General features: G+C 42.5%; 8 protein-coding genes across 15 annotated transcripts; 3 read left to right on the top strand and 5 right to left on the bottom strand.

The window, feature by feature from the left end:
* The first annotated feature begins 15,729 nt into the window (after positions 1-15,729).
* Positions 15,730-27,040, top strand: dync1li2 (dynein, cytoplasmic 1, light intermediate chain 2). 2 transcript variants are annotated; one of them, XM_014175516.3, is made up of 13 exons: positions 15,730-16,037; positions 16,813-16,886; positions 17,058-17,174; positions 17,358-17,588; positions 20,861-21,027; positions 22,567-22,660; positions 22,788-22,923; positions 23,867-23,978; positions 24,085-24,144; positions 24,758-24,802; positions 24,973-25,090; positions 25,706-25,834; positions 26,467-27,040. In XM_014175516.3, exons 1-13 carry the CDS (start codon positions 15,943-15,945, stop codon positions 26,571-26,573), a joined length of 1,485 nt encoding a protein of 494 aa, XP_014030991.1. In that variant the 5' UTR covers positions 15,730-15,942; the 3' UTR covers positions 26,574-27,040. The 2 variants fall into 2 exon arrangements, with proteins under 2 accessions (XP_014030991.1, XP_014030992.1); XM_014175517.3 differs by having other exon boundaries at positions 26,472-26,683.
* Positions 27,041-30,514: 3,474 nt separating this feature from the next.
* On the top strand, positions 30,515-47,906 carry cmtm4 (CKLF-like MARVEL transmembrane domain containing 4). 2 transcript variants are annotated; one of them, XR_006762214.2, is made up of 5 exons: positions 30,515-31,449; positions 38,042-38,218; positions 43,442-43,540; positions 45,145-46,055; positions 46,935-47,906. XR_006762214.2 is itself a non-coding variant. In XM_014175518.3 (4 exons), exons 1-4 carry the CDS (start codon positions 31,264-31,266, stop codon positions 45,307-45,309), a joined length of 627 nt encoding a protein of 208 aa, XP_014030993.1. In that variant the 5' UTR covers positions 30,515-31,263; the 3' UTR covers positions 45,310-47,906. The 2 variants fall into 2 exon arrangements, 1 of the variants encoding a protein (XP_014030993.1); XM_014175518.3 differs by having other exon boundaries at positions 45,145-47,906.
* cmtm3 (CKLF-like MARVEL transmembrane domain containing 3) lies at positions 47,907-53,651 on the bottom strand. The gene is made up of 5 exons (XM_014175519.3): positions 53,369-53,651; positions 50,956-51,111; positions 50,271-50,366; positions 49,701-49,818; positions 47,907-48,886 (listed from the first exon to the last, which is right to left on the bottom strand). The coding sequence occupies exons 1-5, from the start codon at positions 53,486-53,488 to the stop codon at positions 48,855-48,857; spliced, it is 522 nt and encodes a 173-aa protein (XP_014030994.1). The 5' UTR covers positions 53,489-53,651; the 3' UTR covers positions 47,907-48,854.
* Positions 53,652-53,991: 340 nt separating this feature from the next.
* LOC106587283 (chemokine-like factor) lies at positions 53,992-56,760 on the bottom strand. Its single transcript, XM_045708682.2, is given in 5 exon segments — positions 53,992-54,521; positions 54,933-55,028; positions 55,150-55,168; positions 55,170-55,303; positions 55,785-56,760. Coding segments are annotated over 5 exon segments (417 nt in total). The 5' UTR covers positions 55,845-56,760; the 3' UTR covers positions 53,992-54,413.
* On the top strand, positions 54,979-63,279 carry LOC106587284 (thymidine kinase 2, mitochondrial). Of its 3 annotated transcripts, none has more exons than XM_045708681.2 (10): positions 54,979-55,012; positions 58,451-58,488; positions 58,609-58,683; positions 58,813-58,866; positions 58,950-59,039; positions 59,448-59,521; positions 59,614-59,702; positions 59,796-59,875; positions 59,996-60,076; positions 61,070-63,279. In XM_045708681.2, the coding sequence occupies exons 1-10, from the start codon at positions 54,994-54,996 to the stop codon at positions 61,154-61,156; spliced, it is 687 nt and encodes a 228-aa protein (XP_045564637.2). In that variant the 5' UTR covers positions 54,979-54,993; the 3' UTR covers positions 61,157-63,279. The 3 variants fall into 3 exon arrangements, with proteins under 3 accessions (XP_045564637.2, XP_014030996.2, XP_014030997.2); XM_014175521.3 differs by lacking the exon at positions 54,979-55,012 and adding an exon at positions 57,705-57,955; XM_014175522.3 differs by lacking the exons at positions 54,979-55,012; positions 58,609-58,683 and adding an exon at positions 57,706-57,955.
* A 95-nt stretch (positions 63,280-63,374) lies between these two features.
* On the bottom strand, positions 63,375-66,286 carry LOC106587285 (uncharacterized). Its single transcript, XM_014175523.3, has 2 exons — positions 65,693-66,286; positions 63,375-65,360 (listed from the first exon to the last, which is right to left on the bottom strand). The coding sequence occupies exons 1-2, from the start codon at positions 66,029-66,031 to the stop codon at positions 63,996-63,998; spliced, it is 1,704 nt and encodes a 567-aa protein (XP_014030998.1). The 5' UTR covers positions 66,032-66,286; the 3' UTR covers positions 63,375-63,995.
* Positions 66,287-67,385: 1,099 nt separating this feature from the next.
* Positions 67,386-111,908, bottom strand: bean1 (brain expressed, associated with NEDD4, 1). 4 transcript variants are annotated; one of them, XM_045708601.2, is made up of 7 exons: positions 111,443-111,907; positions 110,099-110,173; positions 108,803-108,931; positions 85,944-86,158; positions 85,481-85,678; positions 84,495-84,636; positions 67,386-70,771 (listed from the first exon to the last, which is right to left on the bottom strand). In XM_045708601.2, the coding sequence occupies exons 4-7, from the start codon at positions 85,984-85,986 to the stop codon at positions 70,372-70,374; spliced, it is 783 nt and encodes a 260-aa protein (XP_045564557.1). In that variant the 5' UTR covers positions 85,987-86,158; positions 108,803-108,931; positions 110,099-110,173; positions 111,443-111,907; the 3' UTR covers positions 67,386-70,371. The 4 variants fall into 4 exon arrangements, with proteins under 4 accessions (XP_045564557.1, XP_014030999.1, XP_045564558.1 ...); XM_014175524.3 differs by lacking the exon at positions 85,944-86,158 and having other exon boundaries at positions 111,443-111,908; XM_045708602.2 differs by lacking the exon at positions 110,099-110,173.
* A 15,477-nt stretch (positions 111,909-127,385) lies between these two features.
* On the bottom strand, positions 127,386-139,968 carry cdh5 (cadherin 5). Its single transcript, XM_014175529.3, has 12 exons — positions 139,642-139,968; positions 135,755-135,961; positions 135,332-135,611; positions 135,120-135,236; positions 134,785-134,952; positions 134,419-134,597; positions 133,743-133,993; positions 133,513-133,646; positions 133,249-133,358; positions 133,045-133,147; positions 130,993-131,238; positions 127,386-130,174 (listed from the first exon to the last, which is right to left on the bottom strand). The coding sequence occupies exons 2-12, from the start codon at positions 135,959-135,961 to the stop codon at positions 129,684-129,686; spliced, it is 2,286 nt and encodes a 761-aa protein (XP_014031004.1). The 5' UTR covers positions 139,642-139,968; the 3' UTR covers positions 127,386-129,683.
* Between the last annotated feature and the right edge of the window lie 4,211 nt (positions 139,969-144,179).

The raw sequence follows: 144,179 nt of genomic DNA, 5'->3' as shown, positions 1-144,179 counted from the left end.
CCTCAGCCAGCCTATTCCCTACTCCTCCGATGAAAGGTATTGCAACCCATAGCCCTCCTTCATTCATATCCATGCCTGGAAAATATGACGGTTCACCTGGGAAATGTCATGTATTTCTGACGCAATGCAGCAAATACATAGAGCACAACCCCACTAACTTTGCCACCGACAAGAGCAGGGTGGATTTCGATGTCTCTACTCACAGGCAAAGCCCTGGATTGGGCCACTGCCATATGGACTGCCAACAGCACAGAACTCGGATCCGAGACCCATTTCCACACCCTTTTCAAAAAGGTATTCGATTACTCTCCTTCCGGTCGTCCTATAGGAGACCTCCTCATAGAACTTCAACAAGGACGTAATTCAGCTCCCCAGTATGCCCGCGAGTTCCGCACCATGGCTGCAGGGAGTGGATGGAGTGAGACTGCTTTACTTAGCGTCTTCCGAAGCGGGCCCAAGCTGGCCTGTGGAGGTGACCTTCAGGATATAAATCAATACATTCGTATTTCACTCTCCATCGACCTCGTCACCAACCGCTGAAGAACTCTGCCAACCAGGAATCCGAAACCTTCTCTTTCCATGACTCCGTCATCCCGTCCGAGTCTTCCAGAGTCCATGCAGTTGGGCCATGCTCCTCTCCCGTGTATCGACCGTCAAAGGCGGATCCAAGAAGGGCTCTGCCTATACTGTGAAGGGAAGGATCGTCTACTCAGCCCTGTTCGCCCCCCACGGAGAGATGAGAAGGGTCCCTCCACTGCCATGCAGGTAGGCGTGTTATTTCTAAATGTCTCCCAGAAGCAATTCTCCATCCCAGTATTGATAACCGTGAAGGGGGTTACTAAGTACGTAGAGGGTCTGATAGATTCGGGAGCAGCAGGTAATTTTATCGCTCACCAGCTAGAACAAGAGCTTGACATTGGTCTAACACCTGTCACCCCCCCTTAAGGATTAACACCCTGGACGGGCAGCCATTGGGCACGGGCTTCATTACACACCTGACACAGAGCGTCACCCTCCAGATTGGAGTCTCCCACACCGAAACCATTCAACTCATGGAACTCTCATCCCCCAAACAGCCACTCATCCTCGGACACCCCTGGCTTTGTCGTCACGACCCTGCCATCTCGTGGCAACAAGATGAACTACTCTCCTGGTCTTCTACCTGCTTCACCAGTTGTCTCAGCCTACCCTGCAGAACAACCACCATTGAGGCCTCTGCAGTGCCACCCACAATACCATCTGAATACACACAGTACAGCAATGTCTTCAGCAAAATCAATGCCTCCTCTGCCACCACATTGCCCAGGGGACTGTGCTGTTGACTTACTCCCTAGAGTGTCCCCACCGACGGGCTGTGTTTACCCCCTATTTATCCCGGAAAATGAGGCAATGGAGAACTACATTGATGAAACACTCAAACGGTTATATTTGTCCTTCTTCCCCATCTGCATCCAGCTTCTTTTTTGTTGGGGAAAAAAGGATGGTGGTCTCGTCCATGTATTGATTACCGTTCCCTGAATAACGTCACGGTTAAGAACTGTTTCCCTCTGATCCCAGCGACCCTTGAACAAGTGGGCCGCACCAACATCTATACAAAACTTGACCTGCGACGTGCATATAACCTTGTCCGTATACGTGAAGGCAACGAATGGAAGACTGCCTTATTCACCGCACGAGGGCACTACGAATACCTGGTCATGCCTTCCTAACGCCCCCGCCGTCTTCCAATCCTTTATGAACGAGGTTTTCCAGGACATGATCAACCGCTTTCTCATCGTCTACATTGACATCCTGATTTGCTACCTCTCCCTGAAATAAAACACATAAAGCATGTGCAAAACGTTCTTCAATGGCTGTTTGACCATAACCTTTACGTGAAGACTGAAAAGAGCACCTTCCATGTAACCTCTGTAAACTTCCTTGGTTTCGTACTGACACCTGGAGGGGTCAGCATGGATGAGAACAAGGTCACCGCCGTCAGTAACTGGCCCAAACCCACCACTGTTAAGGAACTCCAACGTTTCATTGGGTTCTCCAACTACTATCGCCGGTTCATTCAGAACTTCAGCTCTACTGCCACTACCCTTACCAGCCAAAAGACCTGGACCCTTCAATGGACTGATACCGCCCTGACTGCTTTCAACAACTTGAAACACCTCTTCACCTCAGCTCCTGTCCTTCGCCAACCTGATCCGACCCTTCCTTTCACCGTGGAGGTGGTTGCCACCGAAGTAGGAGCCATACTCTCAGCGGGTGGGAACACCTCCCAAATCACATCCTGTGCCTTTCTTCTCCAGGAAGTTATCCTTCGCTGAGAGGAATTACGATGGGGGGAACAGAACTCCTCGCCATCAAGCTGGCCCTCGGAGTCGCACCACTGGTTGGAGGGCGCACAACATCCCTTTCTCGTCCTAACAGATCATCGGAATCTGGAATATATCAGAGGGGCCTTGAGGTTGAACTCCAGACAAGCCCGCTGGGCTCTTCACATGCTTCCATTTTCATGTTACTTTCATCCCTGGAAATAAAAACATAAAGGCTGACGCTCTCTTCCGCCAGTTTGACCTTTTGACCAGTAACTCAGACCCTACACCCATTCTTCCTTCCTCTTGCATTATGGGACCGGTAAAGTGGGAGGTTCACTCTGCCATACAAGAAGCCCAAACCTCAGACCCGGCTCCTCCTGAGACACCAGCTGGGAAGAGTTGCGTACCAGCAGCTGTTAGAACCCAACTGGTAATGCTGTCACACATCCTTGGGGTCAGGACATCCGGGCATTACATGAACCACCGAACTTCTAGCCCGTAAGGTCTGGTGGTCCTCACTGGCATCCGACGTAAGGGATTACGTACTCTCCTGTCCAGTCTGTGCCCAAACCAAAAGCCCTCGTCATCTCTCTTCTGGTAAGCTTCAACCTTTGCCAATCCCTCACAGACCCTGGTTCCACATAGCTGTTGACTTCATCACAGACCTTCCTGAATCCTCTGGTAACACCACCATCCTTGTCAGTGGCTTTTTTTTCTTCTTTTTTAAAAAATGTGGCTGGTTCCTCATTTACCTAACGCCATGGAATTGGCTGAGTACATTCCAGCAGGTGTTCCGTCAATTCCGGAGGACATCGTCTCTGACTGTGGGCCCCAGTTTGTCTCCCGGCTGTGGCGAGCCTTCTGTGACCAACTGGGGGTCGCCCTCAGCCTCTCCTCCAGTTACCATCCCTGGACCAATGGGCAGATGGAACGCCTGAACCAAGAAATAGGAAAGTACCTCCGCCAACAATGTTCTGCCTGCCACACGACTGGAGTCGGTATATGACCTGGGCCGAATACGCTCAGAACTCGCTCATGCATTCATCCCTGGTACTGTCCCAGCTGTCGACGACTGAATTTTGGCGTAGTGCGCGGGTATGCGAGACCGCTCACCGGCATCTGCAGGAAGCCTTTAATACCCAGAAACGCTTTGCCGACAGACACCGCTGACCTATGCCTCCCCTGCAAAAAGTTCTGTCCTCGCTTCCTTGGTCCCTTCAAGATAACCCATCGCATCAACCCTGTCATGTACCGCCTCCAGTTACACCGTCAGTATAAAATCTCCTCGTCCTTCCATGTGTCTCTGTTAAAACCGGTCACCTACAGTCCTCTTCTTCCTCCAGTCTCAACCTCAACCCACCGTTGGATGTCGGAGGGGAACCTGCCTACGCCATCCTCGATTCCAAATGTCACATCCACTATCTAGTGGACTGGGAAGGTTATGGGTCTGAAGACCGGTCCTGGGTCCCTGACCAGGACATCCTTGACCTAGAGATGATTCGGGCATTCCACCGTAACCGTCTGGATTGTCCCGCATCCCGACCTCGGGGTTGACCCCCGAAAAGACCCACTGGACATCCGGGGGGGGGGGGGGGTACTGTAAGGTTCTGTATTTATTTTCTTCGTCAACCTTGTTCTTGAACATAGCCTGTTAGTTTCTCATCAGCTCCTTATTTAGTTCAGTTCATTCTGTTTTTGCCTTTGTGAGGTATTGTTCATTTTGAATCTACTAAGCCTTTTCCTAGCTTGTTTGTGAGAACCAGTTATAGCCTTCAGTCCTGCCTGATTGCCTACCTGTGTATGACCATTGCCTGCCTGTGACCACGATTCCTGCCTTCTGCGACGGAGAAATAAACACCTGCCATGCCTTGCGCGTGAATCTTCACCTTTTTCTCCCTGAGTATTCATTACAACATGTAAGGGATTAATGTAATACGTTACCAGCAAATGTTTACAGAAACTTTAGAAATTTTGATTTAAGAAAATATATACTTAACTAGGCAAGTCAGTAAAATAGTTCTTATTACAATGATGGCCTACACCGACCAAACCCAGACAATGCTGGGCCAATTGTACACCGCCCTATGGGACTCCCAATCACGGCCGGCTGTGATACAGCCTGGATTCAAACCAGGGTGTCTGTAGTGACACCTCTAAGCACTGAGATGCAGTGCCTTAGACCGCTGCGCCACTCGGGAGCCTGAAATGATTACTGCAAGGAATACTTTTAATTTCTGAAAGGATGTTTGCGAGAATCTTTGACACTTGTTTTCTCAATGACATTCAGCATTGAAAAAATGCTCAAGTTTAAGGTGGTTCCACCTGAGCGAGTCTGACCACAAGTCAGACCACTATGATGACACACCAAATGTGTTTGATGGCTTGCAGGAATAGCTTGGACTATAGCCTACAAAAACCTATTTCTTCCAATGGTGCGACTGCTGTCAGCATCCAAAGATTATCCAACTTGAATAAACGCTTGGCGATAAGGATGATAGCAGTAGTGTAGTCTACGGCGATACGGATATCACTTATTATTGATAGCGCATTGATGTGACTCACTGCTCTCTCATTTAGTTATTTGCGCCTTACGTTTTGTTGTTGTGGATGGCTATTCACAAATATGTATTTGAACCCAAAAATGGTTTAATTCAACAAGTTTAAGCTGCCTATCAATCACTGGTTTCAAAAACAATGGACAGCCAGTGAAAATGCGCTCTTGCAACATCTGCATAGTGTGGAATAAAGTGGGGCGTCTATTGCGCAATCTAATTCATGCTGATTAAAAGAAAATACATCCATAGGCCTAATGGACACATGCTCAAACTCACACACTTTTGATAGACTTAAAGGGGCAATCTGTAGTTGCTACATCCATTTTTGGACTTACAATTATCTTTACATTAATATTTATATTGTAATATGAAGCCTACATAACCAACCCATAAATTAAACATCAATAAATGGCCAGTTATGTTAACATTTATTTATCCTGCAATTGGTAACATTTGTCTTCCAATGCTTCTTTAGGGGGAAGTAATCTAAAAGTAACAATGTAATCAGATTACGTTACAATTACTAGTTCTGTCCAATTGTAATCAGTAACGGATTACATTTAGAAAGTCAATATGAGGACACCGAGGTCGATGTTTTTTTTTGGTTGAAAAATAATCTAACTGTCGGGTCTGAACTTGCAGAGTTTATAATAGAAGAATACACACTGTGCAATTTCTAAAATTGGTTGCAGCAGCTTTCTTGTTTTGTCCCTCAATTAGCCCATGTCTGTGAAAACATGTTAAATCTTTTTATTTAACTAGGCAAGTCAGTTAAGAACAAATTCTTATTTACATTGACGGCCTTCCCCAGCCAAATACAGAGAGACCTAAGTAAATTAGTCTAGTTAGCTATCTAAACTTGTAGCAATCATGGCCGAATTACCAACCGGGCAGGCAGGGCGAGTGCCCAGTGACCCAGGCAGGCAGGGCGAGTGCCCAGTGACCCTGACGTCCAGGAGGCTCCGATTTTGTTAGTCACACTCACTCAGATATCACACTGTCATGGCTAAAGGTGTAGAATTGCAGGAAAACCATAAAGTCCGCCATTATGGATTTTCCACCATTTACAAATTTGTGAAAATCCCTTAAAACGCTTTTCCTCTAGCACGGATTGACCGATCTGCACAAAACTTGACATGTGGCATGTATGGACCAAGGCCTCTCAACACAACATTTTCCAGACGAGTAACAAAAACACACCACTTTTGACCAATAAACATTCACGGGTGTGGTCTCATACATGAATGCGTACAAATCAGACAAGGATCTTCTTATTGTGACAAAAATTGGTACACATGTTCCAAACACTGTCAAGACTCAACATATCTAAGCACATTTAGATAAACCACACAGTGGTGCTGTAATGGGCACATGTTAATATGAAATTTGACATACATGCTTAGGGAGGTGAGTCTAGCTAACCTGTGGAGTATGGTTGTTGAGTTTGGCCGCATGGTGGCGCTGTTGAACAGGAAAAAACATTAATGCAAGTTCATTGGTTCGTATCAGCCATGTTGTTTTAGATAGACTCTTGGGAAATGTTGTGTTTAAAGACGTGCATCTATAGATGCTACATACCAAATTTGGTTCAGGAGAAGAAGACATTTTAAAGTAATCAATATCATTACAAATAGTCAAATACAGTTCCAGTCAAAAGTTTGGACACAACTACTCATTCAAGAGTTTTACTTTACTATTTTCTACATTGTAGAATAATAGTGAAGACATCAAAACTATAAAATAACACATATGGAATCATGTAGTAACCAAAAAAGTGTTAAACAAATCAGAATATATTTTATATTTGAGTCGCCACCCTTTGCCTTGACAGCTTTGCACACTCTTGGCATTCTCTCAACCAGCTTCATGAGGTAGTCACCTGCAATGCATTTAAATTAACTGATGTGCCTTGTTAAAAGTTAATTTGTGGAATTTCTTTCCTTCTTAATGCGTTTGAGCCAATCAGTTGTGTTGTGACAAGGTAGGAGTGGTATACAGAAGATAGCCCTATTTGGTTAAAGACCAAGTCCATATTATGTCAAGAACAGCTCAAATAAGCAAAGAGAAACAAAAGTCCATCATTACTTTAAGACATGAAGGTCATTCAAACTGGAAAATTTCAAGAACTTTTAAAGTTTCTTCAAGTGCAGTTGCAAAAACCATCAAGCGCTATGATGAAACTGGCTCTCATGAGGACCGCCACAGGAAAGGAAGACCCAGAGTTACCTCTGCTGCAGAGGACAAGTTCATTAGAGTTAGCTACACCACAGATTGCAGCCCAAATAAATGCTTCACATAGTTCAAGTAACAGACACATCTCAACATCAACTGTTCAGAGGAGACTGCGTGAATCGGCATTCATGGTCGAATTGTTGCAAAAAATCACTACTAAAGGACACCAATAAGAAGAAGAAGAGACTTGCTTGGGCCATCACACACGAGCAATGGACATTAGACCGGCGGAAATCTGTCCATTGGTCTGATTAGTACAAATTTGAGATTTTTGGCTCCAACCACCGTGTCTTTGTGAGATAGAGTAGGTGAATGGATGATCTCCGAATGTGTGGTTCCCACTGTGAAGCATGGATGAGGAGGTGTGATGGTGCTTTGCTGGTGACACTATCTGTGATCTATTTAGAATTCAAGGCACACTTAACCAGCAGGTCTACCACAGCATTCTGCAGTGATACGCCATCCCATCTGGTTTGCGCTTAGTGGGACTATAATATGTTTTTCAACAGGACAATGACCCAAAAACACACCTCCAGACTGTGTAAGCGCTATCTAACCAAGAAGGAGAGTGATGGTGCTGCATCAGATGACCTGGCCTCCACAATCATCCAACCTCAACCAAATTGAGGTGGTTTGGGCTGAGTTGGACCGCAGAGTGAAGGGAAAAACAGCCAACAAGTGCACAGCATATGTGGGAGCTCTTTCAAGACTGTTGGAAAAGCATTCCTCATGAAGCTGGATGAGAGAATGCCAAGAGTGTGCAAAGCTGTCATCAAGGCAAAGGGTGGCTACTTTGAAGAATCTAAAATATTAAAATATATTTTGATTTGTTTAACATTTTCTTTGGTTACTACATGATTCCATGTGTTATTTATAGTTTTAATGTCTTCACTTTTATTATACAATGTAGAAAACAGTAAAAATAAAGAAAAATCCTTGAATCGGTAGGTGTGTCCAAACTTTTGACCGGTACTGTACATCAAAAGTATTTAGAATGAGCTGGTTGATTTTTAGGTTTGATATTTTCCATGATTGGTAAGGAGTACAGACGTAGCTCATCCTTGGGCGATGTGTCCAATTTGTCCTGATGGTGGCACAGTGGGCCCAATGTCACATCCTGACCATAGTAAGATGTTCTTTTCTATGGTAGAGTAGGTCAGGGCGTGAGAGGGAGTGTTTTTCTATGGTTTGTATTTCTATGTTCATGTTCTAATTTTGTATTTCTATGTTTTTTTGGGGGGGGATGATCTCCAATTAGAGGTAGCTGGTCCTCGTTGTCTCTAATTGGAGATCATACTTAAGTAGGGGTTTTTTCCACCTGGGTTTGTGGGAGATTAATTTTGAGTTGTGTATGTTTCACCTCTGCGTCACGGTTTGTTGTTTTTGTCTTTCAGTTTATTTATGTATTGCATAGTTTCACAGTGTAAATAAAAATGTGGAACGACACACACGCTGCACTTTGGTCCTCTCATTCCTACGACAACCGTGAAACCCACAGCATGAACCCTGCCAATGTTGCTTGCAGCTTCAATTCATGCTTGTTTTTGCTGTTCTCCAAATAGCATTTTAGAGTCTTGAAATTGTATAGAAATGCAGTAAATGAGCTTCAACTTTCCGGACCTCATTAAAACTCAGACCCTGCCCACTGGGCACAGATCTCATTTCAACGTCTAGTTTTGATTTACATTTAGTTGAGTTGTCAACTAACGTGAATTCAACAACAAATTTCACCATGTCATTAGATTTAGGTTAGAAGTGTGCAAAAAATTCTAAACTCCTAGTGCCTTAGACAGCAGGAAGACCTACGAAAGGGTCACGTCTCGGAATGGCAAATCCATGGACCTCTCAGAGGCTAAACTGGATTCCAGAGTCACATCCAGCCTGAAATATGCTTGTGAGACCATTGTTGAACAACATGAAGAACATGAAGTGGCTCAGTTTTCCACTTGGGTGGCTACGGCCCTTTGTGCCATAAACCCTCAGGAACATGGTGTCTGATTCCCGTAGGTTCAACATACTGTTCTTCATGTTAGTTATTGTTCGTAAAGGTGACAGCGGGCCAAAAGGTCACTCTCAATATTACTTTTCCATTTTAAGTGTCCTGACATATGGCACCTTTGTGCTATTTGCCTTCTATGTGATAATGGGCCCAATATTACGAGTGAGGTTTAATGAAAATCTACAACTTGCTCTTTTTTGTGTGTACAGTTCACCCGAGAGATGACACAGTTCTTCATGTACAGTAGGTCTTGTATTGTTATCATCTGCATCGTTGAAAGACAGGGAACAGGAAAATATTAATCAGGACATGTTGAAACAGAAAACGGCAGAGTATTCCATTTTGTTCTCAAGACAGGAAACATGAGGAGTTTGTGTTATTGCCCAGGAGTGGATTTTGTTTTGATGGACTGAAGGAAAGCGTCTTTGCAAATGTAAATCAAAGAAAAAGAGGAATAGGTAAGGAGGAATAGCATCTGTTTGTGTTCTTTCAGCTGTAATTGTATATGGAAATTGTTTAGCAACCACAAGGGAAAGATGCTACATAATGTGCATTTAACTTCAAGCACTTGTAATAGCCTACTAGGCTAGACAACAGTCTTTGACCAACCACTACTGAACCAGATATTACATGTGTAATAATGTATTAACACATTAAGGACGTTCTGGATTCCACCTTACAAAACAAGAGAGTGAGACCTGTTTTTCTGTCTCTCCTAAGAGTGGACTGAACCAGCTTTAACTTGATTACTCTCATTGGGCAGGAGCCATCAGTGATCAGAGATTAGATCACACAACTCATCAATGAGGAGGAGGATCTGGCCTCTCATCTTTATGGTGTGGAATGCAATCAAACAGGTATTGAAAAAAGTGCAGTCATGAAATGAACATGCTAATGAATAGGGAGAGGTGTGGTAGCAGGGTTACATAGATCCTGCATACAGATGTAGGATCTAAATTTGAGTCAGTCTGTAACGGTTGTCTTCATGAATGGACCAAGGCGCAGCAGGTATGTGAATACTCATGGTTATTTTATTACCAAAAAAAGAGTAAAGCATCCACTTGAAAAAACAATGACGGTGACAACAGTAGCAGTTTTACAGGCTATACACGCAGTGTAAAAACAACTACCCACAAACCCAAGTGACAAACATACTCCTATATATATGACTCCCAATCAGGAACAACGATCCCCAGTTGTTCCTGATTAGGAGCCACAAGACCAACACAGAACACAAGACTGCCACGTCCTGACCCCAAAACTACAACAACAGCTCCATCTGCTGGTCAGGACGTGACAGTACCCCCCCCTCAAGGTGCAGACCCCGGAATGCACCTAACAATGAAAAAACACCAACAAACAAAAATCCCCAACAAAACCCATAAACAATAACCCCTAAACAATAAGGGAGGGAAGGGAGGGTGGCTGCCGTCAACGACGGCACTGTGCTACACCCTCCCTCCCCAACCCACCTATCCTGGAGGTGGCTCCGGTGCAGGACGTGGACCCTGCTCCACCCTCGGCGTCGCCCACTTTGGTGGAGCCGATAGCTGCACCAGGCAGACGGACCCCTCGAGCCGGGCCGGAGGACAGGAGGGCCCTTCGGGCTGGGCCGGGGAACAGGAGGGCCCCTCGGGCTGGGCCGGGGGACAGGAGGACCCCTCGGGCTGGGCCGGAGAGCATGCGGGCCCCTCGGGCTGGGCCGGAGAGCATGCGGGCCCCTCGGGCTGGGCCGGAAGGCATGCGGGCCACTCGGGCTGGGCCGGAAGGCATGCGGGCCACTCGGGCTGGGCCGGAAGGCATGCGGCCACTCGGGCTGGGCCGGAAGGCATGCGGGCCACTCGGGCTGGGCCGGAAGGCATGCGGGCCACTCGGGCTGGGCCGGAAGGCATGCGGGCCACTCGGGCTGGGCCGGAAGGCATGCGGGCCACTCGGGCTGGGCCGGAAGGCATGCGGGCCACTCGGGCTGGGCCGGAAGGCATGCGGGCCACTCGGGCTGGGCCGGAAGGCATGCGGGCCACTCGGGCTGGGCCGGAGGGCAGGAGGACCACTCGGGCTGGACCGGAGGGCAGGAGGACCACTCGGGCTGGACCGGAGGGCAGGAGGACCACTCGGGCTGATCCTGACAGGCCGGGCACCCTGGCAGATCAGGGCAGGCAGGCACCTCTGGCAGAACCGGGCAGTCCGGCCACTCTGGCAGAACAGGGCAGTCCGGCCACTCTGGCAGAACAGGGCAGTCCGGCCACTCTGGCAGAACAGGGCAGTCCGGCCACTCTGGCAGAACAGGGCAGTCCGGCCACTCCGGCAGAACAGGGCAGTCCGGCCACTCCGGCAGAACAGGGCAGTCCGGCCACTCCGGCAGAACAGGGCAGTCCGGCCACTCCGGCAGAACAGGGCAGTCCGGCCACTCCGGCAGAACAGGGCAGTCCGGCCACTCCGGCAGAACAGGGCAGTCCGGCCACTCCGGCAGAACAGGGCAGTCCGGCCACTCCGGCAGTTCAGGGCAGTCCGGCCACTCCGGCAGTTCAGGGCAGTCCGGCCACTCCGGCAGTTCAGCGCAGTCCGGCCACTCCGGCAGTTCAGCGCAGTCCGGCCACTCCGGCAGTTCAGCGCAGTCCGGCCACTCCGGCAGTTCAGCGCAGTCCGACCACTCCGGCAGTTCAGCGCAGTCCGGCCACTCCGGCGACTGTTGACTGGCGGGCAGCTCCGACGACTGTTGACTGGCGGGCAGCTCCGACGACTGTTGACTGGCGGGCAGCTCCGACGACTGTTGACTGGCGGGCAGCTCCGACGACTGTTGACTGGCGGGCAGCTCCGACGACTGTTGACTGGCGGGCAGCTCCGACGACTGTTGACTGGCGGGCAGCTCTGACGACTGTTGACTGGCGGGCAGCTCCGACGACTGTTGACTGGCGGGCAGCTCCGACGACTGTTGACTCCTGATGCGTGGGGCAGGTATTGGACGTACCAGCCTGGAGACACGCACCTCCATGCTAGTGTGTCTAGCGGGAAACACCGGACCGAAAGGGCGCACTGGCGGTCTTGAGCGCAGGGTTGGCATCACCCGTTCCGGCTCGATGCTCCTCTTGCCCTGGCACCTGCGGGGCGCTGGTACTGGGCGCACTGGGCTGTGCGTCCGTATAGGCGAGATGGTGCGCACCTCAGCGTAACATGGCGCCTTCCACCTCGTACGCACCTCCCTGTAGTCACGGGTAGCTGGCTTACGGCTCTTCCCTGGCCTGGCCAAACTACCCGTGTCCCCCCCCCAAAAAAAATCTTGGGGCTGCCTCTCGGGTTCCCTTAGCTCCCTTAACTTGTCCGCCCAGAATTTTCTCTCGTCCTGCCAGGTCCATTCTTCCATTTCCTTCTCCTGTGGCTTCCTCCTCTTCTGCTGCTTGGTCCTTTGGTGGTGGGTAGTTCTGTAACGGCTGTCTTCTGTAAAAATGGACCAAGGCGCAGCAGGTATGTGAATACTCATGGTTATTTTATTACCAAAAAAAGAGTAAAGCATCCACTTGAAAAAACAATGACGGTGACAACAGTAGCAGTTTTACAGGCTATACACGCAGTGTAAAAACAACTACCCACAAACCCAAGTGACAAACATACTCCTATATATATGACTCCCAATCAGGAACAACGATCCCCAGTTGTTCCTGATTAGGAGCCACAAGACCAACACAGAACACAAGACTGCCACGTCCTGACCCCAAAACTACAACAACAGCTCCATCTGCTGGTCAGGACGTGACACAGTCTCCTACAGCAGGGAAAAAATCCTGCAGCAACAGGAAATCTGAATTATAATGTGGACTATAATTAATGCATATTTCTGTAGCGGTTGATACATTTTTCGTAAGGGAAAATCAAGTCTGAAATTTCGAAATGGAAATGACAAACTTTAGTAGCCTTTTTAAACCTCAAATACACTAGGAGTTTTAAATGTCCTAGGGTGAATTTACAGGGTGATCAAATTAAGATCTTACATCTATATGATTACCAAGCTTCCTGCCATCCAGGACCTCTATACCAGGCGGTGTCAGAGAAAGGCCCAAAAAATTCCTAAGGACTCCAGCCACCCTAGTCATAGAATGTTCTCTCTGCTACCGCCCGGCAAGCGGTACCGGAGTGCAAAGTCTAGGTCAAAAAGGCTTATTAACAACTTCTACCATAAGACTCTTGAACAGTTAATCAAATGGATACCCAAACTATTTGCATTGTCCTCACCCCACTCCCCATTTTTACATTGCTGCTACTCTGTTTATTATCCATGCATAGTCATTTTACCTCTACCTACATGTACATATTACCTTAATTACCTCGACTAACCGGTGCCCACACATTGACTCTGCACCAGAACCCCTGTATATAGCCTCCCTATTGTTATTTTATTGCTGCTCCTTAATTATTTGTTATATTTTTATTTTAAATGTAGTATATATTTTTTTAACTGCATTGTTGGTTATGGGCTTGTAAGTAAGCATTTCACTGTAAGGTCTACACCTGTTGTATTCGGGGCATGTGACAAATACAATTTGATTTGGATTTGATTGGCACTTAAAAGGGAATGAACTTTTCCAAGACATGAAAACATTCATTTCCATTCAATTATGTAGTCAGTAAACTCAACTGTCACAAGCTCATCCAATGCCGTTTATGTGCCTTAGGGAATAAGCAACCTATTTGGCAACCTTACTATACCAAAGTTCTTTCCCACGCAGGCAGAGTGTTGAGGCATGACACATGAGAAAATGCTTCCTTTATCACCACTACCAGTCGATTGTTAATTTGTTAGATTGACTTTGGCTGAGGGTAAGTTTATAGACTTCCTATACACCTCAAGTATAATGTTTTACGGTTTGTGTGCTCAGTTCCACTTACTAAGCTCTACAAAGCACATCATATGCAATCAATCATAAGGGTTTTGAAGAACCAAGTTCTGGAAGGCAATATTACTATGAGAACAGTGTCACCTTCTGTCTCTACTATGGAATTACATCGACTGTTTGATATGAGAGTATCTTTCATGGTAATGTGAACTCATAGCTTACTGTTTGGTAGTAAGCATTTATTAGTATAAAGGACACACTATCCAATCTATAATTTCCGTTTGGAATGCTAGGCCTTGTATCAGAAACTGATGCAGGATGTATGAGGGGTGCATAAAACCTCTTAGGAATTGCAGAGAAGGTAACCTAATTGTGTGTGCTAGTGAAAAAAATATAAGGACACTGAGCATGCTGGAATGACACGTTCGATAAATGTAATATATTGTATTGCAGTGTAGCAAAATTAGTGTCATTAAGCAGAAAAGCAGAACAGGGGCTTGTTTCCCTCAAGCCTCTGACAAAAACCTGTTCCCAATGCAAATGGTAAAAGTATATGATTTCCTCCAAATCGTTAACACTTTAAAGCTTTTACTTTGAAAACAGCTAGCATACGTATTAAAATGTATGCACTCACTACTGTAAATCGCTCTGGATAAGAGTGTCTGTTAAATGACTAAAATGTCAAATGTAAACGTATCCATCCTCTTGCAGCCCCTCTACGCACACACCGTCTCTGTTCATTAATTCAATCTTGTGGAAGACCTAAGAAAATTGAATTCAAGCAGTCGAAATGATTATACGTCTTAGTTGTTTAAATTCAGATATTGATTGAGCGAACCGCCGTACACGGATCGGATCGTCTAGAAACAGATCGGTTTGGTATGTTAGCTAACTTTAGTTTTTAGTTCAACGCTTGGTAGCTTTTAACATAAGCTCCCTGTCTTGTCTGTCAGTAAAGCCAGTTACACCAAGCATTGAAGGAAGGCAGCTAGCAAGTTAGCTAGCTAACTAACGTTACATTTTGCTACACCCTCAATAACATCTGCTAAATATGTGTATGTGACCAATACAATTTGATTTATTAAGTATACAAGTGAATACTGTACCAGCGTGTATTTTCTTATAAATATAAATATAGATAAATGAAAGGCTAAAATTCCATTATTTTCTCTTCATTGTTAGCTCGGAGTTTAAGATTTTCACTGTAAGGTGCATTTACATCTGCAACCATGTGCATGTGACTAATACACTCGCTACATCTAAATCTAGATGTTGCCTTCTTATGATTCCACTAGGTGGCATCACTTTACTTGTCTGCTATACGGTCGACTGTCTACTGCTTTATGGTCTGTTCTGCTGCTCCAGTTCATTTTCTTTGGTCTTGCAACTGATGCGCAATCAGCTCTTTCCACCCAAAATTTATCCAAGTGGATTATGGCCGAGCTGCAGTTGTTAAGCGTACAATACCCAATATAAAAAAAAAAAAAGTATTGCAGGATGACATCATGCAAGCCAACGCGTTCTGAGCTCTCTGTTATTATGCCTGATCACAATTAGCCTACACAACACTTTCATGGCAACTTGTTGTTTTACGTTGTCTTATTTTTTCCCCCTTTCATGATTACAGTAAATAATTGATTAAATCATTATGATATTATTAGATGTAGTTTTGGGAGGAGGCTGTCTGAAACCTACAGTTAAGTAGATGCACTCGGTTTAGTATGCGCAAAATATTGTACACTAGCCCACTTCAGATATTTTGATTGGGCCACAGAAAAGGGAGTGAGGTATTATCACCATAAATTATCATCAGCTTTGACCCATGGTCTGTATCTGGTGCTTGATTGATAGCAAAATGTGGTAGGTATCCTACTTCTCTGTGTTGTTAAGCTATAGATTTTGCACCGTCAATGATGAGCCGCGCTCCGGGATTTGTTGCGGTGTAAATCGCTTGCACACAGTTTTAACAACGTTCTAGGGCGCCCAAGTCGCGCCTCACTCTTTGTGGCTGTAGAAAGAAGATGGCTCCCGTTCTGGAGAAGAAGCTCCTGGGTGCAGCCGGGGCAGGCGACACTATGGAAAATAACAACGAAGACGAGGAAGGACAAAACCTATGGCAAGTTCAAGTACTCGTGATTTACAATGTGCTATTTTCTGTAACGGAAAAGCTTTTTACTAACTTGTTTAATGTGCTTTGTCACTGCCGGGTGCCCTCATCAACGGTCCCGGATGCCTTCAAAACAGTTAACTTGCTAACTCGTAGTTACAATAGCAAACGTAAGCTAGGCTACACAACTTCGCTTTAGCTAGTTAGTGTAGGTACATAACTAACCAGTTACAATAACAAACGAGCCAAACTTATAGATAACTAGGCAGGCTAACCAATATTCACACCATATCAACACTACTAACAGGCGCGTTATAGTAACTAGCTAATTAGCCAAGTTATTGTCGTCTGATTGTGCAGGACCAAATAATATACAGTAGTTAGCTAACGTTAACTAGCTTACTTTCCAGCTTGCCCCGTAGCCACAGAATAGTTGTTGGTCCTTGATAGTTACGGCTACACCTACATAACTAGCTATGTTTTAATAATGCCAAGCCAGTCAAACTTATTTGATAAAATATACAAAATTAAGAAACGATCTAGCTAGCTATGCTCAGTGACTGCTGACTCACGTTACCTGGGTGACTTGACACCTGGCAAGTTGATGCTGACACGCAAAAGCTCATTTGACAAGGTAGGCTAATTAGCATAACAAGTGATAGCTAGCTAACGGTCTTGGTGGGCAGACAGACACCTACCAGTAGGCTATGTGTTAGGCCTAGGCTACTTAATTTCATCATGTGATAACTAGCTAGCAAACTAATTGCATTGTTATTCCCTTCAGGACTTCAATTCTCAGTGAGGTTTCAACACGTTCAAGTTCTAAGTTGCCATCCGGGAAGAACATATTGGTGTTTGGTAAGTGTAAATCCATGGCCTATAGTAACTTTTAATCACTACGAAAGGGAGAAGTAGCATATTTTCAGGAGAGGTTACATGTTATACAAATAATAATACATGTTTTCAGTCAAATTAACCAAATCATAATAATAACACGATAACATTTCCATTTGTGTGGAAATGTTTCAGGTGAGGATGGGTCAGGAAAGACAACGATTATGGCAAAACTCCAAGGAGCAGAGCACAATAAGAAAGGAAGAGGCCTGGAGTATCTGTATCTGAATGTCCATGATGAGGACATAGATGGTAAGTTCCCTGTTTCAGTGGCAAAAAATACAAGTGTACATGGGTTAGGCTACATGTTTGCAGTTGTAAATGAGAACTTGTTCTCAACTGGCCTACCTGGTTAAATAAAGGTGAAATAGAAATGTTTTTTAATTTTTTACAATGTTATTTTTTGCGTGACTGTACATCTCTGAATTTTTGCAGACCTTACACGCTGTAACGTGTGGATCCTGGATGGGGATTTGTATCACAAAGGCCTGCTAAAGTTTGCAGTGACAGCAGAGTCGCTGAACGACAGCTTGGCAGTGTTTGTGGCAGACATGTCAAGACCCTGGACCATCATGGAGTCGCTCCAGAAGTGGGCCAGCGTGCTGCGTGATCATGTGGACAAGCTCAAGATCCCACCGGAGGAGATGAGAGATATGGAGCAGAGAAGTAAGTAGTGCTGAATCATCTACTTCACCTTGGCTGCTGCGACAAAGTGTCTGTGGGGTTGATTGTCCAAGCCAGTCCTAACATTGAGCTGTGTTTGTTTGGCAGTCAGACAGTAGAGGTGATGATAATTGCTGCCTTTTATGTTGTGAGATGCTTGTGGAGCTGATGACATGGTTTTGTTTGGCAAGTGTCTGCAGCATAGTGAACATCCCAGACAGAGCCAATGAGATGGATGCTTACACAATGAGATGGATGCTTACACAACAGATTTAGGCTACATTTGGATGCTGGCTGATTTTTACATTTAAACTAAAGGGAACAGCAGTAGAAAGCACAGACACTGAAGTATAAAATTACACATGCTCATGGTAGTTTGTAGGTCATCAGAAAGGCCCATGATTATCAGCTGTGCTCAGTCATGACCAAAGCCTGCTCTGTTGATCACTGTCTTATACTGAGTGCTCCCTCCAGATAATTTTTTAGAAATGATCATGAAGTGCTCTTTTGTGCTTTTTGAAGTTGCATGCTCTTACAAGAGCCTGGGGTTATCTAAGGTTCTCTTGAGCAGGCTGTCTTTAAAGGTTACTCTACTTGGAGATGCTTTAGAGATTGGTTTGATTTTGCAATCAAAACTAAACCAATGCCATGCTTAATGTGCACATGTAGACCTAGTGGATAGGTTCACCATTGTTTTTGTCATCAATCCACTGTAGGCCTATGACTACTCTGGATTTTAAGTGTCAGTTTTGTGATTGGAGAACCACTAGGCCTAACTGTTGATAAACTGAAATGTGTGGAAGGGGAAGTGGCAGAAGGATGATGTTTCTGAAGGCAAAACAACCTTTGAGGTAAGGTAGCACATTAGTGCATTCTATGCAAATATTGTGAATATTTTGCATAACCTGAATGCTTCTACTGGACAAATAATCTGTGATTTGCTGAATCTATACCGTAGGCTAAATTACATTAATTTTGGTAGATGAAGACTTGGTTTGTCTTTCTCAATATAGGGAGGAAAGCATTTGCATAGTAAAGCCTTGTTTTTCATTGTGGATTGTGTTGTACTAGTAAATACATTTTACTTTGTTCAATAGTGTAGGCCTAATTTTGGTGAATGGTGTTTGCTGATATCCAACACAGGTAGCCAGGCTGGCATATGCTCCAACAAAAGAGTTTGGCAGGAATACACGCCACCCACAAGCAGTTCCAGCTTTCTAATCTAGCAGAGTAGCATATCATCCAGACAGTGCTCATCTTTCAGGATGTCAGTAATGATGTCATCACTGCACATGTCGGACTAGTCCAACATATCCAAAGGGAGGAGGGATGGCCGGTGTCCAGGCGCTCTTACAGCAGTGTTGCATCATGGTTTCTTCTGACACCAGAGTGAGTCTAAGCATGGAAGGGATATCGAGTGGGCAGGACGTTCTGGCTCAGTTGAAACTGGAGCAGCTTGATGGTGCTCTGTAGCAGAACCATTCCTTGCTGTATCATGCACTGAAATAACACAGATCAACAGTTTTTCTATTCACAACTGTCATTTTCAGAATTCAGTATTATCTGTGTTATGTTTCTGCATTACAGGCCACAAAGCTGAAGGGTCGTGCAGGAAAAAGAAAATTATGCTTCACATTGTTCATAAAGTTTTATCAAGGCTAATGCTTACACTGTAAAGCTATTTGGCCCCACCTATGTTTGTACTAGAACGGTTAAGTGGGCAAAGTCGAACGATGGATGATTCACGCTCTTGTCTCTGTCCTTCTGATTTAAAGTGGTGTCTGATTTTATAACTGTACAGATGAAGGTTAGAAGTGTGACCACTGCACCTTTCTGACAGGCACTTTACTGTTGTTACCTCAGTAAAGACGTTTTGCCGCTTAGTCGGGTTATGTAAGAAATGTAGGCCAAAACTATGTATGTCACTCCCACCAAGGCAGTCTACCAAAATATCCAAGGACAAAAACACAGCTCGATGGCTGAAAAGTGCCTGCCTAAGAATGTTCTTCAAGGAAAACCATGTGAGGGAGGCATTTGTTTTGTACAACCAGTTATTTGAGTTCTTTGGAGATAATTGTTTGTCCAATAGTCTAAATGCCATAGTGTTACACTAGGGAAATTGCACATTTGTATCTTTTGGTTTGTCTTTGTTAGTTGAGACTGTTGCATCCAGGCTCTGCTGGCCCCCTGCAGCTTTAGCTGGCACAGATCAGAGCCTGAACAGGCAGTCTGATCTCATCCCTGCTCCCAATCAGCTGGAGTTTAAATCACAGGGCTGAGGCCAGGCAACCCAGCACCCTAAGGGTCGTTCTGTTTTGTTCCTGGTGGAGGAAAGTCCTGTAGCAACACTGGCTCTCAGGGTCAGCTGTAACCATATTCCTCAGGTTCCTGAGGAAGGGGAAGTGCCTTCCCAGACCACTGCTCAGTGCTGCTGTGCTGGGATGCATACAGCAGCATACAGCTTCTGCTTTATACCAAAATAGACCTTGTAAGAATAGACCTAGCCTTTGTGTTTTACTGTAGCAATATATGCATCCATCACTCTTACTAATCATGTTAGTAAAGCTCTTTGGAGTGTAAATATATTAGCAAGTCGTACTAAAAGCTTTTGCATTTGTTTACATATCTACCGACTACAGTCTCTAGGGTTGCGTCCTGTAGCAAGTCTAGGAGAAGCAAATGATAATTTTGATATTTTGTTGAGATGGAGTCGACAGCACATAGTGGCATGATCATATAGACGATGGATGGGTTGTTGTCTGCTTGACTACAGCAGACGGTTAGTTATTTGTGTGTAAAACACAGTGGGAGTTATTCTCCAGCCTGGTAGTGGAGCAGGCAGGAGAGGAGCTGCCTTCAGATAAGCTCACGTCTCTACAGACCTGGTGTAGCGAGTTCTGTAGCTCAGTGAGAATGGCTGGGTCTGGAGAACAGGGAGTGTGAGGGGCTGAGTGCCTTGATAGCCAAGGGTAAGACCCCAGTCCTTCCCTACATAGCCTACAGGACAGGCAAGCAGAAACTCAACATCATCTGTTAAGAATGGGGACTACATTTTCTTTCTCCATTTCAGGTCACTTGGTCTTTAAAAACTCAGGGCCCTAGTTATGGAGTACCCATTTGTGATGCTGTCCTGCATGCTTTATTTCAATCAGAAGAAAATATATGCTCTCTATACAACCTGTGTTTAAATCTTGTAAAGATTATTGATCCTCCAAATGAAGAAGGTTCATTGCGACTGGCCTAACCAATGCGGCCGTCCCCTGTCTGCCCCACAGTGGTGAAGGCCTTCCAGGAGTACACAGAGCCGGAGGGAGCCGACCCAGCCTCTCCCCAGAGACGGGCTCCCCCTGCAGGGGGGGAAGACGAGGGCGTGGTGCTACCGCTCGGGGAAAACGTACTCACACACAACTTGGGCATTCCAGTGCTAATAGTTTGCACAAAGGTAAGTTGAGGCTGGTTGAATATTGGTACCTGAAAGAAGTAGCCTTCCATTTTTAGGCACCAGTATTGAAATGAATAGCCAATTTTTGTACTAAAAGATTTTAAATAACACTGAGCCTCAGATTCTACACGGGCCCACAACTAACTAGTACACCGTTGACTCTCCTCTCTGGCAATCCATTTCATGGTTGGTGCCTGATCATCCCCTGTCTTGAGCTGCTGGTTTTTAGTGTTGCCCGTGAGGCAGCATCTTCAGCCCATGAAAGCACCACATTATTCCATGTCCATGAGCTTCTGGCAAATGGCTGCTTTAAAAGAACACACTGTTGTCAGTCATCAGCACTTCACATGCTAGTTATGACGAGGACGAGTGAATGTGTTCTTTTCACTGCTCACTGTTTTTCTGTTTCTCTTCTGCCTTTAGGGAGAAAAGGGTTATTTCACTCCTGGGGAATTCATCTTGGTCTTTAGTAAAGTTCGTTGAATATACTCAGAACATTAGTGAAGTGTCCTCTCTTCAGGCACTATACATAGGGAATTTGTGGATTTGAAGTGTGGTATGTCTTCGAAGAGACTGCTGTCATTTGGTGTTCCATATTTTCAGACTATTTGCTGTATTTTCTAAATCCATTGTGTCATTGATTTTGATTGACAGATTGAGTGCAATGTGTAGTTCTCACTAACTGCTGCAGTTTACAGAGCTATAAGGAATGTGAATGCCAGTTTACTCGCTGACACAGATACACAGGTTAACTGATGAAGCATGCTAGCAGATACCATAGACTGCCAGTCATTGTGCTAACGCTAGTTAGCATTGGCTCGCAAAACTACCTCAAACTTCCTTCATACTGGACACAGAGATATATATATATATATATATATATATATATATATATGGTATCCACAAGTTCATCTGACTCTGGGGAAGTAGATAAAGAACATCATTGCTAAAATCGCGAAATATCCCTATAAGTCCCAATGATTGTTGCACTTGGGTATGCATATTTAATCAGGCCTGCTGTCTTTGCTACTGCCATTTTTTAATTTCAGGAAGTAGCTAGCCTGGCATTCCCTGAGTCATGCTCAGCCAGTCAGCCTTGTTGTTGTCAAGGTAACCATCTTGTGGTCACTGTGGAGAAGTTTATCTGTGTGAGAGACAGGGTGGTGCCTGCCTGCAGGCTTTTACTGCTCCTTCCTAGAGGGAGGAGGGGAAACTTGCAAGCGAGTGGAGGGGAGGAGAGCGGAAGTGGGGGAGGGTCGTGGCTGAGACTGAAAGGGAGGCATGGCGTAGTGAGCGAAGTCATTTTTATGTCCCGCAGGAGGGTATGGTTTTCTTGCTCCAGTTGTTGCTGTGTACTTCGCTCTTTCTCGCTATCTCTCTTTCAGTTAAATTCTAAGGGCTTTATTGGCATGGGAAACATATGTTTACATTTGCCAAAGCAAGTCAAATAGATAAACAAAAGTTTTTAAAGGGAATAGAGACATTTCAAATGTCATATTATGGCAATGTACAGTGTTATAACAATATCTCTCTCCACAGTGTGACGCAGTCAGTGTTTTAGAGAAGGAGCACGACTTCAGAGAGGAGCACTTCGACTTCATCCAGTCCCACATCCGACGATTCTGCTTACAGTGTATCCTTTCTACTCAAACACAACACTCTCCCTTAGAATGACAGGCCCCACCATAGAGATATAATAGTGTTCTATTTAATTTTGTGCCCTATCATGTCTCTGCATGTTCCTTAACCCCACCTGACAGATGGAGCTGCCTTGATTTACACATCTGTCAAAGAGGAGAAGAACCTGGACCTCCTCTATAAATACATAGTGCACAAAATATACGACTTCCAGTTCACCACGCCTGCCTTAGTGGTGGAGAAGGATGCTATTTTAATGTAAGTGAATGCTCAGGTATGCTCTGTTAGGTGCCCACATATTGAGGTAACATTAATTTCCATCTTGTGATTTGCCCTTTAATTTCCTCAAAAATAAAAAGGTCTACGTTTTTTCTTTTAGTCATTTAGCATAGGGGGGCCCCCCTTCCAGCGTTGGGGAACACCTCGCACCCCACCCCCCTGCGAGCACCCAATGTCTATTTATATGGTCACAAGCACTGTTTATGACAAATTTTCCACACCCCTCTTGTTGGTGGAGAAAACTTTGTAGGTTCAAAGCTTATTTCCTGCAGTTCTACACATTTTGTTATCTGTTGCAAAGAACATTTTGCCGTTTTAAAGCAAATTTTCTTGCAATTCTATACATTTTGCCAATGTAATGTGTATTCGTGATATTTGAGTGACAAAAAAATTACAACCATCTTTGGGCTAAAAAAAATAAATTTAAACGTTGGCTGACATGGGCTAGTTCATCTGGACATTTCTGACAAGTTATAAATAGTTCTCTAAGATATGCAATGACTAACATGACAAGAGGAACTGATGATGCACTACCCAATTGAAATTTCACCTTGTGCATTCTACTATTACAACTTTCAAGAGTAAGCTTTATGCTGGACTGCATACCCCTGCCAACCCCTCACACTCCTCCACAGTTTGGGAACCACTGATTTAGCAGACACACTTATGCAGAGCGAGTTACAGTAGCAATTAGGGTTAAGTGCTTTGCTCAAGGGCACATCGACAGATTTTTCACCTAGTTGGCTCAGGGATTCGAACCAGCTAACTTTCAGTTACTGGCCCAACGCCATTAAAAGCTAGGCTTTTAACTGGTGGACAGTTCTGAAGTTATATGAACGTGTACTGTATTGTCTTTGAAAGTTATTGTAACAAACTATTGGTCATTGCTCGAGTACCAAACAAAACTGTTTTCTTTTCCTAGTCCATCTGGATGGGACAATGAGAAGAAGATTGCAATTTTGCATGAAAATTTCACAACGGTGAGACCTGAAGACCCCTTTGAAGACTTCATCATGAAGCCTCCAGTACGGAAGGTAGGATCATAAGACTTCTACAGATAACATGTCTTGGACTTTTGGAATTTTACAAATGTTCCTTACGCATCTCCCTTGCTTTGACATTCACGTCTTCTCTCTCTAGCTGGTTCATGATAAGGAGGTAAACGCAGAGGACGAACAGGTTTTCCTTATGAAGCAACAGGTATGTGTGTTTGTTTACATTCCAGATCACACAGTTCTGAATGCCTTTTATGTTTGCAATTCCATGTCATCTCTTCTAAAGATGCACACTAAATGGTAGTGAGCTGAGAAAAAAAATATTGGTTTTGTTCAAAGCTAGGATTGTGGATAGTGGAGCCAGTTTAATTTTATTAGCCTTTCCCAGGCTTCAAAGCCTGGGGTACCTATTCTGCACTTCCTCACGGGCAAATCAGGAGTTCTCCTTCAAAGCCTGGGGTTCCTATTCTGCACTTCCTCACGGGCAAATCAGGAGCCTGAGAACTCCCAGGGCTTTAGCGTAATTGGTTGAAAGGGTGTTGTTTCTGAGAGATCACATGGTTGCCTCAGGGCGAAGAGCGCTTCCTCTTTGTAGTGGGCTTCAGTCAGTCCCTATAAGGTCAAGCTACCTGTATCCATCCATACAATGTTTGTTTCTACTATGCCCATAATCTGTGATGTAAGAAAATGTTTCTGGGAATGTTATGGGGGTTGGAAAATATAAGATACAAATGCTGAATTTTATGGGCTAAATTATTTCAGGAAAAATGAAAATGTAAATATTTTGTCTTACACCATTTTTATTTTTGTCTGTTAAGTCTTTGCTGGCCAAGCAGCCGGCCACACCAACAAGAGGAGCAACAGTAAGTGTGATAACAACAACCACTTTTTTAATTTATTTTTTAATTTATTTTTTTTCCATTGCCACATTTTCTTGACATGCGTGTTGGATGACAATCATTTCATCAATAGGAGCCATGATTAATTTTAATTGCCTCACTACTCCGCTCTTTGTCTTCCGTCTGTGTTTCAGGAATCTCCTGGACGGACTGCTTCTGGCTCTCCTCGACCCACTGGCCGTACAGGCTGTACCAATGTGGCCAGCGTCTCACCAATGACCGCGGTCAAGAAACCTGACCCCAACATGAAGGGTAAGTTGGACCACTGGAACTTACTGCCCACCCTTTATTTGTGTTTTTACAGAGCATCATTGAAACTGTTGTATGAGAACTGGCAGTCATTTGGGCAACACTTCATTTGGGTGTTGGAAGTGGGTGACTGCTGTCTAACCACTGCCCCCCTGAGGTAGCTATTGAAATAATTCCATTAACAATAGATTCCTGCACACCTCCCTCCGCTGGCCTTGCTTGGGGAGAAATATTGACATTTTCTCCATTAAGCTCAGTGGGGAGCCGTGCATGCCAGCGTGAATAGATCTGCTTAAATTAAACCAAATTTATTTGAGACCTGCAACCCCCACCCTGTAGTTGGTTGCTGTTGGCAAGGACATGTGGGGAGGAAAGGATTTGGATACGCTATACAAAAACCGACAGTTAATCCTCTAGGAATGCATGTGCATTGAGTTATGTAAATGGTGTTCCAGTTAAAGTATGATCCTGTATGTGCACTGATGTTTTTTTGTGATGAATATCATCATCATACAGTAATAACTGTTACGTGCCTGAATTGTATGGAAGAGAGATCTCTCATTTAAATATCATGGTTCTGATCCTAAGGGATGCTTGTCTCATGTGTTTGTGTCTCAGGAGCAGCAGCAAACGAGGGAGTGCTGGCCAACTTCTTTAACAGCCTTTTGAGTAAAAAGACTGGGTCCCCTGGGAGTCCAGGCACCGGAGCTGCCGGAGCAGGATCTCCAGGATCTGTCAAGAAAACAGGTACGGCCTCCTCTGGCCTGGCCCTCCAGGGTGTCACTGGCTTCTCTCTGGTTTAACTGCCTCTTGTTGTTGCCTTTGGGCCATGCTGTTTGGAGGTTTACCCCTAGAGCCTGAAAGAGAGGGAGTTCTTGGCAGGTCCTAGAGGAGGGGAAGAGTTCCACTAAACTCCTCTGCCATTGGAGGAACTAGTGAAAGGCCTGTATGCATGGGACACCACAGCTGTTACCAATGTGTCATTCTTTGGCTGCAAAATGTCACATAACCACCCCAAATGACACCAAGCACGTACCACGGCTCACTGCTTATCTCTCGTTTTTGTTCGTCCATTCAGTATGAAGTTGTATTAACCCATTATCTCAGCATACTTGCACTGCCATGGCCTAATGGCCTTGTGCAGCTAATGACATAAAACTGAAAGAATATGCATGGAATGTTTTTTTTAATGTCTCAGGATTGGTTTTGCATGTGTGCGTGTACTTGTCACGTGATGCAACGGAAGTCATTTAGCATGGGACCACATCTCCGTCAGTTTCCATCCGCTTGCTGGCCTGGCCATAAGTCAATGTCTTATTTCTAGTACAGGCACAGAAGCTACAGGAGATTACTTTCTGCTCTCTCTTTTATTTTCCAAGGGCAGAAGCCGGTTTTGACTGACGTCCAGGCAGAGTTGGATAGAATGACTCGCAAACCGGACTCCATGGTTACAGCTAACAACACACCAACAGAGAACGAAGTGTGAACGCAACAACAGCATTGTCCACTGCAAATACTCTGGAAAACAAACACACAAGCATAAAAAAATAACTAAATAAGACCAAATTCCCAATGTGTATATCAGTCAGCAGACAGTAGTTTTGCCAAATGAGTTTGAGATGCTATCAGATATTTTGGTAATATGGCGAAAGAACGAAAGTTGGAGGTTTGGAGAAGGAGGAAGACTTGGCTGTATCTGTCCTTATTACTTCAATTGTAATGTTGTTTTTTTTGCAAGGGATGTCAGGTTAAGTAATGCGTGCACACTCCTTGGGAGGCAGCCAAATCCCCTGGTCTGCGAGACCTCAGCTAGGGGATACACAAGCTTAAAGAGTGGAAAAGTGCTGTGGCCTCTTGTTCAGCTAATCTTATGGAAGGAAAGCAGTTGTGATAAGAACAATTAAACCCTAAATATATTAATTAAAAAAAATGAAATACTTGCAAGTGTATGTAGTATGTAAAAAAGGTTAGATATGATACTGATGTATTTATATATAAAAAAAATCTTTATTTTCTTTTTCTGCACTGTTTGTGATTAGAAAAGGGTTTAGATGGCTATATCTCATATGTTAAACTCCACTGACGTCATGACACTAATGTGACAAATACAGATAGCTGAAAGCAAACAGTGGCATCTGCCCACAAAATGGCAGGTCCAACTAGTCATCTTTAAAGATTCTGTAAATATCAGCGAAATTGCAATTCAAGCTTAGGTTTTATTTTGTACAAAATGCAATTATTTTACAAAATGATGAAGAAATGTCTGGGATAAAATGAGCACTGTTGGGATTGGCAAGTGTGGAACGCTCTTTTGCCTAGAGGTGTTTTGGGGGCAGCATCTTTCCTACTATAACTCCCAAGTGCCTGGCACAGTAACTGTTTGTGTCATAGTAGAGCTGCTTGTCTACTTAAAGAGGAAATGCACTGTAGCACCAACGGTAAAATGTTGTCCAGTTCGGTCATTCAAGTAATTTTTTTTTTGTATAACAAGTCTGTGGTCTTTGCATAAGGTTTCAAAAGAAATGTAGCTTACTTCTGTGGCCTAGATAACATTGTTCACTTGAGCAATAATGAGAATGCCTTTCATTTTATAAACTGTAAAGGTATCTAGATGCAGATATTTAGAAGCAACCACAAGTTTAGAGTTTGTGTCCCCCAGATGAACACTTGTGTGGTTTAAACCACTAACTTGTGTAGCCAAAGCATTTGGAAATCAATTACTACGGTTTTAATGAAATGGGTTATCCTTAAAAAGGAAATTTAGCTCTGTTCTTTTTCAGTTTCAAATGTTTTTATACAAGCTATATGGCAGGTCAGGTTAAACATTCCCGATTTCTACATGATGTAGGTGTAGAAATCGTGGCCCAGTAGGAAATTGCATTGTCCACAGATCTTTTGTGTGATCTTCAGTGCCCATTTACAATGCTGGCTTTTTGCCTTCAGTGTACACACAGTTCACATTTTGTCCATGTGTACACCCTGCCTTCACTCAGTGTAGATCTTAGTCAATATTATCAGCCTTTGCTTGTGTCCTTAGTAGGTTTTTAAATTGTCCTAGTTTTGCCAATGTTTTTTGTAAACTTTTGAACAATTACATCCAATCTAATACTGTACCATATCAAATTATTTGTAATAATCGTACGATTATTTGATTAATCACCAATGAAATAACTAAATGATCACCCTCAAATCTACCTACAGTCTAGCTATGGTTAATTTGCAGATCAGCAGTTGTAACATGGATTTAATAAACTGTAAGAGAAGCTACTTGGCTTTTTAAACAACAACGGAAACTACATAGAATTGGAACCTGGAACCAAAGATGCAGCAATTGGTGTGTTCTGTTTGTGTAAATAGTCTCATTTGATTTCCAGGTGACCATCTCCCCTGGCCCTGCGTGGAACACCCATCATTCCAAAGTACATTCTAAGGTGGTCCGTGTACTTAACCCCTACTTGAGTTGCCAGGCTAACAAATGTTTTTATTTTGCTCTGTAAGGGGGAAAAAAATTACAAGACCAAGAGGTGTGCAGTCTACTTTATTTTGCATGAACCAATCTGTAGTAAGAATAAGATGAGAACGGGCTGGATTTTGATTGTATCAAGAATGAAACGCTTATATTTTTATCTTCATTAGGCAAAAATTCCCATCTAAGATCAGTTGCTGAAATTCAAGCACAATATTGGGACAGCCAGGAGTATTTCCTTATGTTGAAATAAGCACTTTCATTTAGAGAGCTGTATTGAACCCCCAGATGTTGTTTAAACTAGAGAATGCATACTCTTCTTCCTGCCTGCTTAGAACGTGTATTGATAAATTACAAGTATGACGCACTTAATATTGCGTTAATATTTTGGGGATTAGCAGTATAACGAACATGGCCCTGGCAGTCAAATCTGCTCCAGACATTTAAACCTCAACCTTCTTGGAGATTTTTAATAAATCCAAATCATCTAAAATGCATGTCAGTGCTCCTTTAGTTTTTCAGGTGTATTTCTGTCACACCTGCCAATTGCAGAGCATCTCAGTATTATTCTGTTCGTTTTTTTCTGCACAACAATGGTTGCTGTTTGCAAGCATTACTTAGCTTAAATTATATAGGATAGACATTTTAGGTTGGTAACAGCCTAGAAATTCATGAACTCGTTCACTCGTCTGATGTTTGTCTCCACATAGTTACTAAACATCAGCATTAGCCAAACAGAAATCTGTATGTTTGGCTAGTACATCAAGGAAAAGTACTCACTCTGCTTGATTTCCAAATTGCAAGTTTTTGATGATTGGATATCCCCGAGATTGAATGAAAAAGAGATCTTGTAACATTTTTTTAAAGCTTAAGTTAAAAGCGACTGCTCTATACATCATTTTAGTGCTATGCCTTCAGTCCTTGAAAATATACACATATAGGAGATTTAAAATCTTTTGCTTACAGTCCATTTTATTCAGGATATAAACACATTTTAACCACATGGAGTACTGTGTTTGTGCCCTGGACATATTCAAATGAGTGTGATTGTATGGCTTTAACATGATGCCGTATGCAGCCATGTGGTATCTCGCTTTTTGTGCCGACAAAGATAAGGAAAAGTGTCTGTCAGCCCTGGCTTCAATAAAACAAAGAATCCAGACTACTTTTGTATCCCTTTGTCTCAAATCATGATACTGTGTGTAGATGGCAATTAAAATCCACATTGAATATTGCTCTGTTTCACTGTTTAATTTACTGGTATTCAGTGTGGATTCTAGAAGTGACACCATTGGGTACATATTGGGTAGTCATTTTATCGAACCCCTCATCCTACCGGTTGTCACTGAGTAGCAAGTGAATGGACTATAAGTGGAAATGAAATAATATCACCCTACTTACTTGTCCCTTGTGAACAAGTGATTGTCATGGTCAGTACTCTGTAGTACTTAGGTTTTCTCATGACCTTGACCATGAGATGGCAGTGCAGTGTTTTTCCAGACACAAGGACAGTAGGACCCTTAAGTGCGATTTATTTGTCCTTGCCCTATATCTGAACCCACCCAAAGTAAACTTTGGAGCTGAACAGATGATAGTGATCAGTCTTTATTTAATTTTTTATGTTTAAATGTCTGTCATCACTTTTAGTAGACATTACTTACGCTGATGGTCAGAGTAAGTAATGTAGCCTATAGTTATTTTATGAATTATTCCTTTTTGAAAAGTCTCGGATGAATATTTGTTTTGCATGTTTCTGTTTCATGTATGTTGATTGGCCTATTTGGCGATATGTAGCCTAGTGGTATCTATTGTCTACTGCATAGTCGATTAACATAATACTGAAATATGTTACAGTAATCGGGGTACTATTGCAAACACTATACTGTAGGCCTAGCCATAGAGATGATGGTCCTACCTGCCAAAGCGTCATCAGTGTACACCTGTGTACACGTCACGATCATAGACCACCACTCTCCGCGCCCTGCATGGCAGGGGAAAACCTACGCAGTATCTATCAACGAACGATGATACACACATCGGGAAAGCCCTTCACTATTTACAATTAAATCAACGGGGATAATAAAGATTGCCTCCGGGACCTAGGCTACCAGAAGTTACTATATCCAATGGGCGTCTTCAAGCTTTTAAATACTTTTGAAAGCGTGTGCATACAGGAATGTGCCGTTTTTTTGGGCGAAGACTTTACATTTACAGCAACCGTAATATAATTTGTATTCCAGCTCAGAACTTTTTGCTACAAAAGCCATGGTGTAAAAACGGCATGTCTCGTTTCTTCTGGCCATGATGGATTTTTGTTATTTACATACAAGTATCACAAAGGAGCGGAATGTAGCTCGCCTGTTTCTCCAACTCCCTGAATAGGTGTTTTCGGTGCGTGCAGAACAAACCAGAATAGTCCCCTTACACTGGTGCGCAACTGTAACGCAATTTGTATCACATTCTTTTTGGAAGCAGCATTTGATCAACGAGGAATATTCGCGGAATAAGCATTGTTACCCCCTTCTTTTAAATCGCCACAACAAAGTAGCTTGTCGTGCGATCGTCGCATCAAAAGTGAGCCGTTTTTATTTTGTCCCTTTCGCTTATTGTAAAAAGTTTTTTTTTGGTTTTCAAAGCTACAAGGTGAGTAATCCACCACGCTACTCTAATAAAAGTGCCCGTGCGTGTAGGAGCGTACAGTTAAATCATCATGAGGAACAGCGAGGAGGCGGAGGGGTTTGATGGCGAGGCCTCCAACACTTCCATGATCTCGGGAGCAAGTAGCCCATACCAGCCCACCACCGAGCCCGTACACTCAAGGAATGTTTTGGGTGGCATTAGGTGTGACTTTGAGTACCTGAAGTCACACTTTGGCATATTAAAGGCCGTTGAAGTGGTGAGTTAAATAATTCAGTCAAATCATTCAAGAGACTGCTTGACAAGGCTACTGAAGAACTGTAAAGATGTGCATATGAAAACGCTTCATTGAATGTTGTGTAGCTTCATTTGTATGTGTGTAGCCTGTGCTTGTCCGTTTTTGATAGATGGCCTGACTCTTTAGGCACAGTGACATAGTAGTAGCCAATTTTGCATGTTGGTCACCCGCAGTCCACTCTGCTACACTTTCACATTTTTTCTAACCAAATGTAGTATCACATGCGCCGAATACAACAAGTTTAACATTTTACCGTGCAATGCTTGCTGACGAGCTCTTCCCAACAATGCCGAGTTTAAAAATAAAATACACAAGAATGGCGCTATATACAGGGAGTAACAGTACTATATCAATGTGCAGAGAGGTACATGAAGGTAGTACGTGATTTTGCAATGGAAGTAGCCCAAATAATGAAAAATTCCTCTACTAGAAAGAATTCCATATCAACCAGTTCCTTACTGTTCACAAGTTTGGGGTCACTTAGAAATGTCCTTGTTTTTGAAAGAAAAGCAACAAAAAAACCTCCATTAAAATAACATAACATTGATCAGAAATACAGTGTAGACATTGTTAATGTTGTAAATGACTATTGTAGCTGGAAACTGCAGATGTTTTATGGATTATCTACATAGGTGTACAGAGGCCCATTATCAGCAACCATCACTCCTGTGTTCCAATGGCACGTTGTGTTAGCTAATCCAAGTTTATCATTTTAAAAGGTTAATTGATCATTAGAAAACCCTTTTGCAATTATGTTAGCATAGCTGAAAACTGCTGTTCTGATTAAAGAAGCAATAAAACTGGCCTTTAGACTAGTTGAGTATCTGGAGCATCAACATTTGTGGGTTCGATTACAGGCTCAAAATGGCCAGAACAAAGAACTTTCTTCTGAAAATCGTCAATCTATTCTTGTTCTGAGAAATGAAGGCTATTCCATGTGAGAAATTGCCAAGAAACTGAAGATCTTTTCACAACTCTGTGTACTACTCCCTTCACAGAACAGTGCAAACTGTCTCTAACCAGAATAGAAATAGGAGTGGGAGGCTCCGGTGCACAACTGAGCAAGAGGACAAGTACATTAGTGTCTAGTTTGAGAAACAGATGCCTCACAAGTCTGGCAGCTTCATTAAACAGTACCCACAAAACACCAGTCGCAACGTCAACAGTGAAGAGGCGACTCCAGGATGCTGGCCTTCTAGGCAGAGTTTCAAAGAAAAAGACATATCTCAGACTGACCAATAAAAAGAAAAGATAAAGATAGGCAAAAGAACACAGACACTGAACAGAGGAACTCTGACAATAAAAATGATAAACACGGATTAGCTAACACTACGTGCCATTGGAACACAGGAGTGATCGTTGCTGATAATGGGCCTATGTAGATATTCCATTAAAAATCAGTTGTTTCCAGCTACAATAGTCATTTACAACATTAACAATGTCTCCACTGTATTTCTGATCAAATTGATGTTATTTTAATGGACAAAAAAATTGCTTTTCTTTCAAAAACAAGGACATTTCTAAGTGACCCCAAACTTTTGAACGGTTGTGTATAACAATTGTATGACTGTTTATTTTCAAGAAATCAGCAACATTTCTCTCAGCAGTTTACAGGAACGGGAAACAGCATAGTTTTATGTGGGGTTTGAGCCAGTACACCTAAAACCAGATGTCTAGGAGGGAGAAAACACAACAACAAAGGAAGATGATGCCTCCCAAAGCTATGATAATTCAGTTGCAGAGGAAACGTCTCGGCCAGAGTTTTGTCCCCTCTTTTGGTGCCAAACTGTTCAGTCAAAGATGGTGCTCTCACATGGCCTACAGATAAAGCACTGTATCCACAGTGCGGAAAACCAGTGGAACTAAGGAAGTAATTAAGTGCATACAGTGCCAAGGGAAACAACCTGAGCCCCCTACTCAGAAGATGCCATGTTTGAATTATAGAATGTTATTTGCCTTCTGTTGTGCTGTACAGCGGTCAAAACACACACCCTCTTGACTCTTTAAGTGAACTCATTGTACAAAGAGTTTTGATGTTCAGAGGATTCACCAGATTCAAAGCCAGAAAAGCCACCGTACCGTGTGACAAGGAGAACGGTGGGAGAGATGTACGTAGAGAATCACACACACCGGAGATATTTGTCTTTGAGAAAGACATCTGTAGCCTGCGTGTAAAGTCTGTGCTGAGAGCAACTCTCTGTGCCCAGGTAGACGTTCACTGCTTGGTCAGGTGAGACTGACAATAAGCATATAATAACAATGTCATAGTTGGAGAAAGCTGACCAACTAGAGGTTACATAAAAACAAACAAAACACTGAGGTCAAACAGGAAGTAATGTCTTTCATTACAGTTACCCAGGGTAAATGTACAGTGGAGACACCACAACTCCCAGGGACATTACAGGTGTGAATGCAACAGGTCTTTCCAGTCTTTCCTGGTCATGCCAGTCTAATTCAATACCTGCACTGGGCAGGATGTCTGAATGTCATTATCTCACCTTATCTCACCTTTACCATGTCTGCTAACCAAGCTGTGTGGACGTTATGGACCTAGTCACTGTATTACTTTATTAGCCTTGCTTGCTATGCTTCCTCTGTAAGGTGGTTTCATTTGAACGATAGTACAGAGGAGTTGATAACACATTCCTTACATTTACTCATGGCAGCTCATTCAGGAAATATGCTCAAGGTTGACCATAATAGTTTTACAATCGCAGACTTCCCGTATGTAGGCTTGGTTTGACTGTCAGTTGACCTTGGAGTGCATGTTATGCCACAGCCTTTTCCACTGCCACTGGACAATGATTGACTGACTTGAAGGGCCTCACACAGAGCTGCTGAGGTCTTGTGTTTTACTATTTAATCCCCAAAACACCGCTCATTGTAACTCATCTGCAAATGTGCCCCGTTTTGTTCCCTGAACAAGAGCACTCTCAATGTAAATGGATCATCCCAGTTCAATCCACATTAGTGCAGAGTTGATGATTGGTGTTGTTGAACTAAATTAAACTAGTGATAATGGACTACAGTCTAGTTTAAAGGGAGGGTTGATGACGATAAGTTATCCTTCTCTAATATGCTACTCACTATTCAGTTACATAAAATCACATACGATTTCAGCTATAAATCAAAAAAGCATACTTTGTGGGCTAGTAAAGTTGAATGCTCGGTGCTAACCTTGCTGGTCAGATCGGGAGGGTTTTGTGTGTAGTACAGTATATGTCACATTAGTTAAGTTGAGGTGAAACCCTCCCCCCGTTAGCACGTTTACCTCTCCTAAGGACTTTACTATGGGAACTGTTCCTACAGCCACACCCACTTGCTCTCTGGTCCCATAGAGGTTGTTGTTACATAAACACTGAAGGTCTGAGGTTGACCTGGTGTTACTGGGAGAAGCAGTAGCCCCAGGATACTGGTGTTATCACCTTCGGAGAACCTTTCTTTGTGTCAGTCTACGATAACTTTACATGGGTGTGAAAAGTCTCGTGACAGCAGGCTTCTGTGGATCTCATCTCCTCTAAGCATTTCCACATAGCTCAAGTCTTTTTACCCAATCAGCTCTTACCCAGTCAGCTCTAACCCAATCAGCTCTTACCAATCAGGTTTTGACAGTCCCTCCTTTTTGGACTGTTTATAATGTAATTTACACGGTGGCCTTTATAATACCAAAATAAAGCTCCCTTTTCATCTCTTTTGTAGAGTGTTGCCTTTTGGATTAAGTTGTAACATAGCTATTCAGTTGTGTCAATGGACCTTGTAATGTTGATTTTTTTTTGGGGGTGCTTTAACAAGGGAAAGTTTAATATTATTGAAAGCCATTTTTGTAGGCTGTGTTTGGAGCTAAATTAATTTACCAGATGCTGCTCCATGTCAGCTTGCACTTCCCATTCTGGAGAGACTGTGTATTCTGTTCTAGTGTTTCTCTCTGACTGGTCTTCAACAAACACACATGATAGGTGGAATTTCTGACTCTACAGACATCTCTGGGGTAAAAAAACAGGCGAAAAACCTATTTTTGCACAGATTACAATGAGCCATTTGGGCCAGGAACGAAATACACATGACACCACTGATCAAAGTTCGTTGGAGTGCAGTCTGTGTTTTGATGCCTACCTCCATTCATTTTCTGGGAAGGGCTGCTTTTATCACGACTCAGCGATGACTTCATCCACTGCATCCACCCCCAGTCTGGACACGTCCATGTTGTTATGTCACGCTGTGCGCACCCAGACAAACACACCTCTAATGGGGTTTCAATTGGCTGCCACAGAGAAAGACATAGGCTCAAAGAATTCCTCACTGAGGTACCTACTGTAAGTGTGGGGTTGACAAAGATTTGCCCGGTCTGAAATAATAATATGTTTGTGTGTGTGCGCGACTGTGCACGTGCTTGTGTGTCTGCGTGAGAAACAATGAGTTGAGCGCAGTGTTTGGCCTTCGCAAGGCTGTAATTGCAGCAGATGTGTGAAGGGTGGTGAGCCAGAGAGCCTCTCAGGAGTGTAGCCTAAGCGCTCTCCTGCCTCAACAACACTATGTGTCAGAAAGAAGAGTGTTGTGATGAGAAGCCCTGTTACCGTCCCCTGTTCTGTTCATTAACTGGGCTGACAGGTTTAAGAAACAGCCCGGGGCTGGGGAGGAGAGGAGGGGAGCTGGTCAGAAGGAACATGGCCAGCTGCCTCCCTGCTGCTCCCATCAGCAACTGGTTCAATATACTGGTTGATTTACTCACTGCACTTATCATGTCAGTTGTCTTCTATCTCAGCCAACTAAGATGCCAGTTTTACAGCAAATTCTGACATTGACAATATTGCTCTATGCCATAGAAAACTGTTGTTGTCAGATGGATGACCATCATCCTCAAGGTATCAATAACTTGTTCTTCAGGATAATATATGGCTTAGATGGAGAGGAAAGAGTGGCTACTGATCTGCATTGTGTCTGACCCAGAAAAAGACAGGATGGATTGGGCCTCGACACTGCGCCAACATATTTTATGGAAAATATGTTTTGTTTTCATGACTTTTTTTTTTTATGTTACAGATGGATTGGTCTTTTGTCCAGCTTTATAATGGTAATTGTTTACACATAAATCATAGGCTTCATATAGTCTCCAACGCTATTAGAGATTATTGTACAGTGGTGAGTGGGTTTTCTCTGTCTAAAGATAACATCACGGCTAAAACGGCAGGTGAATCTGCATATTCAAGTCTCACTGTTGCCATGGAATGCGTTGTCTGTCAATCACCCTTTCCATTTAACCAGTACAAAACAGGAGTTGGCTCTTCACAGAGAGGCCTCGCTCAAATCGGCAGGTCAGAAATCTGAGCAGGTCAATACATTATAAAAACAGCATGAAGTGTACGTGTATGCAAATCTGTGTCTCCTTTCATGGCTTCTTGGTAAGGTTTGTTAGGGATGGATTCTCGTGGTTAAATCCCAGACTTGGTATTGGTACTTTTTTAGAGTTCTGGCCGTAAGCAGATCCTCAGACGCTTGGCTGTCCAAGTCCCATGTGGGGAGCCATAGACTGTCAAGAAGTCATGTGAATTCCTCGTCAAAGCTGTGAAACCAAGCATCTGCTTAAGACATCTGAAGGCTCCCCTTAGGAGGGGGATTTTTGAAAAGTGGTATTAGGAGAGGGAGGGAAAGAAAGGAAAGGGATTCCATACGTGAGAGTGTGATGTCACGTTTGATGATGATACCAAAATAGTTCTCTCTCTCTCTCACTCTCACGCTCTCACTGTGTGATGTGACAAGGGAATGTTCCATTAGTCACCTTTTAGCTTTCTCAAGGTGGTGCGAATGTATACAGTGCACGGGTGCATTAGCATGCTTGTAATTCTCAGACATCCTATCACAGAGCTCATACATTTTTGATGATAAAAGCTGGACTGGGCCCTCTATCCCAGATGGAACAGATTCTTTATTTAGATCTGCCAGGCAACTAGATCCGGTCTGAGCCGGCCCAGATGGGACAAAGCCTGGAATGTGTATGCGTGGTGATGGCGGTGGTTCCGTCTCCCTCAGGCTCGCGTGGACCATCCTATAATCTGCTGGTCTGAAGTTTGTGGAGAGTCGGGCTGATTGCAACGGAACCCCTAAATAACACATTAACCTCCGAGTTCTCCCCCATCACTGTGGTGGAGTGCTGATTGGGAGGGAAAATAATCAATTAACGGTTCACAATGAGGTTGTGGGCTCCTCTCACTCACTTCCCAAAGCAATGCCACTCCATCAGCACCAGTCACCTCAGTCTCATCAACATTTTGGAGTAAGGTGAAAGAAACGTGGATAGTGTCACTAGTTGATATATAGTTATCATTACTAAATGGCTAACCCCTGGCATGCCTCAAATGATTAATTAACAATATAAAAACGTAATTTGTGGTTTTCACGTTGGTCGTACTCCGTCTGACTGAATGCGTTTCTTTGTGTTTTATGTGGGTAGTATCATAACGACTTACTCTCTACCCACTCTACTGTAGGACTGCATGTGTATAGCTTATTTTAAGGCTGTCCTTGACCTGTCCCTCTTCCTCCTCCCTCTCTGCAGGCCCTGGCCCTCATAGCCTTCATCTGCATAGAGACCATCATGCTGTGCCTACCCTGCGGAGGGGTCTACTTCTTTGAGTTTGTGAGCTGCAGTGCCTTTGTAGTCACCGGCGTCCTCCTCCTCATCTTCAGCCTCAGTCTGCACACCAAAGTGCACCACATCAACTGGAGCCTGACGGTGTGTATACCAGCAACACACACTGACCACTCACAGCCTCTTACTGGAGGCAAGAGTCTGGTTCAGATGTCGATAAGCCAATAGACACGTCTTCTGGAGGACTTAATGGGTTGGTCTCTTTGCTTTGAGACTGAAGTTGTGGCTAGTTTAAATACAGCGTTATTACATAGGTATAAGAGCAACTTCACATAAAGTATTAACATATGTGATTAAATACATTTGATTGGATGAACTGAAGGGTAAACTGAATTTGCTGAATGTGCACTTTCCTATAAAATGTGGGTGAGAATGAGTAAAATAAAATGCAGTCATAGCAAATGTTAGTGGCGGGTGTTCACCAATCCAACATGGCCCCTTTGACTATTTGCCTACAAACACACATCGTTAGAGCGTTGGGCTCCGGTACAGGATGTGTTACAGATAGAAATGGAAACGCTGCTCTGTGCTTAATTTCCAGAACACACTGCATACCAGAAAGAGAAATAGGTGGTGAGTTAAAGTGGTTTAAATCCAACCATAACTATCGTATTGCATGGTATACTTAGTACTATGTGTTTTACCTCAAACAGGCAAACGGAGGTGTGCCTTTGGCTTTTACTGTTGGCCAAATGAAGCAAAATGAAGCAGGGTTTTTATATATTGTTTTAAATAGGCTTTGTGTGTTTTTCTCCTGAGGCCCACTGGTTTTGGGCTATGCAGGACCCTTCAAAGAGATGGAAACACTGCACCATGTCAACACAACATATGGCTATCTTTGTATCTCTATAATTCAGTACTTCCATATGAAATATATCAATGTCTGTGAATGTGATGTCATAACTTTTTTTATTTTTTTTTATTGTCTTATGCACACCGTTTGTGTGAAGAAACAAAAGTCATTTGGTGTGTTTATGCCGTTGTGCCTTTGGGGGTGGGCAGTTGAAACGTCTGTTATCTGTATTTATTTGAGTCAGTTAGAGAGCTGTTGCTTTGTGTGCATATGTGTGTTTGGTTGTGGCTTAAAGAGAGCTGTTGCCATCTCCATGGCTCTTATTGGCTCTAGATTGGAGTAGCGGACTTGGCATCAGCATAGTGGCCCGTTTTCCCTTCAATGTATTTAAATCTGGGACATTCAAGGCTTCTCCAATGTGAGTGGGCTCCAGGAATCTTGACATTACACAGCAGTTTTGACTGAGTGTAAACCGAGAAAGTAATTCTCCAAACACTCCAGTGACACTGAAATGACCCCCTTGTGGAGCCGACTTATAAATGTGGAAAACGTCTGAGGAGGGTCTGTTCTTCCAATTATGTGCTATTTGATACTGTCATATCAAACCCGTGCTTGATTATATGTTTGGTAATGGTCTATTGCTGTCTTGGGCATATAGGGGAGCTATTCCCCCACCTAAGAAAACGAGAACTGCCATGGGCTTTATCATAAAGCTCTCTGAGGTAACTTTTACAAAAAGTTGTTGAGTGAAAGCTCCTGGAATGTCACATTTGGTTAGAGGTCATTTGGTTATTCAGATACATTGTTGGCGCTAGCTAAGGGGAGTGAGTTCAGTGTTATGAGTGTTCTTTTTCTTTCCCCTGCCCCTGGTGAACTGTGTGATGCCGTGTCTCTGGATTTGGGTGGCGTTGTGGCGTTGGTCTGTCTTGTGCTGGCAGAGACTGACTCTCTTTTTGTGGCGTGGCCACAACGGTCAAACATTGTCTCAGAGCTGACTGTCTCTTGTCTTTCACACAAAGGGTTTCAAATTACCAACTGCCATGCCAGGGAGTGCCAGCACAGAGAAGGGTGACCACACACACAGACACTGCCAGTTTTAAATGTGGGCGAGTGCTGGCCCAGTCAATGCTGGGAAAGTTTTTGCTCAAAAATGAGGAGGCTGGGAACATAAATCTCAGTACATGCTTGACTGGAATGGCAGCCTGTGGAGGACCTGTTGTGGCCCCTTGACTGGATCTTTGACAATGTGCCAGGTAGTCTCCCCTCTGAGTGTGAGAGCATATGCTGATCTGGTTTGCAGGTTATCCCCTCTCACTTCAGTGCAGATCCTGCTATGCCAGCTCCTTATTCTTTCTGAACATGGAAGTCAGGCAGTGTATTGGCTTGAGTGGAGCGAAGGTTTCTGTTTTGATAGATGAACCTGTGGCAAATCACAAGCAACATATTATTTATTTACTTTGCTGACTAATGATTGAACATGCGATACAGTGCATTCCTCTTGCAGATGTAGCTGTGTGGTTTATTTACCTTGAATCTTGGCATCTGTTGAAATAGTGTGCAACGCCATCATGCTTGTTTATGCATTAGTAGCTTCTGCTGTTTGTTCCAAAGCAGGTGTCTTTCAGACCCCATGCTGTTTTACCTAGCAGGGTCCATTCCCTCCCCCTACACGTTTAATCCACCTGCAAATTATGGCTTGCTATTGTGATTCATCTGTTGTGCTCGCAGAGCCCTCCTCTCTTACGTTGTATTCATTTTCACTCAGTTATCTCAGAGGGGAGTCCAGGAAATGTTTTTCACTGCAGATTTTTAAGCCCAGTATTTTGCCACCCAAGCAGAAGACATGCAGTAATTATGCTTCTCTTTTTATTGATTTCATCCCCCCAAAAAAGATTGTTGAACTGAACGTATTCTGCAATGTGAAGTCTACTCGCACTTCGGAGAGTTTGTCTGGATATGCGTGCGTCCTGTTGCCTTGATCCTTGTCTAAATCAGCATAAACACGCAGCTGAAAACATTTGGTAGAACCATTTGAAGGGGATGTAGCTTCTGGAGCCCCGACAGCCCTCCTCGGTGAAAGACCACTCCTAACACACTCACACTTTCTGGCTTCCAGAGAGTCCCTGACTGCTCTGCCAAATGCTGAGCTTGCTGACATCTCCACCTCTCCCAGAGAAGCCAGTAAGTCTAAGCGGCCTGCCTGCCTCTCTGCCTCGGGGCTCCGGGGGAATGAGGGGTTGGAGAAGTGTGTCACTCTGCAGAAAGAGCGAGAGTGAGGCAGCGGTTTGACTGGGGTATTTACAGGCAGGCGCTCCATCTTTTGCTACTGCTTTACAAACCGCAGCTGTGCATGTGGGAATGGTTTCTCCCAGAGAGCAATGTGCTGGGGTGAGCTGGACCTGGAATTAGATGGATCTGGGGTGAGCTGGACCTGGAATTAGATGGATCTGGGGTGAGCTGGACCTAGGGTGAGCTGGACCTAGGGTGAGCTGGACCTAGGGTGAGCTGGATCTGGGGTGAGCTGGACCTAGGGTGAGCTGGACCTAGGGTGAGCTGGATCTGGGCTGAGCTGGATCTGGGCTGAGCTGGATCTGAGGTGTGTAGTAGAGGGAGCGTGGCAGTATTGACGCTGAGAAATCAGTCCAGTTGGACCAGTGTATGCTGTGCTGTTACTAAGGGTGATGGGAGATCCAGCTCTACAAGATCGCCTAGCGCTGCTGTAGGAATGCTTCCATTAAACACATCAGACAGATTAAACCCACCGTTTGTCTTCTCTTCACACATCTTGCCAAACAGATCACACACAGACACGCTCTCTATACCTGCCAAACATAGACTGCAAATACAGGAAGTGAGGCATTAGAGTTTATTTGCCCTACATCTGAAGCCAAGTGTGAGACTCAGGCTTGATTAGTTTCTGATTGATTCCAGCATTTGTGTGGTTTGGTGGTCTGAGAGCTGTACATGTGTGTTGGTGTAAAAAAGGGAGACTTGAGTCTGGTTTGGCCAGTGTTCTGGTTTTGAGGGTCTCGCTTGGCTAGTGTTCAGTCTTGAGTCTAGTTTGGCCAGTGAGTCTGTGGGGGATAGTTGGTGTCATGTGAGATGATGTGGGTTATGACTCCCATTATGCAGCTATTCACATGGGGGGGCATTGCCCCAGTCATGCTGAAACATTTATTAAGCATACACTGAAGGACTGGTCAGCCAGAACAACACATCCTGAAAGCTCACGGAGACACAGTGTCCGATGTTCATGTGAATAATTAGGTCCTTGTACTAGGACCTTCAGTGACTGCCTTCAGCGCCAAATACTATCAACTGAGAACAAGAGAACAGCACAAACAATTCCAAACATTCAGATAGCAGAAGGATTGACAAGTTTGACAATGATGTGGGTTACAGAGACTCTAAATATGCAACTTCAATATGACAGAAACTGAAATTCTACCATAATATGACAGAAACTTTAAATATGTTACTTTAATATGACAGAAACTCTAAATATGTTACTTTAATTTGACAGAAACTCTAAATATGTTACTTTAATATGACACTCTAAATATGTTACTTTAATATGACAGAAACTCTAAATATGTTACTTTAATATGACAGAAACTTTAAATATGTTACTTTAATATGACAGAAACTCTAAATATGTTACTTTAATATGACAGAAACTTTAAATATGTTACTTTAATATGACAGAAACTCTAAATATGTTACTTTAATATGACAGAAACTCTAAATATGTTACTTTAATATGACAGAAACTTTAAATATGTTACTTTAATATGACAGAAACTCTAAATATGTTACTTTAATATGACAGAAACTCTAAATATGTTACTTTAATATGACAGAAACTCTAAATATGTTACTTTAATATGACAGAAACTCTAAATATGTTACTTTAATATGACAGAAACTCTAAATATGTTACTTTAATATGACAGAAACTCTAAATATGTTACTTTAATATGACAGAAACTCTAAATATGTTACTTTAATATGACAGAAACTCTAAATATGTTACTTTAATATGACAGAAACTTTAAATATGTTACTTTAATATGACAGAAACTCTAAATATGTTACTTTAATATGACAGAAACTCTAAATATGTTACTTTAATATGACAGAAACTCTAAATATGTTACTTAAATATTACAATTCTGAAATACAGCAGGAGCATACAGTACCAGTCAAATGTTTGGACACACCTACTCATTTAAGGGTTTTTCTTTATTTTTTACCATTTTCTACATTGCGGAATAATTGTGAAGACATCAAAACTACGAAATAACAATTTTAAATTTTTTTTTTTTTTTAATGTATTTTATATTTGAGATTCTTCAAAGTAGCTTTGCACACTCTTGGCAAACATTAGTGTCTCTGTACAAACATGGTGAGAGAATCTAGTACTAACTCCTGGCTACTTACAATATGTACAGTAACTATCAGTCTAAACATTACCTGTTAATTAATATGCATGGTCTGTCTGTCTGTTTCTACAGGACCTGGTCAACACTGCAGCCAGCACCTTCTTCTTCTTCTTGGCTTCTGTGGTCCTGGCTGCTCTCAACCACAAGTCCGGAGCCGAGATCGCAGCAGTGGTGAGTTCCCCCGTCCCGCCCCACTGCATCCTCATCCTGGTCACTCCTGTGACCCCTGACCTGGGCCTTCTCAGAGTGACCACCCTGTTTATTAGTCTGTCTCAGATGTACACCACTGAAACATGGGCTGAGGTCTGGTCTTTCTCCTTCCACCCCCTCATCCTCCCTCCTCCCTACTAACCTCTCTCTGTGAAAGGGTTCTTTGATCCGTTTTTGTGCTACGCAAAGAACAGTGGCTGGTGTTACATGACCCACTAGATTTATGTTGTTTGAAGAGTAGCCTATATGCATCTAAAATATACATCAGAGACCTTTACTACAAAATGTTCAGAGATATGTTAAATAATCAAATCGAATGCAAGACATTTAGCAATTAACTACAAGCCTCCCTGAAGTTTTTCTGTTGATTTTCTGTTTATCAGATTCTTTGTCTGTCCACATTATACTGCATTTCCTGTTAACTGCTGCCTCCCTGTGGAAGGTAGCCTGAACTACATTTCACCAAGTCGATATGGCATTTTGTCCCCACCTACAGTATAATAAAGCCAAAATGGAATTGCTGCCACATCAAGCTGTCTGACAGTGTGAGAGGTTTGAGGATCAGTTGGCCAGGCAGTAATTGGCCAGCCCAGAGGCGAAGTGTTCATGTTCAGGGTGTGCTGAGAGCTTGATGATGTGTGAGCAGAGCCACAGTGAATGTTCATGGCTCCATTGGCCACCCTGCTGCTGCCACATCCACACCATTTACTGACTCAGTCCCTCCCTGGAGGTTATGAGCTGATTTCTGATTCCTGTCATGTCAGCTCTGAGCCGTGACATGGACATTTACGCTGGAGTTCAGCCCTAATTCCCTCGTTGGAGAGAGAGAGGTAACACCTCATTGGTTCTCTCTCTCTCTCTCTCTCTCTGTTTCGCTTTCTTTTTCTCTAGGTCTCTTTCTCTTTGACCATCAACCCTCTTTGTAACCCTCAACCTAATTTTGATGTCTCTCCCCCTCATTCTCTGTACCGCTCGCTCCATGATCTCTTGCAGATTGTATGCATTGTCTGGCAAAGCTTGCTCTACACAAAAGAAAGCATGCACGCCCTCGCACACACTGCTGGTCCTGTGATTCCTGTGGTTGTGCATGAGGCTGGACCAGCAGAGCTGTGTACTACAGGCGCCCGGCCGGTGGCCTGTGGATTTGTGCTGAGTCGTTTATGGTACAGATGTTCTCAGCAGGAAGTTTCTATTAAACATCCTGGGCTTTTCAGGCCTGGAGGGGGCCAGTTAAATCCCTGGGCTCTCCTTCTAGGGAGGGATGGAGGGAGTTGTGGGAGGGATGTATTTGTTGAATTCCACTCTGTCTATTTCTTCAGGGGCGTATACTGTATAAAGGGCTGCGATTTGGAGAGAGATTAGACACTTTGTGTGTTACTGTTTAATCCGCTAAATGTCTTGCTGTAATTATACAGTAGTTCCTGCTTGAGATGTATTTACTACTGGAAATATTAGGAAGGAGTTGTCATTTCCTCCTATACTACTTGGAAACCTACATTTATTTTAAGTTCATAGTAACAGAAATTCTGTTGTGTTGAATCATGTTCCTGTAACTTCCTGTGCAGATATTTGGCTTCCTGGTGACGTGTGTGTACGCTGTGAACACCTTCCTGGCTGTGAAGAGGTGGCGTATGGGTGACGGGCGCTCAGTGGCGGTCCAGACCAGTGAGTACATGCGAGCCCGCACTGCCTCCCGGGGAGAGATGGAGGCACGGCCTGACCTGGCCTGATGGAGGTGACATTCTGAGACCAAGACTGACATTTAGGGCTTCTATCCTACCATACCCTCTCTCCCACTACCCCCTAGTGACATAACCAATCACTGTACCCACTCCATGGATGAGCACTGCAGCCTCTTTTCTTGGGGGTCTCCTTTGGCGAGAGTCCCTCAAGGCCTGGAGCCAGAGCCCCAGCCCCCTGAGAGTACCAATACACAGACTGGGTCAGAGATCTTCCTCTGTCGACAGTCATCAAGAGAATTGACTTGATGTTAATTCAGTGTTTTTCTGGTTTTGAATTCAGAGTGGTTTGAAATCTTGCTCCAGTGTTTTGTAAATGCTCTTAACTGTGTGACTTGGTATGTATGGCCGCCAGCACTAACTGTACAGGGTTTGGTGTTTATGTTACTTGCAATACGTACAGGTAGCACTGTCTGTTTAGATATGGAATGATTTTTTAAACGCTACAGATCTGACACACAATGAGAACAACAGTTTAATGAATTCAATTGATTTATATATTTTTTAACTTGAACTTGAAAAAAAGGACCAAAAGCTTACGCCTATTTGTTAAGGCAGGTCAACCGGTTATTACGGTTATGAACTCAGATACTCCTGAAACACATTCCCAACACAGTTCAGTTCCACAATGTCATTACATTTCAGTTGTGTCTCCCTCTGTAGAAGATGTAAAGTAACCATCCTCAGTGTATCTCACTAATACATCACACCGAACCACATGGACAGGAAAATTGAAGGTATTCGTTTTTGACTATTTTTATTGCAGGACTTGATTTAGTTTCTTCAGAAAGTATTCATACCCCTTGACTCATTCCACATTTTGTTGTTACAGCCCAAATTAAAAATGAATTAAATATATGTTTTTCTCACCCATCTACACACAATACCCCATAATGACAAAGTGAATACATGTTTTTAGAGATGTTTGCTAATTTATTGAAATTCAGGCTGTAACATAACTAAATGTGGAAAAAGTCAAGGGGTGTGAATACTTTCTGAAGGCAATGTAGTTGGTATGAGTGCTATTTGTAAATGGTTAAATAGTATAAATGTGACGTTTATAGGTGTTGTACCTATAGTATATCTGGCCTTGTGAGTGACCGACAAATTGCACAGTGGTACGTTACTAACATGGTGGTACGTTTGGTAATTGAACGAAATACTGATAAACAGGCGCAGGTCGAGGTCAGCGTCCATAGCACATCTCAGGTATTGGCTGATTCATCATTTATTTTTGAAACTTAAATGTGGAAACACGTACATTTGTCAAAAGATGTTGTCTTGTTAGTAATTGGGTCCATGGCATACTCATTCACAGAATGGCGCACCAATGGGGTTTTACTTTTTGCCATGAATGTATTTAGTTGAATGTGTGATCTTATTAATCTTATACAGCAAACATTATCACTTACCTTATTTCATAAAACACCCTCGCAACTTCCTGTATTTTTTTGTTGAGATCCCATTTATGGAGATGTAGCCCAAGTCTGTTCATATGCGCAAGTTTGTACTGAATGTGTCTAGGATGAAGGACTTTTAGAAATGTTGACTGGTCATTGTATTTTTTGTTCTAAATAGTATTGTGTGTTTACATCTACACAACATTGTGATTCCAGGTGTTCTGTATTCCACTGAGCCTGCTGGTAATACTGTATGTATATGTGGATTATGGTAAGGATACCATCAGAGGAACTGCTCACGGTGGATGCTTTTTATGGACTGAAGTGCACCTTGTGGGACATCTTACAAATGTTTTAAAAGATGCCATCTTTGTCAAAATGATAATAATTTGTGTTTAAGAGTTGATGAACCAATATTCTTTGTGAGAACCATCTTAAGGCCTAACTAAATTAATGACTTTGTAGGCGAGAGCGGGAACATTGCAAATCTCAAATTGCAGATTTAATTGGAATGAATTGACCGTAATAACTGTTGATTATGATTGAAACGTGTGAGAGGGTGGGTTTGTGTGAAGAATAGACAATCAAATGTTTCTATTTATGTCTCTCTATTCAATGAAGGACTGGTTGATTGTTTTAAGTGGGATATTATGCCTCGACTTCACAGTAGTGGGTCCATCTCCTTTATCTAGCAACACATTATGCTATAACATACAGTGTTAGACCATGTGAGTGCATATGTAATCCTTGCTTTAACTAGTAGTGAAATGATGTGACTATAGTGGAACAATACAAGTTAATGCTTCATGAAGGCCTTAACAATCTAGAGCACTCTGTAAATATAACCTAAGATTTTGAACTGGGTGTATTTATATTACAATATCTTGTAACATGCTTAAAACAACTCTACCAACAGTGCTTCATGCATAGGTTATGACTTGTGTCAAGGTTTTGAACCACTCAACACCCGAAATGGCTTATCTTAAAATGAAGACTTAACTGCTCTTATCTTTTTAAAAGTTTGACCTTGATTTTCTTAAATGCTCTGTAACTGATACAGGTATTTATTGTACTCAAGGAGGCAGTCATAAAATCTGTGTTGTTGTATTTAAAGAATTTTCTGTAGATTTAACAAAACTATGGTTTATGGTGACAACGTTGTTCTAAAATAAACTGGTTTGGAAATGATGATGTCTTAATATTTTATTAAACAAAGTAAAGCTTACAATGGCTGAAAAACAATTCACTCCTTTCTTCTTTTCTTTTATTTGACCTGCAAATTGATAAATGTTTGATGTACAAACATGGTAAGAAAACCTTAATAGGAACCTTTTAAATAGGAAAACATTTTGGTGTACCATTTATCAATGAATGCAGTCCTACCACATTTGCAGTTGACTTTTCAAACACAATCACAAAAGTCTCAGTGCTTTTCCATTATCAAAAGTTTTCGGAATTGGTAGAAAAGAGAAAACATTCCGCTGACAAATCAAATTCAAACAGGAAGTGGCCATTTGGGCAGTCTGGTAAGAGTTGCTAAGTGCCATGCACAGTAAGTATTTTCAGCTCGGTGAACATGGATCTGTAACAAAATTATTTTAATGCAAGGATATCACATCAGATACAGGAACATTTTCAATAAAGGTTACCAGAAATTGAAAAATCAAGCAAAGCCAGTACGATGATTGGACAGATGGTGTAACCAGCCAACCAGCTGCCAATCTTTTCAATTATGTAAACCTCATAAAAACATAGGGAATTTCTCCAGATTCTTCCATTTAAACGTAGTGTCATCTGCCTTTGTTCCCCATGCTCCCCTTGGCATTATGGAGGCTGAGCAACTGTAAACCAAAAGCCATCACCAAAACTACCACAGTTCATTCACAGCTTCAGAAATGTATTTCAGAGTTTGGGCAATTTTAGAGCATTTGGAAAATAATACTTTAACCGTAATTGATCATTGTATGTGTCAGCATTCCAAAGCGCTAAAGACTGAGATAGGAAACCTGTTTTCACATCAGTTTCAAATGAAATGTGAATCCTTCAGGATGCCGTTGATGTCTGCAGTATGGCTGTCTTCCTGCCAGGCATGGTAGATTGGACACACACACACACGGTCCCTGGGGTAGAACCTCTTCAGTCTGAGTCAGAGTCTGAGTCGTTGTACTCTATAACACAAAACCAGAAAAACACTTTTACAGTTAGGTTATGAGCTGTGCCTGTCTGTGTATGATACATCCCCTCTGCCTGTCCCTTCCAAAGAGGGAAGTGAAGTGAATGCCTTGTCTTGCTGAGTCCTGATGTCTCTGACCTCCTTATGCAATGATCAGGAATTCAAATTAGAAATGAATATAAAGCCTATATAATTCTACAAGCTAATCATGATAGGTAAAAACACATTTGCGGTCACCATGTGAACAACATCGATGATTAAAGAGCTAATATAAATGTTAGTAACATAGTAACAACTAGGTTGTGCTGAGATAGTTTCAGGGCAAATGAGAAATCAGAATTCAGATGTTACCATGTTTTGTTTATTGAATAGATTAGCTACTCAGCATGGACAGAACTAAGCCAACAATCTGCACAGATTTTCAGACGATGTGCTGACTCCACAAACACACTCCATGAGTATTGGATCCCCACTGACCTATGTGACCCTTGGCTGAGTAAACCTGAGCCATGTGGTTCACAATGTGGCTAATGATTTCTACTACGCGCTATCAGCAAACTGCAAGTTTGTTGTTTTCCTAAACTATCCAAACACATTTCCTTAGAACGAAACAAAAACCCTGAATGGAGAGTCAACACCAAGTTTTAATTTCTATATTTCCTGTGTCCATTTTGTGAGAAGAAAAGGAAAGGACTGAATGTTTCTGAGGGGTACTGTAGCAGCTACAGTCTGTAGCATTAGGGACAAAACGTAGATTACGTTAATTAGATCATACTATATACTAGACATGATCTGAAAGAAAGCGTTACCTGAGGTTCTTGGTGGGTCGTCACCCAAGTCCCCTCCTTGTTTGAGGAAATTAGCCAGGTCATTAAAGATGAAGTAGAAATCCAGCGCAAAAACAATGGTGGCAATGAACCCAAACACCTGTAGGGGAGGAGGGAAAGAAAAACGTTGATATCAATGTGAAACAGCTAGTGAATCCAGAAGGGGGTGAAGTGTCTGACAGAAGCTAGCTATAATATGATATCCAGACACAATGAAGTAATGCAGCGGAGTAACCAGACACGACGTCTGAGTTAAACGTTAACTTTAGAGTTCAATGTGTATACAGTAAATTAGGGGGGGTCAAAGTCATTCCATGGAGAGCCTAGTGTCTGCCGGTTTTTGTTTTTTTCCTTTCAATTAAGAGGAGTTCCTTGCTAATTAGTGACCTTAATTCATCAATCAAGGACAAGGGAGGAGCGAAAACCCGCAGACACTCGGCCCTCCTTGGAATGAGCTTGACAACTGTGCTGTTAATGGCGAGGGGACACAGCTCTGATCATGGCATAGGCTAGATTAGAGATGTGTGGATAGTGTCAAAGAGCATTTCTTACCCCTGCTGCTTTAGAGGCCCCGTCTGTGAACTTGGAAACTGATATTATGGAGATGATAAAAAAGATGATGGACGCACTGACACAGCGCAGAAAATCCTAAAAGAGAGAAATAATAGAAATGAAAAAGTAGTTTTCACATTTGTTTTATAATTGTCAGCAGTGGCTACCATCCCTACTGTACCCAAGTGGACTATGAATATACTGAGTGGACAAAACTTTATGAACACCTGTTCTTTCCATGACAGACTGACCAGGTGAAAGATATGATCCCTTATTGATGTCACTTGTTAAATCCACTTCAATCAGTGTAGATAAAGGGGAGGAGACAGGTTAAATAATGATTTTTTTAAGCCTTGAGACAATTGACACATGGATTGTGTATGTGTGCCATTCAGGGGGTGAATGGGTAAGAAAAAATATTTAAGTGCCTTTGAACGGGGTGTGGTAGTAGTGGGTTTTTCACACTCAGTCTCCTGGGTGTATCAAGAATGGTCCATCACCCAAAAGACATTCAGCCAACTTGACACAACTGTGGGAAACGTCAGAGTCAACATGGGCCAGCATCCATGTGGAATGTTTGATACCTTGTAGAGTCCATGCCCCAACGCATTGAGCCTGTTCTGAGGGAAAAGGGGGTGCAACTCAATATTAGGAAGGTGTTCTTAATGTTCTGTACACTACTCACCATGAGGGGGAAGTGGAATCCCTTAAATCGCTCATTGAATTTGGTGGAATAGGCAAAAAGGAGGAAGAGGGCAGCCAGGAACTCAATCAGGGGTGCTGTGACAAAGGCTGCTGCCGTGGACGCAACAAAACAGATGAACGCGATGAGGGACAGAGCCTGGCGGAGAAGACAGAGGGAGGGAGAGATGGAGAAATTGACCAATAGAATGCAGTAAAGGCATACTATAGTTATTTTGGTCCAAAATCTCCCTTTCAAGAAATGTTGCAATGCCCCAAAGCTATTACATTTCCTGTCTCAAGCTGTAAGGAGATGCAGCTGTTGAATGACAAATAATATACACAGACACTCACAGATACACTACAAGCCTATACTGTAGATGAATTCTAAAGTTTTTGCTTGTTTTTGCTTTAGCTAATCATGAAAACATGTTTGTCTGGTTGAGCACAAATCCTGAAAGATGCAACTGTCTTTGTGATTTCAAAGATCGGAATAAGTCTTTATTATCAGCATGCAGTCTCTCGATGAGTTTGTGTTTACTTTGTAAACGCATTTTTGGTGATAGTGCTTGTTTTCCTACATCCTCTTGTCCTGAGTTCCCCCGGCCAACACCATTGGACAAGACAAGCCCAGGCACTGTTATTCTACACAGAGAGCCATCTTGTCTTTGTTACACTGGGTCATCAAAACCACAGACATGGCTCGACTTGGGTAGGGAACTCCCCCAAATGCAACACAGACTGCTACTGCAGCTTTCATAGATACAACCCTGAACACACTGTTCATCTATCTTACACTTAGAATGTGTTTCATCGTCGAATAACATTGAATATCTTCAAAAGGCACAGCAGAACTGTGCTTCTGCTTATCAGACATTTTGTCTGACCTTGACATGACTAACGTTTCTCATCTCAGACACCCACTGCTATGTTTCTGCATAGCAGGAACAGTTCATACCAAATATGTCCTTGGATAGATAGTAAAGCAACAAGGTCAATTCTCTAGGAATCTTGGAATCTAACATTTGCTTCTGAGACTTCTGGCACGACACATTTCTTGTAAATTGGATGCTACAAGCGACAAACTAAATGACTTAGGCAGCATTATTGTCATTCCAGCTATTACGATCAGGAACATCTCTGCATATGTTTTCCAGCTGTCTTGAGCCACTACTAAAACCAGCATATTTCATATTGTATCGTGAGTGTTTCCATTGTTTTCCAATGGTTAAAGTCATAGTAGCACCCGTGTGGTTTCTAACGCAAACAGGGGAGAGGATCATATTCTAGGTGTGTGTAAAGAGGCTGCATTGTTCTTGGAGACTGATTCCTTTACCTTATAGCGCCAGTCTGCCAGAGCCCTCTAAAGCCCTCTATTCTATACAGTATAGCTTTTGGGCTACATGCCCTCCAGCAGAGTCAGTTAAGTAGAGACTGAGAGGGTTGATAATTGCTTTATGCAGCACATCCATGAACTGAATCTCACATGCCAGACATAGGAGGGTCCATGATAATAACATATTTGAGTTCAATCGGTTCAAATCCTTGGTGATGACCACTTTTACAGTAAAGATATCTAAGCAGACATACTCTTGTTTCACTTCCTGATATCTGAGGTTTCAAATAATCCATAATCATTGAAGAATTAATGCAGCTAATTTATTTTCAACCATTTGTAATTTTAGCAAACTATCTCTTTTAAATGTATTTTTGACCATTTTTGTTTACTTGCATGTGCAAACGTGTCTCTACAATAGGCTACTGCACATCATGTCAAAACCTATTAGTAGATATCCAGTATAACAGTAATACACAGCAGAAGTGCGACATTAGACTGACCACATGAAGTATAGAATACATTACAGTTGTATGTAAGGTATATTGCTTGCTTGTGTAAACATGAATTAGCCTACACAAAGGCTACATGAATATGAATGATTGTTTACAGGCTATATGTCTCAAATTATTCATATGCATTGTCTTTCGTATAACTGGTATACATCTCATCTGAATTAAAAGGTAGTCAGTCGTAAACTTAAAACCTTCCAAAGTAAAAAAATATGTGGCTAACTCTAATTCATAAATCCTTTTTTAGCGCCTTTGACGAAAACAAAATGAGAACCGTGTGATGGACACATTGACCTCTATAGAAATGAGCAGAATTCCATGGTTGTGTTTTCCATATAGTTTACCTAAACAGCTGGTATACAATAGCATAAATTAATCCTAACAAAAACCGACTTTTGAGCATTCAAATGTGTAACACTGAATAGCACAAACCCGTTAAATCGGTGTGCACCCCGCCCCCGTCATCTAAACTTCTAAGCATTTGCTTGTCTTGGCAGCGTCGAAGAAAAGTATTCGGAAGAAACAATGGAAATAATGACACTAATATCTTCTTTGAAATGCTACGTTACCACTTCTGCAATAAGAAGTTGTCCTTTCCGTGAAGATGCGAATTCTTTGGCGATTGGGAGAATAGTTTGAAGGACACTTTGGCTCGGTCCAGTCGTATCGGGAGCTTCGATGTCCCCCATTGCAAAGGTAAAGTTTGAGTTCAGTATTGGTTACAGATCCAGCGGGCTGGAAGAGTTGAGAGAGTGGAAAATGCAAAGCCTCGAAAAAGCGTGTTGCTTCTTGAAGTGGAAACGGAAATAATGACAGATCGAAAACGTAGTTCACAATAGCTCAACATCTGCATTCTAGAGATGTTAGACCCTTATACTGGGTGGACTGCGCTATGTGCATGCTAATATGAGTCAAAACTAAAATACTGTAATGTATTTGTTAAAATTGTTGTGATGTATCCCTCGAGGTTTATAAATAATATGTTATAACTTTATAGGCCTATGGGCCAACTTTATGGGAACGTCATAAACAGCTCAAAATGCAATAGAAACATTACTTTAGAATAAAGTAGAAATAGACTAGGCTTACATGTAACCTGACATTGTTAAAAACATTATGTTTCAAAGGTGTATTTATTTTATATACATGATAATTGTGTTGTTGCATGGATAAAACTATACAAACAAAGGGGCAATCTGCAGTTGATACATCCATTTTTTTATTTAGAAATTAATGATATATGTACACATATATAAATGCCTCATGAGCTTAGTTCAACTGTCATACACCATCAGAACCCAAAATATAAGCTTGTTTAACTCCAATAATTGTAAACAAACAAAATGTAAACAAATACAATATAAAGCCTCGAAACATGGTTAAAACTATAATGTTGATATCATTGATGGTCAGTCCTTGCATACATTGCTCTGTCTATGAATTTGTGAGTGGTTACATTTCTCCAGACCCATATCCTTCAGGTTTCTACCAAAACGGGCCGGGGCCAAGCTTTGTTATTGTTTCAACTGCTGATTGCCCCTTTAAACCTGCACATATAAATGCAAGCACTGACATATAAGAGAATGAGCATGGGAGGAGACAATTATGGTGTCTTCAGTTCACAGTGCCAGTTGCTGCTGTTCTTGGTTGATTGAATGTGACCCTCTTGAAAAGCACGTAACCATCCACACACCACAGGCCTGTTGCTATGAAACCCACTATCTGGATAGGGAAAATATACAAGACATTTACATGACATTTTAGTCATTTAGCAGACGCTCTTATCCAGCGCGACTTACAGTAGTGAATGCATACATTTCATACATTCTTTTTTTTTTCAGTACTGGTCCCCCGTGGGGATCAAACCCACAACCCTGGCGTTGCAAACACCATGCTCTACCAACTGAGCCACGTAGCTGACATTTCTGTAATAGTTCATTCATTAGTTGTACTGGGTGCCAAATGTGGGATTACAGTATAGATGAATGTTAGTGGAAATGTTCACAAGGATTGTAATGCCTTTGGGCAGTTCATTATTGACAGGAGGGTGTGTAAGATGAGGCATCACCCAGAAACCCAGTTCTATAAGGCCCCCAATTAGGTCAAAAAGGAATACATTTGTTTTTATCTCACCCCTCCACCCAGGGTCCCTGTCACTGTGTAAGTGGACACTGCTATCAGACTCAGGATAAGCATGAAGACTGCTGCAAACAGTGAGTTGAACAAATCCTGAAAAAGAAAAGACAATGGAAGTTACTCAGAAAGCTTGACTGCCTGACATTTTCACAGCAGCTAATCAATGTAAAATACCTACTGTAAACAATGTACTGTAATTAAGTAGGTTCCTTACAACGAGAGGCCAAAAGAACAGTCAGCTTCTTGTTCAACTTCAATGTGTACAGCAGAAGCAGGGAGAATGTGATCACAAACTCCATGCATGTAGCTGCAATGTATTTGGGCCTGGATGCTACCGCAAAACACACAAATGCTACAGACATAGTCCCCTGAAAGAGAGAGCATTGGCATTTAGGAAATTATAGGAAATGTTATTTGATTGTTTCCATTCAAAAATATTTAAGAAAAGTCTAATCCTACAAATTGAAATGGTTGTTTCACACCAAAAGCTGTGAAAATGCTGGTAGTTTTAATGTATTAAAATGTAATGTCTACTAGAGGGCATGCAGTATCTTGTTTAACATCATCATCAACTACTGGGTTTAACGTTTGCACAGTTCACAGGAACTATAGCTCTGATATTCACTTCTACCTCTGTTTTCTCATAGATAACATATTTAGGAAGTAATGTATGTCAATATAATCTCTCTATAAGAGTAAGCAAGTATAATATCCTATAATAATACTGTGCAATACATTCTTGCTGTTTTTATCAAGTTTACCCCAGATATATGGCTTCTGTGGTGATAAGTCTTTCCAAAACCCAGTGGTTTATCAAAGTATGAAAAATGCATATGAAAAATGTCTCACCATCTCTACTAATTTAAGGACACCCCTCAAGGATCGGAGAAAAGCAGTATCAACCTCCATGGTTAACGAAGGGATGTTACTGGTTGTTTTGGAACAGTCGTCTGCCTTGTTGTTAAATTCCAAAGAACCAGCTAAGAGTTTGTGCTTCCTGAAAAAGCTATTTCCTTTCAGTTGCAGGAAATTACAGTCCGTTGCTCAGAATGTGTGCAGTGTTTTCACACCCATCACTGTTAAACACACTAGGCCTTATCATACTGCTTGCATGCCACTAAACACATCAAATCAAATTTTATTGTTCACATACACATGTTAAGCGGATGTTAATGCGAGTGTAGCGAAATGCTTGTGCTTCTAGTTCCGACTATGCAGCAAAATCGAACAAGTAATCTAACAAATTCACAACAACTACCTTATACATACAAATACACACAAATGTAAAGGGATGAATATGTACATATAAATATATGGATGAGCGATGGCGTGTGGCATAGGCAAGATGCAGTAGATGGTGCAGAATACAGTATATACATATGAGATGAGTAATGTAGGATATGTAAACATTATTAAAGTGGCGTTATTTAAAGTGACTAGTGATACCTTTATTAAGTCCGTTTATTTAAGTGGCCAGAGATTTGAGTCAGTATGTTGGCAGCAGCCTCTCTATGTTAGTGATGGCTGTTTAACAGTCTGATGGCCTTGAGATAGAAGCTGTTTTTCAGTCTCTCGGTCCTCGCTTTGATGCACCTGTACTGACCTCGCCTTCTGGATGATAGCCGGGTGAACATGCAGTGGCTCGGGTGGTTGTTGTCCTTGATGATCTTTTTGGCCTTCCTGTGACATCGGGTGGTGTAGGTGTCCTGGAGGGCATGTAGTTTGCCCCCGGTGGTGTGTTGTGGGGTCGACCACACTACCCTCTGGAGAGCCTTGCGGTTGAGGGTGGTGCAATTGCCATACCAGGCGGTGATACACCCCGACAGGTTGCTCTCGACAAATTTCTTCAGCCTCCTGAGGTTGAAGAGGCGCTGTTATGCCTTCTTCACCACGCTGTCTGTGTGGGTGGACCATTTCAGTTTGTCCGTGATGTGTACGCCGAAGAATTTAAAACGTTCCACCTTCTCCACTACTGTCCCGTCGATGTGGATGGGGGAGGGGTGCTCCCTCTGCTGTTTCCTGAAGTCCACGATCATCTCCTTTGTTTTGTTGACATTGAGTGTGAGGTTATTTTCCTGACACCACACTCCGAGGGCCCTCACCTCCTCCCTGTAGGCCGTCTCGTCATTGTTGGTAACCAGGCTACTACCACTGTAGTGTCGTCTGCAAACTTGATGATTTAGTTGGAAGCGTGCATGGCCACCCAGTCGTCGGTGAACAGGGAATACAGGAGGGGGCTGAGAACGCACCGTTGCGGGGCCCCAGTGTTGAGGATCAGCGGGGTGGAGATGTTGTTTTGTAAACTTCACCACCTGGTGGCCCGTCAGAAAGTCCAGGACCCAGTTACACAGGGCGGGGTGGAGACCCAAGGTCTCGAGTTTAATGACGAGGATTCTATGGTGTTAAATGCTGAGCTGTAGCTGTAGTCAATGAACAGCATTCTGACATAGGTATTCCTCTTGTCCAAATTAATCATGATCTGAAAATGTCAATCAATCTGCATAGAATATTACAATCAGAAAATATTTGATTGACTTTCTCATATAGGCCTATGCATTTTAATGATCCTCATCATTAATGTACTGATAATCTAGCATAAAAAACAATAACAGTAGTTATCTATACATGAGTCTCTCACTGAACGAGGATCAGTTTCTATCTTTTTTTGCTGGTGATGGTGATGGTGGTTGGTGGAGGGAACGCAGGTCTCAGAATAAATAAAGCGCTTCAACCAATAGAAAAAAACGACATCTCCATATCATGAACCAGGAAGAGGTTATTTGATACACGGAACTGGAATGCCACGTGACTGTCGAGCCCTGTGTGTTTCAGATAATTATGCGAGATGTCGTTTAACTCTCTTTGTATTAACACTTTGTGGAGATCTGCTATACGACTATCTTCTAACGCTGCTGTCACGTCAACGCGATTAGTGGCTATTCGCGGCAAAATATTTGGTGATACGCGCGGTGAGCTCTGCCAGACGAGAGCCCATAGTAACAATACACAGCACGTCTCAAGTAGGTGCCCATTGTCTGAAACATTATTTCAATACAGAGCGGTACAATGATACACGTTGTAGACTAATGTTACAATGTCATGTTACAATGTTGCATCAGAACAACAGAATAGAGTAACAACATAGCCTACTCATACTTTTACAACTTGAATAGCCTAGTTTACAATACGTGACAAATGTTGTTTAGAAACAATACACTTATATTCTGAGCTCACTTTAGCTACCACCAGTACATGCTGTAATTGTTTTGTTTTTTTAATGCACATTTTCTAAAATGCATATCAGACATTGGGTCGAACGACCCATGAGCAGTGCTATTATCTACCACTATTGTCAGTGAGGCTACATGCTCATCAATTTGTTCTAACCAAACCTGGGAAGAAAGCTATCACCCCTGCTTGCATCACCTATATTAACATCCTTATCCGTTTTGCTTTACCATAAAGCTGAACCAAGAAGTCATGTTATCTCACAATGTTCTCTTACTTCTCCCAAGGAAAGCTGGTGCGGAATGGGAAGGAGAAGAAGTTAGTGGTATGTACTGATACGTCGTCATTTTAAATCCATGAAAATCTTTGAAATTGATACTAAGACATTTGCTGCCTATATACTTGAGGGAGAAGTCAACACATGTATGTTGTTATTTTTCTTTAGATCTTTATAGAGGGGAATATTGCTAGTGGGAAGACAACATGCCTAGAGTATTTCAGCAAAACCAGTAACATTGAGGTAAAAAAAAAAACATGCAACACGCTTGTTCAACATTTAGCGATCCTTAATTTTCCTTTTATCCTTATGCTGCACTGTGTGTAAAACAAAAGGTCAAATGAAATCACAATTTTACTTTTGATTTCTCAGGTGCTGACTGAGCCAGTTTCCAAATGGAGGAATGTTCGAGGGCACAACCCCCTGGTACGTGACCGTTATAAAGAAGATGGTTCATTTTGATAAATGACATATTGTATGCTGATGTCAGATCTCCTCCCCTCCTGCAGGGGTTGATGTACCAGGACCCTACTCGATGGGGCATCACTCTACAGACCTATGTTCAGCTAACCATGCTGGACCGACACCTCTCCACAATGGTAGGTACTCTAAAACATTGCACATGTAACCAATGTGAAATGGCTAGTTAGTTAGCGGTGGTGCGCGCTAATAGCGTTTCAATCAGTGACGTCACTCGCTCTGAGACTTGAAGTAGGGTTTCCCCTTGCGTTGCAAGGGCCGCGGCTTTTGTGGCGCGATGGGTAACGATGCTTCGTGGGTGTCAGTTGTTGATGTGTGCAAGGGTCCCTGGTTTGAGCCCAGGTTGGGGCGAAGAGAGGGACTGAACCTACACTGTTACACACAGAACAGGTTGCACTGATATCCTACTGTTTCACTACTGTTGCATGTGTTCTATCAATAGTACAGATTTCTCTTTCACCAAGTACAAAGACTTGTATTTTACATTGCATAATTAACATGGTCTGTTTTGTGTTTGTTGATTCCAGTCAGCCCCGGTGAGAATGATGGAAAGGTCCATCTACAGTGCCAAGTACATCTTTGTGGAAAATCTTTTCAGAAGGTAATGCACATGGTATATTTCACACCACTTTATAGCTGGTTTTCATTTGCATACAATCTAGTTCATTTTATGTACTATTTTGATCTCTGCAGTGGGAAGATGCCCGAGGTGGACTTTGCTGTTCTTAGTGAGTGGTTTGAGTGGATCACACAGAACATTGCAATTCCTGTGGATCTTATCGGTAAGCTGTGTAGAAACGCAAGCTTTCAACTTTATTCTGATGATGTTGGGTCATTGGTAGAACCTTGTTCACTTAGTTCCTCCTCTGTTTCAGTTTACCTCCAGTCGTCTCCACAGACCTGCCATGAGAGGCTGAAAGAGCGATGCAGGGAGGAGGAGAAGATCATTCCTTTGGTGAGGGTAGAAGAATGACAAACTCAATGCTGTTCTTGGTCTCACTTCAGAGGAGTTGTAAGACTCGTCTCTTGCCCTAATCTCTCATCCTACTATCTTTTTCTTTCTTTTTTTAAAAAGGAATATTTAGAGGCAATCCATCAGCTGTATGAAGACTGGCTGATAAAGAAGACGTCCTTCAATGTTCCTGCTCCAGTCCTTGTGAGTGATCAATCATTCTCAGACGTGCGTTTGGGTGACAATGGTCAAGTAATGAGGAACGTTGTTTATACGTCCGAGTGTCTCCTGTGATAAGGACCAGAGTATTGGTCATCGGTGTCAAGGAATCCTTGTTTTTCCATTGTTGGGAAATAGTCAGTTGTTGAATAGAAAGGCAGGTATGGAGTTAAGTGATTGTTAAACAGCTCTGTTTTTCTTCACATTACTATAATCTGTAAAGGCAGTTTCACAACATTTAATGAGTATATACACTGAGTATACAAATCACCTGACGTGACAGACTGTAACGTGTACGCTGGGAGTTGGGAAGCAAGTTCAGGGAGTGACTTTTAATAATAAGTAACACAAGGAGCAGGCGAGGGAGCCCTGCCGAGCCGGCCGAGGCAGCCCCGGTTGCTCCGGTAGCGGCACCCAGACCCAACGTCACCTACATTCACCAAACTCCCTGATGCTCCCCTTTGGTGAGCCGTTATTTTGTAACGCGTACGCTGGGAGTCGGGAAGCAAGTTCAGGGAGTTACTTTTTTAATAATAAATAACGCATGGAACAAAACAAGAAACACGAGTAGCGTACAGACATGAAACAACAACGCCTAGGGAAAGAACCAAAGGGAGTGAGATGTGTGCCATTCAGAGGGTGAATGGGCAAGACAAAACATTGAAGTGCCTTTGAACAGGGTATGGTAGTAGGTGCAAGGTGCACCGGTTTGTGTCAAGAACTGCAATGCTGCTGGGTTTTTCATTCTCAACAGTTTCCCGTGTGTATCAAGAATGGTCCACCACCCAAAGGACATCCAGCCAACTTGACACAATTGTGGGAAGCATTGGAGTCAACATGGGCCGGCATCCCTGTGGAATGCTTTCAACACCTTGAAGAGTCCATGCGCCGACAAATTGAGGCTGTTCTGAGGGCAAAGGAGGAGGGGTGCAACTCAATATTAGGAAGGTGTTCATAATGTTTGTTCTATATTTTCAGGTAATTCCAGCGGACGATGACTTGCAGAAGATGCTCCACCAGTATGAGGAGAACAGAGAGAAGATTTTAGCAGGGAGCAATGTCTGACTGAAGTACTCAGTATTCAGACTCCTTGACTTTTTCCACATTTTGTTAGGTTACAGACTTAGTCTAAAATTGATTAAATTGTCCCCACCCCCTGTCAATCTACTCACAATACCCCACAATGACAAAGCAAAAACAGGTTTTTAGAAATGTTTTAAAATGTATCAAAATAAAACTGAAATATCACATTTTACATAAGTATTCAGAACCTTTACTCAGTACTTTGTTGAAGCACCATAGGCAGTGATTACAGCCTTAAGTCTTCTTTGGGTATGACGCTACAAGCTTTGCACACCTGTATTTGGAGAGTTCATCCCATTCTTCTCTGCAGATCCTCTCAAGCTTTGTCAGGTTGGATGGGGAGCGTCACTGCACAGCTATTTTCAGGTCTCTTCAGAGATGTTGGATCAGGTTAAAGTCTGGGCTCTGGCTGGGCCACTCAAGGACATTCAAAGACTTGTCCCAAAGCCACTCCTGCGTTGTCCTGTTGAAGGGGAACCTTCGACCAAGTCTGAGGACCTGAGTGCTCTGGAGCAGGTTATCATCAAGGATCTCTCTGTACTTTGCTTTGTTCATTTTTCCCTCAATCCTGACTAGTCTCCCTGTCCCTGCCGCTAAAAAACATCCCATAGCATAATGCTGCCACCACCATGCTTCACCGTAGGGATGGTGCCAGGTTTCTTCCAGAAGTGACGCTTTGTATTCATGCCAAAGAGTTCAATCTTGTTTCATCAGACCAGAGTCTTGTTTCTCATGGTCTGAGTCTTTAATTGCCTTTTGGGAAACTCCAGGCGGGCTGTCATGTGCCTTTTACTGAGGAGTGGCTTCCGTCTAGCCACTCTACCATAAAGGCCTGATTGGTGGAGTGCTGCAGAGATGGTTGTCTTTCTGGAAAGTTCTCCCGTCTCCACAGAAGAGCTGTAGAGCTCTGTCAGTGTGAGGATTGGGTTCTTGGTCACCTCCCTGACCCTTCTCCCCCGATTGCTCAGTTTGGCTGGGCGGCCAGTTCTAGGAAGAGTCTTGGTGGTTCCAAACTTCTTCCATTTACGAATGATGGAGGCCACTGTGTTCTTGGGGACCTTTCAATGCTGTATAAATTTTTTGGTACGCCTCCCCAGATCTGTGCCTCGACACAATCCTGTCTCGGAGCTCTACGGACAATTCCTTCGTCCTCATGCCTTGGTTTTTGCTCTGACATGCACTGTCAACTGTGGGACCTTATATAGACAGGTGTGTGTGCCTTTCCAAATCTTGTCCAATCAATTGAATTTACCACAGGTGGACTCCAATCAAGTTGTAGAAACATCAAGTATGTTCAATGGAAACAGGATGCACCTAGGCTCAATTTCGAGTCTCATAGCAAAGGGTCTGAATACTTATCTAAATAAGGTATTTGTTATTTTGTATAAATTTGCAAAAATGTCGTAACCTGTTTTTTTTCTCGCTTTGTCATTGAGGTATTGTGTGTAGGTTGCTGAGGATTTGTATTTATTTAATCCATTTTAGAATGAGGCTGTAACGTAACAAAATGTGGAAAAAGTAAAGGGGTATGAATACTTTCCGAAGGCACTGTATGTATGCTGCACCAACAATGGCAGTAGATATGTTTCTTGTCTGTAAGCAGATTATTATAGTCCAAGAGAGAACACCAAAATCAGCTAGTGGAGTTTCTTATCCACTGTTACACACTGTCTTAGAACAACTCTCTGACCGGTACATTTTCAGACAGCAAGTATTCCAAACTGTATATTTACTGCTACAAGTTGCTTTCCAACATATGTTACATATGCACTTGGTCGTTTTTGTTTGTTTCACTGACCATGATGGATTCTCTCTATACGGGAACATGATGCATTGTTGGTTTCATAATGTTGATCACGTGGTGACAGCCCTGAAACAATACCTACATTTTATAACTGCTGGGACATAGCGGTACCACCTCTGTAATACAAAGCATATATTTTAGGGGGCAGCTGATTAACATAGCTGTGTTTTGTTCTTATTTTATTTATTGTTAATATATAGAGGAACATGTCAGGCTGGAATTGCACTTAGTTGTAAACAGTTATTGCGTTTAAATATTGTACTCTTTCACTGAGTTCGTTTGAATAAATGCTTAAAAGTGATTTTTGTACAATAACATGTTCATTTATGCTATATTGCTGAATCAAGTTAGTGTAACTGTCTTTTGTATGATCCATTTGAACTTCTGAAGACCATGAAAGTTTTTCACTTTTTTATGAGTTAAAAAAGGTCATAACATTCTGAATACATTTGGACTTACATTTTTCATAAACATTACAAAGCATTCAGTAGTCTCAATGACAATGAGCAAGGAAAGTAAGTGCAGGATTGGCATAGAATACATTTCAGTAAGGCACTGTCACTGTAAGAGGACACAGTGGAAACATTACCTCCACCTCATAAATTAGGTCAAGCATAATTAACATTGTATTAAAAGTCTATCACCTGAGAAACAGTACATAGCAAATGCCAGAAAATACAGAAGACGCATTAAATTCAACGAGGTCATTCTTCTTGTCACCTTCATACATTGAATCCACAGGTTGGTTGCACATTAATTGGGGAGGACGGGCTTGTGGTAATGGCTGGAGCAGAAGAGTGGAATGGTATCGAATACATCAAACATGGTTTGATGCCATTCCATTTACTCAATTCCAGACATTTATGAGCCATTCTCCCCTCAGCAGCCTCAACTGATTGAATTGCCCCAGACCAAAACAACTTAGTGGCAAGTGATGTTTCAGACCTGTCAATCAATTTCCCTCTGTGTGTTCTGATGGTCCAGGAGCACCAACATTCAATCATGACCTTACTTCCTCTAAGGCTCGTCCACCATGACATAGGTCTGAAGCAGCTCGTCCTCTGTGGGCTGAGGGATGGGGCCCTCCATGTCCTGGTGCTGAGGGCCTGTGGAGGGCTGGTGGTCAGCAGCAGTAGGGTCCAACACTGAGGGGTCCAGGTGGCTGGTTGGGACATAGATGGAGTGAGGTGGCTCTTTGATGGTGTCCCTACTAAGAATGTGTTTGTGGGGACCGTCTGCTACTTCACAGGTGCTACAGCCTGGGATGTTACAAACCGGCACCAGAGAGGGATGGCACATTAGGGGCTGGCTCTGGTCCCCTGCAGAATCCTGGTGAGGGGACCCATCATGGTCATTGCAACTGGCATGTGGTGGTGCTGTCTCTTCTACAGGGTATTTCAGGTTCTCCTCCACCTTGTGCTCTTCCATCTTGTAATCATGGACATGCAGTTGGCCAATCCTCTCAGCCAGCTTGGTCAGCTCATCTGCATCATCGTCCTCCTGACCCTCTTTGGTCACTTCTACCTGTGGAGGAGTTGGTCCGTGGAACGTGGCAGTAGTCTTGTAGGCCTTATCTTCTGGAGGCTGGAATTTTGGGACTGCTTCTGTGAGATGGGGTTTTGATGCTGCTGTGGTGTGCATGGAGATGGACTGGGGACCACTTACATCACTGCCAGCTAAATTGGCTGCACTGCTACCTTCCTCGGGTGTGTTCTCTTTGATAAGTCGCCTCCGCGATACAGGAGGTCCACCCAGTGGCTTACTGAATATTGGCTTCTGCCTTATGGCAAGGTCTGGGTAATTCTGCTGAATCTCCAGGATAGACCTGTCATCGTTCAAGAATGCCCTGGGTGGTCTGATTCCTGGAGAGTGTGTCGTCTCAATGGACTGAACCTCCAGGTTGAGGGGTATCTGTCCATCATCCTGTTGCCTGCCTGGTGTGCTAGTGGTGACAGGGTTCTCCTCGGTTAAGTCTCCCTCATCTGTCTCCACTAGTCCTGGGTCTACCAGGGAACAACCATTTGATAGACCCTTATCCTCATTCTCCTCTTCTTTCTGCATTTGTAAGGGCTCTGTTTCAGACTCTTTTGCTGTCTCCTCGGCAGCCCTCTTGGTGTGAGGTAGTTGTGCAGCTCTCCTCTGTAGAATCTCCAGACACTCAGGCTGTGACCGCTGACCCATGAGCTCCAACAGGTACTCACACTCTGTTCGCGCCAGGAAAAGCTCAAAACCCATTTTCATGGCTGTTTCAGGGTCTGCATTGTTTGTGAGTCGGTACTCTGTGTCAGTTTCCAGATGATATCCTATTGTTTCAAGGATACTTTTCGTGGCACTCTTTGTCAGGACCGGCTGGATGCAGTAGACAAAGGGGCCAGTGAAAGTCTGAGTGGGAGATAAGTGTTAATTATCACATAATTTCACAAGCCTGGCAAATAATATAGCCTCATACAGTTTACTTTCACTTCCTGATATGTGACAGCTGCACCTTTGAATATGTGGCTTGTGATTAGAGATGGCATTTCAATGTAAAGTCATAGTCATATATTATCCCTCGAATTACTTCTTACTCTGATAATAATAATTTGTACATGTGCATTAGGCTAGCCTAGCCTAAGTCTAGACATCTCCTCCGTACCCCATTTGCTTGGCTGCAATGCGCAAGACAAATAAGCCTAGTTGTCGAAATATGAATACCATACTATTTATATCTTTACCTTGACAATCTTGATTTCCTTCTTCCATGGGTAAAGAAACAGATTTACACAGAACATCTCCAACACCTCTGTGGCTTTAATGAGCGCACTGAAGAATGTTCGACAATCTTTAAAGCCTTGTATTACGCATTCGGATGCAGTAAGGTAGAAGTCAAAATTAGAAAATCTTTCTCCGGGGTCTGTTTCTAACAGCAAAAATCGTCTAGCTTCCCCGGTAACCTGTTTCTCTTGGCATAGTTTTAGGTTACCCTTACTCCAAATCTGATCATAGTAATTTAGGTAATCGTCGAAAGCCTCTTTACGTGCTACAGGCGTTTGGTCACCGTCACCACCCTGCATGTTTTTTTGTTGCTGTTGAAAAAGACTGTTTAGTTAGGCTACACGCTTCTTATCGGATTTAGAAATAACATAGGAACAAGGAAGTATGACAAGAGTGAGAGGCAGCACACTATTGATCTGAAAGGCTAGCCAAATAGGTAAAAAACTGTCAAAATGCGGAAGCATGACTGTTTCGCTACAGTTACGGTGACATTAGATTTGCCCATGAATCAATTAAGTTTCTTCTTCAGTATCGGCTTTGTGCTGCATAGTACGACTGACATCTAGAGGATAAAATATAACATATCCGTTCAAGACTGAAGACACGCGTCTTCCAACAGATGGTGCTACAGGAAAGAAACATATATCATATTCTAGTCATGCCACAAACCTGAGATGATGCTGAAAAGCCTTTATCATTTCTTCTCTGTAATGCTAATCGGGTTGTTTTTCTGTGCTTCTACAGGTGATAGATGTTACATGTCCTACCAAAAACAATGAGATAAAGAATGATGATAAGCCCTTGAATTATGAATGCATACAGGCATCTCCTCCCTACCTCGGAACAGCCTGATTTAGAGAATATTTCAGTTGAATAGTGATAATGTTAAAACTATTTTGCAATGGCATGGTGATTGTTCAGGCATTTAGATGATTGGATACCTTGGAGGCATCGCTGTAAAACACATCAATGCAGTTCTATCACAGATGATGTCTGCCTGACCAATGATAACCTCTCTCATCTCTTAACTCGCTAGAGAGACCGGAGCTGCTTTGTCAGTCTCACCAGGAAGGAAAACACAGTTTAAATGATTCCCCTCCTAAGTCAATAAGATCTGGGTGAGTGCAGTATTCACAAAACCTCATAATGGACGCTGTGGACTTATTATCTCGAGTACAGTGGCACTAGATGAAATTAGCTTTCTGCTGGCACGCCCTAATAGGAGCCTTGCACTGGGCAACGAGGGTAATTAGGAGCAGAGCAACGGCACAAACCATCTGCTCAGTCTGATTTACATTAGCTAGCTAGCCCACCACCCAAACACAACAGTCCGAGCAGATCAGAGGGGAATGAATGGCTGTCAACAGACAGGATGTCACAACATATTCCCATGCATTATACATAGCAGGATTCGATTTGGAAAAACGTTTAGGGAAACATTTTGCCAATGTAGATAATTGCGCTACACTGTTTCTGCACTTTTGGATGCTATACCAACACTCCTCCCCAGCTCCATCCTCTATCATCCCTATGTTTATTAATAGTAATGCTCCTCCTCCTATTTATATTACAGCTACTACTCCTAGGTGTAACCTTCATGTAAAACAGGAAGGTGATTTCAATGCCCAGAACGAACAGTCACACCGACTCAAATCATAGAGGTCAAATTTATTTACTTTCCCCAATATAAGAAATTAATAAAAGCTCTAATACAAAACATGGATATACGTTGATGACTGTGATTATAGGAAACAATAATCTTTGTCACACAGGACAGTTGTGCACAACAGTGGGACTTATAGGGAAACTATACATTGGAAGTGTACACGTACAGTATTACACATAATTTCACATTTATGTTGGACATGTACCTATTGGGCTACCAAAATGAAGTAAACGACAAAGACAAAACAGCATGTAAGACCAGAGTGAACCGCATTGCAGTTTTACCTCAACAGGTATTGGACTAGGTCTTCCAACACAGTTACAGTGCATTTCTACTGACTTGTAAAGGCAGGTAAAGTTGCATTTCTAGATGACTCTGAGTGTGTCACGATGCACACAATCTAACACGTTGCACTATTCACTGCATTGCACTTTTAGATTTCAGTTGATGAAACACAAGCCCATCATTATCATTGTATAGCATCGCTAGATTTGCAGTAGCTACATAATAATAAGCATAAATGCTCATTGTCAAGTTATTAACACATCATTTTTAGCCCAAACATTGTTTTATTTATAGGGCTTGACATGACAATTCTGACCACAAATAGACTATGTATTAACAAGTGCCGAGAACAGCATTTGGTTTTTAAAAGCCATTTAACAAACTCTCTTCAAAGTCAAATCCATTCGATGATGATTGGCACAAGACTGTAACGCAAGAAAAATAACCCGTTGATCTTTAATCTTTAGACGATTCTGTCTAGTGCGAAGCATCTGTGTTGTAGTACATCTACATTCTGGTGAATCTCACAACAACTATTTAATAGTAGTCTTTCCACAGTTATACACATTATTGTTAAAGCTATTCTAAATAAATACTCATCTCTTTATAACTTTTATCCACAATGCCAGCAATGCAATCATGCGACTAATTCATATATAAAATATTCTTTAAGGGTTCATCAGTGAGGATATCACTTCACAATAAGGGATTTGGTAAGATAAATTAGGGAGACTATGAGAAAGAGAGGGGGGCTGGAACAGAGATACCAAGTTCTAGGGCCAAATGCAAAGGTGACAGGGGGTCATTGACTCCACAAATACGGTTTTATACACAAAATAAGGACACTATGTCATATTTTCCGCTGAGAGTGCTTTATCTGGGGTTTCAATGATGAACATAGACTTATCTGAATAACTTAGCAAAGTAACACAAGCCTTGAAAAATAACAAGCTATTAGGAAAAGGAAAGCTCTTGATTTGTTAATCAGTTGCAAGTTATTGTGGCTACAATGTTAGCCGCAGTCTAACAGTCTTAGACTTAGTGCTTGGCAGGCACAGTCATTTTTATACCATTTATATATGGATGACAGACATGTAAAAACAGTTCAACTGAAGACAGTTTATCTGTACAATGAATACTCACAACCAAAAACTAAATACTGGATAATAATTTGGAAGCATTAAAAATATTCCAGCATATTGAAAAATACAATGTGTTTAGGCTGAATAATATTTAGGAAAAAAAATGAATTGTTTATTTATTATAATATCAAAGATGTCAGTACTAAAGTATAGTAAATCCCTCATCACAGTAAACTGTGTGCAAATATAATTTTTCCTTCCCACCAATTGTCAAATAGCATTGTATCTCTGCTACAAGCTATATTGTACTTTGATGTTAGCTGGCGAATGGGTCAAGTTCATAGTAATTTAGCTTGTGAACACCCAAAAAAGCTCTTCACAAAAGAGGAGTAGTGAGAGAGAGAAGAGGAATGTGTGGCAGTGCACGTTTGGAGACTGAAACAGAACAGTTGGGATCTAAATGGACCTCAGCCCCCAGAGGGGAAACCTAATTATAGAGAATAGACAGTATTTCCAGCTCATATGAACATGTTTATATCCAGAAACCATATAAAACCATATACCACAAAAATAATTTATTAAAAAAATACCAACACTCTTAGAAAAAAGGGTTCCAAAAGATTTCTTTGGTTGTCCCCATAGGCAAATCCTTCTTGGTTCAAGGTTGACCCCTTTTGGATTTTGGAACCCTCTGTGGAAAGGGTTCGACATGGAACCAAAAGTGTTGGGTTCTCCTATGGGGACAGCCAAAGAACCCTTTTAGGTTCTAGATAGTACCTTTTTTTCTAAGAGTGTATAACACTGGGGTATATTTAGCAGTTGAAATTACTGGACATTTTACAGACTGTGGGAGTCCTAAAGTCAGCTAAATATAAATCAAATATTATTTTCATGTAGAACATTTTAATCAAACCATATGGATATGTGATGGAATGTGAAATGAGTCATTCTTTCTATGGTGTTTTCTATCAAGAGCAATTCCATTACAACACAACAAAAACCAACAGTACATACAGAATATCTATGTGAAACCACTCCAGGTTAACTCTACTGTTTTTTTGTGTGCTAAAAACAGACTTTGATAATGCTTCCTAAATGTTTGAATGCCTCCTAACCTAAGACCAATGTACAGTATGAAGTGAATTCCTTCTGGACAGAAATACCATACTTCCAGCCCCAGTTTACCAGTAGTAGCCCTGTGATTTCATGGCAGTGCCCCAGTAGTAAAGGGAGATAGAGTGAGGATTGGTGCGGGTAACATCTTAGAGTCGGGGGACACAGCTTATCCAAGAGGTAGGGGAAGGAGAGGAAGGCGCAGACTGAGTTCAGGTTCAACCCAAACTTTCAGCTTCGGTCCAGAAAGTAATTCTCTTTTGATACTGCCTGTCATGCACAAAGGGACACTGGAAGAAGCAGAAGAGAGTTAGGCTGTCCTACTCAGACTGGGAGGTGTGTGTGTGTGTGTGTGTGTGTGTGTGTGTGTGTGTGTGTGTGTGTGTGTGTGTGTGTGTGTGTGTGTGTGTGTGTGTGTGTGTGTGTGTGTGTGTGTGTGTGTGTGTGTGGCTGTCTGCACAAAGAGCATTGGAGAGGACTAGCCCAGTCAGCTCTACAGGATCCTGTGTGCGACAGCCCGGGCTCTCTGGGGACTATGGCTGTCTTCTGAGGGGTGTTTGAGCAGGTCCATGGGCATCAGAGGGATGGGCTGGTTCTGCCTGCTCACCACCACCTCGTACGGGGGCGCCTCCTCCAGGGGGAACGCTGACAGGGAGATGGAGGATATTGGCTGCTGCCGGAGCTCGTGTAGTCCGATTGGGTAGTGGGAGGCGGCGGCGCTGCTGGCGGACACCCAAGAGGCTCCAGCTCCAGCAGACGGCTCCTCCATCTCCAGGCTGGTGTAGGTGGCCTGCTGGTGGCCCCGCTGGCAGGGGTCCGTGAGGGAATACGGAGGAGGGTCGTCTGTGGGGACATATATCTGTGTCGCACCAGGTCCCATACATTCATCATAGCTGGAATAAAGAAGAGTATATCAGGTAAATAGGTTTAACATTTTAAAAGAGGATATCTCCAATCTTCAAACAATGGTAGGCCAAGTGTTTATTTAGCCTATGCTGATGGACCTGGATTCTATGTTTGTAGTTAGCAACATGAACACAAATGAAATGTTTAGCATAAGAAGACTAAACATAATATACATCTGAATGGTGAAACAGGCCTGTTAGAGGAGACTCTTGTCATCTACTGTGAGCTCTTTTCCTGTGTGGCGGCTGCTAGTCTTGGTTTGGTGCTTTCCATGGGAGAGCCTGCCCATGGACAATTATTTCAGCTCTCACATAACCCATAATCCCACAGTGCACTGAAAGTTTGTCTAGCAAATACAACCACCCTACTAGAGCTGCTGAGCTTTATAGAGGCCCTGTAACACAAAGAGAATAACAACACATCTGCCATGCTGATCCTCAACACGGGGGCCCCTCAGGTGTGCGACTCCAACACCATCATCAAGTTTGCAGATGACACAACAGTGGTAGGCCTGATCATCAACAATGATGAGACAGCCTATAGGGAGGAGGTCAGAGACCTGGTCCTGTGGTTCCAGGACAACAACCTCTCCCTCAACGTGATCAAGACAAACGTGATGATTGTGGACTACAGGCAAATTCTCATTGACAGGGCTGCAGTGGAGCAGGTTGAGAGCTTCAAGTTCCTTGATGTCCACATCACCAACAAACTAATATGGTCCAAACACTAAGACAGTCGTGAAGAGGGCACGACAAAGCCTATTCCCCCTCAGGACACTGAAAAGATTTGGCATGGGTCCTCAGATCCTCAAAAGGTTCTACAGCTGCACCATCAAGTGCATCCTGACTGGTTGCATCACTGCCTGGTATGGCAACTGCTCGGCCTCTGACCGCAAGGCACTACAGAGGGTAGTGTGTACGGCCCATTACATCACTGGGGCCAAGCTTCCTGCCATCCAGGACCTCTATACCAGGCGGTGTCAGAGGAAGGCCCTGAAAATTGTCAAAGACTCCAGACACCCTAGTCAGACTGTCCTCTCTGCTACTGCACGGCAAGCGGTACCGGAGCGCCAAGTCTAGATCCAAAAGGCTTCTTAACAGCTTCTACCCCCAAGCCATAAGACTCCTGAACAGCTAATCAAAGGGCTACCAAGACCCCTCTTTTCCGCTGCTGCTGCTCTCTGTTTATTATCTATGCATAGTCACTTTAACTCTACCTACGTGTACATATTACCTCAATTACCTCGACTAACAGGTGCTCCCGCACATCGACTCTGTACCGTACCCCCTGTATATAGCCTCGCTATTGTTATTTTACTGCTGCTGTTTCATTATTTGTTAGTTTATTTTCAATTTTTTATTTATAAATTTTTTTCTTAACACTTTTTTCCCTTAACTTCTTAAAGCATTGTTGGTTAAGGGCTTGTAAGTAAGTATTTCACAGTGAGGTCTACACCGGTTGTATTCGACGCATGTGACAAATAACATTTGATTTGATTTGATAAGCGGAGAGAGAAAGCGAGAAAGAGGCGAACATGGTGTCAGTCAGGCCGACTGGCTTGTATAACATTATGTAAGATACATTTGCCACGGCCCCATCATCATATGTGTAAACCAACCGCTAAATCGCTCTTTACCACCCCGACACTGACCCCAGGGGATATCTGGGAATAGAGAAAATACAGCGGGATAATTGAATATGTGGAATTGTAAACAGTATCACCCTCTCAGAGAGCGGGTGTGGAGAAGCAAGGCAAATGGCACTGTGGCTGTGGATTACTTAAGCCTGTCACCTCCGGGTTGGGCCGGGTGATACACAGAGATTTAATGATGAGAGAAGGTATTGGGAGCCGGAGTAAATGAGATCTTTATTAATGATAGACTGGATGAGAGTTCTACTTCCTCTACACAGGGCTTCCAGTAAAACGTTTAGCTAAGCTGAACAGTAGGAACATTCACAATTGACCTCATATCAGTCCAGCTATAAAGTGTATTAGATGTACACTGAGTGTATAAAACATTAGGAATAACAGCTCTTTCCATGACATAGACTGACCAGGTGAATCCAGGTGAAAGCTATGATCCTTTATGGAAGTCACTTGTTAAATCCATTTCAATCAGTGTAGATGAAGGGGAGGAGACAGGTTAAAGAAGGATTTTTAAACCTTGAGACAATTGAGACATGGATATGTGTGCCATTCAGAGGGTGAATGGGCAAGAAAAAATATGTAAGTGTCTTTGAATGGGGTATGGTAGTAGGTGCCAGGTACACCAGTTTGAGTGTGTCAAGAACTGCAATGCTGCTGGGTTATTAACGCTCAACAGTTTCCCGTGTGTATCAAGAATGGTCCACCACACAAAGGACATCCAGCCAACTTGACACAACTGTCAAAAGCATTGGAGTCAACATGGGCCAGCATCCCTGTGGAACACTTTTGACACCTTGTAGAGTCCAAGCCCTGACAAATTGTGGCTGATCTGAGGGTAAAAGGAGGTGCAACTCAATATTAGGAAGGTGTTCCTAATGTTTTGTACACTCAGTGTATATTTTCTGCCACCACATTGCCCCATTCTGTTCTAAACGTTATTCTGCATGGTTTCAAATGGGTTTGAGGTAAATGAAAGTATGTGAGCTACTCTTTATACAGAGTCTCATACAGTCAGGTATCTGCTTCTCATAGAGACTCATACCGTCAGGTATCTGCTTCTCATAGAGACTCATACAGTCAGGTATCTGCTCCTCATAGAGACTCATACAGTCAGGTATCTGCTCCTCTTAGAGACTCATACAGTCAGGTATCTGCTCCTCATAGAGACTCATACAGTCAGGTATCTGCTCCTCATAGAGACTCATACAGTCAGGTATCTGCTCCTCATAGAGACTCATACAGTCAGGTATCTGCCCCTCATAGAGACTCATACAGTCAGGTATCTGCTCCTCATAGAGACTCATACAGTCAGGTATCTGCTCCTCTTAGAGACTCATACAGTCAGGTATCTGCTCCTCTTAGAGACTCATACAGTCAGGTATCTGCTCCTCATAGAGTCTCATACAGTCAGGTATCTGCTCCTCTTAGAGACTCATACAGTCAGGTATCTGCTCCTCATAGAGACTCATACAGTCAGGTATCTGCTCCTCATAGAGTCTCATACAGTCAGGTATCTGCTCCTCATAGAGACTCATACAGTCAGGTATCTGCTCCTCTTAGAGACTCATACAGTCAGGTATCTGCTCCTCATAGAGACTCATACAGTCAGGTATCTGCTCCTCATAGAGACTCATACAGTCAGGTATCTGCTCCTCATAGAGACTCATACAGTCAGGTATCTGCTCCTCATAGAGACTCATACAGAGTAAGGTAGCGGGTCCTCTCCTCTGCTGGTGCTCTGTGCTCAGTGGGATAGTAAAAGGTGCTGTTCAGGAGCCTCAGTAATGACTGCTTGATTTCAAATGAGTCGCGTAGCTGACTGACTCCCCGGCCACTGCTCCCTCCACCCTCCATCACTGTGCTGCAGAGTGCTGCCTGTCTGCCTGCGTGCAGAGCTATTTTAGACTCCGGCCGCGCTCCGGCTCATTCAGACAGACTTAATGTCCCCAGAACACAGCAGGACAGAAACATTTCACATGATCCGGGGTTACAGACAAAAACAGGACTTGCCATTAGCCGGTGCTATAGTACAAAAATGGTTCATAAGGCCATTTACTATGCAAGACTACAGTGGGCCATTAATTTGCCATATAGCAGTACAAATCCAAAGTGAAACCTGACGGACAACATTGACTTTATTCTAAAACTTTTCACCCTTTTTTTCCCTATTCTACTTGGATCGACACATTGAAAGAGATTGGTTAACGATTTGGAGTAAAAAGGTGAGAGTGATCTTAGATACTTTGTAAAAAAAGGTGAGAGCATTTGAGATACTTTGAAACTGTGTAACCAAAGCAACAACAAAAAATCCTCCTTCTGGTTCTGCATGTGTAACATGCTCTGTTATGTAATGACTGCATAACACAACAACGTTAAAGCAGTGGGCACAGAAACGCCAACTTACTATTGAGAGGTGATGACACAAATGGCAGTCAGTGGTGATGCATAAGGTATCTCTCAATTACTTTATTTTCTTATCTCAAATACTTTCTTCTAAGAGTTGAAGAGGAAGATGATGCCCCACTTCTTATTGGTAAATATTGCATTATCTTATTGGTTCAAATTCTCTCTGGTAACTTTCTGTTATCGAGTAGAATGTATTCCATACTCTTATGCATCATTGGTTACAGCTGTGCAGACAGCTGGGCAGTATCAGGTGACCCAACATGAGGTTGCGACCCCTAGTTTGGGAAACGCTGCACTAAATACCGTACATAACACCCACATATCTCTTAACTTCTCAACCTATATTGTTAGTCAGCTCTAGTGAGAAGGAATATAAAGTTATCAGCTGTTGCCCTGGATACTTTCAGCGGGTTTTTTTCCTACTCGTTTTTATGAATAAATTATGATCATGCTGATCCAGGAAAGAGGGTGAGAGTCTCAGCTTGCAGAAGTGTGTGTGTGTGTGTGTGTGTGTGTTTGTTTATGTGTGTCTGATATTCATCACACAGCTCAGCAATGTTATTAATCCCTTCAGGGTGCAATAAACTACCAGCACCACATAAACATTGAAAATAGGGCTTTTCGCTCTAAATAAACACGCTGATACAGACATTTGGCGAGAGTCACTCCAGAATTTCTTTGCCAGGTATGGTAGCGCTGTGGACACCTGAGGGCCTAGCTGTTTTCATGCCAGGGTTTCATGAGTGTTACACCAAGCTGAGAATCCCCTCTCTGATTCGGGTGAGAATACTTTGCACGTTGCAGTCGCCCCCTTATAGGAACTATAAGTCCCCTAGGACGCTAACACAAGGTGTTGCATCCTAAAAATTATTAATTATTAGCTAGCAAAATCAGATATAACACCGCTACAGCCTAGCCCTGTTTAGATTGCCTAATCAATCCTGCCTGCAGTCTACTGCTGTTTTCAATAATCTACATGCTGTATGAGGTGGTAGGTAGCCTAGCGGTTAAGAGCATTGGCCCAGTAATCGAAAGGTTACTGGTTTGAATCCCTGAGCTGACTAGGTGAAAATCTGTTAATGTGCCCTTCAGCAAGGCACTTAATCCTAATTGCTCCTGTAAATCACTCTGCTAAATTAGGTAAATGTATGTTTGCATACACATTCATTTCCCTGAGCACAGTTGTATAATTGGGCATCACTTGTCATAGGATGAAACTACAGTATGGAGAACCATGGGACTTCTCCAGAAACACCTGTGGTGCATATGACACAGAATGTGTTACTTTCCAACGCCTAGAGAGGCGTTCACAACTATGATACATGAATGCAGGTGCGTTAGGCTGTCAAAAAGTTGGACGTAAAGCGCTCTATACATCTTTATAGGTATACAATGTACTCCAAAGCCCAAGGAGAGGTGTGGGTCACTAGAGGGAGGACCTCTTGCTTCCGGGCCTGTAGCTCTAGAGAGATGACAGCACTGACTGGAGCATATGGCCCGGTCTGTCCACTGCACTGCGGGTCTGGCACAGGGAGCTCACTCTTTCAGCTCCCTGGCTTTGTCAGAGGCCCATGCCTGTAGAGCTATGTACAAGAGCAACATTGTGTGGTTATGAATGTGCTGTGCATATACAGTGGGGGAAAAAAGTATTTGATCCCCTGCTGATTTTGTACGTTTGCCCACTTACAAAGAAATTATCAGTCTGTAGTTTTAATGGTAGGTTTATTTGAACAGTGAGAGACAGAATAACAACAACAAAAAATCCAGAAAAACGCATGTCAAAAATGTTATAAAATGATTTGCATTTTAATGAGGGAAATAAGTATTTGACCCCTCTGCAAAACATGACTTAGTACTTGGTGGCAAAACCCTTGTTGGCAATCACAGAGGTCAGACGTTTCTTGTAGTTGGCCACCAGGTTTGCACACATCTCAGGAGGGATTTTGTCCCACTCCTCTTTGCAGATCTTCTCCAAGTCATTAAGGTTTCGAGGCTGACGTTTGGCAACTCGAACCTTCAGCTCCCTCCACAGATTTTCTATGGGATTAAGGTCTGGAGACTGTCTAGGCCACTCCAGGACCTTAATGTGCTTCTTCTTGAGCCACTCCTTTGTTGCCTTGGCCGTGTGTTTTGGGTCATTGTCATGCTGGAATACCCATCCAAGACCCATTTTCAATGCCCTGGCTGAGGGAAGGAGGTTCTCACCCAAGATTTGACGGCACATGGCCCCGTCCATCATCCCTTTGATGCGGTGAAGTTGTCCTGTCCCCTTAGCAGAAAAACACCCCCAAAGCATAATGTTTCCACCTCCACGTTTGACGGTGGAGATGGTGTTCTTGGGGTCATAGGCAGCATTCCTCCTCCTCCAAACACGGCGAGTTGAGTTGATGCCAAAGAGCTCCATTTTGGTCTCATCTGACCACAACACTTTCACCAGTTGTCCTCTGAGTCATTCAGATGTTCATTGGCAAACTTCAGACGGGCATGTATATATATTCTTGAGCAGGGGGACCTTGCGGGCGCTGCAGGATTTCAGTCCTTCACGGCGTAGTGTGTTACCAATTGTTTTCTTGGTGACTATGGTCCCAGCTGCCTTGAGATCATCGACAAGATCCTCCTGTATAGTTCTGGGCTGATTCCTCTCATGATCATTGCAACTCCACGAGGTGAGATCTTGCATGGAGCCCCAGGCCGAGGGAGATTGACAGCTCTTTTGTGTTTCTTCCATTTGCGAATAATCGCACCGAATGTTGTCACCTTCTCACCAAGCTGCTTGGCGATGGTCTTGTAGCCCATTCCAGCCTTGAGTAGGTCTACAATCTTGTCCCTGACATCCTTGGAGAGCTCTTTGGTCTTGGCCATGGTGGAGAGTTTGGAATCTGATTGATTGATTGCTTCTGTGGACAGGTGTCTTTTTTACATGTAACAAGCTGCGGTTAGGAGCACTCCCTTTAAGAGTGTGCTCCTAATCTCAGCTCGTTACCAGTATAAAAGACACCTGGGAGCCAGAAATCTTTCTGATTGAGAGGGGGTCAAATACTTATTTCCCTCATTAAAATGCAAATCAATTTATAACATTTTTGACATGCGTTTTTCTGGATATTTTTGTTGTTATTCTGTCTCTCACTGTTCAAATAAACCTACCATTAAAATTATAGACGGATCCTTTCTTTGTCAGTGAGCAAACGTACAAAATCAGCAGGGGATCAAATACTTTTCCCCCCCACTGTACCTGTAGATGTTAGGGTGAGTTTGTGCGTGTGTGTGAATGCATGTGTGTGTGTTTAAATTAGAATACACTCAGTGTACAAAACCTTAAGAACACCTGCTCTTTCAATGACATAGACTGACCAGGTGAATCCAGTTGAAAGCTATGATCCCTTATTGATGTCACTTGTTAAATCCACTTCAATCAGTGTAGATGAAGGGGAGGAGACAGGTTAAAGAAGGATTTTTAAGCCTTGAGACAATTGAGACATGGATTGTGTATGTGTACCATTCAGAAGGTGAATGGACAAGACAAAAGATTTAAGAACCTTTCAACGGGGTATGGTAGTTGGTGCCAGGTGCACCGGTTTGTGCCAAGAACGGCAACGCTGCTGGGTTTTTCACACTCAACAGTTTCCCGTGTGTGTCAAGAATGGTCCACCATCCAAAGGACACCCAGCCAACTTGACACAACTGTGGGAAGCATTGGAGTCAACATCCGCCAGCATCCCTGCGGAACGCTTTCGACACCTTGTAGAGTCCACACCCTAATGAATTGAGGATGTTCTGAGGGCAAAAGGGGGTGTGGGGTGCAAGTCAATGTTAGGAAGGTGTTCTTAATGTTTTATACACTGTGTATACAGTACCAGTCCAAAGTTTGGACACACCTACTCATTCAAGGGTTTTTCTTTATTTTTACTATTTTCTACATTGTAGAATAATAGTGAAGACATAAAAACTATGAATTAACACATATGGAATTATATAGTAACCAAAAAAGTGTTATCAAATCAAATATATTTTATATTTGAGATTCTTTAAAGTAGCCACCATTTGCATTGATGACAGCTTTGCACACTCTTGGCATTCTCTCAACCAGCTTCATGAGGTAGTCACCTGAAATGCATTTCAATTGCTGCACTTTGGTCCGCTTCTCCTTACGACAGCCGTGACAATTCTACAATGTAGAAAATAGTAAAAATAAAGAAAAACCCTTGAATGAGTAGGTGTGTCCAAACTTTTGACTGTTACTGTATGTAAATAATATAACAGTGTGGTGTTTGTGTATTTGTGCTGGGACGTGCCCAGTTCTCTCTCTGCGGAAGCAAGTTCCTTCACAGGCTCCACAGGTGAGCTGCTGATCTAGGTGGTGTAAGCTCTGTAGTTTCCCTCAGCCATCTGTGGCAATGGCAGCACTGCCCAGCATCACATGCCTTTCCCTTCATCCATCCACTCCACCCCGCTGCCTCCTATCCCTGACCATGCACACAATGTACACTACAAAACACACACTCTCTTTTATCCTCTCCAAATCACTGGTCCTCAGCCAACATATTTAGATATTTCTATTTTGCACTGGATATTCTTCCTGATCTAAATCTACCTCAATCTTTGACACATCTTAGCCTAAATTCAGGCATAAGGAAACATCCCTGTGGTGTGGTTGATGTTTCCCACGTTAATTGGAACAGCAGTGAAGAATACGTAGCTTGAGAAGACATAGTTTGGGAGTGATAAAAGCACATTAGGCCTCAGACAGGAATTGTGCCTCTTAATGTGAGGAGTGATTTCCCTCCCTCCACAGCGTAGCAGAGATGGATGGAGGCTATGAGAGGCAGAGGCATTGACAGAGTGGCTTGTTCAGCACCAACAACCAAGCCCACCACCACCACCACCACCACCACTAAACCCATCTAACAGTAGAGCCTAACATCCAAGCCAATAATAAAGGCTTGAAAACACAAGCACTACTTGACAATTTGCCAATAAGAAGCTAGTAATCCTGTCTGGTCTTATCATGAAATACGTTGTGTTAGCACAGGACTTTCTTAGATGTTGCTGTGACACTGCAAAGATCAACACCGGTTTTGACAATCTGGTTATCATTAACATATGTCTCATTAAAGGACAAGCTATCAACAACCAGGTGTTGGCATTTAGCGCAGAACAAAGACTTGTGTTTTTCATGTGAAGAGACACGATCGGCTAAACCTCCTCTTCCTCTTCCTCTCACTCGTGCCCACTCAATCTCTCTCTTGTAAGCCTTGTTTATACCTGGCGCTAACATGCATCCTGTGTCCTGATCTTGTCCACATTCTGACTGTGCCCACATTTTCAGATATACATCTACACACGGTATTTAAATGTCTCTTATCCATCCACTGTGTCCAAATTCTGACCAGATATCTTGGTCCCTCCCTGTATGCAAATTATTTGACAGATGTTATTTAAAAAAATACATGTATTTATTGATTTTAAGACACATTGATGTCATAAGTCAATGTTGCCACTTGACTGATGATTTTAGAAGGCAGGATAATGGTGATTTAAATGGTTTCACTGTCCAGATGCATCTACACTAAGATATCGAGACATGCCTGACTACCTCCGGAGTTGGTCAGGAAGACCTGATCACAATCCGTCTTTTAATCTTCTACACCTGTCTAAAAATGTGGGCACAATCAGAATGTGGACAAGATCAGGACAAAAGACGCATGTTAGAACCAGTTATAAATGGGGCTTTAGCCTATGTTTACATACTGTATGTAACCTACAGGTTTATCTGATAGAAAAGGCCATTGAAAAAATGAGGCAGGACATTACTTTCTATACAGAAATTGAGCAGATTGATATAACGCCAAACTGACTTACACACCATTCAGTGACATTAATAGCCCTGTCTACGGCATGTTATATTCCATATTTTTCATAATTTGTTGTTGAACAGGAAAGGGCCTGATGTTTCAGATGGCTCCTCTGGAGGGAGAGGTAATTTCACCCTCTTTAGAGGCCCCTCACAGGGCCGTACACAGGGGCCGCCGCACTAATGGAACTGTCATATAAATGCAAATAACATTGTGACTCTGTGAAACAAACCTTGAAGGGCAAGCAGGCAGAATTGAGCCGGATAAACAAGCCACGCGCGTGCGTGTGTTCGCACACACACACACACACACACACACACACACACACACACACACACACACACACACACACCTGGAGTACTGAGCGGCAGGTAGCCTAGCGTTTAGGAGTGTTGGGCCAGTAACCGACTAGGTAAAAAAAATCTATCTATGTGTCCTTGAGCAAGGCACTTAACTCTAATTGTTTCAGGGTCGCCGTCAATAATGAATGACCTGTGCTCTGACCCCACTCTCCGAAGGTGTTAAAGTGTGATATGCAAAAAATTGATTTCCAATTCACATGTGCGAATTGGAAATGTAAGCACCCACCTAATTATCTTATCTCATCTTATACCTGAGGGAGGGGAGGGAAAGGTGGGTGGCTTCAAACCAAACCCACAGAGTAGTCTGTCCATCTACAACAGTTACAGAAAGGTTGCATTTCATCTCGGGTTTGTTTTCTATCTTCATTCTGATATACACGGGGTCATTCCAAGATAGTGAAATCATCAGGAGCAGTTTAGGATGTAATGACAGCCCAGTAGTCAGTAAGCAGGTGTAGTGTCAGCCAGGGATCAGAGTGGAGATGATGTGGTGGAGGCTGGCAGGATGTCTAGACCTGCAGATTGAGCCTGTGGAGGTTTAGAGGACCGTCAGGATTAAGCCTCATCCTCCTCCTATGTAATCCAACCACAGTGAGGAAAGAGTGCATTAACTAGACTCTAGCACACTGAACCTAAACAGGGAATAAAGAACTGCTTCGTAGCCTACCCTCTCTCTGTGAGGAAACAACTTTTTGTTTATTTTATCTTTATTTTATCAGCGAGTCATACTGAGACCAAGGTCTCTTTTACAAATGAGCCCTGAATTACAGAAATTACAGAAAATACACACATCAAAATATAAATACAAAATGTAAGCAGAAAGAAAGAAAAACACATTCATCAGTAATACGGTCCTCAATCAGCTTTCTGAATTGCCCTAGAGGCACCAAAACATCACATTTAAGAACATTTGGTAGATTGTTCCACCTATAAGGTGCAAAAAAAACTAAAAGCTGATTTATATAACTCAGTAGAGACCAAAGGAATTTCCAGAGTTAGCCATCCCTGTGTCTAAAGTTTAGTAATCATGTTAGGTACAGTGGGAGTTTTTGTAAAAGGGCTTTATATATGAAAACATAGCAATGTATCAACCTACGGGACATCAAAGAGTCAACCAATTTTCTGGTTAGAGAATGCAGTGATGAGTACTAAAACTGTACGTGGTTGCAAAGGGCATCAGTGTCTTAACAGCGCGATTTGCCAAGGCAGGATACTCTGAGCACAGCCCAATCCAGAAATCTGGCAGTGGCTTCTGATTAAATTCAATTTTCACAGAACCGCTTGTTGCAATTTCGATGAGACTCTTGTTCAGATATCGGTAAGTGGACTGGAGGCAGGGCATGAAAGGGATAACGAATCCATGTGTTTGTGTCATCCATTTCGGGAAAGTACCTGCGTAATTGCGCACCCAACTCACTCAGGTGCTTCGCTATATCACATTTGACATTGTCCGTAAGCTTGAGCTCATTTGCACACCAAAAAATCATACAATGATGGAAAAACCTGTGTGTTGTCCGTGTTAATACAGACAGAGAAGAGCTCCAACTTCTTAATCATAGCCTCAATTTTGTCCCACACATTTTTATTCTCAGTTTCTTAACTAAGTCATCAATAAAAGGCAGCTTTTCATCTCAAAATGCCCAGATATTTGTAAGCAGGGACACGATCAATATGGACACCATCCAAAGTACATATGTTTAAATCATCAGAATTGTTTTTATGCACCCTAGAGAACAACATTTACTTAGTTTTACCTGCATTCAATACTCATTTCATAAAGTTATTGTAATACAATGAAGGTAGACTGTAGTTCAGGTAGAGCCTGGTCAACCGTGGGACAAAAGCATACACAACAGTATCATTGGCATACAAGTGCAGGTTACAATTTTTTACAGACAAGTCAATATTATTAATGTAAACAGTAAAAAGTACAGGACCCAGAATTGACCCCTGCGGGACACCTTTTGTATGTCCAGAAAACCTGATTTAACACCATCAGTACCCCCGACACATTGAGTTCTATCTGTCAAGTAATTTTTAAACCAACTGTCAAGACTGGTGCTCAAGACTGGTGCTCATTTTGTTACACTTAACCTAAGGCGATCCTCTCCTCTCATTGAGAGAGGTAGTGAGAAACAGTGTTTATTGTGCCATGTATTACAATCAATGTATTCTAGACTCTCATTTCTTTAACCTTCTTTTATCAGCTGGCATTATCACAAGTGTCTTTAGAAAGGATGGCAGACCAAACTGCAAGAGAGAGGAATACGGCTGAATTATTAAAGACTCCAATTAGCTGGGCTGCCATTTAGATCAAACACACCGGGCGTCTTTCACCGCAAAGCAGTGGCATTTACCAGCAGCACCAGAAGCTTGTTCAGGGAGCGAAGCAGGCTGTGCGCCGGGCGGTGAGTTTAGAGTAGAGGCGGAGCACCCAGCCATGAAAGAGTTGAGCTGTGCAACAGTACTCTAATGAACGACTTGACACAACAGCATGGTTCAACTCAACCTCAGAGAGGTTACCGAGGCCTGACCTAACTCAGCAAGCATGCAGGAGAACTGAATTGTAAGGCTGGTGTGTTAGTGGAGTCTTCTTTTCCCTCTCTCTCTCTTCCTCTCTTTCTCATATCTCTCCTACTCTTTCTGTCTTCTTACTGTATGTCTTCAAAGACTACACTAGGAGGGTAGAGGACAGCCATCTTGGCAAATCTAAACTAAAAAGGCTTTCAAAAGCATCTTCAAGCACAATCCCCACAACTGTTTGCTGCTGATAAAGTGAGCATGGCTTACAGCACAGTTATGATTATATACAGTATCATTTAGCAGACGCTTTTATCCAAAGTGCATACATTTTACATACGGGTGGTCCCAGGAATTGAACCCACTATCCTGGCATTGCAAGCACTGTGATCTACTAATTGAGCTAGAGAACCACAGTTATCGCATGGAAACTGGAATGCAAATGAAATACATATTTTATATATTCCAAAACCCTATACATTTCAATCATATAATCATAAGAGTGCACTAAGTACAGAAAGCCCCATCATAGCAACTATGGCTCTCCACTATGGTGGATGATAATGTGATCTTCAGATTGATTAGAGAGCTCTTAACCACTTCTCACATCTACTCCTTACTACAGCTCTCCATTCCTCAGCCCATCCCTCCATTCCATTACCTTGTCCCTTCACAATGGTCCTGCTTCATTATCATAGTCAGATCCTAACACACACACACGCACACACGCACCCTGGGGATCACCCAGAGGTAACCCTCCATAGTGGTGATCATTACTCATCCATAATTTTTCACAATGTATGACGATAACAGCAAATACACCATCACAAAACTCCCTTTATCTAGCCATAATGATAACCAAAGGAATGAATAGGATCGTAATGCCATTTGGGTGGTAATACAGTAGAGTTAAATGACTTACTGAGGCGGGGAGTCTGGATACATCACATTGACTTGTGATAGAGTCTCCACGTAGGAGTCAAAGTCAAACGCTGGAGGGAACTCCTCGATACACGTTGACCTCAGCTCCCCGATGGAGCCGCCGTACGAAAAGCCATCCGGAGCTGTGGAGAGGCAGGGCAGTCTAATACAACACTAACGAACACAATAGCTTTTTTCTCCGTGAACTATAGCACACGGTCAGGATTGTAAATACGCTCTGTGTTCAGTTCAACTGAATTATATATCTCATGGTTTAGGGATCCTACTTTGAACTGAATAAGCAGATTTACAGTAAAAATTTATTTTTGCAGTCTATCTGCACTGTTTTTACACTGGAGCAGTCAGAATATTTTATGAAATATAAGGCTAAGGGCATGTGGCTCCTTGAAGATAGAGGGGCTGTGATTGAAGCCAGTGTGATATAATCTGGGTATATCAGCCTTTGGCCAGGCAGAGGGAGAATGGGGCCGCATCCTCACACAAAGGATGCTCTTTGAGCTTTTTGTGCTGTCTCTGTGTGGACTGACAATGGGACCCAGTCCATTGGGCCAAGTGGCCATCCACAGACATGGCTTTGGCTGTGTGTGTGATTCAGTTTGGTGCAATATTTTGTTATTTTCCCATTCCGTTATCAACCCCACAGGCAGAGTGTGGTCCCTTTAGATGAGGTTTCAAGAGAAGAGCACTGGTTGGTTTAAATGCCAGCTCTGGAGAATGCCAAATGTGGCATATTAATGCCATGAGGGTGAAATGTGTTCATTGGAAGACTGAACTGGATATCTTCTACTGATTCAGCTCTGGGAAAAGTAGCATAGAAAATTCATGGCCATACATTTTGTCCCAGGGATTTGTAAATAAGACCTATGAAACCACTTTCAACTGAAAACGGATAAACTAAAGCTTCTAAATGAACGGGCCTCTAACACACCTACTGGCCTCATCGATGGACAACGCTCTGTAACTCACCATAGCTGGCCCGCAGGTGGGGGTTGCGCAGACGGCTGTCTTTGCGCAGGCTGCCCACGATGATGGTAACGCAGGACAGGAAGAGCACCAGGCCGATGACGATGCCAGCCACCACCAGCGGTGACACCAGCAGGCTGGCCTCGCTGCCCCCATCACGGCAGTCTGGGTACTCATGGGCACTGCTCTGGTTCGAGCTCACTGCACAGACCACAGACCACAGGTGGGGCCCAGCCACAGAAAAGAGAAAGCAGGGAAGAATGGAATAAAAGAGGGACAGTGTGGTGAGAAGGAAGAGGGGGGAAGAGGGAGGTGATAGAGAGAAGAAAGCGGTGAGAGAATTAGAGAAAGTAGAGAGAGAGAAAAAAAACACATTCAAACCCTTTGTGTCAATGTCAATGTGAGACGTTGTCCATGACCCTATGGAGAGAAACATGTAAGCTGATATTTCTCATCATACACATACCTCTCTGTGGACCGCAGGTCAGGAACACTCCCAAGATTTTCATTCCTCAGCGGAGGAATAGATTCTCAAGTCTGCAGTGTTTAATATTTAATCCTCAACCCGTTAGAATTTTTAAATACACGGGGTGGAACTCTTTCATGTCAGCTCAGGAGGCAGAAACCCAACTTCAGCCATTAGTGGCACTTCTCAAATCCCCTTGACCCTTTTCATCAGAACTAGAGGGAAACCAAAATAAGCGCACACAACATAAATAAAATGTACTCAAATAACACCACACAGCTAGTGACACAGACAGATTCAACATCCAAGTGCAAGCCGAGATAATACTAGCTGCCGTGCTATCTTTGCCACACTTGGAATCCGAAAATCTTTTTGGGGGCCATCAACAGGAGACAAGAAATCTAATCAATTTATTTATGAGGAGGCCGTTGTCTAAATGCTAATCATATTAGTCTCTATTCATCTCTTCCCTGCTGAGGAATTCCTGCCATAATTGAGGTTATAAAATATTTGTGTTGATCACAATCAATGTTAATCTTTTAATCCACAGTGAGCATTGTGTGTTGATTTGAAGATCTAGCAGAGTAGTCTACTGCGTCATGCTGTTTATGTGTCGGTATACAGTGCATTCGGAAAGTATTCAGACCCATTGACTTTTTCCACATTTTGTTACATTACAGCCTTATTCTAAAATGGATGAAATTGTTTTTTCCCCTCATCAAGCTACACACAATATCCCATAAGGACAAAGCGAAAACAGTTTTTTAGACATTTTTGCTCATTTATAAAAACAATTTAAGAAAATGAAATGTCACATTTACTTAAGTATTCAGACCCTTTACTCAGTACTTTGTTTAAGCACCTTTGGCAGCGGTTACAGCCTCGCGTCTTCTTGGGTATGACGCTACAAGCTTGGCACACCTGTATTTGGGGAGTTTCTCCCATTCTTCTCTGCAGATCCTCTTAAGCTCTGTCAGGTTGGATGGGGAGAGTTGCTGCACAGCTATTTTCAGGTCCCTTCAGAGATGTTCAATCGGGTTCAAGTCCGGGCTCTGGCTGGGCCACTCAAGGTCATTCAGAGACTTCTCCCGAAGCCACTCCTGCGTTGTCTTGGCTGTGTGCTTAGGGTCGTTGTACTGATGGAAGGTGAACCTTCACCCCAGTCTGAGGTCCTGAGTGCTCTGGAGCAGGTTTTCATCAAGGATCTCTCTGTATTTTGCTCCATTCCTTGCCTCAATCCTGACTAGTCTCTCAGTCCCTGCTGCTGAAAAACATCTGCATAGCATGATGCTGCCACCACCATGCTTCACCGTAGGGATGGTGCCAGGTTTCTTCCAGACGTGACGCTTTGCATTCAGGCCAAAGAGTTCAATCTTGGTTTCATCAGACCAGAGAATCTTGTTTCTCATGGTCTGAGTCTTTGGGTGTCTTCTGGCAAACTCCAAGCGGGCTGTCATGTGCCTTTTACTGAGGAGTGGCTTCCGTCTCGCCACTCTACCATAAAGGCCTAATTGGTGGAGTGCTGCAGAGATCTGCAAAGACGGTTGTCCTTCTGGAAGGTTCTCCCATCTCCACAGAGGAACTCTAGAGCTCTGTCAGAGTGACCATTGGGTTCTTGGTCACCTCCCTGACCAATGCCCTTCTCCCCTGACTGCTCAGTAGCCCTAGGAAGAGTCTTGGTGGTTCCAAACTTCTTCCATTTAAGAATGATGGAGGCCACTGTGTTCTTGGGGACCTTCAATGCTGCAGACATATTTTGGTACCCTTCCACAGATATGTGCCTTGACACAATCCTGTTTCGGAGCTCTACTGACAATTCCTTTGACTTCATGGCTTGGTTTTTGCTCTGGCATGCACTAACTGTGGGACCTTAAATAGACAGGTGTGTGCCTTTCCAAATCATGTCCAATCAAATGAATTTACCACAGGTGGACTCTTATCAAGTTGTAGAAACATCTCAAGGATGTTCAATGGAAACAGGATGCACCTGAGCTCAATTTCGAGTCTGATAGCAAAGGGTCTGAATACTTATGTAAATAAGGTATTTCTGTTTTTGCTTTGTCATTATCGGGTATGGTGTGTAGATTGCTGAGGATTTTTATTTTATTTAATCCATTTTCAAATAAGGCTGTAACGTAACAAAATGTGGAAAAAGTGAAGGGTTCTGAATACTTTCCAAAGGCACTGTAGCTGCCTGCATCCCTGCAGTGGCCACACAGCAAACCAGGAACATTCCCACAACATTATATTCCCATTAAATTCTAGTTAGGAAGATAACATCCCAAAAACATTCAAATAATGTTAATGATATCAAAATGTTTTTTTAAAAATGTTTTATGAAATATCTTTGGAATGTTCTAACATTCACTAAAATGTTGTGCACAACATCTGTAACAGCCACCACAGAACTTTACCCTAATGTTCTTATTAGATTTCCAGGTTATGTAATAACAACATTTGTTTTGGGAACGTTCTTGCAACATCAGGTGAATGTTTTATACAAACATTGTATAATCATCAGCACAACTGGACAGTTTTTGTGTTATTATAACTTTTGGGGAAACCTATTGAATGTTCTGGGAACATTCAAAGAACCAATTTAGTTTGCTGGGCATCCTGATTGGCTAGTGGGCACATTGACATCATTGCAACGATGCTATCAAAACAAGGGACTACTTGCAGCTCCTCTCCTGTCGCTCTGGGAGTGAACTAGCTATGCAAATCTAATGATTCCACAGGCTGTGTCTTACACTACAGAACCAAAAATGAACACATTTCTTAAATTGATTAATACATTGATAGATTGATTTGGGGGAAATTCCATCCGAGGGTTTCTCCTCCTAATTGAAAGGAGATGTGAAGTTATCCTACTGGTAATAGATATACAGTGTCTGTGGTGTGTCAAAATAAAGTCCAGTCTTCCATTAATACTGATCTGGAACAAGTCTGAGGTCAGTGTTAATGCAGAGAAAGGTCTGAGGGCAATAAAGGGCGATATCACAGTGTAGGTTAATGGGATTATTCTACAGGGCAACTCATTATGGTTATATATGATTCACGGGACTGCTTACACAATGCTTTCTCAGGACTCTTTTCCCCGAGCTGATGCTTTATGAAGATTGGTTTAATCTAAAAGAAGGCAGCCGGGAACATAAACGAGCAGAGAGCAGAGACATCAAAATCAATCACTAGATCAGTGATGCATTGAAATAACACACTATTGAATAATAACTGTATTATTTGATATGATATCTGATTGAGAGAGAGAGGGAGAGAGAGAAAAAGAGAGAGCGAGAGATACATATATATATACGGTTTGATATTTCTAAAGGCATCAAGTCAAAGCCTCACTCTGAAAAAAAGGCAACTCTTGTTGTGTATCAAGCATCTGGGCATGGTTAGCATTTTTCTTAATTTAGTGTGATTCTTCACTGCCCAAAACAGTGATGCTAATTAGCCTTTGCTCTGTCATTAAGAGGCCTTTTAGAAACATAATGTGAGCAAACCTCCGCTGTTGCTCTTCATGAATCTCACATACTGGAGAGGGCCATGACTGTGCCAAATAGTTAAGAGTCGGATTATAGTTTGTTGTTTAAGTAATTCACCTGCTAAACTCCTAGTTGACACCATGTACCTACCAATTGGTAGTAGTGATTGGTAGTCCTGATACAGTATGTGCTGAATTCAGCAGTATGGGTTCAGTCCTACTATCCAGTAAGTGATGCATTTTGTAGTGCTGTGCCTGTAAAGACATCTCTGAGAGCACCACCAGCAGCAGAGTGCCACATGGCCATGTTTCCAGGGCCCAGTGCTGTAGCCAATGCACCATGGATGCCTTGGGTCATCCAGCTGGCTGTGCTTCACATTGGGAGACACATGTCTGGGACGTCATATTGCCCATGTGCATGATACAGGATGTGCTGTGGAGGATTCTCCAGAGAATGTCTTAGGTGAAGCTGGGTTTGTTTGTATGTGTGTGTGAGAGTGAGTGAGTGAGTGAGTGAGTGAGTGAGTGAGTGAGTGAGTGAGTGAGAGAGCGAAAGAAAGAAAGAGAACGAAAGAAAGAGAGCAAGTGTGTACGTAAGTGCGCGTGTCTGCTGTTGAGCTGAGTGAATGGCATATTGTCAGGGCCTGGGTCTACGGAGCACTTTGATTGTATTTGATTGCTGCTCCTCCATGCAGCAGTAAGTCTTGTTGACCTTCTCCAAACCTGCCCTTGGGCCCCTGACACAGGACCTCACAGAGGCACACAGCCAGCCCGCTCAACGCAGAGGGTCACACCAGTCCAGAACACCAGGACTACGTACTGTATATAATCAATGTACCCTCTCTCCCTCACTCTCTTAATCTCTTCCTCAATTTCTCATATTTTTATGAAAGAACATATCCTCCCCTTTTCTCGATCACTCCCGTTTCATCCTTATTTCTTCAACTTTGCATTGGTGTTGAACACACCATTCCCTTTCCATTCTCTTTCTCATCCACCCTCCCTTTCTCCCACGGGACTCATTCCAGTTTTGTACCACAGATTACAATAATTATAGCCCACATTTAGTCCAAACGTCCTTTCCTCATGCTCAGATAATACTGCTAACAGTGGTAGTCTGTCCCCTTGTGCCTTTGTGTTTATATGACAGTTGTGTACTCCCTGGTCAAGATTCATAAGATTAGAAAGCATTTCTCACTGTCTTTATGTTCGCTCCCATAAGACTCCACTCCTATCCTGCCACCCCTGCCCTGTCTTTCTGTTGAACATTAAACAGACCCATCGATAAAGCTCCCTGTGATTTAAATTCACAATATCATTCCGTTCCTCCTCAAGTGCTTTGTAATCCAGACAAAGCCAAGTAGTACACCCACACACTATATATTTCTCATAGGACTTTGGTGTTCTCAAACAGTCTACTGTATGATGGTATCAACCTCAATATGATAACTCCGGGAATATGAACGGCAGTGCGTGAGTGTGATTGTGTGAGAGAGAGGAACAGACAGAGAGAAAAAGAGAGAGCGAGAGAGAGAGAGAGAGAGAGAGAATGAGAGAGTGCGTGTGTGTGAGGAGAGGCACAGGGAGCGAGAGAGAGCGGGAGAGGTGATTGTTATAAATTGTGTCTGTGTGATGTTTGTGCGCCCTGTGGGGTTAGCAGGCCTGGCCCCAGCTGCAGAGAGAGTGGGAGAAGAAAACCGAGCGAGGGCATCTTTCCTGGCACATTATTCTGGTTAGACAGAGGAACTCGGAGGCTTTACTCTCAGGAGATGCTAGAATAAAGAAGTGTTGAACAGCATCGCTGCTATAGGAGCGTAATATAAAACAGTGGGATACGAACCAAACAATATTAAATGACACATAACCAGCATCTCTATCTCTCTCAGAGGAGAGATCGGATAACACAAATAAACAAGTCTATGAAATCTTATGAAGTTCATTTTTCCCCTCGAATGACAGATTTAAGATATGATAACCACAACTTCGGTGTGAATTCAGTGTGATTTTTTATGTTTTAACACAGAAGACGAACCATAGCTAATTAACACATCTTCAGCACCAACCCAAGCGGGTGCTGATCATTCTTTAACACATGGCACGTCGCTGTGAGGAAGTGTTTTGCAGATTTTTTTGGGTCAATTCTTTATAAGCCAATTCCCGCTTTACCGGGTAGCCATTTGAACATATTTATTACATATCACATTGGTATGTACAACCTTGTGAGAAGAAGTCTAATGCAGTTTCTCGTGTTCAATATGTTGACGCTAGGCTGATTCAGTGGGACATGACAAACATGTAACAGCGGAAGTTATTCAGTACACACAGGAGGTTCCTGTATGACCTCAATACAAGACAATCACTCTAATGCCTGTGTTGTCCTGACATGTACGGTACATACCAAGGCCACATCCAGTGCATCAGTTGGCCACATGCTTGTCTACCCATGTGAAACCTTGTTGGATCGAAGGTGACTATTATGATACTGATAGATGATGACAGGGTCTGCTTTAAATAGTCTATAGACTCTATACAAGCGAGAGGGACCATAACATTGAGACGTCAGTCTGATCCTGAGAGGATGTCTGGATGTGTTTCGGTAACTGTTAAATAAAGGTTAAAAAAATGATTTTTTAAATCTATAAAATTGTACTGAAGATGACTGCACTATGAATACGTATCCCGGGACATCCATCACTGAGTACATTGTGCAGGTGATAACCTGTGTGGTCTATGGTGATGGTCACTGGGCCAGTAGGGAATGCAGAGTGAGGAGAAGATGAAGGCTGTCGTATTACATGTGTATTACCCAGAGGTACATGGTTATGTGGAGAGAGAGTAAAACACGTTGATACGGCCCTATAGAACGAGGGGTGATAAGGACTCCTCTGCCTGCATTCAACGATAACAGTCCTCCCTGACGTTGTGGGCATTCTCTCAAGGTGACGAGGAAAACAAATGTCACCGTGCATGCCTCTAGAAGATTAACCTATTGTATGCCAGAGAAGAGCAGAGATATTTTGCAGATGCCTGATTTCTGCTCTGACCTCAAGGATATCTACATTTATTTATTTCATTTCTGAAATATAACAGCATTAAAAAGAAGAAAATATCTAGCTCTACATCCACCTTTTACAATATGTATTGGTATTATGAATGAAAAGGACTATGAGAGTATTTTTGACTTAAATCAGCAATCCCCATAGGCTTCAATAACAACAAAATCCTAACTTCATCTCCAAAGACGAAGGTATCCTCTGAGCAGGAAATAAACAACTCTGGGACTGGAAGACAGGCTGATATCCCAGGCAAGAACAATGACTACCACTATGTGGCAGTTCCGTGTCTTACGTCACACAAGACTTGCTACCTCCTACAAGCAACACATGATCCACCACGGGACTCCCATTCACACAGATTTGTCACTTGATTTAATAGGTGACACAACTCTTTGCTTATTTCCCTGAGTGTGTCTCCTGTGGCACGGGTAGGGTTGCGAAGATAGCGTTAGTTTACCAAAGCTACCAGAATCTTCAGTAATTTCGGTAATTTACAGAAAGTCTATGACAATCTATTGTAACTTTGGTAATTTATAGTTCAATAACTTAAAAAATGTTTTTATTCATATTTAGTATACATTTTTTTTAGTTCCATATTGTCCATGAGTTTCTAGTTGATAGACCACATGGTCCAAGAGAAAATAGCTCGAAAATAGCTCGAAAATAACTAATGAAAAAAGCATTAAATCAACAATGGCATTATTTTCAATTAACTCTGCAACTCTTCCAACTGTTGATGACACTGCCACCAGTTTGAAGGCAAAACAGTGACAACAAACTGACATAGTAAAATAAAAAAAGTGTGTGAAAAAACATACAAAGGACATTTCATGCTGAAACCCTCATATTTACCACCAATGATATTCACTAAGGTGATGGTTTATATTTAGGATAATGTTTAACAGCTTTGTCATCCCCCCCAAAAAAATATTTCATATATTTTACAGGTGATAAGGCCACACAGAGGGCCAGAGATAATTACAGACACCTGTACAAATCTGAAGTACCAAAAAGGGCCACTAGATGTCTTGCGATAGATTACATAAAATCCTTGAAAGATACCACAATTCTGGTAGTTTACTTGTAAAATGTGAAAGTTTGCAGTAATATAACTTCCCGTTGCAACTCTAAGCATGGGGATAACAGAAGCGACAGGCAGGGACACACACACAATTTCCCTCTTCTATTAACAAGAAAACATGTCAGATGTCCACAGCGCTTACCAAAAGACTGCAACATATGAGAAGAAGAAGAGGGGAAAAAAAGACAGGCAAATAAAGAAGAGTGAGAGAAGAGGAGAGGACTGTGGAGGGGACGAGTGAAAGGACTGCCCTGTCTCTGCCGGGTGACAGCTTTTCTCCTCTCATCACAAATGTGTTCCTTCAATGCCATGAGGGGGTGAGCGGAAGTCTTATGAAGGCAGACACTGGGAAGAAATGGCCATGTATGACGAGTCTGAGGGATGGACAGCACTGCGTGGAAAAGCACCACAGACTGTTAGAAATGCTTTCCCCGCAATCCATTCTTCTAATGTAAGGTAGAGCCTGCTTCATTGAGCAGAAATCGATCTTAGCCACACTACAAAGCACACACTGCAGTAGCTCGCGCTTCAAAAAGCCAACATGTAGTTTACTTACAAAACAACCAATAGTAAAGGGAGTGCCACTGGTACACCTTGAAGTGTTGCTAAGTGACACCAGGGATAATTGGAAACACAATACAGGTGTACTAGTAACATTCCATGCCCTTTTTTGAAAAGTACAAACTAGACCAAAGACATAGCAGTTCACTCATGGTGCATTTCCAAAAAGGATTTACCCCCAATGTTTTACACAAAAAGGCTCAGGCTTCTCTGTTTCCATCTATGCGGGCCGGCACCCGTGTCTCACTGGGCCATGGCTCCGGCGGACCTGCTCTCACTTAGGGCCAAAGCCAGGCTACTGGTACTTTTCTGCTGGCATTTACTTAACAATGGCTAACTGTGAACTTTAACACCTTCTCACAAAGCAACTGTTTGGATTATGCAGAGGTTGTTGATTCTGCTCTTCCTACTGTCAGCCCTAGCTATGGAAACACAATGTCCCTAGTATAACATAATAGAGCTGGTATTGCCAGGGACGTCACGATACAATATTATCACGATACTTAAGTGCTGATACGATATTTATTGTGATACTGTGATTTTATTGCGATTTAATGTTCCAAACATATTGCTCACCATATGTCTGCTGCAGACGGACAAGAGAGAAACATGGGAAAACAAGTTTTGATCAGTCATGGAGTGTTGAAAACAAATTGGCTCCCTATTTAAAAAGAAGATGAAGAACAAGCTATGAAGGAAAAATACTAGAGTTTTGGTGCAGCCAACTAGCGCAAAAATAATATTGCGATATTGTCAAAAAGATATGATACAATATATCTTCAAAAATAATATCTCCAAACATGTAACTGTACAGATTTTTCCCCCCATCACAATAACATAAGGGTGTATGACTAGTGTAACACTGGGGTTACAGTCTAAAGCAGAAACATGGGCTCCCGAGTGACACAGCGGTCTAAGGCACTGCATCTCAGTGCTTGAGGTGTCACTACACACATCCTGGTTTGATTCCAGGCTGTATTACAACCGGATGTGATTGGGAGTCCCAGAGGGTGGCGCACAATCTGCCCAGCGTGTCACGTCCTGGCCAGTATAAGGGTTAATTGTTATTGTAGTTTGGTCAGGACGTGGCAGAGGGTATTTGTTTTATGTGGTCCGGGGTGGTGTTTTGGTAAAAGGGTGTTTGATTTAGTATTTCCGGGTTTTTGGTTTAGGGTCTATGTTTATGTATTTCTATGTGTAGTCTAGTAAGTGTGTTTCTATGTAGAGTTAATTGGGGTGGACTTCCAATTGAAGGCAGCTGTGTGGTGTTGCCTTTGATTGGAAGTCCTATATTAGTTGGGTGTGTTTGTGGGAAATTGTTCTGTGTTTAGCCTTGTGCCTTGCCAGACTGTCTGTGGATCGTTCGGTCTCTTGTTTGTTGTTTTTGGTGTTCATTTTGATTTAATAAATGTCCAAAATGAACAAACACAGTCCTGCTGCATTTTGGTCCTCCTTCACCGACGATAGCCGTGACACAGCGTCGTCTGGATTTAGCTGGTGTAGGCCATCATAGTAAATAAGAATATGTTCTTAACTGACATAGTAAAATAAAGGTAAATAAATAAATATATAAAATTAAGGAAAAAAATCTTGGCTGCTTCTCCCCACAAAGTGTTTTTCTTCAGGATGTGGTTCTGTTGATGACAAAGGAAGGGCTGTACATGTAGTACTGTCTCTGTCTCTCTGGTCTGTTTGTGAGTTTAGCAGCAGCAGATCAGTTCAGTCGGCAGGCGCTAAGTAGATGGCTTCCGGTTGTATTGAGCAAACGTCAGGTCTGATTCTGGGCCCTTGGTTGAGGTAGTCATTAAGCAGTCATGTCAAATCACCAGTGGAGTGAGGAAGGATGTCCGGATCCCAGGCCTGACACGAAGCCTCTCGCTCCTCTACCAGTCACCTACTGCCAGACCAGGCAGCCAGGAGGTGGGTATGATTCTCACACAGGGGCTCATGGGTAATTTATGAGCAGGGCACTGCAGGCTTTGACACATGAAAGCAGAAATTCAGGAGCCTCTTCTCAATTTACATCAACAACATAGCTCAGGCAGTAGGAAGCTTTCTCATCCATTTATATGCAGATGATACAGTCTTATACTCGGCTGGCCCCTCCACGGATTTTGTGTTAAACCCTTTACAACAAAGCTTTCTTAGTGTCCAGCAAGCTTTCTCTGCCCTAAACCTTGTTCTGAACACCTCCAAAACAAAGGTCATGTGGTTTGGTAAGAAGAATGCCCCTCTCCCCACAGGTGTGATTACTACCTCTGAGGGTTTAGAGCTCATACAAGTACTTGGGAGTATGGCTAGATGGTACACTGTCCTTCTCTCAGCAAATATCAAAGCTGCAGGCTAAGGTTCAAATTTGGTTTCCTCTATTGTAATCACTCATCTTTCACCCCAGCTGCCAAACTAACCCTGATTCAGATGACCATCCTACCCATGCTAGATTATGTAGACGTAATTTATAGATCAGCTAGATGTTCTTTACCATTCGGCCAACAGATTTGCCACCAATGCTCCTTATATGACACATCACTGCATTCTATACTCCTCTATAAACTGGTCATCTCTGTATACACGTCGCAAGACCCACTGGTTGATGCTTATTTATAAAACCCTCTTAGGCCTCACTCCCCCCTATCTGAGAGATCTACTGCAGCCCTCATCCTCCACATACAACACCCGTTCTGCCAGTCACATTCTGTTAAAGGTCCCCAAAGCACAAACATCCCTGGGTCGCTCCTCTTTTCAGTTTGCTGCAGCTAGCGACTGGAATGAGCTGCAACAAACACTCAAACTGGACAGTTTTATCTACATCTCTTCATTCAAAGACTCAATCATGGACACGCTTACTGACAGTTGTGACTGCTTCGTGTGATGTATTGTTGTCTCTACCTTCTTGCCCTTGTGCTGATGTCTGTGTCCAATAATGTTTGTACCATGTTTTGTGCTGCTACCGTGTTGTGGTGCTGTCATGTTGTTGTCATGTTGTGTTGCTACCATGCTGTGTTGTCATGTGTTGCTGCCATGCTGTTGTTGTATTAGGTCTCTCTTTATGTAGTGTTGTGGTGTCTATCTTGTCGTGATGTGTGTTTTGTCCTATATTCATATTTTTTTTCTTTTTTTATCCCAGCCGCTGTCCCCGCAGGAGGCCTTTTGCCTTTTGGTAGGCCGTCATTGTAAAAAAAGAATTTGTTCTTAACTGACTACATTTTTTTTTACCAGATACTGTATCTACAGTGGAAAGCACACTCACAGTTCAGTTCACAAAAGCATATTGTGATTCAATGTTCCAAACATATTGCTCCAAAAGAGAGTCGCATACTCCCTGTAACTCTCATACTCACAAAGATGTTGGATCTTAATTTGACCAGTTTCGCCGGAGGACTAAAATAATCCTGCAGGAGGATTTGATTATTCTCAAAAAAGTTAAACGTTCTCACATTCTATTTTCATAGGCTACCTTAGGCTATAGTTTAGGATACACCTCTATGTCGTAGACCAATATCTATCTTGTGTTATTATTAAGTTACACTGAACAAAAATATGAACGCAACATGTAAAGTGTTGGTCCCATGTTTCATGAGCTGAAATAAAATATACCAGAAATGTTCCAATAACACAAAAAGCTTATTTCTCTCAAATTATGTGCACAAATTTGTTTACGTCCCTGTTAGTGAGCATTTCTCCTTTGCCAAGATAATTCATTCACCTGACAGGTGTAGCATGTCAAGAACCTGATTAAACAGCATGATCATTACACAGGTGCATTTGTGCTGGGGACAATAAAAGGCCACTCAAAAATGTGCAGTTTTGTCACACAATACAATGCCACAGATGTCTGAAGTTGTGAGGGCGTGTACAATTGGCATGCTGATTGCAGGAATGTCCCCCAGAGCTGTTGCCAGATAATTGAATGTTCATTTCTCTACTATAAGCCGACTCCTATGTAGTTTTAGAGAATTTGACAGTACGTCCAACCGGCCTCGCGACCGCCTGACCACGTGTATGGCGTCATGTGGGCGAGCGGTTTGCTGATCTCAACGTTGTGAACAGAGTGCCCTATGGTGGCGGTTGGGTTATTGTATGGGCAGGCATAAGCTACGGACAACGAACACAATTTAATTTTATCGATGGCAATTTGAATGCACAGAGATGCCGTGACAAGATCCTGAGGCCCATTATCATGCAATTCATCCGCCGCCATCACCTCATGTTTCAGCATGATAATGCACGGCTCCATGTCAGAAGGATCTGTACACAATTCCTGGAAGCTGAAAATGTCCCAGTTCTTCCATGGCCTGCACGCTCACCAGACATGTCACCCATTCAGCATGTTTGGGATGCTCTGGATCGACGTGTACAACTGCGTGTTCCAGATCCCGCCAATATCCAGCAACTTTGCAGAGCTATTGAAGAGGAGTGGGACAACATTCTGGTCACACCAGATACACTACTTACTGGTTTTCTGATCACGACCCTAACTTATTTTAAAGGTATCTGTGACCAACAGATATGCATCTGTATTCACAGTCATGTGAAATCCATAGATTAGGGCCTAATGAATTCATTTCAATTGACTGATTTCCTTAAATGAGCTCAGTAAAATCATTGAAATTGTTGTATGTTGAGTCTTTTTGTTCAGGATATATAAAACTACGGTTGTTGATGTATATGGCCGAATTTCAGATACATTTTTGTACATTTGAATGTCGCAGTAGCAGGACCTACAGTAGTAGGGCATTTATTCTGTCTGGTGCGTTTGAGCGAGTGAGAAAGAAAGAGAACTGCTGGTTTTCTGTGAATGTATTTATCACGAGACTCATTTGAATTTCCTGAGGTGCAGGGAAATACTCAGCCACAACAGAGTGATCAAATTAAGATACTATATCTTTACTACACCTGTTTATACATACTAGAGTAAGAACATACCACACATACTAGCCAAGCCATGCCAGGTCCATATTTTACAGCTTCTGTGTGTGATAATATCTTGTAATTTCACCCGTTGCCTGCATATTACTAGTGGGTGGTAAGAAGTCATCCGCACACCCTGTGGTAGACAGACTCAGTTGGCTGGCTGGCTGGTTGATGGATGGGTTATAATGGATCTGATAGTCGCAGTGATGTTCCCTCCTTTCACATTCAGTGTTAAAAGGAGCCTCCAGGGCTGAGATGTCACTGTTGCTCCCTGACTGTGACTTGGGATGGGACTGCTGTTACTGGGCAGTCTGTCAGCCATGCAGCCATCTCCACAGCAACACTCCCAAATCAATTTAGCATGAGACTGATTCAGCGGCTCAAGGTCATCCTGCAGCACAGCCATCAGAATCAGGCTGGAGTCTGGATGACATGACAGCTGCTGACCAGGCCAGGGCACACTGTGACTGCACAGAGCAACAGCTCCAGGGGGACAAATACTAACACACAATCCCACACGCTCTCTTTCTCTCTCTCCCTCTCCCCCTCCTTTACACTCTCTTTCTCATCTCTCTCCCTCCCCCATCTCGCTCTCTCTTTCTCATCTCTCTTTCTCATCGCTCTCCCTCCCCATCTCTCACTCTTTCTCCCCCTCTCTTTTTCATCTCTCTCTCTCTCTCTCTCTCTCTCTCCCTCTATTTCTAATTTTCTCTCGCTCACACACAAACTCAACCAAATACGACCCACAGACAAATTAACTGTACACAAAAACAGAGCTATGAAGAAATAGGAACAAACACACGTGTACCCAGCTCTGCTACCGTCAGCCCCTGTATTCAATGTGACAAAGACAGCAAACCACAGCGTGCTTTACGTTTTACACAATACATGTTGTGACCCATTTCCTGCCTACTGCATGGTCCTGGCTGTTTTTCTGGTTGTAAGACAAAGCATCAGAGATCTGATTCTAAAGCCCAGAGGCTGGCGTAAAAAGGAGAGCAAGCAATCCACAGAACAGCAAAAACTCAATAAATCAGTCTTTTCCACAACGGCCCTGTCACACCTTCAATCATACGACATCCCAACCACAGGAGGCCGGTCGCACCTTAATTGGATAAGATGGGCTCATAGTAATGGCTGGAACGGAATCAATGGAATGGTATTGAACATATCGGACACGTGGTTTCCATGTGTTTGATACCATTCCATTCACTCCATTCCAGCCATTATTATGAGCCGTCCTCCCCTCAGCAGCCTCCTGTGATCCCAACTGATATGCATGAAAGAGATAGACAGCAGTGGCCCCTATTTTGCAAAGACACATTAACTATTCAGTTTATTCTATTGAAACAGTTCATTGAGATTACAGGTGATACAAAACAGTAACATCTGCCTGGAACAACAAATGAACTGTATCTGTCTCAGAGATGCGACCTAATACTGCATCTGGGCACAATGCCCTTTATAAGACAGCCTCCTTCACAGCATAACACCATCCACAATATTATACATGAAGGGAAGTTGGATATGACTGGATGTGGGTCACAGAGCCGTGGAGGGGGAATGAATATCTGGGTCAAACTGGATCATAGAGGCTTAAGTCTCTGTGCATTCTGGCTCACCTATTAATACACCACAGAAGGGTTGGCACAGATGATCACTATTATACCAGTGTTCTTCCTCATCCAACCCTTCACCTTCACCAGAAGGTGCGTGGTTGTTGTGTACGGTGTGCGTGCATGCGTGCGTATGTGTGTGATGTCGCGGCATCACCATAGTTCACTATTCTAGATCCATTAACCCAATCCCATCAGTCAACATCACCGCAACAGAATTAGAGTCAGAGGAATTAGGTCTTTGCATATTTCACATTAGATACATGATGAATCCTAAAATAGATATTTTTGCTCATCTGCCTGGCAGCAGTTTGAAATTACTCAAAATCCCTACCCCATTTCTGCTGGACTGGACACTTTTCAGAAGAATAGTGTTTGAAAAGGGGAAAATCCCCCTTAACAGACAATAATACATAGAGCCATCACAGATACATGTTGAGCACTGAGCCATTGAAACAGTGGAGCCCTGTAGATCTGCCATTGATTCACCAATTCAGATATTAACGGTGTTGAAAATAAAGCGTCTGACCATTCCCTTGAGGCTGCCATGGTGAAAACAAGAAAATTAAACGTGATTAGTTTGTCTCCCATTGAGGTGGAGGTGTGACAGTGCTCCTATCCCAGAGGTCCAGACACCATCAGTCTAAAGTGGCTTAATGGGGTTAGGTATGAATGAGTCATTTCCTGTACAAATCTAGGGCCAAACCTGGCTGGGACTGTCCCTCTTGCAACAGTAACATCACAGGAGCAGCAGCATGACGCAACAGCTACAGGAAATGATTCTAACTCAAATTAGGGGAAGAGCTAGGTCATGTCGTAAAATGGAAGATTTCAATTCAGAACAAATTGTTATCATTACAAGTGGGTTATCTAACAGTGGCAGGTATTGGCTCACCAAAACACAGCGACCAGGGAAGAACTTGTAGAATGAAAGTTGATGCCTTTTGATTCTATTAATTCAATAGAATATTACGAGATTAAATCATTGACTGGCTGTGCCTCTCTCCAGCGTGCCTGGCTTTACAAGGGGATATTGAAGAAGAAAATGCACTGTCCTCTTGAGTTTGGTTAGCCTCCGCCTTTATTTCCATTCATATTGTGGATTATTCAGCCTCTGTGGATTTAGGCAAAGGAAGCTGCTTCACTCCAAGCTGTTGTGGAAACTGTCAGGAAGATATGAAATGGTGAAAAGTGCATAAGTCTGGCAGAACTGACATCCGCTACGCCATAATTGGCTGAGACTTAGAGGTGTCTGAGAGCACAGGGATCCTGTCCTTATCCAGCTCTGCCAGAGGCTCCAGCCGGTGGGAAACTTCATACGGAGATCCTTCCAAGGGGGATCCATGGAAAGACGAATTAGACAACCGAACCCCGAAAGGGAGTGAGTGAATAATTGAGCTGCACTCATTCTGGATCAGACCATTTTGGATTGTCCGTGGCTGCCAGCAAGCTACACATCTACAGAGTTCCTCAGGGGACCAGGTTTACTGTGATGCCATGCTAGAGACAGAAAGGGGCGGGATGGGGGACAGGCTTTGGTTATCATGATTATCCATGTGATTCAAGTGAGCTCTGAAGAACAGTTGATTACTGCAGGCACACAAAGCCTCTTTGAAAGGTTTTCAGAGTGAATGACCTCCAGCGGTGGTGCTCAAGGTCATACGACATTCAACATTAGCCGATGAGATACAACATCGCTTCTTGATCAGGACTATAGTATATTTGAAATTCACTGTTATTAAAGTATGTGTGTATAGTCAACTTTTTCCCAAATTCGACAACCACGGTCCTAAAACACTGTCGAGGACAGTAAGCAGCCCATGACTTCACTGCACTTTATCCCTCTAAGATAATTATACACTTTGGGTGGAGGGGCGGCCATTTAAAGAGAGCTCTCCCCATGTCAGTTAACCCAGATTAGAGGAGTACCAGGGATAAACCTGCATGTATGGGCCATGGCTGCTGCCCCTCCCAAACAAACAGACAGCCAGGGTATGGGGTGGCAGGTAGCCTAGTGGTTAGAGCATTGGGCCAGTAAAATAAAGGTTGCTAGAACGAATCCCCTAGCTGACAAGGTAAAAATCAGATGTTCTGCCCCTGAACAAGGCAGTTAACCCACTGTTCCTAGGCTGTCATTGTAAATAAGAATATGTTCTTAACTGACTTGCCTAGTTAATTAAAGGTTAAAAATAAATAAATAAATGAGTCCTGGCCCTGCATTATCCAGACCTCTGAGTTTAGTGGGTCAGGAGGGCCCATTTCAGTGGGATTTGGCTGCTTTGATTCCACTTGCTGGCACACTGAGCCCACAGGATGAGGCTGCACTGCAGCCTCTTAATCTGGTTATAGTGGCTCCAATAACCCCAGCTTCTAGTTGATGTAATAACCCCCGATCCCTCCTACTGTATCTGCCCTGACTTTTCAACTGATGGGAAGACAGAGGTCCATACCTAACATACTGTACACTACAGGCCTTCATCTGAAACCCTGGGGAACTTAAAACATACATGGGTGACACAATACAAGGGTAAATTATAACCTGGGCCCTAGGGTACAGCTGGGTATAGGGAGAAGCAGGCTTGCCATAGGGCACCACTGACCTTTGCATATTGTATCCACAGCTGTGAATTGGGTATGGCATGTGTAAGCACATTTCCCGCTTTGAGAAATCCCATTGCTTTTGCAATGTGTGGAGGAACAGATGCTTGGGGTGTTAGACCAGAACACAATCATGTTTCTTCTGCCGACAGTGTTCTGGAGCCATTTTCCAGGCATCGTATTCACAGACATTCATTCTCATCATGTTTGCTGTAAATGGTGAGGCATAGACAAGGCATAGATAAAGTGATAGATTAAAGGAATATGTCTAAAGCAATTCATGTGAATAAAGGCACTCATGAAGGACCAATTCTCTCCATACTTCTCCTGTCTCACTCACTCCACCCCACAGCAGTTTGCCATTGCAATTATTAGATGCTATTAAGAAAGCTTGGCCACTAATTGCAAAGAAAATAGCTTTCTTCCAAAAGGCACAGGGAGAATTCACCTGACATCTGCCACCACTATCTGGCCACCTGCAATGCCTTTAATAGTTGTTTATTTCTACTGTGACAAGGGAACTGAAGCAGAACCATCTTGGTATTTTATCCCCGGCCTCAATATTCTAAAATCCCACCACATCTCCTAATATGCATATAGATGGTCATACTTGGACCAAGTGAAAATTCAACAGAAATGTGCAAATGTGCCAATTTCTGATATTTTCATAATTCATAAAATATGGGGTTCTTTCTGATGGATAAGCAAAGGATCATGGGTACCATTGTACTCGTAGATCATGTGCACTGAACTGGAACAGACCGTTTAAAATCCGGTCCTGTTTTTTACTGACACAGGTGCTTTTTTCTGAGGACATGATTTGCTAGGATAAACAATCATACTTATTAAGATGCAAAGGGTGCAAAAGGATTGGCTCTTTGATCAAAAGATAAAAAGGAAATACACAGAGTATACCAAATATTAGGAACCTCCCATTCTTGATACACATGTGAAACTGTTGAGCGTGAAAAACCCAGCAGCGTTGCAGGTCTTGACACCTACTACCGTACCCCCGTTCAAAGCCACTTACTTTTTTGTTTTGCCAATTCACCCTCTGAATGACACACATACACAACCCATGTCTCAATTGTCTCAATACTTAAAAATCCTTATTTAACCTGTCTCCTCCCCTTCATCTACACGGATTGAAGTGGATTTAACAGGTGACATCAAAAAGAGATCATAGATTTCACCTGGATTCCCCTGGTCAGTCTATGTCATGGAAAGAGCAGGTGTTCTTAATATTTTGTACACTCAGTGTACATCTTTGAATACATTCTGACGTACATATAATTGAAAGTGTTTAAGGAGAGAACAACTCAAGTGGCCATAGATCTCCCTATAAAATATGAAGGCACCGAAATAAGTTTTGGAAAGACGACGTGCCTCAACTTTTGTCTGTGAAAAGGCTTCATAATAGGTGTTGCTAAAATGTATGTTTAAATAGCATTACATACTGTGGGCAAACACATTGTAATTACAGTGTAGGTATGATATGATTGGTGTGATTGCACATTGACGTTTGGGTGTACGTTGACATTTACATGCATTGGATTTCCAAACAAACTCAAACTGATTGTGTTGAAACCTTCCCTCTCCCTTGCTGTCTCTGCCTGGCCGGTTCCCCTCTCTCCACTGGGATTCTCTGCCTCAAACCCTATTACAGGGGCTGAGTCACTGGCTTACTGGTGTTCTTCCATGCCGTCCCTAGGAGGGGTGCGTCACTTGAGTGGGTTGAGTCACTGACGTGGTCTTCCTGTCTGGGTTGGCGCCCCCCCCCTTGGGTTGTGCTGTGGCGGAGATCTTTGTGGGCTATACTTGGCCTTGTCTCAGGATGGTAAGTTGGTGGTTGGAGATATCCCTCCAGTGGTGTGGGGGCTGTGCTTTGGCAAAGTGGGTGGGGTTATATCCTGCCTGTTTGGCCCTGTCCGGGGGTTTCATTGGATGGGGCCACAGTGTCTCCTGACCCCTCCTGTCTCAGCCTCCAGTATTTATGCTGCAGTAGTTTATGTGTCGGGGGGCTAGGGTCAGTCTGTTACATCTGGAGTATTTCTCTTGTCTTATCCGGTGTCCTGTGTGAATTTAAATATGCTCTCTCTAATTCTCTCTTTCTCTCTCTCGGAGGACCTGAGCCCTAGGACCATGCCTCAGGACTACCTGGCATGATGACTCCTTGCTGTCCCCAGTCCACCTGGCTGTGCTGCTGCTCCAGTTTCAACTGTTCTGCCTGCGGCTATGGAACCCTGACCTGTTCAACGGACGTGCTACCTGTCCCAGACCTGCTGTCCCAGACCTGCTGGAACCCTGACCTGTTCACCGGACATGCTACCTGTCCCAGACCTGCTGTTTTCAACTCTCTGAGACAGCAGGAGCGGTAGAGATACTCTCAAAGATCGGCTATGAAAAAGCCAACTGACACTTACTCTTGAGTTGCTGACTTGTTGCACCCTCGACAACTACTATGATTATTATCATTTGACCATGCTGGTCATTTATGAACATTTGAACATCTTGGCCATGTGCTGTTATAATCTCCTCCCGGCACAGCCAGAAGAGGACTGGCCACCCCTCATAGCCAGGTTCCTCTCTGGGTTTCTTCCTAGGTTTTGGCCTTTCTAGGGAGTTTTTCCTAGCCACCATGCTTCTACACCTGCATTGCTTGCTGTTTGGGGTTTTAGGCTGGGTTTCTGTACAGCACTTTGAGATATCAGCTGATGTAAGAAGGGCTATATAAATACATTTGATTTGATTTGATCCCAGCTTGTACATCTCTGAAATTGTACAAGTTGCAAACAGGTATTCACACACAAACAAATGACAGTACACACAGACCAGATAACACAGATTACAAGATCTGGTGTTTTCCTGGTAGAGAGGCGCGGCGGTTGTTGTGGATGTTGAGGAACCGTACATTACAGTGGTGATGGATGTGGTCTGGGGAGTGCAGCCACAGCGTAGAGCCTGTCTGTTCCTGTATGTCCCTACTCTGACAGACAGCCAGCAGGGCATGAGCAGGGTGAGCAGGATCACTCCAGGGGATCCAGAGCCTCCGTCACAGTCCCTAGGTCTGCCTTGGCAGCGGTGAGGAGAAGGTCAAATCAGGAGAGGGGCATGATGGCAAAGTGGCAGCATTAGTCAGCCACTTGCTGCTCTTAACATTATTTATTTACCTACTCAACAGATGCCCTGATCCACTGGGAGATGGATGGATTTACATATCATCCACTTCTACAGCTGGATATTTAGACAAACAATTTGGGCTAAGTGTCCTTCTCAAGGATAGAGCCCCGATGTCCCATCTGTATCCTTTATCCTTCAGCGAGCTATCCTTCACTGAAGCCCCTTTTTCAATCAGAACGCTGAAATAAAAGACCAACTTAATACAGTGTCCCTGCCACACTAGTATGGGGTGAAGATACTTCTTGGAAGTGAATGACTATGACAAAGAATACACAGAACAAAGTGAAGAGGATAGTGCTGTATCCATGAAAACCACTCCACTATTTAATTTGACATGGGAGCACAGAGCCAGTACTTTCATTTGAGAGCTGAAGCAGATATCTGCACTGTGACTAATGGAAGGTTAACAGGAGATTCAGGATGCTGGAGGTTATCTATTCACTGCAAACAATGCAAATAGTATGCTTGGGCATACAGTATGAAGCAGGTAATATCTGAATTAATACATTATACAATTAATACACATATATTTGATCAAGATGAGAGGATTTATCCATTGAATGTATTTAAATGTAAAAGTATATCAAATCGCAATATTAACACGTGTATTATATTATAGGTCCTCAAAAGGAAAGGCATTAAGAAATAAAGATCGCTTAGATAGTATCTGCTATCATGACATGCAGATTACAAAGACATTTTTAAGATGGCAAATTCATTTCTCGAAGACATTCTCAGTGATCTGTTTGTGGAAAGTGAAGTTCTACACCTAACACTGAGGTACTGAAATAGTAGCAACACACTTGGCCAGCCACACGTTGATGGGTGATCCCCAACAAAATATCAAAGAAAGTCCTCAGCTACAGTGTCAACATAGAGGACTGTGCTGGGCATAGTGGCACGTCCATAGAGGAACCTAAAAAGATCCTGCCTTTCCATTCTCTTTATCTATTTATTTTCTCGATTCATTTTTTACAGCTTGCCCGAGAGCGGGGAGTCCGTCCACCGAAAGTCATTCCACAGCCTAGGGGGCTGGTGACATTTCAGGTGTGAGGGGGGATGAGCTGTGAATTATAGATTAGAGGGAAAGAAGGGATTGGTGAGTATTACTTTGAGAGGAGCTATGATTGTCAGAGCAGCCAGCAAGGCTGTATAGGTTTAGCCACCCTTCGTCACTGGGAAAACTCCCATTACAGCTTACTTTATTAACACCGACACAAAAGTCTGTGTGCAGTCTAAACACGCTAAATACTTTGAAGAGAGTTTAAACATTTCCTCTCATCTTGATATTACTTTATTCAGATTTCAATGGTTATGTATGTAGAATACGGATGCCATAAAAATCACACACGGGCCAGCTTTAACGGGTACAATTTCCTCCCTGATCCCAGCCCTCTCCCAATAGTCAGTCAGGAGATGGATGTCGTGGCTGGTTGAGGAGCCCTCGGTGGCTCATTAGAGCTCTTCTGAAGAGTGCCAGGGACCACATGACGTATCGAGGTTCCACTGACTGACTGCAGCCGTTTGTGGGCACAATTTTCTCTCTCTGCAAACAGTTTAGTGAAAGGTCAGGCTGCATTAGTGGCGGGTGTAAACACACCGTGGCCGAGGGGACAAGCTGTTCACTGGAAAGGTACTTATAAAGGACCGAGGCTACCTAGCAGCCAATAGATCATATTTCAGAGATGGTGTTATATAAAAGGCAAAATGGCACAGTCTTTCCCTGAGGCCGATTCTTAACACAAAAAGGCAACACGTGGTCACTACTGATGTACAAACCATGTTTTTGTCACTGTATTAGGACTGGAACATCACATTTTGAGGATGGATGACAACCCGTGTTGGTAATATCAATTTATTTATGTTTATTTTTTTTTTGTTAGCAGGAACCGGCATTTTGTGTCATTTTGACAGCATGGGATGTGTATTCCCATAACGCTGTACGTACAGTGATGTAATAAAATCATGTCAATCAACACTACGAACACTAACGGCTACCACCTCAGGAAGTCACTATAGATTTAAGACACCTGAGGTCGTTATTTAAGTGGTTCAGTTCTCTGGACATTGGCCTTGGGGTCTGCATTTCTGTCAGGGAAATTGATGATATGAAGAGGTCTGCCAGAGGCAGCTTACAACTACACTATTTAATCAACTAAAGACAGAAACAGATGTTCTCAATCACATCCCAGACATACGTTGCCATGGTTATTATTGTCTCTCTAAAGAGGCAGAGTTACACGTTCTTAGTCATTACACGTATAATATTATGTGGATAATCAGTCTAGTATACACCGTGACAAGAACCATTAAGACAATTCACGTAAACATAATGTGCAGTAAACATGTAAGGATATGTCCCTTACCTGAGCAGATTAGTTTCATCAACATGTACTCCCTTCCACAGTCCTTCTTATAGTAACATTTCAGCCGGTTAATGAGGCAGGTGCCGAACTTGAGCTCCTCTCTTCTGCACAGAAGGGCGATGTCCTCATCTGCAAGGGCAGGCAGAAGGGAGGGAGATTGTGAGGGGGGGGAGGGAGAAAGAGAGAGAGCGAGAGAAAGAGAGAGGGGGGGGGGGGGGGGGGGGAGTGATGTGAGTGACAGGCTCCCTGTTGTTTATAAAGCCTGAGGCACATGCATGTGTGTGTGCGTGTGTATTTTTGTGTGGTGTGCAGCCAAGGGGCCACCCACACTGCCCCGTGTTCATTAGTTTTTCCGGTACATGACCACAGGGTCTGAGTGATCCGATCAATACCAGGACCCCTCTACATGCAATATTAAAGGGAAACTTCAGGATTTTGGCAATGAATCTATCTACTTCCCCAGAGTCCAATGAACTCGTGGATACCATTTGTATGTCTCTGCGTGCAGTTTGAAGGAAGTTACTAACTAGTGCTAGCGCAATTGCTAACTAGTGTGTAGTGCAATGATTGGAAGTCTATGGGTATCTAGCAGATACCCACAGACTTCCAGTCATTGCGCTAATGCTAATTATCATTGGCTCACAAAACGACATCTAACTTTCCTCAGACTAGAGACAGAGGCATTAAAAATGGTACCCACGAGTTCATCTGACTCTGGGGAAGTAGAAAAAAGTATCCCTTTAAGGCGTTTGGAGACTGGATTTGTGACTTGGTGGAAATGATTAACACCGAAATCTGCTTCAGATTGCTTATCTTGAAATGTACGTGTAATTTTCCTGTTAAAGAACAAATCAATACGTAAATGAATCAAGCACTGTATCATACGTGTGTTATTACTTTGAGTATTGTGCATGTGTGTGTTTATGATTAAATGAGGTGAGTCATATATGATGACCTTTACTCTGCGCACACTGTATGAAGGATGACTGTACTGCCTGCCGTCACAAAGCCCTGCCATTCATGTCCTGTTTAAAGCACAGTATATAACGTCACGCTAACCAAAGGTGCATAGTGCACTTACATAACACTGCATCTTCCAGGCAGCAGCGAAAATCTCTTAAGATTCTAGTACACTCCGTTCACGGACCATGAGTCCTGTATTATACATTAGACACACCATACATTCATATACCAACACTCATGTATGATATAACCTGTGCATTCCTTGTATAAGAAGCCATGGTTAAATATTGTACTGAGCATTGGAACATCATGTAAAACACAGAGAAAACTCACAGGCGTTGGAGTAGTTGCTGACAACTTCAATGGCGTTTGAGGTGCCACAGACAAGGGGAGTGTGCAGTGCTAGAGCTGTCGAGGTACAGGGCAAAAATGAAACGGAGAAAGAGGAAGCGTTCATCTCATTTTGTAGTCCTGTCAACTTTGTTTTATGGTGACTGGGGTGTTATTCCCTCTTGGCCGACTCCGACGTCACATCATGCCTCTTTAGCATTTCTGCCCAGGCCCGATGAGGCTAATGCAGAGATTGGACAAGCCATGGCTTGGCTTGGTATTTCAGGTCCAAAGGAGAATGTGGGACAAAGCCAGTAATGCATATTGGCTTTGGTCAACAAGCTGCCATGACCATTACTGTCTGAGGCAAAACTACATCAGAGCTGACTACAGATCAGATATTCAGACAGTCATGCCAGTTATCTCACAACATCAAAGCCCAACCTTTATGGTGATGTGACAGTATTATTGACAAGCTAAAATGTGAAGATCAATTTAAGACTTTAATATCCCCCATAGAAAAATCTATAGTTCTTTATTCATTCATTTTGCCCTGTGAGCTCCGTCTTTTTTGTATTTATCAAAGGCAGAAATTAAGTTGATTAGTTGTGTAACCAACCCAGTATCAGACAGTTTCTGGATACCCAGATCAATATGTTGAAAAAGAACCAAAAAGGATTATGGAAATGAGGACAATCAATGGAATTGTAATAACTTCTCATGACCATTATGTAACATAGTCAGTGGGTTGGCATCTTCCTCTACACCTACAAATAGAGCACTAGGATAGATACTTAGATTTTATATGAAACCAGATGGGCCTCTAAACTGGCTGTCCTACTGTACAGTAACATGGACATTTCAAATGCAGATAGTCCCTTTAAATTGGACAAGTATAGTTCCACGCAGAGCTCTGTTTCCATGTACACTGTACCATATAGATTCTGTGGATGTTTGGAAGATAAATGCAATGCTCTCTAGCTAGATTCTACATACTCATCACTATGCTCATCAATCTTGGGCTAGCCCTATGTGACAGCCCACATTTGGCCTATTTTGGGTCAGTCATCAATTCATGGCCTTCCTTGGACAAGAACCAAGCTAATAACGTAATAATGAGAAAATATGAATGACTTCAATACATTTTTTGGAAACATTCTATGAAAGCCCAATCATGGCGCATGGATGCCATGATCTCAATGGTGAAACATCTTTAAAGGTGTACCCACAACACAGCATAACTAAAAAAGCAACTGCTCAACCTGGAATACTCTACGCAGATCACAGGTCTATAAACCAAAATTCAACAGTTTATCAGACAAGAAGAAAGAGTGATACAGTACGTACCCACCGACCGGTATAAAAATATCCCCATGTGATGCAGGTGTTTTCTTGTCCTTCGATTTCGGATAGACTACCTACCCAACGCCAGCAGAAATATTACTTGTTTAATTCGAAGAAAACATCGTGATTAAAAGGGTTACGATATCTTACGGTGCCACATAATATCTGGTGTGAAAACGCTCAGAACACCTTCCCTGGTCTAAATTCCAACTCAAACACGCGTGCCGTCGACCGGAGACATTGCCCACCTGGCCAAAATAGCATGTATATCACTCATTAAACTTCCGGTAGATACTCGACAATACTAGAGTTTTTCTAAAATTCACAGTGTAACCATCGAGCATGTCAACCAAATGCCTTCAAAAGCCGTCAAATCAAACACTTTGCAGCAAGAAGCATCTTCTATGTCCCGCCATGGCTGCGAACGTAGTAGCTCGTTTGCAGAGCTGAGTTATCCAACATACAGTATTATAATGCCATGATATTTAATTTAGATGACAAGCGGGTAGCGGCAGTCATGTGCCAACACTGGCGTTTGTTTACAAATGACATAAGGGTAGTTGGATGGATACCATATTGCAGATTACCGGGCAAATACAATATGAATGTACCAGGATGTAAGAGCACCAAAATAGTCTGTTTTAATGTTAAGTTTACAGTATTTTTATGATTTTTTTTTCTTCCGTTTTCTCAAGCAGACAAAGGCTATATGTTGTAAACTGTCTTCTGACATCCACACATTTCGACTGTTATCCACTTTATTCACTGTTTATTCATGTATTACTACATAGGAGGATACTGAAAAAAAGGAGATTGGAGTCAATACCATTTCAGTTGAATCAATTAGGGAAATTCCAATTCAAGAATTTAAGAATTTTCATTGAATATAACGGACATTTTTCATTTTTAGCTTAAATAATAACTTGCGAAAAGTCACTAGACCTACACTGAGTATACAAAACATCAAGAGCACCTGCTCTTTCCATGACATAGACTGACAAAGTGAACCCAGGGGAAAGCTATGATCCCTTATTGATGTCACTTATTAAATCCACTTCAATGAGTGTAGATGAAGGGGAGGAGACACGTTAAAGAAGGATTTTTAAGCCTTGAGACAATTGAGACATGGGATTGTGTATGTGTGCCATTCATAAGGTGAATGGGCAAGACAAAAAAATATTAGGAATGTGTTACATTTTTGAGTGGTACAGCGGTCTAAGGTACTACATCTCAGTGCTAGAGGCTTCACTACAGACCCTGGTTCGATTCCAGGCTGTATCACAACCGGCTGTGAGCCCCATAGGGCGGTGCACAATTGGCCCAGCGTCGTCCGGATTAGGGTTTGGCCGGGGTAGGCCGTCATTGTAAATAAGAATTTGTTCTTAACTGACTTGCCTAATTAAATAAAGGTTAAATAAAAAAATATATAAACAAACAATTCATAAAGTTGATGTGTGGTATTACAAATATTCCATGATAGGTGTGTTGGCCACCCCTACTGGTGATATAATGCATTGCCAAAAAGGCTTGCTGATGATGTATATTATGATACGTTCTTACCATTATGTTTGTCTGCTGAGGGAAATTGTAATTATGTGTACATCATAAGGACAATGTATCCATACCCATAAACTTGATAGCATTTGGATTTGTAAATGAATGCACTGTAAACCCAAAGGCATTTTTAACTCAAATATTTATAGTAAGCAGAACTCAGTCAATGAAAATGTGGCATTGACTCAAAAGTAAATGAGAAGTCACATATATATATATATATATATATATATATATATATATATATATATATATATTTTTTTTTTGTTTTTTTTTTTTATTTTTTTTTTTTATGATACAATAACAAATTCACTTTTTTTCCCAGCATGCTCTACTGCAGGTAGATTCTTTAGAATTGTTTTGAATATCTTTGTTTTTGCATGTATATTGATTAGTCCAATAATTTAGTTAGATTTTTTTGCACCTGTTAGTGAAATGCTTGTTCCAGATTAAATAGCTTAGGTCTCCTCACACTGTTTCTGACCCTGGCAGTTATTATGAATGCAGGTTGTGGGTGAATAAAAATGTCAACTGTTGGATATAACTGTGGCTGGATTCCAATAGGAATTACACATCACTTTGCAAGCCAGCATAATATGACTTGCAAGCAGGGTTGCAAAATTCTAGTAAACTTCCCAGGTTTTTGCAACCCTAATGTGGCCTGTAAACCATGAGTTTTCAGGCCACTGTAAAGCTAGGCCTCAAAATAAAGCCTTATGAATATGTACTGTATTGTCATAGAGTTTAATTATAATGATAACATTTGCCTAGGAACTCACTTGGTGAAGGTGAATTCACTAACACAAACACTCATGGGTGGCAACTATACAATTCACTCGAAAAGGCGAGGCACACTGGGAAATTAAATTGGAGACGTGGCTTAGTGGGGGCATTAATCAACATTTTCAAGCTGATATAACTCAAATCTGGACCCCCTACAGGGTCACAGTGACTCGGTTTGAGTAATGGCTACAAAATCACTGAGTAACTGTACTCAGATATATTAAGTGCAAAGGGTTTCCTCAAAAGTTGTGACAGCACATTGAGGTTTACAGTGTGTGAATGATTCATGCCCAGTCAGAAACATGTTGTATCAATAACAACAGGAGCCTTTCAAAGCCTCAGCAAATCCTATCTGTTAGGATCAATAACCTCTGTGACAAAGTGATGCTTGGATGTGATCTCGAAGATGAAGCAAATTCAAAGTAGCAGGTTCAGCATGGTCAAATACATAGTCTCCATTTGGCTAGTTTGGCAGAGGCAGTGGTGTATAGTACTTAATAAGTAAAAATTCTTAAAATACTACTTAAGTTGTTTTTGGGGTATATATACACTACTGGTCAACAGTTTTAGAACACCTACTCATTCAAGGGTTTTTCTTTATTTTTACTATTCTCTACATTGTAGAATAATAGTGAAGACATCACAACTATGAAATAACACATATGGAATCATGAAGTAACCAAAAAAGTGTTAAACAAATAAAAATATATTTTATATTTGAGATTCTTCAAATAGCCACCCTTTGCTTTGATGACAGCTTTGCACACTCTTGGCATTCTCTCAACCAGCTTCACCTGAAATGCTTTTCCAACAGTCTTAAAGGAGTTCCTACATATGCTGAGCACTTGTTGGCTGCTTTTCCTTCTTTCTGCGGTCCAACTCATCCAAAACCATCTCAATTGGGTTTAGGTCAGGGTATTGTGGAGGCCAGGTCATCTGATGCAGCACTTCATCACTCTACTTCTTGGTCAAATAGCCCTTACACAGCCTGGAGGTGTGTTGGGTCATTGTCCTGTTGAAAAACAAATGATAGTCCCACTAAGCCTAAACCAGATGGGATGGCTTATCGCTGTAGAATTCTGTGGTAGCCATGCTGATTAAGTGTTCTAAATTCTAAATAAATCACAGACAGTGTCACCAGCAAAGAACCACCACACCATAACACCTCCCACTCCATGCTTTACGGTGGGAAATACACATGCAGAGATCATCCGTTCACCCACACCGCATCTCACAAAGACACGGCGGTTGTAACCAAAAATCTCCAATTTGGACTCCAGACCAAAGGACACATTTCCACCGGTCTAATGTCCATTGCTCATGTTTCTTGGCCCAAGCAAGACTCTTCTTCTTATTGGTGTCCTTTGAGTAGTGATTTCTTTGCAGCAATTTGACGATGAAGGCCATAATATGGACTTTGTCTTTTACCAAATAGGGCTATCTTCTGTATACCCCCCCTACCTTGTCACAACACAACTGACTGGCTCAAACACATTAAGAAGGAAATAAATACCACAAATGAACTTTTAAGAAGGCACCCCTGTTAATTGAAATGCATTCCAGGTGACTACCTCATGAAGCTGGTTGAGAGAATGCCAAGCATGTGCAAAGCTGTCATCAAGGCAAAGGGTGGCTATTTGAAAAATCTCAAGTACAAAACACATTTTGATTTGTTTAACACAATTTTTGGTTACTACATGATTAAATATGTGTTATTTCATAGTTTTGATGTCTTCACTATTATTATACAATGTAGAAAATTGTAAAAATAAAGAAAAACCCTTGAATGAGTAGGTGTTCTAAAACACTACCTTTCTAAAGAAAAGAATGTACTTTTTACTCCAAACATTTCCCCTGACACCCAAAAGTACTGATTACATTTCGAATGCTTAGCAGGATAGGAAAATGGTTAAATTCATAATGAATGTGAAATGATTTATACTTTTACTTTTGATACTTAAGTATATTTTAGGTATTCCATTTACTTTAGATACTTATATAAGTATATTTAAAACCAAATACTTTTAGACTTTTTCTTAAGTAGAATTTTACTGGGTGACTTTCACATTTACTAGTTTTCTATTGCGGTATCTTTACTGTTACTCAAGTATAACAATTGGGTACTTTTCCAGCACTGTGCAGAGGTAGTCTGATAGAGGAGAACATATCTATTGTGTTACCATATAATGGGATCTGCCAGTCCAGTTAGGAGGGTTCGAGAACACAGAGAAGCCAGAGAATACAAATATGGTGCAAATACAGCCAGTTTAATTTAGAGTGCAGCCCGGTGATGATAGGTCTAGTGCAAAAAGTGATTGTCCAAAATGTTTAATGATATTTACAAGAAGCTAAATAAAATACAAACGAATCTACTGAACTCAAAAAGGCAAAATGCTTAATAGCCTTAAACAGGCCTGCCACTCACTCACGTGAGCAATGAGTATAACAAGCGTTCTAGCAGTTAAGAGCGTTGGGTCAGTAACCAAAAGGGTGCTGGTTCGAATCCCCAAGCCAACTAGGTGAACTATCTGTCGAAGTGCCCTTGAGCAAGGCACTTAAACCTGTTTGCTCCTTTAAGTCACTCTGGATAAGAGCATCTGCTAAATGACTAAAATGTAAATAATGACTAGAGGATGGTATATAGCCTGAAAAGAGACTCCCAAAATGGGCTAAACCATAAACACAGAAAGAGTTAGGTTTTTCAAAGACCGGTTAAAATGGGCACAATAAAGAAGCCTAAAAAAAACAGGTTTACAGTACATCCAACTTTTTATGCAAGTAAAGTACATGGCCAATAAAAAAAATTCATGACAGGCCAGTAAACTTTCCAAATGTAGACAAAACAAAATATGCTAGACAAGGTGGGATCTTTTTGTGTCTGTAAAATTAATTATGCAAGAAATGGCAGCGAAAACACCTTTATGTGCAAATATTGATATGACAACCATCATATCTAAGTAAACTAGGAGTCACACAATGATATGTTGTCCTCCCACTATGACTCAGGAAAGCATGTAGTTTATTAGAGATGGGTGGAACTGGGGCTCCCAAGTGGCACAGCAGTATATTTATTTAGGCAAGTAAGTTAAGGACAAATTCTTATTTACAAGGAAAGCCTACCCCAGCAACACTTGGCCAATTGTGCACCACCCAATCACAGCCAGATGTGATGCAGCCTGGATTTGAACCAAGTACTGTGGTGACACCTCTTGCCCTGAGATGCAGTGTCTTAGACCACTGTGCCACTTCTTAGTATAAGGCACATCCCTGTCGCGCACTGTTTCCCACAGTTCTGTTAAAAAACTAAGATAATACTTTTATTTCCCTTTTGACTGACATTCAAAAGTGTCACACAAGCATGAAGATGTCGTGCTCAAGGGGGAGAGGAGGGGAAGGGGCGGTGTCCATGAAGGAACCAATGCTCAAGAGGGAGCGTTCCTGCAGATGCAGTCATGCCCACATGCAGAAACGCCCCGAGTTGTGGGCTGCAGTTGCACACTATTGATTTATTACGCTATAGATGAAATCAATTATGAGGAACTTCACAGGCTGGTGAAAGTGCACCTGATAAGCTTGATGCTCCTTTCCAATTCCTATCGAAGGTCTTATTCTGGTGACATGATGATCAATGCTTGGTTTTGACAAATAAAAATAATTTCGCTCTTATATCCATAATAATCTCATAATATAGGTGGCATACCCACTGCACTGTATCTGCGAGTTGTTGGCCAGAACGCACATGCCAAGACCAGAATGGGCACATTCTCTATCTAAACCGTGCAAAAATGTAGGACAAAACAATGAGTTGAGTTCAAAATGCGATGGAAACTTTTTTTTGTTGGTACATGGGAATTTAACCGCAAAAGTTATTTTTATGTGTACTATGTCATCCCTCACAGCCTTGTGTCCGTAACAAGTCAATTTGATGGAAACACATCTCTGGTGGGAAAATGTGCATATTGTTTTTATGCGGACTTTAGAATATTCGCATGAAAATCTGTCACCAACTGGATAGAAACCTAACATCTGACAAACAAACATTTACACATCCGACATGAATAGGAATTACTTGCAATGTAATAACATTCATCCATAACGGAATAATTACCGGTGTCACTGACGTGATAGCCTATAGGCCAATGATGAAGTAGTCTAATGTTGCGCGCACCCTATAAAAAGCGCACCAATACCGGAGATGGCAATCATCAAACACAGGTTGGAAATGAAATGTAACTTTTAGATTATACAGTAAATTATTTCAATGTTCCAATAAGTCGTTTTTTGTGTAGATGTAATGTCACTAGTAGCATAAACAATAATATGCGTGTGCTCTGTGAGCGTTACAAATTTGTTGAAGAGTTTCATGTTTGGATGGTGGAGTTTAGGGCTTGGCCAGTGGTTCCAAACGTTTTTCGGTTACTGTAGCCTACCACCAACTGAATTTTGCTCTACCCAGACTACTCCTGAAGTGCCCCCCGTGTGCATTTTACTGGTAGGCCTAAGTCTCATGAGTCTTCTCAAGTACCCCCTGTGGGTAGGCCAATGCCCCCAGGGGTTGTACCCCAGGTTGGGAACCACTAGTCTATTCTAGGACTTTGACGTGGCAATAGGCTACTGTAGCAACATCTTCAAACATCGCCGTTATAGGAACATATAATATAAAATTACACCCAAAACATCATATGATGAAAAATGTATTTCTGTATTTTGAAAGTTATATGTCTTGAAAACATGATTGCTGACATGCTAAACATTTTGGGACAATATCAAAAATGGGATAATGAATCAAATAACAAAATATAGTTTTTGGGTGGAGTTTTCCTTTAAAGTGATAGATAACCTATGCCTCTTTCCCCCACCTCCTGAGATGTGTTCAGCAGTGGAGGCTGCTGAGGGGAGGACAGCTCATAGTAATGTCTGGAACGGTGTTGATGGAATGGCATCAAACACATAGAAACCATGTGTTTAATGTGTTTAATACCGTTCAACTGATTCCACTCCAGCCATTGCCACGAGACCGTCCTCCCCAATTAAGGTGCCACCAACCTCCTGTGGTGTTCAGGTAATGGTCTGATGCTTTTGTGTTGGATGTCACAGTGTCACAGCCTGGACGAGCTTTAATTAACGCTGACACATTCTGAGCAGAGAGATAGGATCAATGGTGGAGGTCAAGGTAATGATCGCGCATTTAGTTGGTGACTACTGTCACCTTGTTCAGTGTTTATGGCTGTGACAAACAGGCTGTAGCCTAAACAGCGGGCTGTGATAAGGGAATTGTAAGGCGGTGACTGGGGGCTTGATGGGCATGCCGCTCAGTCATTGCTAGTCCTTTTTCATCTTCACAGTAGCATCAGCAAGTACACACAGCTATAAATATTTTAGCCTGTAAAACTACTGCTTGCGTCCGGCAAAGTCTCCCTAATTAGCACTGAAAGGATACCTTCACCAAAGCATGCTATTGTAAAAGCAAAAAAGGTGCACTATGTTTACTTGGCATTTAAAAATGTCATCATGGATTATGCAATGTCGTTGTAGATTTGAAAAGTAAGGAGAACAGAGGTATACTGTAAGTGGAAGAAGGAGTGAGGGTATTTTTAAGAAAGGAATAGGCCTACTGTATTCTCAGATGCATCCCATAGGCGTATCTCTCTGTGGTGACATAGAATGGTGATAATTGTGTAGTTAGTTGTTGATGTCAACTGGTCCGTCTGTGGTTTTAAAGTGTATTTTCTGTCCTTCATTCTTCGTCGGCAGAAAAAGATGTGTATGATTCTTTGCTTCACGTCAACAATGAACGTTCACACCGATGGGGATATAGAACAAAACAGATACCCAGATGGTGTGTTGCTGTACACTGTAGATGTGAGCAGGCAGACTTTTTTTACTGAGGTGTCAGGCAGGGATATATACGTAAACAAAAGATATTGCTTTAACAACAATTCACCATGTCCCTTTAAATCAGACAAAGTGAAGGATTAGTCAGATTTCAGCGCCATAAACTCAGATGCCTGTGCTCTGACAGAGTCATATCAAGACTAGAGGTCGACCGATTAATCGGAATGGCCGATTAATTAGGGCCGATTTCAAGTTTTCATAACAATCGGTAATCGGTATTTTTGGAAACCGATTTGCCATTTCTTTTTTTTTTTTTTCCAGCTTTATTTAACTAGCCAAGTCAGTTAAGAACACATTCTTATTTTCAATGATGGCCTAGGAACGGTGGGTTAACTGCCTTGTTCAGGGGCAGAACGACAGATTTTTACCTTGTCAGCTCAGGGATTCGTTTTTGCAACCTTCCGGTTACTAGTCCAATGCTCTAACAACCTGCCTTAAATTGCACTCCACAAGGAGCCTGCATGGCAGGCTGACTACCTGTTACGCGAGGGCAGCAAGAAGCCAAGGTAAGTTGCTAGCTAGCATTAAACTTATCTTATAAAAAACAATCAATCTTAACATAATCACTAGTTAACTACACATGGTTGATGAAATTACTAGTTTATCTAGCGTGTCCTGTGTTGCATATAATCGATGCGGTGCCTGTTAATTTCTCATTGAATCACAGCCTACTTCGACAAACGGGTGATGATTTAAGAAGTGCATTTGCGAAAAAAGTACTGTCATTGCACCAATGTACCTAACCATAAATATCAATCCCTTTCTTTAAAATCAATACACAAGTATATATTTTTAAACCTGCATATTTAGTTAAAATTGCCTGCTAACTTGAATTCTTACAACTAGGGAAATTGTCACTTCCCTTGCGTTCCGTGCAAGCAGTCAGGGTATATGCAGCAGTTTGGGCCGCCTGGCTCATTGCAAACTGTGTGAAGTCCATTTATTCCTAACAAAGGCTGTAATTAATTTGCCAGAACTGTACATAATTATGACATAACATTGAAGGTTGTACAACGTAACAGCAATCATTAGACTTAGGGATGCCATCCGTTAGATAAAATACGGAACGGTTCCGTATTTCACTGAAAGAATAAACGTTTTGTTTTCGAAATGATAGTTTCCGGAATCGACCATTTTAATGACCAAAGGCTCGTATTTCTCTGTGTTATTATGTTATAATTAAGTCTATGATTTGATAGAGCAGTCTGACTGAGCGGTGGTAGGCACCAGCAGGCTTGTAAGCATTCATTCAAACAGCACTTTCGTGCATTTGCCAGCAGCTCTTCGCAATGCTTCAAGCATTGCGCTGTTTATGACTTCAAGCCTATCAACTCCCGAGATTAGGCTGGTGTAACCGATGTGAAATGGCTAGCTAGTTAGCGGGGTGCGCGCTAATAGCATTTAAAATGTCACTCGCTCTGAGACTTGGAGTAGTTGTTCCCCTTGCTCTGCATGGGTAATGCTGCTTCGAGGGTGGCTGTTGTCGATGTGTTCCTGGTTTGAGCCTAGGTAGGAGCGAGGCGAGGGATGGAAGCTATACTGTTACACTGGCAATACTAAAGTGCCTATAAGAACATCCAATAGTCAAAGGTATATGAAATACAAATCGTATAGACAGAAATAGTCCTATAATTCCTATAATAACTACAACCTAAAACTTCTTACCTGGGAATAATGAAGACTCATGTTAAAAGGAGTCACCAACTTTCATATGTTCTCATGTTCTGAGCAAGGAACTTAAAAGTTAGCTTTCTTACATTGCACATATTGCACTTTTACGTTATGGCCAACACTTTGTTTTTGCATTATTTAAACCAAATTGAACATGTTTCATAATTTATTTGAGGCTACATTTATTTTATTGATGTATTATATTAAGTTAAAATAAGTGTTCATTCAGTATTGTTGTAATTGTCATTATTACAAACAAAAAAAAAATCGGACGATTAATCGGTATCGCCCTGTATAAGCCCTCCAATAATCGGTATCGGTATCGGCGTTGAAAAATCAGAATTGGTCGACCTCTAATCAGGACATTGTTATTCCCTAAACCAGGACAGTGGAATAACCTATAGCATAGTCTTCATATTTATTAATCCCACTATGAAGGCTATGTTCTACAGGGGTCCGTACCATGGGACCTTTCCACAACTACGGTTGACATAATACAGAAAGATTTGGATTTAGCTTTTGGACTTAGACACACTCTCTTTTTCCTCCCCAGAGATTTAGAGCTGGGGCCATATGGTCAGAGGAGTATGGCTAGTGATGACATGTCCTGTTCTCCCTGGAGCTGGACTGCTGCTGCTGTGGACAGACGCCATATGGAGTCACATGTGAGAGAGACAGGTAGAACACAGACCGCCCAGGGCACACACAGGCCATCTGATCTGTAATCTCTGTTCAGTCATCACATCACATTGTTAACTTTGTATGGATTAAGTATGTGTGGAAAAGTATACAAAGTACAGGAGGGATTTTACTGTGTGTGTGAGAGAGAGAATAAATAAGATTTATGAGGCAGAGGATTTATTTCTTAGTAGTAATAGTAATGTCTTAGCACTGTATGTGTACACTATTTGAGAGTCTGTGTGAGTAAGGAGAAGGTGAAAGGCTAGAAAACAGGAGGCCATATGATTGCACTCTGGGAAGGCATTGAGGTGGAAGATAAATTCCAGTTGGCGAGAGGGGGGAAAGTTTATGTTACACTCTTTCCCATGTAGGACTGCCATCCAATATGGAAAAGCTCTATCATCTTTTGAAAGACGGCAGGTAGCCTAGTGGTTAGAGCGTTGGACTAGTAACCGGAAGGTTGCAAGATTGAATCCCCGAGCTGACAAGGTCAAAATCTGTCGTTCTACCCCTGAACAAGGCAGTTAACCCACTGTTCTTAGGCCGTCATTGAAATAAGAATTTGTTCTTAACTGACTTGCCTAGTTAAGTAAAATAAAAATGAATAGCATTGTCTAAGTAACTTTGTTGTGGATGAAAGATGAGCATGTTGTGGGATAAGGAGCGAGATCAAATCTGAAACAAAGAGAGGATGTAACAAGGGAACAAAATTCTTTCACTTGCATGACCTTCACTTGTCGTTTTGCTTCAGTCCACCTCCTCCTCCTTAGAGAGATGAAATCAAATCAATTCTAATCAGGAGCCATTTGCAAGCATGTAACATTATGTAAGGAAGGGCTAGCCCTTAAATAAACCGAGACAGATGACATATGCATGCACATGGGATGGCTTCAGCATGTACAGTGCATTTGGAAAGTATTCAGACCCCTTGATTTTTTCCACATTTTGTTACGCTACAGCCTTATTCTAAAATAATACAATACCCCATAATGACAAAGTGAAAACAGGTTTTGTTACGAGACTTGAAATTGAGCTCAGGTGCATCCTTTTTCCATTGATCATCCTTGAGATGTTGCTACAACTTGATTGGAGTCCACCTGTGGTAAATTCAATTGATTGGACATTATTTGGAAAGGCATACACCTGTCTATTTGAAGTCCCACAGTTGACAGTGCATGTCAGAGCAAAAACCAAGCCATGAGGTCGAAGGAACTGTTCATAGAGCTCTGAGACAGGATTGTGTTGAAGCACAGATCTGGGGAAGGATACCCAAAAAATTCTGCAGCATTGAAGGTCCCCAAGAACACGGTGGCCTCCATCATTCTTAAATGAAAGAAGTTTGGAACCACCAAGACTCTTCCTAGAGCTGGCCGCACGGCCAAACTGAGCAATTGGGGGAGAAGGGCCTGACGGTCACTCAGACAGAGCTCCAGAGTACCTCTGTGGAGATGGGAGAAACTTCCAGAAGGACAACCATCGCTACAGCATTCCACCAATCAGGCCTTTATGGTAGTGTGGCCAGACGGAAGCCACTCCTCAGTAAAAGGCACATGACAGCCCGCTTGAAGTTTGCCAAAAGACACCTAAAGGAATCTCAGACTATGAGAAACAAGATTCTCTGGTCTGATGAAACCAAGATTAAACTCTTTGGCCTGAATGCAAAGCGTCACATCTGGAGGAAACCTGGCACCATCGCTACGGTGAAGTATGGTGGTGGCAGCAACATGCTGTGAGGATGTTATTCAGAGACTAGTCAGGATTGAGGGAAGGATGAACAGAGTAAAGTACAGAGAGATCCTTAATGAAAACCTGCTCCAGAGCGCTCAGGACTTCAGACTGGGGCGAAGGTTCACCTTCCAACAGGACAACAACCCTCAGCACACAGCCAAGACAATGAATAGTGGCTTCGGTACAAGTCTTTGAATGACCTTGAGTGGCCCAGCCAGAGCCCGCACTTGAACCCGATCAAACATCTCTAGAGAGACCTGAAAATAGCTGTGCAGCGACGCTCCCCATCCAACCTGACAGAGCTTGAGAGGATCTGCAGAGAACAATGGGAAAAACTCCCCAAATACAGGTGTGCCAAGCTTGTAGCGTCATACCCAAGAAGACTTTAGGCTATAATTGCTGTCAAACGTGCTTCAACAAAGTGTTGAGTAAAGGGTCTGAATACTTATGTAAATGTTATATTTCAGTTTATTTTATTTTATACATTTGCTAAAATTTTGCTTCATCATTAAGGGGTATTTTGTGTAGATTGATGACAGAAACAAACAATTTAGTCAATTTTAGAAAAAGGCTGTAATGTAACAAAATGTGGAAAAAGTCAAGAGGTCTGAATACTTTCCGAAGGCACTGTATGTATGCGCAGTCATTTCAGATCCCATCCAATCCAGCTTCATTATGTTACACCCAGCAGGAAATGTAACATGCTGCATATGGACTGAAGATCTGCATTGATTATCTATCTTATTGAGCTAATTTGTTCAGCAAGCATGGTGCATGGTATTAATATTTGATCTCATGTCATGTATATGTTTATCATGCATTTATGCTCACATTTGAATGAACCCACAAATTATAGTTTCCTAAAAACAGAGGGAGAACCATTGTATCTATGTCAGAGTATCTCTACCAACCTCAATCCCAGTAGGTAATGAAATTTGGAAATTGACCGTGGGTCAATGCGCTCTACAAATGTATTATTATTGTTATTATTAAATTGGGGCACCACTGGAGCACATGAGTATTGTGGAACTAGTTGCAACTAGCTGGATAAATAAAGGACAAGATGAATGATTCATAGTGATGTATGCTGTGATGCACAGACCGTGGTGTAGACATTACAGTATGTATGAATGGGCTATGGTCTCGGGGTCTAGCTAGTCCATTGCCCCCTGGTGGTGTTTATTGGGTAATGGGACTTCTCCGTTACTCCCTCTAGTTCCTCATCTCAGCCATTAGAACTCCTTTAGTCCACTGAGGCTGAAACAACCATGTATGGCAGTACTAGGGCTTCTTCCCTCAGGTGTTTGTCTCTACATCTCCAGATCAGATGCTGGTGTCATCTCAGTTCACACTGTGTCTGTTTGATCTGTCAATCCAAAGGGCTGGGGTGCGGGTCGGGCGAATGGGCGTTGCCCCCGGGGTGTTGCTGACGTGACAACAAATTTAGAGGCGTTGATGTTGTCGCGGCCTGATAGTTAATAATTGATACCCCTGTCTCATTAATCCGACAGGAACCACAGCAGTGTCAGTGTGTCTATGTTGCACGCGCTCCTAAGTGAGGAATTTGTCTTGCAGGGGTAATTAGAAGAGGGATAATTTCAGCCATCCAGCTGTCTATTTAAAACAATGCAGACATGTACAAATGGGACTGCCATATTGGATATTTCCTCAGCCATGTTTATCTATGTAGTTGTAGTGACAATGAGAAGATGACCTGGGTTCCTTTATCCTCATTACTCCATATCACAAAATACCCCCAAAACAACTATTAACAACTATTAAAACCATGAATATAGGGATAGACAATTACATTTAGCATTGAATTGTGTTTTTATCTCTGTGTCATTGTGTGTGTGTGGGTGTGTGTGGGATTGTGTGTGTGAGTGTGCGTGCTTGCTTGCGTGTGTGTGTGTATTGGTGCCCTGGCTGCTTCCCCCAGTAACAGGCCATTCATTCCCAGCTGTTGTATTTAGCTTTGTGTCTGTTAGGCAGCAAACAGAGCAAGGTTGTCTGAGACGTAGGAAACAGGTGGAGCGGTTAGATAGTCCGTGGGTATGAATGGGCAGAGTGGTCAGGAATAGGAGACGTACCCTAACTAACTCTGTATTATTGCATTCCGTAGCAGTATGGACTGGACAGGAAAAGGTATATCCCCTGAGAGATTTTATCACATTCTCCTGGCTTTTGTTATTATTGACTGTTTGAAGGCAGTGGCTCATCATTGTTCTATGATTTAGGCATGACATAGTTCCAGTATGTCTCGGAATTAGTTTGTTTAGAATTTTAGTTGTGATTGTTATTATGTTGGACGGCAAACACTGAAATCATGGCAAATCAACAAGCGGTCAGACTAAAAATCAACATTGTTCCTCCACTGATAATAGAGAGAGTGAATCTATTCTCTGTGAAAGCGTTGGCGTTGATCTAAAATGTTACCATCTGCACTGCAACATTTTACTGTCTCCTAGTGTTCACTTGGGCAAACGACACCTGTCTGCCAGTTATTCAGTTCAGCACTCTGTTGAAACAGATTTATTTTTTATTTTACCTTGGCGAGTCAGTTAGGATCAAATTCTTATTTTCAATGATGGCCAAACCCAGATGACACTGGGCCAATTGTGCGCCGCCCGATGGCACTCCCAATCACGTCTTGATGTGACACAGCCTGGATTTGAACCAGGGACTGCAGTGACTCCTTTTACACTGAGATGCAGTGCCTTAGACTGCTGCGCCACTCGGGAGCCCAAACTGACCCATAGGTAAGTTATAACTGAATTGTAATAGTTTTTTCTGCCAAATTGTGGCCTCTTCAAACATTCAAAATGACACATTTTCCCTCTAATTTGCCCCTTTGGACTTCCTGTGCTGTAATGAAGAGATTTTTGCTCAAGGTTCACAATCCTCCGGCCTCAGTTCACAGTGCAAATGAGGATTGTAAAGGGACACTTGGCTGCTGAACGTTGGAAAATGTGATGCAATATTTCTTGAAGACTCCAAGGAAGACCTTCATTATCGTCTTCCGGTCCATGATACAGATCCCAACTGTTCTCCTATACCCTAACGAAGCAAAGTATTTTAAGCACATAGCTTTCTCAGTCTTGTAACAATGACTCATAAGGCCCAAATGCACAGTGGCACTCACCATATATCAGAGGTCCCGAGAGGCCCAACACTTTTCTGGGCCTTTTAAAAAATTTGAGGACATGTGAAGCTTCAGGAAGTTCCCTGCTGGCTGTTTTCTTTTAGTCCCGGGAGTTTAAGGCATGACATCACTGAGTTATTTTCCCTAGTCTTTCTGTTATCTTTTCAATCTCACACACACACCCAGTCCTCCCATATACTTTCTAGACCTCAGGGACTGTAGCTGCTGTTGGATCTGAAGACTGAGCCTCACCTGAAGATAACCCTCTCATACAATAATGACTTTACAATTACAAGAGGCCAACTTAGATGGCTTAGAAGGCATTATGATACTGTTCTTTATCTTACAGAAAAACACAGAAACCAACATTTAGAACGGACCATGGTTTGTACCAAGTATCAAAGCTATGCTATGCTAAACTAGTCAGTTCAATTACATTTAGTATAATATTATTATTTTCCTTCTTGCATTTTTTGAAACAATAAAGCTCACTTTTTGGACTTTTGAGTGCTACGTTTATTTTACACATACAAAATTGTTACTAAATAAAAAGTTGTTGTTTTACAGGATACAAACCATAGAAAAGATTGTGTTCACCATCGAGAGAATGATCATAAACCAAGGCACATATTGCTCTCCTACAGAATGATCTAGCTGCATACAAAAAGAATGCATTTGAATGTTTTCTCTTCTCCTTTTGGTGCCCAATACTGACACCCACTGAAGTGTATTTACACAGGTAGACTCACACATACATATAGCATCAATCAATGCACAATTACACATCAATTACACTACAAGTGTAAAAAAAAAAACGACATATTTTACACTTACACTCAACAGACAAAGACCAGTGTCAAGTAAAATAATTTTGAAAAAACGCAAAAGGAAGTGAGGCCAATATCAATATTCAGGCACATTTCTATATACAGTGTAGACAACTATATTTCCAGTACTCACAATCTCGATAACATGGATCCCGTATTGCCAAGTTACTTATTGCCGTAAGGTTTACAGAAGAGCATCACAAACAGTAAGAGCTTGTGAAATAGAATAGAATTGTGCGCAGACAATGATCATTAATAGCATGGAACGAAGTAGATCAGGTATGTTATATAGAAATGGAGTACTAGAGACATAACATTACAGCACAGTTTACCAGTGGCAACTATTGTATGCCGAGGTTTCACCATACTGATCTTTGGTAGATGGTCAACACAGAAATTAAATGGTGTTTGTTGTTAAAGCCATCATGGCTCTTACATTGTTCTCTATCTATTTTGCCCTCTCCAAAGGCTTTTCCCAGGCAGGAAAACAGGAAAACGGGCCGCAATGTGTTGCTTTACTTTAAAAGATAACAGGACAGGAAGAGGGCTTCCTCACACACATATGTGCAGGAAGCTGATTCCAGTGTTTTGTTTGGATAATGTGTAGGGGCGGACTCTGGTGTTTGAAAAAGGATGGGGGTCCAGCTCTCCATGTATATGATCCAGACAGGGAAGTGGTATGATGGCTTCCACATATTGTATCCATGGTTTATGAGAAGTGGTCCCATGTAGGCAAAGCTTCAGTATACAACAAACAGTCCACATTCTAAATCAAATGGAATATAATGAAAACGGGTAAACCTTAGCTCTCTTTTTGCTATGTCTTCAGTCAAGAAGGACAATGGCGATAATGATAAACTTGATCTTGTGTAGATTGCCCTCATTATTTTAAGCTGTTTCAGCAAATGGAGCAGAAGCACATGCTGTATGTTGAAGTAGATTATTGAAGCAGTATGTTAAAGCAGTATGTTGAAGAATATTAAAGCAGTATGTTGAAGAAGTATGTTGAAGAAGAATGTTGAAGCAGTATGTTGAAGCAGTATGTTGAAGCATTCTGTGGAAGCATTCTGTTGAAGAAGAATACTGAAGCGGGATGTTGAAGCAGTATGTTGAAGCAATAGCTCTAGGATGAAAGGTTAAAGTTATTCAGATAACTTTGTGGTATTCCAAAGGACTATTGAGCTACTTCACATTTCCTGAGTTGGTTGTAATACTTTTGTTACAGTGGACCTCAGAGACTTGGGCTTTATCCACAACAATTGATGTGTTGATGAGTCCTGTCAAATAAACTAGGAATAGACTTTAATTATTTCAGAGCTTCGGTTATCATTGTTTCCTGCCGGGCTCCCTGGACAATAGTAGCTCTTGGTGAGAAGGGTAATTATGTCTGAAAGACAACTGCCACTGTGACTCACTGAATGACCCACCCTCTCTACATAGCTACAGTTGGTTTAGTCAACCATAAAAAAACACAATCAATCAAAATGAAGGTATACAGATTTCTGTGTGAGTAATCGGACAAAAAATAAAACACATTTTCTTAATCTCCTCTGAAACCTAAAATAAATGTAAAACAAATAAATGAAGCACAGTTGTGGAATGTTTCACGGTTTTCTTTACACCAAATCTATTTCCCTTTGTCGTCATATTCACGTGACAGAAACGAATAAAATGAAAGAAAAGGAAATAAAAGCACTATTTCTTTAAAATAATAATAATAACAAGGGAATAGAGTGGAAAAAGGAGAAGTAAGAGCAGGAGGAACAGGAGGTAGAAGAAGAGGAAAAAGAACGAGAAGAAGAGAGAATTACTTAAAATTGGCACACGCTTGAGTGGACCCTATCATAGTGTGCTATGATTGGACGGATTAGTGGAAGAAGTTAATCCCGATGTGCTTTTAGTCAAAGGAAGAGCTGAGAGAGCTGAGAGACATCCTGCCTGCTGGTCTTTAGGCTCAGTGTGCTCAATATGGGGAGTCACTTCTCTCAGACCCATCCACCCCATAGAGCTCAGCCAGGGTTCTGAAGCGAGGGCCCCAGTCGTTTAAGAAGTCATAGTCAAGGTTAGAGCCAGTGGAGGAACTATCCAGGGAACTGAGGCTACCAGCCAGGGACTCTGGCCCCTCGTAGCCATAGATGTGCAGGGTATCATAGGGGATCTCATCCCTGTCATGGTCAGCCTCGTCTTTCTTCACCTCGATCATCACGGCCATGTCTCCCTTGCACGCGGTTGGTGGTTTCTTCACCATGGCGTAAAGGCTGGGGCCCTGCCTCATGCTCATGCTGCCGTCATTCCGAGCTGAGGTCAGGATGGACACGTCGTAGCCGTTGGTGTCCATCTCCCCACCGCCCTCCTCGTCGTACGTCACTAGCTGCTCATGGATCTCACTCTTACCCAGAGTGACCAGGGCATCCTTCTGGTGCCGTTTTCTCATAGCGATCAGGATCACTATGACTAGAACGAGGAAGAAAACATGTTTAATATCCATGTCACACAGTTTGGGGTTTTAATAAGTACTGAAAAAGATAGAAGCGGGAAAAATATATATATATTTCATGAGGCAAATTAAATCGGGTGTGAGAAAATATTTTGTCGAATGGGTCTCCAGTATATTTCTTTGGGATTCGCATGATAATGACTTCAATGTTTAATAGTTAATCATCACTTCATTCTGTGTCTTTGGAAACAATCATCTTCTCATTAGCCTTCCCATTCTTCTCATGTTTTTCCCACATTATCTGCTTTTGTAGAAGCCTACTGCAGAAGTGCGATTGCTCTCTGCTTCAGATATGAGCTTTTGATAAAACATCTCTGGCACATGGCTCATCTAATATGACAAATAGCTTTCTCCCAAGACAGCAGAGAAAGTATCAAAGAGAATATTCAGCTCAATGCTTCCCGTTCCTTCCACTGTTTACTTCTCTTGTCCTGCATTCTTGAATGTTATTTATCCAATCAGATACTGAAGTAAAACTCTTCAACTTTGTCCCAAAAAATAAACAAACAATAGATTGAAATTAGTTGCACATCCCCCATCAGGTGAATTGTTCACATTTATCGTTAATAAAACCTATGCTTGTCCTTGTGTCGTAAATACATCTTGATTTTACCCAAGAACACCTTGAGCTGAAGTACCTTGTTTAATGATCTCTGTTTTTTATTTCTTAGACAATTGTTCTATTTTACAATATGTCTTAATCAGGGACAGTGGTGTGGTAGAATGCCAGTTAAAATGGAGAGGGCTGTATACTGTAGAGGAGAGATTGACTCACCCAGAATAATCAGGATGCACACCAGTATAACAATAAGGGCATGGACACTGACACCCATTTTGAGTTGGGCTGCTTTGCACTGGGTGTGGATCCTCTTGTTGTCACACCTGCACACATTGATAGGCAGGGAGGTGATGCTGCTCATGGGAGGCCTGCCTCCATCGCTGATCCCAATTTCTATTACATAATCCCTGGAGTCCTTCAGGCTGAAGCCTCCATGTTTCAGCACTATGTTAGATGTGTTGTCTAGGAGAGGCGGACATAAAACAATGTTAGTTATTAGAGGTTTGCCATGGTTAGATTTGGAGGACATTTTTATACATTACATGGGTCTTCATAGCATTGGTTCCAATGGTGGAATGCTCTTAGCTACAATTTACTTTTGCATCTACCTCATTTTTTTTATTTGTATTTTTATTTCACCTTTATTTAACCAGGTAGGCCAGTTGAGAACAAGTTCTCATTTACAACTGCGACCTGGCCAAGATAAAGCAAAGCAGTGCGACACAAACAACAACACGGAGTTACACATGGAATAAACAAACGTACAGTCAATAACACAATAGAAAAAAAAGTCTATATACAGTGTGTGCAAATGGCGTGAGGAGGTAAGGCAATAAATAGGCCATAGCGAAGTAATTACAATTTAGCAAATTAACACTGGAGTGATAGATGTGCAGATGATGATGTGCAATTAGAAATACTGGTGTGCAAAAGAGCAAAAAAGTAAATAAAAACAATATGGGGATGAGGTAGGTAGATTGGATGGGCTATTTACAGATCGGTTAGCTGCTCAGATAGCTGATGTTTAAAGTTAGTAATTTTTGCAATTCGTTCCAGTCGTTGGCAGCAGAGAACTGGAAGGAAAGGCGGCCAAAGGAGGTGTTGGCTTTGAGGATGACCAGTGAGATACACCTGCTGGAGCATGTGCTACGGGTGGGTGTTGTTATCGTGACCAGTGAGCTGAGATAAGGCGGAGCTTTACCTAGCAAAGACTTATAGATGACCTGGAGCCAGTGGGTCTGACGATGAATATGTAGCGAGGGACTTTAGAAAGGCAGGGCAGGATGGATATAGGTCTAATAAGCAGACTGTTGAATCTGAGGGTTTATGTGTAAGTGAAACTTACACATCGCAGTAGGTACGAATCCTCAAAGCAGGATAATTGAATGTGCTCCGAACCTCGATATAGGAATTAGGCTTTTCCACATGGTTAGTCCCATGTGGATTAGACATGATTATCTCCATGAGCTTTAGGTGCCAGTATATGTTGATAGAAACTGAGCATGCTCATTTTATATGTTCAATTTGATTGGCCTCATTTCAGTAGAGTTACAGTATATAACCATTCAGAAATCGAAGCTATGAAGGATGTACTGTTGTGCATACAGTACATCAAAGCTAGAGATATGGCCTTGACATGCACGTCATCACTAATGTAAGAACAACTTCTCACTGTTCTTCTGGTCTTCCGCTGCTATGACCTCTCTAGTTGCACTGGGCTAATGTGCAGCCTACTCCCAGTGTTCCATGTTCCTGGATGATCATTACATGGTGAAATGTCACATCAGTTCATTATGCAGTGCAGCCAACGAGGCAGCACAGACTGGACCAGGCCACCCCAGCACTGCACTGAAAATGTTCCCCAGCCAGAGTGCCTCTGAGGTCGTCACTGTTGCTCTCCAAATATGTAATGAAGGGCTGCTGGTTTTAAAGAGCTTGTACATCATGAATATTTCAGGGGCTCTCAGCGGTTTGTTGCTGTTCTCGTTTCCACCCGACTAGATGGAGAACGTTCAGACGTCAGATAGCTTTAGAACGGAGCGCTGCCCAGACTGATTCATCTGCCACTGGGGAGCACAGTGCTATCCTGAGCACATATCTGAAACAGCCATTCACCTCAACATTGTCCCTGTTATATCCACCTCACTGGCCCTCACACCAACCAACAGCTTAACATTAGCAGAATGTGTCTGCCTGCACAGCTCAAGGTGCCATAATAAAGGTGCCACTTGTCACATGTTTATGCATAGAAATGATCAGTTCTCTCACCGTTGTTATCGATGACTGAAAAGTTGGCATTTGGCTTCGCCAACGTGAAGCTGAATGCGAGCAAATGATCATCTTTGTCTGTGGCACTTATGGTCCCAATCACCTGTGTGAGGGAAATATATTTTAATAAAGACTTAATGCAATTTTCAGAAAAGTTTAAAGATCGATGGCTTAGATGACATCTAACTCTAGGAAAAATCCTACCGTGCCAGCCATATCATTTTCACAAACGAATATCTCTTCAATGGACAGCTCTGGTTTGTTGTCATTGATATCAATGACCAGTATGTTGACGTTCACAAAAGATTCCAGTCCTGAAGAGGAGATGGGAAACATTATTTTATTATTGGGAAATACCTAAACCATACTAGTTATTAAGATAAAAAGTGTTTTGGACATGAATTACATTTCACGCAATACATGTGTATTTGCTGTTAATAAGATTAAAGATGATGGCTAATGTCATACCATTTGGTTCCTCCTTAGCTTTAACCTGGAACATGTGATTGGCAACAAGCTCCCGATCCAGCTTCCTCACTGTGAAAAGTTGTCCAGTTATGGGGTTGATACCAATGGGACTGTCCTTGTCCTCAATGGAATACCTGTAGAGGGCGCAATGAAACATTGTGGAAATCACCTCTCAGAAAACAAAGTGCTGTTAATTCTAGCATCAGTAGCATGTGAATGTGTTGGAGTACCGTATGGCCTTGTTGGCTTGATCAGGATCTCTGGCTGAAACGACTCCAATATTATTGACCATAATTTCCTCTATCACATTAAAGTTGTAGATGCTCTTGCTGAATTCTGGCTGCTCATCAACATCTAGCACCTGGATGGTCACTTGGGCCTTGATCAATGGATTGTCCTTATTATCCGCAGGGGACTGCAAGTGGTTCTCCCTCACATGCACAAAGAACGTGTAGCTGCTCTTGGTTTCATAATCCAGTCCCTGAAAAGTAGTTAAGGAACTTTAAGGAAAAGACTCAGTTCATGTACTATACGTATAATCTTCAGCAAATGTGTCACTCTCACACATATTCCCTACATCGTTATCTATAATGTACAGGCTGTACTGATACTTTTTTTTCGCAGAATACTTTAAGTAGTTTAATTTTCATTACTTAATAATGGTCTTCAAGGAGTCTTTCAAGGACATTCATTTTCATATGTGCTTCAAAGAGTGCATGATCTTATTTCTTTAGTCTCTGCTACTGTATAGTTTAGTGTTATGCATCACTCGGTAATGCTCATATCTACAGTAGAGTTTAGGACAGATTAGGAAAGCATTAAACCTGGTTGCACTATAGAGACAAAAATGTGGATCGTTTTTTTTGTGATAAAAAAAAACGTAACAGTTTAGGATGAGTGAAATACCTGTTTCAGCATGAGGTTGCCATCTTTGATCTGACTGCGCTCCATTTTAAAAGTGTCAGATGAAGGTGCTATGGTGAAGATGGGGTCTTTATTCTGGATCTCATCTCTGTCCTCCAGTACCATGGTGTCTATTCTCTGTCCCCGCTTCATGTCCTCTTTCACACTAAAGACATAGGAACCTAGGGAAAAAGACACTACGTGTTAGTAAGAGAAGCCTCTGAGGGACAACATTATGGAATAATCCCTAATTTGCTGCTAGTAATTCCGTAACAATCATTCACATTTAGGTTTATCTCCTATAAGACCAATAATTGTCAATGTGCTATAACTGTATAGCTGTCAGGGATGTTCTTTTTTTGCCCTTACTTTTGCTAAATGTGGCAATGTTATCATTGATGTCGCTGACTGCGATGGTGACAGAGGTGGTGGCGGTGCCCCCTTGTTTAAGTCCTCTCAGATCCTGGGCTTGAACCACAACCACATAGCTACTCTGGGTCTCACGGTCCAGGTTCTCATACTTGGTGGTGATAATCCCTGAAATGAAGAACATCCATTTAGTCTTTGATTCATGACTCGTTCATCTTCAGAGACATGAACGCAACAATAAATGAATATGGGGTTATTAGGAAAGAATATTGAAAAGAGATGAAGACACAATGGACTTTATGACGTATGAGTTCAAATGAATGAACATCTCCTACCTGTTGTGCTGTCTATATTGAAGAAATCTCCCCCCTCTAATAATTTGTAATCAAGTTCTCCATTTGCAGTCGTTGGATCATCTGCATCAGTGGCAGTGACTTCTATCACTTTACTTCCTACACAGGTAAGAAATAAAGAGACGTGATTTAGCAAAAGCATTCTTTAATATCCAGCATAATCATCCTTGTGTCTAGGATTTGACCTCCTGTACCTCTTTTGGATCTCTCTTTGATAGAAGCGTTGAACGATTTAGTAAACACTGGATCGTTGTCGTTGATGTCAGTAACCAGGATCACAAACTCTTCCACTTTCTCCACCAAGTTGTTGCTGGTATCAAGCAGCTGGGCCCTTAGATGATATTTGCTTTTCACCTCTCGATCCAATCGTTCAGTGACAAAGATGTCTCCTTTATCATCCACTTTGAAGATTGTGTTGGCACCTTCTCCATCAATGACATAGTGTGTCCTGTCACCAGACTTAGTTGACTTTAACTACAAATAGAAAAACAGATGACAATGTTAAGATAAGACATTCTGATCTATCAGATATATCATTACTGTATATCCTCATTCAACTCTCTGGCTTTCTACCTGAGCCTCCAAGAGTACACCTACATGGTAAAACAACGACATACCTTTCCAAGATAGTATTGGAAGTAGGTTGGCCTTTCCTCCTCCACGTAAAGGTTGTTCCACAACCACTCTCTCTTGTGCCTGTGGAGAACTGGGCTGGTTTGGAGTGCTGGCTTCTGATCCATATGTTCAGCCATGGTTAGACTGAGGGTCAGGGCCAAGGCAAAGAGACCCATCCGCAGCTCTGGTGCTGTCATCTGCCTCATCATCTGAAGGAAGGGAGAAGCAGAGAATTAAATTCGGGCCATTGAGACCACTCACGCCTCAGGCAACACTACTGGCTCAAAAATGATTTGTCGTCTTTCGATTGCTTAGCTATTACTTCAGGTGCATTTAATTAAGCTTGATTGGCATGCCCAGTGGGCAGGGTTGGCACTTTTGGGAGTTTTCCGCTAGAAAAGTTGAATGGACACTTTCTTTAATGGACACTTTCTTTGTGGCCAAGAGGATAGCTAAGTATTAAAGCAGTCCATCCCAGATAATATCCTTTGTCTGGATTATTCCACTCTTATTTTTGCCAGCCCTTAGCAGTGGATATTAAGATGAGGGGGATTATGGTTCATAAATGTTCCCAAATAGCTTAATATCATATTCTAAAGTCCAAAAACGACTACAATCAAATTACTTTCGTTACAACCCCATACAGCACAGATAAGAAAGTCCCTTATATTCTCCACACTGACAATAGGCTTATCTTGGCCTTTGAGGTAATGAACTTGGCAGGTAAATATCTCATCATGTTTTGTTGTTCCATATCTTATTGAATCTTGTGTTCAGCTATATATCAGAACAGGTAAAAATTGTTTGTTGGGCCACCCGAGTGGCGCAGTGGTCTAAGGCACTGCATCGCATTGTTAGTTGTGCCACTAGAGATTCTGGGTTTGAGTCCAGGGTCTGTTGCAGCCAGCCGTGACCGGGAGACCCATGGGGCGGTGAGAAATTGGCCTAGCGTCGTCTGGGTTAGGGGAGGGTTTGGCCGGCAGGGATGTCCTTGTCTCATCGCGCATTAGCGACTCCTGTGGCTGGCCAAGCGCAGCGCACGCTGACAAGTTTGCCAGGTGTACGGTGTTTCCTCCGACACATTGGTGCGGCTGGCTTCCGGGTTAAGCGGGCATTGTGTCAAGAAGCAGTGCGGCTTGGTTGGGTTGTGTTTCAAAGGACGCACGGCTCTCAACCTTCGCCTGTCCCGAGTCCGTACGGGAGTTGCAGCAATGAGACAAGACTGTATCTACCAATTGGATACCATGAAATTGGGGAGAAAAAGGGGTAAAATATATATATAAATATAAATAAAAATGTTGGAAAACATTGACTCTGTGCTATAACGTGAAGAGTCAAACTTTCCTATATATGGTTGTCTTGTTACTCCTAATCGTATGTGTTAACTGTGCGTCATTCGATGTCCTTCCTGCCACGCCCTGAAGTTTATCCCCTAAAGGAGAGAGACGTTTTTTCAACTCCAGATACTTTAGAGATAGACATCCTCAATCGTCGCTGTTTGCAGCTGTCTTAGTAGTCATGGATGGCCCATTATGTCCAAAATTGCATTTTTAAAAATATCTCCTTGTTCTGTTACTGGGTACTTACGGTGAGTCCTCCCAGTGAGGTCATGATGTCTGGCCTTTTATCAAGGAGAGGAAGTGTAAACACAATGCCTTTGGGAAATAACATTCCCATTTCTAATGAAGGGTCATCATTAAGCTAATGTTACTGTGGCCTCACACCCTTCCTGCAATTCAATTTCTGCCCCCGTCTTCTTCCCCCTCTCTCTTTCTCCCCCTCTCTCTGTCTCTCTGGCTCTCTCTTTCTCTGACAATTTTCTTGAGCAGTAGCGAGAGTTAAGGAGACAACAATGGGATTTTTAAACAATGTGTTAAATGGGTTGGTTTAGGTAGGATGCTATCGGACAATGGTAAAGTATTTCATTCAGGGCCTCAGCTATACCTAGTTCAAATGGATCAATCCCATTTTAACTCTTAAATGACAGGCAAACTTATATCCAGAATGTCAGTTTCTTGTTCTCCTCAAAGCGAGTCCATTGACCTTTCATTTGAATGCCATTCAATGATAATTGGAAGTCAATTTCTCTGTCTGTGCCATTTTAAATGCTGTCTATGCAAATGTCAGATCTGATGACCATGTAGACATTTTTCTGAAGTTTTCAATAATGCAGCTAATCTTGTAGAAAAAAAGAGGAATACGGTACTGTATTTTGAAATACGCTGTACATTATTCAGCAGTAATTCATCTTAGTAGGCTATGACTCACACAGTTCACAGGCTGGTAGGCAGGTATCACGTCCTGACTATAGAAATATGTTATTTTCTATGGTAGAGTAGGTCAGGGCGTGACAGGGTTTTTTCTTCTTCTATGTTTTCTATTTCTATGTTTAGGTTCTAGTTTTGTATTTCTATGTTGGGGTTTTGTTTGGGATGATCTCCAATTAGAGCTGGTCCTCGTTGTCTCTAATTGGAGATCAAACTTAAGTAGGGGTTTTTCCACCTGGGTTTTGTGGGTGATTCATTTTGAGTTGTGTATGTGTTCATCTCTGCGTCACGGTTTGTTGTTTTTTTCATTTCAGTGTATTTATATATTGCATAGTTTCACAGTATAAATAAATATGTGGAACGACACACACGCTGCACTTTGGTCCGCTCTTTCCTACGACAGCCGTGGCAGCAGGAGACAATTGGTGCTGTGTTCCAACCCCAAGTAGCACACAAAGCTATATGGAGAATCCATATCAATTCATCAGTTTATGGATATATTCATACAACCTGACTTGATGCACCTGCAATCTCTAATCATATACTGTACTGTAACATTAGTCGAAAAATAAGCAATATTTGGTACTATCGAGGCAAGCACTCAGCATACACACTATGTTGAGTTCTGTCTATCCAAGATCAACTATCGAGCAAGCCTCAATACTGTGATGATACTGTAGAATTAAGTAACGTACAATATGTGTGTGTGGGTGTGTGTGTTTGCCCACTGTAGATTAAAACAGCTTTAATCACAGAGCAGCTTCCAATAATCTGTCTGCCTACTCACTCCTCTAGGAAACTCCGTCTGTCACTGATGAGCCGTCTCAGCCCTGCTTCACCCACCCAACATCACACTGGACTCACTGGCTCTCTCTGCCAGCACTTGTTCTCTGAGTCTGACAGACAGTGTCTATCTATCACACCTCTTCCCTGAGCTCTTTCACCACAGTTATTTGACATTATATTTACTATAAGGATTAGTTCAGTGTCATTAGATGTTATTTGACTAGTTGAACTGCTATCCTAGTGTTCGGCTGTATGTTCGGCTTCATTGTCATCATTTCAAGTCTCAACAATTAGTCCTGGAGCACCTGCATCTCGATCTATGTACAGTATCGAAACAATTCAATGTTATTAACACTGTCATAAATCTGGTATAGGTCAAATTAATACAATGCTATGTTTGCCTACTTTTGAAAGGAAAACGATATCTGAGGTTGAGTTACCTTACACTTACGTCATAGAATACAAGACTCAATATGTTGTACGCTATTGTGTAACTCAAGATGCACAGATGGTTTCAGGATTTCTTTTGATTTCTTTCTCCCTCATGGCTACAGAGTATTAGTGTAGCACACATCAACATAGTCAATCTGGTATCAAATTGACTCGAGGGTTCAGCCTTACACTCGGGGCTAATGTTAACAAATCAGTCGCTGTTGTCCATTGTGGTAATAGATTATATCAGTTTGAGACGCAACAAGATACAACATACTGTATCGATGTGGTATTTAAATCATACATTTTATACGTATCCACACAAATTATAAAATGTTATGTGTAACAAAAATTACAATAGAAACAAAACAATTCATACAGTATAAATGAATGGAATGACTTACCAGAGATTAATTATTTTCTGAACTCCTGCTTTTTAGCTCGTCCAATGCGTATGAGGCAGGTATAAGTCACAGGTAGATCCTGGGTGAAAGAGCATTAGTAATGTTAGCTGTTGGCTGTGGACCTGTCTGATTCTCTTCTCAGAGGGGAGCACAAAGGACTTCCAGGCCAGCACAGTGGCCACAGAGATCAGCCCAGTTCCCCTGGTCACGTTTCCTGTTATAGTCCCTCTCCTCTCCTAATTGCAGCCTGAAGAGCAGAGCCTGGGCTGAGGGGGGAGAGGGAGGCATGCGATGCGTGTATCACAGCGCCGCACGTCGCTGCTGAAGTGACTGGAGGAGGCGGTGAGAGCACCAGCCACATGTTAAGAGGCAGGCAGACTGTGGCGCGTGGAGGGGCAGAGCGGTGTGAGAAACATTCATTTCTGCTCTCGCCTTCTTGATGAAAACACAAAAAGAAGGAGAGAAAGCAAAGAGATTCATTATTCATACCTATGGGACAAAGTTTATGATAAACAGGTTATAGATGTTAATCCCATGAGATTTCCCACATAGTGGTATTGCATTTTTCAGGGCTACGGTGGCGTATCTGCCTCTGAGATCTTGTCTAAGTCGGTAAGTGAGATGAGTGGGCTTTCTCCAGTACTCTCTCGCTTGTCCCTTGAGCATCATCTGTAATTTGGGGGATTGGACTGGAGCTGTACCCTGTAGAGCTGAAGGGAGACAGTCAGTTTAGTGAGATTAGTCTTAAAGAGACGGCAAGCCTATTTGACAGAAGACCTAGGATGATACCTTAGGGGAGAGAGAGAGAGAGACACTATTTGACATTTCTTTGGTTTGTTTTCCTGCTTGGCAACCGTAACTCTTCTCAATGTTTTCGTGGATCAGACAACATACAGACAAGTAGCTCTAGAATGAAGTCGCCGTCCCTGCAGTGGGAGCAGCAAATCACCCTCCTGTCTCTCTCTGTGTCTCTTACTGTTCTATTCTTCTGTCGTTATTCACCTGCTTTGACCTCACTTTACATTTCAAATCATTCTTTGATGGCTACTTGTAGGTATTTCCTTCTGGTAATGGACTTTCAAAAGAAAGCAGCCATTATTATAATTATAGGGGTCTGTATTACAAGAAAATTACACCATCCTTTGTCACAGCAGGGGTCATGGTTCTATCTGTAATTGGTAGGAGGGAGGGGATCTGCTTCTTCTGTAGATATATTCTGAATATAGCTGTGCACTTGAAGAGAGAGATATGATATTATGCACATAGCTATTTAGCTGTTTAGATATTAGATATAGTCATGGGAATCTACAGGGTTCCCGGGGGGGGACCATGCTTAAGGCACAACCTCTAGAATAAAAAGTTCAAAATGAATAAATGAAATCCCCCTAAATGCCATGCAGACCATAGACATAATTATAGATATACATACTTCTCAGAGCAGTAGATATTTAATCATACATATTATAACTATGTTATGTGTTACTTTACATTGATCTGAACTGGCCTCTTGCATGTGACAGAGTGAGTGGTGTGCTGTGTGACTGAGATATGCAGACCAGGGTGTGATTCTTGGAAAGGGAGCTTGATTTTCCATGTAGCCTATGCAGACTCAGATACTCTTCATGTGTCTGGGAAACGAAAGTCCCTCTGTAGGACTCAGAGGACGCTCAGTGGAATGCAGCAGTGCTTTGACCTAATAATATTACTGGAAGCTCTTCTCATTTTCCATTTTGGCAGTCATTTCTGTTTCAAGTGGTCAGCTAGTGGTTGTGTCACACTGATGTCTTGACCATTGAGACAGTGTTTAACCCTGTCCAGTCCCTGGTGTGTGATCCGTGATGTTCATCACAGCCAGCGAAGGGGAGTCAATGCTTTGTGAAGTGTGCTCTTTAAAAATAGCAGGGTTCTTGCCATAGTTCATTTGCTGTGGGCAAGCAGTACGCTGTATAGCCCCTTAGAGAATGGTGGTGACGTACAGTTTACAAGAACTCATCTGACTGATCTCAATGCGAATGTGCCTGAGGTGTGCTGTGTGACTGAGATATGGGAAGGAACCGACTTTATAACCCCCCTCCCCATCCCAAATCAAAACATATCACCCTCCCATCTCTAACACTATGCATTCTTCAACATTTTAAGCAGTGAACCGACACCCCTCTGAATTATTTTGTGCTGCTTTTTGTAGAGGGTTGTTTTCTTTTCTCTCCCCCTGATTTTACCTGACTCTGTGATTGCCCCCCACTTTCGTCACTTTTCAAGCTTCTCGGCTCGGTCAATCCAGCCAGCGAGAGGTTATTTCAATGACACCAACCTGATGCAGAGGGTTGTGCCCCTCTCACTTTCCAGGGCTTACTGATGGTGCCTACAGTGCACTCTAGATCTGGTGTTGGTGCGGGGGGGGGGGGGGGGGGGGGGATCATGGTAAATTATGCAACATGTTGGAAGCATTCCTCTTCACTGCATTATGGTTAAGTATTCAAGTTGGAAAATGTTAATGCTTCCAATACAGTCAGTGTTAATTCAGCTCAGCTAGACTGTGGTGGCTGGATGGCTCACTCTAAATAAAGTGAAGTAAAAGATACAATCGAGTGGAAATAGGGAATTGGATACATTCAGTAAGGAATACAATGTACAGTGCCATGTTTTTAAACACTGAAAGTAATTACATCAAATGTCTAACTGGGTCAAATAAAAAGGACATCTAGGTCATGTTACCTTGACAGTTCAACGGGTAACCACTTTAACGATGTAGCGCTGTAATAAAACATTTTATTTGACTGCTTTGACCAGGATATAATTCACAAATTCACTATATTTTGGTACAGTTTCTCTAAAACGAAAAACAAGCTTGCACTCCACTGTTAACACCAACAACAATCATTACATTACATTACATTACATTTAAGTCATTTAGCAGACGCTCTTATCCAGAGCGACTTACAAATTGGTGCATTCACCTTATGATATCCAGTGGAACAACCACTTTACAATAGTGCATCTAAATCTTTTAAGGGGGGGGGGGGGGGTTAGAAGGATTACTTTATCCTATCCTAGGTATTCCTTAAAGAGGTGGGGTTTCAGGTGTCTCCGGAAGGTGGTGATTGACTCCGCTGTCCTGGCGTCGTGAGGGAGCTTGTTCCACCATTGGGGTGCCAGAGCAGCGAACAGTTTTGACTGGGCTGAGCGGGAACTGTGCTTCCTCAGAGGTAGGGGGGCCAGCAGGCCAGAGGTGGATGAACGCAGTGCCCTTGTTTGGGTGTAGGGCCTGATCAGAGCCTGAAGGTATGGAGGTGCCGTTCCCTTCACAATCCAAACGCATAAGACACTGTCTTGTTTTTTTATGATAGTGAGATATGTGGAGTTGAAGAAACCTGAAGCGATGCTCTGAAAAAATGAAAGAGAAAGCCGCTTAGTTGTTTGAGAAAATAGACTTAGGCAACACTTTCATGTTGCTTTCCTTAGACTCACATATTGAAACCATTAATTCCCAGAATATATTCCCTTCAGGTTTTTAGACTTGAGAGAGTTAAAATTGCCATAGCGTTTCATCATGGTGTTGCACTTTGCCCTTCATACCTTCTCTCAAAAACAAATTGCACAGGCAATGCATTATGGGCAACTACAAGAGAAAGCTCTTAATTTGTCAACAATGCTGTAAGTTTTCATTTACAGGACCAATAAAACCAACAGATATTATAATTGTCATATTTCAATTTATATTTTACTCCCAACATAACTGATTTAAATCAGAAATCAGATGCAGAAATCATACATTATATGGAATGCGCCTTTAGGACTTTGTATCTACCCTTGATGAAGACTTTGTAAAGAAGGTCTTTTTTTTAAAATGGCCTGAAGAACATGGCTGACGTTTTACATTCTCCCAACCAATTGTGCAATTTTGTATAATTTTTTTTGCGTTTTGTGTAACTTATTTTTTTACTTATTGTGTACATAATGTTGCTGCTACCGTCTCTTATGACCGAAAATAACTTCTGGACATCAGAAAAGCGATTACTCACCACGGAATGGAAGAAACATTTTCCTTTAACAAGTCCGACAAGAAGGATATCCTGCTTTCACTGGAACAGGCCCAGATCCACGCATTTTGACAATATAGAGCTGCCGGGATTTTCCATGCACCGGTAGAACAGAGACACTACCTCTGGTAAGATGAGGGGTGGGGGTGTGTGTGTTTTGTGTGAGCTGGTGCGCGATGTCTAATATTAAAGAAGTCTCAAGGTGTTGCTCGCCTGAGGTAGAGTACCTTATGATAAGCTGTAGACCACACTATCTACCAAGAGTACTCATCTATATTATTCATATCTGTCTATTTACCACCACAAAGCGAAGCTGGCACGAAGACCGCTCTCAACCAACTCTAAAAGGCCATAAGCAAAGAAGAAAATACTCACCCAGAAGTGGCGCTCCTAGTGGCCGGGGACTTTAATGCAGGCAAACTTAAATCAGTTTTACCAAATTTTTACCAGCACGTCACATGTGCAACCAGGGGGAAAAATCCTAGACCACCTTTACTC

This window comes from Salmo salar, chromosome 26, assembly GCF_965601325.2.
Source record: "Salmo salar chromosome 26, fSalSal1, whole genome shotgun sequence".
Lineage (NCBI taxonomy): Eukaryota > Metazoa > Chordata > Actinopteri > Salmoniformes > Salmonidae > Salmo > Salmo salar.
This window is presented reverse-complemented; position numbering and strand designations above follow the sequence as displayed.

Bases quoted from the DNA above. Each gene is read 5' to 3' on its own strand.
- dync1li2 (XM_014175516.3), top strand. From the start codon at position 15,943: ATGGCTCCCGTTCTGGAGAAGAAGCTCCTGGGTGCAGCCGGGGCAGGC. The intron at 21,028-22,566 runs GTAAGTTGAGGC...CTCTCTCCACAG, and splicing joins TGCTAATAGTTTGCACAAAG to TGTGACGCAGTCAGTGTTTT. The intron at 22,924-23,866 runs GTAAGTGAATGC...TTCTTTTCCTAG, and splicing joins GAGAAGGATGCTATTTTAAT to TCCATCTGGATGGGACAATG.
- cmtm4 (XM_014175518.3), top strand. From the start codon at position 31,264: ATGAGGAACAGCGAGGAGGCGGAGGGGTTTGATGGCGAGGCCTCCAAC. The intron at 31,450-38,041 runs GTGAGTTAAATA...CCCTCTCTGCAG, and splicing joins TATTAAAGGCCGTTGAAGTG to GCCCTGGCCCTCATAGCCTT. The intron at 38,219-43,441 runs GTGTGTATACCA...CTGTTTCTACAG, and splicing joins ACATCAACTGGAGCCTGACG to GACCTGGTCAACACTGCAGC.
- cmtm3 (XM_014175519.3), bottom strand. From the start codon at position 53,488: ATGGGGGACATCGAAGCTCCCGATACGACTGGACCGAGCCAAAGTGTC. The intron at 49,819-50,270 runs GTAAGAAATGCT...CCTCCCCTACAG, and splicing joins GGGCCTCTAAAGCAGCAGGG to GTGTTTGGGTTCATTGCCAC. The intron at 48,887-49,700 runs GTAACGCTTTCT...TTTGTGTTATAG, and splicing joins CGACCCACCAAGAACCTCAG to AGTACAACGACTCAGACTCT.
- LOC106587284 (XM_014175521.3), top strand. From the start codon at position 57,781: ATGTCGTTTAACTCTCTTTGTATTAACACTTTGTGGAGATCTGCTATA. The intron at 57,956-58,450 runs GTAGGTGCCCAT...ACTTCTCCCAAG, and splicing joins CAATACACAGCACGTCTCAA to GAAAGCTGGTGCGGAATGGG. The intron at 59,040-59,447 runs GTAGGTACTCTA...TGTTGATTCCAG, and splicing joins ACCGACACCTCTCCACAATG to TCAGCCCCGGTGAGAATGAT.
- LOC106587285 (XM_014175523.3), bottom strand. From the start codon at position 66,031: ATGCAGGGTGGTGACGGTGACCAAACGCCTGTAGCACGTAAAGAGGCT. The intron at 65,361-65,692 runs GTAAAGATATAA...TCTCCCACTCAG, and splicing joins AGGAAATCAAGATTGTCAAG to ACTTTCACTGGCCCCTTTGT.
- bean1 (XM_014175524.3), bottom strand. From the start codon at position 111,470: ATGGGGATATTTTTATACCGGTCGGTGG. The intron at 110,174-111,442 runs GTACGTACTGTA...GTACCTCGACAG, and splicing joins ATTTTTATACCGGTCGGTGG to CTCTAGCACTGCACACTCCC. The intron at 70,772-84,494 runs GTAAGTCATTTA...TCTTTATTCCAG, and splicing joins TATCCAGACTCCCCGCCTCA to CTATGATGAATGTATGGGAC.
- cdh5 (XM_014175529.3), bottom strand. From the start codon at position 135,961: ATGATGAGGCAGATGACAGCACCAGAGCTGCGGATGGGTCTCTTTGCC. The intron at 133,994-134,418 runs GTATTTCACTCA...ACTACTTTTCAG, and splicing joins GCAACCTCATGCTGAAACAG to GGACTGGATTATGAAACCAA. The intron at 133,647-133,742 runs GTACTCCAACAC...CGCCCTCTACAG, and splicing joins CAAGCCAACAAGGCCATACG to GTATTCCATTGAGGACAAGG.